Source organism: Anastrepha ludens, chromosome 4, assembly GCF_028408465.1.
Source record: "Anastrepha ludens isolate Willacy chromosome 4, idAnaLude1.1, whole genome shotgun sequence".
NCBI classification, from domain to species: domain Eukaryota; kingdom Metazoa; phylum Arthropoda; class Insecta; order Diptera; family Tephritidae; genus Anastrepha; species Anastrepha ludens.
The window spans coordinates 17,838,982-17,983,160 of record NC_071500.1 but is presented as its reverse complement, the minus strand read 5'-3'; the positions used below and the strand labels follow the sequence as shown (position 1 = coordinate 17,983,160).

Below are 144,179 nucleotides of genomic sequence, written 5' to 3'. Positions count from 1 at the left end.
TCCTTTTTAAATCTACCTGATCTCCGAAGAAATCTGAGTAGATCTTGTGGTGCTAAGGAGCCAAGGTGGGCGCTTCTTAACACATCAGTGCCAAAGACCTCAAACCTGATTCGAGCGAAGGCGGGGCAGACGCACAGGAAGTGGTCCGCCGTCTCATCCTCCGCTTCACAAGCTGGGCAGAGTACACTGTCTGAGATGCCGACCCTTCCCATATGCTTCGCCCACAGAAAGTGGCCCATCATCAAACCAATCAGCTCCCTACAGTCGCTTTTGCTTAATAACAGGGGGATCTGCGACAGTAGGTCGGACATGACAGGTAACATCAGTTTAGTCCATCTGCAGCCTCTCTCAGGCTGCCAAGCTCGCTTGTGGGTTGTAGTAACCCATTCGCTAACCGTGGCTTTGATGGCCGCAGAAGGGCGTGACAAAACGAGCTCTGGGCCAAAAGAGTTGGCCTCGTCTTAGCTAAGGAGTTAGAGGTCTCGTTACTCACCAACCTTAAGCACCTTTCAATCGGAGATTCGATGTAATAGTGAGGATGAGGCTAGCGTGAGGTGAAGTACCTCTTCCTTGGCGGCGGTCATGAAAGTGGGAGCCGTTGTTGTATATGCATTTAAATGTTGTTTTAATTGAAACCAAAAAGTGACTCAATGCATGTGTTAATATGCAAACTTCTACAGGAGATGTGTTTGAAATTTCCGTCGTTACCTAAGAAAATACCGGTTTTGCGGCGTCTCGCTTCAGCCAGCGCTTTATCGCATCATTGTGCAGCATATGACCGACATCAAACATAGCCCTTCGGCGAAGCCTTCCTGTCTCACAGTTACAAACTTTTCAGTGCTGGAATTAGCCATTTAAGATAAGTTCCGTCCTGATGAGTGTGCAGGATCTTAGTTTAGCTGCCTCGCTGTGCACCATCAGTTTATGGATTTTCATGCCGAGCGCAGAAATATCGTTACTGCCGAGCCACGGCTCCTGGACTAGTATCTTATCAGCTCCACCTTGCTCTCTGAGGAGTAGTAAGTTGACGGACCCCGCTTTGGAGTGCTGTGCACTACGAGTTCTTCGCTCTTCGAGGTCAAAAGCCCCTCTTGTTTTGAGTTAAGTTAGATTAACTCTAACAAAACTTTCGGTTAATTTTAACTCCAAGTGCTTCTGTTCTAATACTAGAAATATTAGTAAAGGGTGGTTAAATTTCAAAGGCCGATATTGAATGTAAACCACACCTAAACGTCAAGCTTTTTTCTGCATTTCATTTGACATTTTCCAATTTCAGACTAATCGAATTTGAACCATGGAAAGATACACAATCGACCAAAGCGTTAAAGTTATTCAGGCTTATTATGAAAACGGGCGTTCAAATCAAAATGCATATCGCGCACTTCCTGATTTTTTGGTTCAATTTAATCGTCCAAATGTGCGTAGAATCGGAAAAATTGTTCAAAAGTTTGATCAAACCGGGTCTGTAGGAGATGTGAAAACACCAGTGCATGCTCGTACAGCTCATACTGCAGAAAATATTGCTGCTGTTCGCGATAGTGTGGTTGAAGAGCCGTCCACCTCAACTCGTCGCCGTGCTTGACCATTTCAAGCATCGTCAATGGTCAGAATGGTGGCACGAAATGGCAACAGTGAATGACCAATTTTCGAAGAAAATCATCTTCAGTGATGAGGAACATTTTCACCTCAGTGGATTCGTCAATAAGCAGAATTGCCGCATTTGGGGCGATTGATAATCCAAAAGATATTGCCGAAAAACCAATGCACCCACAAAGAGTGACTGTTTGGTGCGGTTTATGGGCCGGCGGCATCATTGGGCCGAATGTTTTCCAAAATGAGGCCGGTCAGGCAGTTCCTGTGAATAGTGTTCGCTATCGTGAGATGATAACGAACTTTTTATGGCCCGAATTAGAAGATATGGATGTGGACGATATGTGGTTTCAACAAGACGGTGCGACTTGTCACACAGCTAACGAAACAATGGGTCTTTTGCGCGAAAAATTTTATGGCCGAATAATCTCACGTCGCGGCGATGTCAATTGCCCGCCAAGATCATGTGATTTGACACCGTTGGACTTCTTTCTTTGGGGTTATTTTAAAGAAAAGGTGTATATCGATAAGCCAGTAACAGTTGAAGAGCTAAAGGAGAGATTATTCGGCACATTAACGGCATAGAACCTCAATTATGCCTCAGCATCATCGAAAATGTGGATCATCGGATGGAGGTGTACCGCCGAGGCTGCGGCGGCCATTTGGCCAATATTTTATTCTATACGTAATTGAACTATACCAATATTATCATAATAATAAAAAATGACAATAATTTCCTAAAAAAATTGTATTTTATTCAAAATCAACACCGGCCTTTGAAACTTAACCACCCTTTATATTAAAAATAGTAATTACTCTCATATTTTCTTACTCTCATAACATAAAGATACTCCAACAGATCATCATTTCATTTTCTCCACAAATCTATTAAATTTTTGTTCACTTTGCGTCTCCTTCTGAAGCGTGCCATTCCGCGAAGTTGCAAATTTGTTACCAAACTTGCGAAAAAAGTTGTACGCGCACACACATTCAGATGTGCGAGTTTATCTAGAATGCAAATATATTTGTACGTGCAGCAATTTAATGCCACAGTTGCACTTGCATTTGCAAAAACTCGCAAATTGAATTGCCAAGGCGAAGAAAAGTGCCACAAAAGTGGCGATGGCGCCACTGGTGACGCTGAACAGAGAAGCATAGCGCACAGTGCGCAGCTATATTGAGGCACCAAGAAATTACTCGGAGATGAACTGTTAAAAGTGTACAGATTTGCCGCCTTTTTAATTTGAAAAGTTTCACATTCGGCAACGATGAAAGGAATACGCGCAAAACGCAAATGTGAGCGCACAAGAAGTGCAAAAATAATTTTTGAATGCTCGCAGAAGAAATGTGAATAAAGTGTTTTCGATTACGGAGCAAAAAAAAAAAAAAATACAAAAAAAAAAAGAAAATCACAAAAAAAACGAGCAAACTATTCAAACTAGAATTGAATGAATCGTGTAAAAATGGCCTCGAGAATAGCAAGTACAGATGTGGAGTGAAACGTGACAAGCACAACAATACAAAGTGTTAACGTGCGACGTTGCAAATGGAAACGGAAAAATGTGCATATGAATGCTAAAAATATAAGAATTTTCTGCACAAAGCAAAAAAAAAGAAGCTTTATGCTGGCATTGCGAGTTCCGAAATTGAATTTTGGTAACTTTGGCCTCTTAATGCACATAAGAATGCTGCAAGCGGTATGCATTTAGACGGCAGCTTTTCAGCAAATGAATAGGTATAACAAGTAAGGAAGTCTAAATTCGAACCGAATTTTATATAATCGCGCTCATTTTATTATTTTCATTATTTGTTGCTGATTCGAGGCGCATAGTGCCAAAAGAAAAGATTGCCAATGCTATCGATTGTTCTGATTTGCCTTGATCTGGGGCCACGTTAGGTCTTCGTTGACTTCTGAAAAATCATGAATAAGACTATGCCGCCTATGAGCCTTTAGGACGTTCTCTGCGGCGATGTACTTGAGTGTTCCAGTCTAACGCCGTTCTGCTTATTTCGTTAGCTGGTTTGTGGATGGTGTGCCCAATCCATCGGCATTTATGTTGCTGTACCTCAATAGCAATGGCTTTTTGTCCGCTTCTTGCGAGGAGTTGTGCATTCGAAATCCAGTTGACAGGTCACCATATGCGCAGGATTGTCCTGACACAACGGCTAACCAATGATTGTAAGCTTTATGTGGTAGGTGCTGATGCAAGCCAAGTTTCACAATCGTTAAACAGTGATTTTCTATACGAAAAAGTTCCTTACTTTTGTGCGTTTTATAAATTGCTTTGAGTAGCATATCTTTTTAAGGCTCGCGAAAGCCGATTTGTAATTTTTAATTCTTGCACTAGCGGCAGTCAGCGTTTCGCCATCTGGTGTAGTCTGATTTCCTACGTAGGTAAATGTGTACGCATTCGAAAGAGCTGAAATTATCTTACGCTGGGGCTGCAAAAGTGATTAAAAAATCAAAAAAGTTTGTTGTGATGTGGAATCAGCGGTATAAGGTGTACAAAAATGTTGACGACTTTTCCGAGCGCGGCTTGAAGCGAGTGACGACAAAAAAGCAGGATAAAGTGACCGTCCAACTTTTTAAGCGGGATCCTTCTTTGTGACTACGTCAATCACGATCAGTTCTTGCTAAAAAGGGAATAGATGTGAGTATCAACACCATCGAACGTCGACTGAAGGAGCTGAACATATCCTATCGTCCCACATCATCAAAACCACTGCTCTCAGAAAAACACTTTGAGAAAAGACAAAACAAGAAAATGGTGGCACAGTATTGGACTGTCCTTTCCAGTCCCCAGACGCTAACCCCATTGAAAATGTGTGGGGAACTATGAAAACGCATCTTGCCGGAAGGCCAGTCCATGATTTAAAGCAACTCGTGCGTCAAGTTCGCAAAATCTTGTCCTGTTTGTCGACGAGCTACGCAGAAAAGCTGGTTCAAGGCATGAACAAGATGCTAGGCTATACCCGACAACGATGAAGCCTACACGGCTTATTGAGTAATTGCGGCTCGTAGTTTTGTACATATTTTCATGCAAAACAATTTTAAATATATATCTTTTATACTACATGAATAATCGCGGTTCCTTTTTTCTGACACAGAATGTACTTACTTACTTATGTGGCGCTAGAACTTTGTGTCGGTTTTGGTCGAATCCAAAATGCCTCGCCAGCTGTTTCTGTCCTGTGCTCGTTGGTGCCAGTTGGAAATTTCGAGCGAAGACAGATCCTGCAGCACTTGATCCTTCCAATGGTCTTCCTCTTCCACGCCTTCCTTTTTGGGGCACTGTGTCGTAAATTCGAATTACTGGAGCGTCTTCTCTCATACGGGCGACATGGCCAAGCCAGCGCAGCCGCTGTACTTTTACACGCTTAACTATGTCCATGTCCCTCTAAAACTCAAACAGCTCGCTCTTCCACCGCACGCTGTACTCCTCACTAACGCGGAACGGGTCAAAGATCTTACGTATAATTAATCTCTCAAGGCTTCCAACACTTTTTCATCTGCTGTTAATATCGTCCATGCTTCTGCGCCATATATTAGGGTGGGAATGGTAAACGTTTTGATGACGTCCTTGATTACGTCATGAGTCAACTGACCCTCCACAAAAAAGGCAACGTATGGAGTTTCACCAGACATCTTAAGGACCTGGACATCTGCCTCCTCTGTCACAAACTCTCTGACATGCAAGCGAAGGCGGACAAACTAGTCGCGCTGGCACGAACTGTCGGACTGGAGGTCAACATCGCCAAGACCAAGGCCATGAGAGTTAACCACAATAACGCAAGGCAGTTATTGGTTGACGGATGCCCGGAGCAATTCGTTGAAAGCTTCTGCTACCTCGGCACGATATGGCACGGCAGATGGTGGAGCAGATGAAGATGTCAACTCCAGGCTAAACAAAGCTAGGGCGGCATTCGGACGAATGCATACAGTATCGGGGAGCTAGCAAATCTCCAGGCGCACTAAACTACGAATATTCGGCTCATGCGTGAAGTCCGTATTGTTGTACGGACGCGAAACATGTCTGGTCTATAACACCATCACAGTGAGGCTACAATCCTTTATCAACAAATGCCTCCGCATCATTTGCAGAATTTTCTGGCTAAACACCATCAGTAACGACGCACTGTGGAGATTAACGAACGAGGAACCCATACTTAGGCAAACCAAATGCAGAAAGTGGCGATGGATGGATCACACGTTGAGAAAACCACCAGATGGCACTGGATTAGAACCAGCAAGGGAGCAGAGGTCGCGGTCGACCAAAAAACACTTGAAGAAGGTCGATGCTGCGCGCATTAGAAAAGGTCGACATCTCATGAGACGGTGCAAAAACAACAGCACAGAACCGTGTACGATGGAGGAGGCTTGTCGAGACCCTATGCACCCGAGAGCAGTGGACGAGGTAAAAAAAAAAACAAAAAAGTTTGGTCCTTCGAGAGAGAGCTCTACATCTCAATTGCCTACTGAGCCCAAAGTAACACCTGTTGTTGGCAATAGTTATCTCCGTTTGACCTCCAGACTGACGTCATTACTGTACCGACTTAATTTTTACTTTATCTCGAACACTTCTGCAGAAATCATCAGTGTCAAGTGCTGTGATCTATTACTATAACAACCGGTGAGGACGGTGGCAGTTGATCTGTTGAATCCAAGTAGACATTTTGTCTTTTTAAGATTAAGTTGTGGCCCGAGCGCTTTGGAGTCCCTGCAGTTAGTAATCACAGACCAATTGGCTGACCTAGACCCATTGGCTGCTGTGATTATACTCAAGTCAACCGCAGAGTACAGTTCGTTTAGAGGAATGCTAATGTGCCCTACCACTCGCTGAAGGCCCAGTTCAGAGCCTTTCCCTGCACGCTCATCCGTTCTTTCCTTTCCCTCCAGTCCAGAACAGCCGGGGACCTAACAACCTTTATGCGAACAAAATTGTAATACCCTTGGCCACAAGTACGTGGGCATAAAATATTTTACGAGCATACGTTGGCATAGCAGCATGCACATGTATTCACATATGTATATACAGCTTCAGGTTCGATATTTAGTTACAGTTGATCAGTATGGCCTCAATAAAGTCTACCAAGCCTTAAAAGTGCTTCAAAGATTATTTAGACGTATGATTTTGGAGTATAAAATGTGTAAAGTGTGAACTTTTGAGTGTGTGTATGTGTGCTTTATTTTCTTTGACACATATCAACTGGCACATTTGATGGCCGTTGCATTTCGGTTGCATTTTTTTTTTGCCCATTCATGACTTTTCAATGCTCGTCAACTACTTTACAGCCAAAAGTTGGAAGCAATTTGTGTAGCATTCCATGCAGATTATGTTATGGGAAAAGTTTTTCTGATTTTAAAATTTAATTTGGCACTGCTAATACAGTCGAAAGTTTCTCTGTGGAAGGGTATTAAAGTGAAAATATCTGCAACTTAAAAATATTCAGACTTAACTGAAAAAGTTGACAAGTTACGTAAAAAAGTAAGACAGCAAAGTTTAGTAAAATTTAATTTGGACTCAATAGGACTTTATAGATTCAAAATAAACTTATAGACAATAAGAGCTATAGCTTGTAACATGAGATGGATGGTCGGAAATTTATTCGTGAAATAAGAAATTTGGGCCTGATTTTCATATGATCTCACTGATATTTTTGTGGGATTTAAATGAGCGAGCCTTGCGTGTACGGAGTTGGCCTGAGTTTTATATATAATATTAAGCGGTTATCGGAATATTAAGGGTAGTTAAGATTCAAGGGCCGGTGTTGATCTTGAATAAAATACAATTTTTTTAGGAAATCATTTCTCTTTTTTATGATAATAGTGGCTTGGCTCAATTACGTATGGAACAGAATATCGGCCAAATGGCCTCTGCGGCCTGGGCGGCCCACCTCCATTCGATGGTTCAAATTTTCGATGACGCTGAGGCATAATTGAGGTTCTATGCCGTTAATGTGCCGAATTATCCCATCCTTTAGCTCTTGAATTGTTGCTGGCTTATCGATGTACATCTTTTCTTTCAAATAACTCCAAAGAAAGAAGTCCAATGATGTCAAATCACATGATCTTGGCGGCCAATTGACATCGCCGTGACGTGAGATTATTCGGCCATCAAATTTTTCGCGCAAAAGAGCCATTGTTTCGTTAGCTGTGTGACAAGTGGCACCGTTCTGTTGAAACCACATATCGTCCACATCCATATCCTCCAATTCGGCCCTAAAAAGTTCGTTATCATCTCACGATAGCGAACACTATTCACAGTAACTGCCTGACCGGCCTCATTTTGGAAAAAATACGGCCCAATGATGCCGCACCAAACAGTCACTCATTTGCCCAAATGCGGCAATTCTGCTTATTGACGAATCCACTGAGGTGAAAATGTGCCTCATCACTGAAGATTATTTTCTTCGAAATTCGAACGCCCGTTTTCATAATAAGCCTGAATAACTTTAACGCGGTGCTCGATTAAGTATCTTTCAATGGTTCAAATTGAGTTAGCCTGCAATTGAAAAATGTTAAATCAAATGCAGAAAAAAAACTTGAAATTTAGGTGTGGTTCATATTCAACATCGGCCTTTGAAATTTAACCACCCTTTATAACGAAAATCGACGCTCCGTGAAAAGTGTTCATCGCGCGCTCAGGCCCATTTATGGTGTTCAGCGACGAGGCCCATTATATTTGATTACAACGAGATGGCGCTACTTGCCATAGAGCCCGTCAAACAATGGATTTACTGCGTCGTCATTTCGGTGAGCAATTTATCTCTTGCCCCGGGCCAGTGGATTGGCCACCAAGTTCGTGTGAAATCACAACTTTTTACTTTTATTTGTGGGCGTATGTAAAGTCTAAATACTTTGTGGGTAAACTAGCTTCGATTTAGGCATTGAAAGCCAACATTACTACAGTTATTCACGAGACACCGACCGAAGTCCTCGAGTCGCGTGTCACTAAAAAATTGGTGCTTACGGATGGCCAAATTATGGCGCAATTGCGGCCAATTTTTGAAAGGGATTATCTTTTGAAAGTAAATTACGTGAATGGTTCCATACAAAAATAATAAAGATTGCCCAGTCAATTCGAATTATTGTTGCTTTATTTCAATTTAAAATCCGATATCTCCAATATAATTGATCACCTTATACCCTATGATCAGAAAGTACCGGGTATGTTTAAGGGGAGGGTAGGGTTTTTAGGGTAAAAAAAAAATCGATTTTGGTTTATTTGAGAAAATGAATGTACATAATCTCAAGAATGTTGTGTCCAAATTTTAAGTCAATCGGTGCAAAACTCACAAAGTTAGAGTATTATAACCGTAGGCCGCTCCGACTCGGCTACCTGCTATGGTCGAACTTTAAATTGATTTTCTGGAAAACGACGTTTTTCAAGTCGGTGCACACTTTTTCTCTGAATCTACTCGACCGATCTTCCTGAAATTTTGTACACACTTTCTCTACATAATTACCGAGGTAACCCTGGGAGGCTTTTTTTTTAATTTTTATTTATTTTACAATAAACAATATTATGCGATTTATCGTCTAAAAATCGCACTTCTACTTCAAATGTTAAAAAAAATTGAAAAAATTTTTTTTTTTTAATAAAAACTCGACAGGGTTACCTCGGACAATTGATTACCTAATGAAAACTCTTTGATTTTTTGATTTCAGATGATCCAATACTGAGAAAAACTGTCCACGGCAAATTGCCTTTTTTTCGAGACGTCGGCGTAGATCTGCTGTCAACGGCTCAATTTTGTATATTTTCTTGTGAAATTTTTTTAAAATATTTTTGAAATATGAGTTTACAGTATACTAATTGGATAAATAAATTTACATGAATCATCTTTCCAAAAAAAAATTCATAAATAAGTGCATATTTTTAGTGGCGACAGAGTATAGCCGAAATCTCAGCCATGACTGAGAGGAACGGTCCCGATACCATTAGAACCAAGTAAAATACAATAGAACAAAATATTTTGCTTTAACTAAACAAGTCTGTAGCATTTTGTCCCACTCAAATGCAGAGCTGCTTACTTAAGTTAACAAAAATCAACCGGTTATGGCGAAGTTTAAATTTTAAACTAGCAAAATTCACTTTGGAATACTTTGCGCGCCAGCAGGCGAAAACTAACACTTCTGTCAAAGTATTCCAACACTTTCAGCCTAAAAGTGGATTCGGCTAACCTAAAGATGTGGCATTTTCACACGACGCCGCTGGCGTCTCAGCATTATTTTATTTTCGTTACCTTTGATATCTTTTGCACTGGTTGCCGCCTAGCGGCAAAGAATGTCAACAGTTGTGCTAAGTGGAAACACCTGAGTGAAATTTTCACCCAATTCTTTAAGTGATGAGCGCGCCTTGCTTTTCGTAATTGTTTTTATTGTTGTTTTCTAGTACTGGTGTCAAAGATTATAACTATGTTCGAGTGTGTGTGTGTGTGTGTATGTGTGCTGATGTGGGTGAATGCCTGTAGGCGCTTTGCTTAAGGCGCTTTTTTCTGCTCGTTTTCACCTTTTCAATAATTCCAACTGGCGTGGCGCTCAAGTGTCGACCCATGCCACCTTTACTTCGTTTGCTCTCCACGGCTAACACTTGCTTCATACCCCACATGATTGCTTTTTGTGCGGAGCCTTTTTGCGGCTTAAATTACGTTAGACAAGAACGACATAACGTTGCGATGCTGACGTTGCCATTTAAGCGGTGGATTAAGGCAGTGAATTCTGTAGAAGTATGTTTGTGTGTATGTGCGTTTGTGTGCTTGTGAGTTTGTGTGCCGCGTTGAGCGCTCGAAAGTGTTCATTGCAACTCAAAAAGCCCACAAAAGTGAATGCTTGCGGGCTTACATAGCTGGAAACAGTGAAGTAGCACTTCACTAGTAAGCTCAAGTGAGGTGAAGAGATGCGAATGATGGTGAACGTTTTGGCTAGATGCCACGACAACTTTGCTGGTTAGCTGAATATCAGCCAGGTAACGTTTTGTGGCACTCAAAGGTTACAAAGGAAAATACTTACATCAGTTATGTATGCATTTAGTGTATGTGTGTATGTAGGCAGATATATGGATATGCATGTAAATATCCCAGCTGGAAATTGTAGATAATCTTTCGCTTACGAGTATATTAACTCACTCATAATATTTCCCTGTAGTGTCCATTTTTTTGCACAAGTGCTGAACCTGCAAACTGAGTAATTATTGATTGGAATGTTTGTAGTACGTAGTTAACATACACTGAATTAAGTAACTATGAAACGAAATGAAAAATATACTTCATTCTCCCACAAAAATCATATAAATGACAGTTTCAAACCTTGCGTAAATTAAAAAAAAAAAATTCATATCAAAATTTCACTCTTTTGAACGATTTTTATAATTATAAGGAGATTTTAAAAGATCTATTGTGCCTCCTTCATGGAGCAGAGTATTTTTTTTTAAAGCCTGTTTGATTATAGCGCACTCTATTATAAACTGGTCAATCCAAACGGCTAATTTCGTATTTTTCGTAAATTTTTCAAATTTTGTTTTGCGTGTTTGGTGTTTTATTCCACATAAAAAAAAAACTGCGCCGCATTCGGTACTACTATCGCTGTTAAACGTAATATTCAGATAAAATCAACGCATTAGGTTGGGGAATAAGTTCGTAGCGTTTTTACCGAGGACTTTTTTAAGCAAAAAGCAATAATTATATCAATAAGTTAATCAATTATAAAGGGTGGTTAAATTTCAAAGGCCGATGTTGAATGTAAACCACACCTAAACGTCAAGCTTTTTTCTACATTTGATTTGACATTTTTCAATTTCAGATTAACTCAATTTCAACCATGTAAAGCTGTACAATCGAGCAATGCGTTAAAGTTATTCAGACGTATTATGAAAACGGGCGTTCAAATCAAAATGCATATCGCGCACTTCGTGATTTCAGTGATGAGGCACATTTTCACCTCAGTGGATTCGTCAATAAGCAGAATTGCCGCATTTGGGCGAATGATAATCCAAGAGTGATTGCCGAAAAACCAATGCACCAACAAAGAATGACTGTTTGGTGCGGTTTATGGGCCGGCGACATCATTGTGCCGAATTTTTTCCAAAATGAGGCCAGTCAGGCAGTTACTGTGAATAGTGTTCGCTATCGTGAGATGATAACGAACTTTTTATGGCCCGAATTGGAAGATATAGATGTGGACGATATGTGGTTTCAACAAGACGGTGCCACTTGTCACGCAGCTAACGAAACAATGGCTCATTTGCGCGAAAAGTTTGATGGCCGAATAATCTCACGTCGCGGCGATGTCAATTGGCCGCCAAGATCATGTGAATTGACACCGTTGAACTTCTTTCTTTGGGGTTATTTGAAAGAAAAGGTGTACGTCGATAAGCCAGTAACAGTTCAAGAGCTAAAGGATGAGATAATTCGGTACATTAACGGAATAGAACCTCAACTATGCCTCAGCGTCATCGATAATTTGGATCATCGGATGGAGGTGCGCCGCCGAGGCCGTGGCGGCCATTTGGCCTATATTTGGTTCCATACGTAGTTCAGCCATAAAATCGTCTGGTGTGGTTCAAAGAGTCAAAGTTGTTGAGCCAGTTTTTAAGGACCTCTTTGTTATCAAAATAACGCCCTACATGTGGTTTTACAGGCAGCGGAAAAGATGGCAATCGGTCGGTGCAAGGTCTGGAGAATACGGTGGAATTTGAAATACCTCCTATTCGAGCTCTTGCAGTGCTGCTTTGACAACTTGTGTAACCTGGGGCTTGACGTTGTCGTGAAGGAGTAGGTTTTGACCATGTCGATCAGGTCTTCTCAGTCGAATAGCCTCAATCACGCGATGTGGCTGGGAAATGTAGAGCTCCTTGTTGAGCGTGGCATTCTTGTCGAGCATTTCCCAGTGCACTATGTCCTCCCAGTCCCACCAAACACATATTATGGTCTTCTTTGGATGAAGATCCGGCTTGACTCTCGGCTTTGGCATATATCCACTCCTGTCTTTGCTTCATATTGATGCATGGTGCCTCCATTTTTCATCTCCCGTAACGATTCGGTACAAAAAGCGCTGTGTATTACCGCGTGTTGCTCGATAGTGGGAGAGATATTGGGAAGCAATTTGAAAGCGACTTTCTTTGTTTTTTACGTTCAGTTCGTGAGGGACCCAGGCGCCCAATTTTTGGGTGAATCTCACTGAATTACGAATCGTTTCATGACCACAGTTAATTTTTCCGCCAACCCACGACTGCTTTGGCGACCGTTCTCCTTCAAAAGTGATTTGAGACGTTCTTCATCGAATTCAGAATGCCTTCCGCTGATCCGCTGCGGGACGTGCCATCGACGTCAAAGTCGCCATTTTTGAACTTGGCAAACCATTTCCGTGCTGTAGATTCGCCTATGACATATTCTCCATACACGTCGCAAACGACCCAGGCTGCTTTGGCAGCTTTTTGAACTCGATGAAAAGCATCGAAGAAGCAACAGAAGTTCAGTAAATTGCTTTAAAATATGTACGATCCCCAAATCTCATGTCTATGGAGATTACTTGCATGTATTGACTAAACTTCCAACTGGGATATTTGTCTACACGTCTTTACCTCCATATTTCCATACATATGCAGGCATGCCTGTTGTGTATGAGTGTCATTCAAACATATTTTGTCACTACACAAAACTAAAAGGGGTTTTCAGTACCGGCGTTTGAACGTCAATTTCAAAACAAGCAAGGGCTACTTGAAATATCTTTTAGTTTTGTTTTTCAATTGCACATTCTAAGCACTGGCTTGTCATATCGCAAATCAAATGCCTGAGATTTATTTGTTTATATACAATATTCTTGGAAAAGGAGTCGCCGGTGAGGTAACCAGAATAAGTTAGAAAATTCTCAAGAGGGAATTGGGATTCTTTTCTATTAGTGTTGATAAACAGGGTAACTATATCAACTTTTTGTAGCACTTATATGTATGTATGTCATAGGTTGCGTACTTCATCTGGGTGCGGTTCCCCTAGAGAGTCTCTCTTAGTTATGTTGGTATTTCCCTCATTAGATTTGATGATTCTGGTGTTTAGCACAGAGATGACTCAATTACTATACGCCCTCTATATCCAAGAATGCTGCGATGATGTACTGTTTTATTTAGAGAGTTCTCTATTGTGCGAATAACTTCGTGAAGCGTTGTCTCGCAGATTTGCCTTTAAGGTATCCATGGTGTATATTAGGTGTATGCCTAAAAGTCTTTAAAACGTTTTGAAAAATAGTGACGAAAGACTGATTGGTCTAAAATCGTTCGAAGATTCATGTCGCCTCCTACTTTTGGTATGCCAACGTCCTTAATTAGCCTCCAACTATCAGGAGTATGGCCTAAGTTTAAATAAGCTTTGACAATTTTCACCAGCCATGGAAAGATAGAGCACAGTGTTTCCTGTAATATCTTTGGAATAATTGTACCAAGACCCGGAGATTGAAAGGGTTGTGTAAAAGATTTGATTGCCCATGCAGTTTTCTCCTTTGTCATTATTGCATTTACGAGATGCTGAGGATCGTAATGGCTCCGCCTCATACTTCCATTCCCACTTTTATGAGCGCTGCATCGCGCAATATGGGTATGTAAAAGAAGTTCTAAAGACTCTTCTGACATAGCAGTCTAAGTACCATCTGGTTTCTCGACCCAAGATGCCATTGAATGATCTTTGGAAGGTGTACCGCTAAGCGTAGCAGAATTCGTGGTAGATACTATGACAAGCAATACTCTCTCAAGCTCTCTTTCTTGGCGGCCCTAAAAGGAGTATTTGAGGTTTCTTGACACAAGATGCCATTGAATGATCTTTGGAAAGTCTACCGCTAAGCGTAACAGAATGCGTGGTAGATACTATAGACGAGCAATACTCTCTCCACCTCTCTTTCTTGGCGCCCCTAAAGTGAGTATTTCAGCACAATTTTTTGCAGGAATTGCCAACTGCCTTGGCTCGTTGTCATCAGAAGATTATGACGTTGAGTCTCTTCGCCGACAGTTTAATCTAACCCAACCTTACATACCAATGTTTTCACGCATCACTGCAACCCTTACAGGTCATTGGAAAGTAGGGGAGCATGCAGCTAGACTCAATCTACCCTTGAATCCTATCTGCAGAAGCTGTCAAGCGGAAGGGGCGAAGGAAAGTCGTTTCCACTATTTATGTGAATGTCCGGGACTAGCAAGGGCACGACTCCGATCCTTCGATAAGCCTTTCCTGCAACAAATTAATTAAACCTCAGGCATCGAGATAAAGGATTTGCTGTTATACTTGGACCTCGCTAAATGGATCTGACTTGGAAACAAAAAATGTTGCTAATTTTATCAATGAATTTCAATTTATTTCATCAACATCAACTCATAGCGCGAAATGTAAGCGCACCTTTTGGAACACCCTGTATTTACAGCTATTCGTAGCTGTTGAATTTGCAGTTATTAAGGGTCATCGAGGGGTCATTGTGTGTGTTTTATTAGCAGAAAAGTGTGCATGGATACATGCACGTGTAGGTATGCATTTCTTTTACCAGATAGCACCGTAACCCGGCGACTGCGGAATTATTTAATTAACGATGGATTACTCAACACTTATGAAATTAAAAGCAAGTATGTATGAGTGGAAATAGCACTCGAACATTTTAATATTTTATTAAGTTGCAACTCCCTACCGACTACTAAAGCTGATGGTTGAGTGAGAATTATTTTCTCGGGAAATAAGATACATTACATATTTCCTCTGCAGCCCCCTCAATGTGACATAATCGGCGTAAACTCTTTGTAATGTACAGTTATCTTGTTGAAATAAACGGAGAATGTTAAATAGTTTCTCCAAACTACTTTCCTATGCTCAATAAGCAAAGAGTTAATTTTTTTATAAATTAATGTTTAGACCCAGAAAGCAAGGTCAGATGGTCACTTCGAAATATTATAGTGAAATTATCACTAATAATTGTCCTCTTTACCAGACGGAGGAAGCTTGATAGACTCGTTCTGCTTAAGCTAAAAAGAGTCACAATCCAGCTATCTTGGAGTAATCATCGATAGTAAAGTCCTTTGGAAGTGACTCGTTGAAACAAAGACATCCAAAGCACTTGCAACCTTCTGGCAATGCACGGTTGTCTTTGTGAAAATGTGGGGTCATTCTCCTAGCAAGGTCCTATCGATCTACACCTCTGAATGAGTAGAGACTCTATCGTTAGAGTCACGAAGACCTTATCGAGACTAAAACGCACTGTGGCTATCTGTTGCACCGGAAGTTTTTGACTACTTCAGATCTGGCATTAGATGCTCTGGTTAGTCTACCACCACTCGATGGTTTCATCCAAGATTAAAGTCCTTAAAGACCATCTGCCGGCTTAAACACAATGGGAATAGGCACGGCCACTGTTCAGGATTGTACAGCAGAGTAGGCATGGACTTCGATCCAATGATTCTCTCCCTGCCCCTTGACTCTATGCTACCAAGAGTCGTACTTGAAAAGAGATACAAACTTTGAAAGTGAGGCCAGCAAACACTGTTCCGCATATTCGCGGATGGACCGAGCATCGCTTCGGCTCTGGTGTCAATGTGGAGACCAGCGGGACAAAATTACACCTTGCACTTGGAATGAACGCGTCGATGTTTCAGGCGGAGGTGTATGCTACTTAAGTGGTGAACTTTGTGCGACAACAAAGCTACGTACAGCCCTCCAACCACTTCAAGGGTAATTGAGTCCTATAAATTCATGCTAATTATGTCGGTAGACATAATATCCTGATGCTTACATGGGTCCTGGGGCTCGTGGGTATCGCGGGTAACGAGATCTCTGACTCTTTAGCTAAGATGGGCTCTGAGGCCGACTTCCTTGGCCCGGAGCCCGTTATGCCACTCCTTTCTGAAGCCATCAATGTCACGGTTAGCAAACGGGTTACTTTAACCCACAAGCGAGCCTGGTAGGCTGATAGAGGCTGCAGATGAACAAAACTGATGTTACCTGTCATGTCCGATCGACTGTCGCAAACCCTTCTGTCATTAGGCAGAGGGGAGTGTAGACGGCTGGTAGGACTGATGACGGGCCGTTTTCTGTGGGCAAAGCACATGGAAAGGTTGGGCATCTCAGACAATGCACTCTGCCCAGCTTGTGTAGAGGAGGATGAGACGGCGGACCACTTCAGGTTTGAGACTTTGGCTCCTTGGCACCACAAGATCTAAAGATCTACTCAGATTTCTTCGGAGATCGGGTAGATTTAAAGAAAAGTAAAAGGGAATCCAAGTGTAGTACAATGGACTTCATTCATGTCTGAGTGCTGCAGTTGCTAGTTGTCCCGACACAAAAAAAAAAAAAAAACAAATCTACATTATTGCATGAAGACGGCACTTTAGTGCTACTTGTAGTGTACCTGTGGTACTCTTGTCATGTAATCTATGTACCTTCCTACCTACTTTATGTTGTATCATACAAGACTTAAGAAAGCTTTTATGAATGTCATACGAAATTTTTTGGAGATTTGGCATAGCTGGCGATCATAGTAGGGCATTCTTTCTGATAAAGCGAATACTAGCACAGCATCTCACTATTTAAACCACAGATGAGGGGGTGGTTGAGTACTCGTATTGCATATTGCTCGAGTGGCAACCATTTCAGTTAACATTTTTCTCGCACATATTTTCCTGTATAAAGGCGCTTAAGTGGCACAACGTAATTAACTTAGTCGAGATAAGAATCTATGGACCGCCCTTCAACTACACAAGAATCTATTCGACTTCTCGATTTTACAGTAACAGTTAGGCTTTCTCATTGGTACTCTTGCACTAGACACCGAAACTGTGTATTAAATTATTTCGAGCTTCGGTGATGTAGGCAACTCAGTCTAATATCCGGCAAAAGCAGGAAAAAATTTACAATAACAGCCAAACTCAAAATTTATATTTTACTTGGATAATTGCTTTACTAAATCTACTGATAGAGAAAATATAGAAAAACGATTGTGGATATGAAATGTGTAATTTCGTAACAACACTGCGCTTGTATGCCTTTTATTAAAAATTTAACTCAAAACCTTTTATTTTCCATGACAACCATGAAAATTCAATTTCCTTAAGTAAATAAACTGAACTGATTTAATTTATTTCAACAGTTATTTCCATCAGCTTCAAGCAAACAGACAAAACTCAAATTATGTGAGAGCAAATAAGAGGATGCCGCACTGATATATGTACATACATGTACACATGCACACCTGTACATATGTAACTACACATGTGTGAAAGTAGGCAGGACACATACATACGAGTTTTTATGACATTAAACATGCAGACGCATTCGTACGCGTGAATAACCGTGATAAAAATATGTGTAATTTATCATTTATATATACACATACATATACATGCATCAAATTTATATATATATGTATATGTATGTTGGGTGTTCGGCCTAGCTCCTCCTTCAAACTGTGGTGTGTGTCTTGATGTTGTTCTATAAATGGAGGACCCACAATTTTACGCCGACGCCAGACGGCAACTGGTCTTCATGAGAAGACTTTAGTGGGTGCAACGAAGGTTGCTGGAAAATTGTTAGTCATTTTTTATGTAATCTAATGAAAGCATTTATGAGATGGGAAACAACTAAAACAGCATACCCATTTAAAAAATTACTGCATGGGATTACGATATAATTTTTGTATATAGGGTTTTTCAATAATAGGTGTTACTGGTGAATGGATTGCGCTATCGAGAGATGATTCAAATTTTTTTTATTCATTTTAGTAAGTCAAGAAATACAAAGTTTCTTACAGACTACATAGAACTAAGAGTATGTATATAGAAGTAATTAACAAAATTAAAGCTTAGGAAACTAAATTAACAAATATATACTAGGTAATTATTTAGATTTCTTACAAAGGAAGCATTTTTTTAATTGGGTATTAAATACATGTTTCGCCCTGGAAAAGTCTAGATCCAAAAGGGAGGCGAGATAGTTAATGTCAGACAGCGTTCTAACAAGAGGCGCATTGGCACTATATAATGCCCTCCTAAAGCCAATATGAAAAATTTTGAAACGGCGAAAATTCCTGCGAGGAACATTAAAATGTATTCTTTCTAGAAGAAACGGGCAGTTAATTAGTCCATTAACGAGATCGAAAATAAAAGAAACTGCCTGAAACGTACCTCTGTCACCTAATGGACAGATACTAATCAAACGACAGCGTGAGTCGTATGATGGTTTGGGGTCTGAAAAATTGAGTGAATGTAGCGCGAAACGCACACACATTTTTTGAACCCTCTCCACTCGATTTATATGGGCTGCATGATAAGGTATCCAAATAAAAGAGGCATAATCTAATTTGGACCGCACAAACGCAGAGTATAAAATCTTAAGAGTATATGGATCAGTGAAGTGCGATGAGTGACGTCTAACAAAAGCGAGCATAGCAAGTGAATTGGAAATGGCATAATTTAGGTGCGCGATAAAATTAAGTTTAGAATCAAAGAAGACCCTTAAATCTTTTATCACTTCAGGCGAAGCAAGATATGTATAATTGATATGATAAGAGGTATAGAGGGGGTTTTGAAGCTTAGAAAATGAGATTTTATGACATTTTTCAATATTAAGAAATAGACGATTCATAAGGCACCAGGAAAATAAATTATTCAACTGACGGACTGTAGCGCGGCTGAATCACTAGAATTTATTATTTCAGCTACACTTTTAGGTCATTAGCATAGAGAAGAAAATTAGCGAAGGAAAAGCACGAACAAATTTCATTAATAAACAAAACAAATAACAAAGGTCCTAAAATACTACCCTGAGATACACCACAGGTGGCAGTGTACTGTTTCGAAGAAACTCCATCGATACCTACAGTACAGCATCTCTTTATTAAATAGGATCGAATCCAATCAAGGAACGAAGAATGAAAACCGAGACAAGCCAATTTAGGTACTAAAATCGTATGGGAGATTTTTTCAAAGGCCTTAGAGAAATCCATGTAAATCGCGTCAGTTTGGAAACCATTCCGGAAGCCTGTGTGGCAATCATTAGTAAAAACGGATAAGTTAGATAACGTAGATCTTGCAGCAACAAAATCATGTTGTCGAGGACTAATTAGATGTTTAACGCTAAAATATAACTTGTCTTTAACAATGCATTCAAAAAGTTTAGATACAGCAGATAATTTGGAAATTGGTCAATAATTTGCAATATAGCTTTTATTACCGCTTTTGAAAATAGGAGTGACTGAAGTCAGCTTCCAATCATCAATAAATATTCCTTCGGCCAAAGTTTTGTTACAAATTAGCTTAAGAGGTTGTACCAAAGAGTGACAATTTTTAAGCAAAGTTACCGAAAGCCCATCTACAGCGGAATGAGCAGAGTTTTTAATCTTTAACAATCCCTCAATGACATCATCATCTGATACAACAAGTGTACCGAAGTCTGAAGACGACACTTTCCCCAAGAAATCATGGCGAATGGCTGCCAAATGTACTTCCTGAATATCTTCATCAGACACAAAGATTGATGAAAAGAAATCGGAAAATAAATTCGCTTCCTCACTGACAGAGCCGGCAGTAACGTCCCTATAAAAAACTATTTTTAATCGATTTAATATATCGCCAAAAATTCTTCGGATTACTTTTTATATTAAGCTCAAATTTGTGAATGTATTCCTTATACAAAGACTTTTTTAAAGTACGAAATTTATTCCTGTGGAGGATAAAAGACTCATAATAGCGGGTTTCGTTAGTTAACTTCAACTTTTTAAAAAACTTATTTCTCAAATTTTTATGATGATTAAGTTCTTTCGTACACCACGGAAACTTATAATTTACACTCTTAAAAATTGGAACATGTTGAGAACATATATCTAGGACTAAAGTTTTAAATATCTTAAAGCATTCAGCAACTTCAATATTGCCTAGAGATACTTCCCAATCAATTTCTCGTAAGGCATTATCAAGAGTTTGGAAATCACACCCAGCAAAATTAAAGGAAGGATGAGCACTATCAAGACTGAGTTCAAAAAGTTCTAAAAATTTCAAGTCTATCTTTAAAGGAATATGGTGAACGTTGATCGGCGATATAGAAGAAAAAGGCTGCGATACGACAGAATTAATGTTGTCGCTTACAAAAATCAAATCTAGTAAACGACACATACTATTAGTTAACCCATTGAACTGAGTTAGACACATGCTTCTGTAGGACTATTGACGTTTGAGGGCGTTAGATGTACGTTATTATCTAAATATGACTAATTTATATTGCTTAAGTTAAAATCCCCTAAGACACATAATTGATTATTCCCAATAACTTCCTGAAGGGCTAACACGAACTTAACGATTTTGTATGGCCGGAATTTGATGGTATTGATCTGGACAACGTTTGTTTTCATTGAACTTTTACGGGAAAAGTTTCCGAACCGTGATATCTCGCGAAGAGGTGATCACAATTGGCCACTTGTGACTTTTTTCTTTGAGGCCACGTGAAAGATGGAATTTGTGAGGCTATCGAGGACATAGGGCAGCTACTTTGTAATTCGGTTATGGAAAATTTCATGAAAAGTGTGGTCGTGGTGGTAATTTGCCTGGTGTTATTTTCTACTATTAAGGGCATACCTTCCTCTTTATAATGAAATAAATAACCTTTGGACTGAAAGGAACAGTATCTTAAACGAGTTTCAAGCCGGCTTCAGAAAGAATTACTTCACAGTCGACAATATATTCAATTTAGCCGTTATTGTCCATTTAAAATTCGAAGAAAAGAAGAAAGTTTACGCGTATTTTGTCGATTTTATAGCGGCATTTGATAGAGTATCAAGAAATGCCTTGATATATTACCTGAAGAGGATCGAAGTATGAAGTTTAGAAAATGTTTAACAGTCTCTTTCTCTTCAAGATACTCACAACTCCTGCAATGGGAATTGTATGAGAGTGCAAGCTTCTCTACATGAGTTTCGACCACCCAATGACCGGTGAACACCGCTATGAGTTCGGAGATTGAGTGGCGGCTGATCACCAGCACTTTAAGTGTCCTGCTTCTGTTGTACTGAGGCCAAAGTATTCTGGAGATAGCACACGGTAAGATAGAGCTTCGTTTGTCGTGCGATTTTTTTAAGAAAAAAATTGTGCAGTTTCCCTTTAACAACGGTCAAGGGGATACCGTTGTCTCAGATGGAGACAATTGAAACCGGTACTGCGATCCCTTCTTGGCAAGATCATTGGTAATTTCATGTCCCTCTATGTTCCTATGCCCCGGAACCCTGATAACAGAAATGTTTCCTGTACGTTCGAGATGTTTGATATCCTCCTTACCGGAATTGACCAGCAGAGAGCTGTGGCATGACAACGACAGGGTCGACAATATTTATTTACCGTTAAACATCGGAAGTGACATACAGAAGAAGAAGTGGTCGTCTTCGCATGTTTCGAACCAGCCCAGTCATAAAAGTCATTCGTGGAAGAATTCGCAGTAATCCCCTTAGAGAGCAGAAAATCAAGTCCAGGGAAATAAATGTATAGACCAGATCCATGTCAAAACTAAGTTGAGATGATCTCCACATGAAACCCTTCCATCGCTCAACTGGTCATCTTTGGACAACGCGCTTGAAGAAAATTAGACTCGACAGATAAAAGCAGCTTCTACGGTCGCACGCGGTGAACGGCCATGAAAATGTTCTTCTCACAGATGACAAAATTTTCACTTGTTGAAGAAGTTTCTAATAAGAAAAACGACAAAATCTATGCTAAAACTTCTAAAGACGCAAAAAATGTTGTTCCAAGGGTTCAGTGTGCCCACCATCCAGTCTCGGTGATGGTTTGGTGGGAAGTGTCTTATAAAGGCGTTACATCTCTTCATTTTTGCAAAAACAGGTTAAGACCGGGGCAAAAGTGTAACAGGAGGATGTCATAGAAGGCGTGGCGAAACAGTTGTTCAGTACTCTCTTTAATGGAGAGCATTGGATCTAACAGCAAGATTCCGCTCCAGTCCATACGGCCAAAACTACACAACTGTGGCTAAAAACAATATCCATGTGTTCATAGCAGCAGAAGATTGGTCGCCTGGAAATCCAGAGCTGAATCCATTGGACTACAGTTTGTTTTAAGAATTGGAGAAGATGGTCTGTCGAAGACTTCCTAGAAATAAGGAGAGTCTCAAATAATCTTTGGTACGAGCAGCGACATCAATATCTGTAAAAACTGTGAGTGCTGCCTGATCGTTTGAAAGCTTCGAATGAAAATTAAATTTTTGTTTAATATTTGCATGATTAAATAAAACTAACTTTAGTAAAAAAAGTATTTTAATTTGATATCTATAAGGGACTTAACTAGTAACAGAAGTTATGGCAGTATTAAGTGCATACCATCGCCTGGGTACAGCAGGCCACGTAGCATGAAAAAAATGTAAAAGTGTAATAAATGAAAGTTAAACGAATGAAATTGTAAAATTTTTGCTTCTTCGGAGTACTTTTTGCTTTGGACACACGAGTTGTTGACAGGGAATATGGATGAGAGTAGGGTTTGAATGAAAAAAAGAACTGTGTCGTGCATCAAGTGGCACCGTTGATGATGGTTTTTCTTTTAGCTTTTCACAGTTAAGTAAATAAAACAATTAAAAATCATTTCGCAATATATTCACTTTGAAGCTCCGGGTGCAAACGTTTACCCGTGAAAATGCGTTCGTTATTCTCAGTTGCAAGTATGCAAAAGTATATGTGTGTGAACATACATTTGTTGATATTGAATGTCCGAGCAAAGTGCCAGTATGCGCACACATACATATGCTTGTTGCACATATTTATGCTACTTTTTTGTAAGTCATCAACGAACCACTTGTCTATATCAAATGAATATTCATTAGCTTCCATTCATTTTGTAGAATTTTTTCACCGCCCACAGTAGCACTACGACCAACACAGTGTGGAGTGTCGCGCCCTATTGCGTTAGCGGCACATCAATCCGACTGAGTGGCAGTGACACATAAAAGGTTTAAAGGTAACATGGCGGCAGTAAAAATAATACTAACAACAACAATAATGTGCAAAATAGTATTTTTTGCTACATGCATATTTTTCACATTAAACATTTTCATCTCTTAGTTAGCCTTAACACGCACAAACGCGTATATGCTTGTATGTATGTATGTATGTATGTATGTGTGCTGTAGTTATCATTCTTCTGTGACTGCAACGCTTGCTGCTGGCTCTAACATCTCTTGCATGTGTTTATCTATGTACCTATGTATGTCTGTTTCTTCTGCTGATCGAAAACCAAATGCCAAGTGCAAGTGCATGTATGTGTACATATGTATGTATGCAGGTGTCGCTTTGTGTTGGAAGCAATCATCCTAATAGACTTGTTGAGTGCTCGCATGAGTTTCGATTTTCGACTTTCTACTTTCATATATGCCCATAGGTGTGTGTGTGAATGTGAAGTTTTGTTTTGTGTTTTGTTTTTTTTTTTGGTGTTTTACGAAACTATAGGTAAGCAATTTTTCTGGTGACTTTGCTGAAAGTTGACGGAAATTGCTTAAATTGAAAATTGCCGCCTTCAACAGCGCCCTAATAGCGTAAGCTAACATTATTTGCAAACAACTCACTTGCACTCTTTTTTGAACATTTCCCCGTATACATATGTATGTATGTATGTGTTTGTATTGTATGTCCATATGCATGTACATACATGCATGTTTGTGCTGTCATTCCACTCGTGCGCAAATTGTTTTGTAGTTTCGTGTTTCACACTTCTCAATATTGCTTGACACGTCATTGTTGGTAATGCTTTTGGCGTTGTTGCTTCGGCAGCTGTTGGGGTTTCTCCTGCAAAACGGGTTTCTTACAAATCGAAAGTGTTACATCGTTCCTGATGCTTATAGTATGTACTTACATTCGTGTGTGTAAATGTTCGTTTATGGCGTTGCTGTAATTTAAAAATTTACACATGGAAATGGCAATTTACTTAATTGAAACGATTGTTTGGAGAAATGGATTTTGCGCATCCACAAACAATTTGTTCGAACATGCCTTATTTTTATATACTCGTACATACTGCATATGCGTGTTGTTGTATGTGCGAGTAGTAATTGGAAATAGCACTAAAACGGTAATTCTCATTTGAGAAGCGAAATGGGTACATAACAGAAAACGCTTTAAGAATTTTTAGAAAATACAGAAGTGCACATTGGTTGGTTTCTTGTTGAAAATGTCTGTAAATAAACATCGCTCAATAAATCTCAATTAGATTTGCTCTGATATATTAGAAAGGGGAAATATTCAAATAAAATGTCGAATATAATTTAATTTTTTTAAGTAATTGGAAAGAGCACTAAAACGGGTACGTAACAAAAAACGGTCAAAACTGTCGAATTTAATTTTATTTTGCTAAGTGGATGCGAAAGCTCTTCTCAAACCAATTGCGATTTTTGTCCTTATTTTTAGTAAGTAGTAGTATTTTCTAGTGTCTGCAGTATTTGCACTAAAGTTTTGCTTTTAACTATCTTATTTTTATTTATATATATATATATATTATATTTATCTTAACCTTTAGGGTAACTGCGGGTATTGTGGTATAGGCGGGTAATGTGGTATAGCAGCTTTATTCGAAAACTAAAGTCGTGGAAATAACGGGACCAAGTTAGATATTTCGGCATTCTCAGAATCTTAAGAACGCGTGATTTGATTTGTGTTTTGCAAGGCATACAGTGAGTCAGTTGTAAAAAAATCGAGTGGTCGTGTGGTTGGCATTTTTTTGTGCTCAGTGGAAAATTTCTGGCAAATTAAAATCTTGTGCTTTAAACTGCATTTATTCATCGGGAAGTAATTAGTGCGTTTAATACTAGTGAAGTGTATAAGCAATATTTTTGTATATTTGATCGTTATTTAATTATTCAAAATTAATTTGTTCAAACTCTAATGCGGCTATTGTGGGATAGGTAAAGGCGGCTAAAGTGGTATAGTGTACCATATTACCCTCTCGATCAAAAAAATGCCGAAGAAAGGTGAAATACGAAAATGGAAAGCAGAGGATATGAAAAAAGCTATCCAAGCGGTTTGAAAAGGTGAAATGGGTATTCTCTTGGCTTCCAAGACATTTAGTGTCCCCCATACCACTCTGCAGCGCATGGCAAGAAGCGAGAAATCCATCGAGGAGCTGTTGACAACTAAACTTGGCCGTTCTCCGATTTTAACAGCGGAAATTGAAAATGACTTAGTTAAATATTTACTAGAAATGGGGTCAAGGTACTGGGGACTAACACGCGCAGACGTGCGGTCATTGTGTTATCAAATTGCCACAAAAAACAACATTCCCAATAAGTTCTCCGTTATTAAAGAGTGTGCTGGCAAGGATTGGCTAAAAGGCTTCTGTATCCGACACCGAAATGTTCTGAGTTTTCGAAAGCCAACTGGAACAAGTGTCGACCGTGCACGTGGTTTTTCTCGAGAAAATGTTGATATATTTTTCAAATTGCTGGAAGAAGAAAACGCAAAACATAATTTTCCGCCTACTCGTATCTGGAACGTTGACGAAACCGGAATATCAGTAGTTCCTTCGCCACGAAATGGTTCAGGCATTTTTTAAGCGTAACGAAACCATCTCCGTCTGAACCTCTGCTTCTTATATTAGATGGGCATTATAGCCACACACGCAATATAGAAGTTATTGATCTAGCTCGCGAACACAATGTGACTATACTTTCTTTGCCACCCCATTCAACACACAAACTTCAACCGTTGGATAAGGCTTTTATGGGACCTTTTAAGAAGTACTATAATGACGAAATAAGACGATTTATGCGTGAACAGGGCAGAAAAGTTACACATTTTGATATCGCAGGACTATTTACTAAGGCTTATTTGCGGGTTCAAACTGGACAAATTGCAATAAATGGTTTTAAAGCCACGGGGATTTATCCGTTTGACAAACATATTTTCACAGATGCAGATTTTATAGCTGGGAACTCATCATCATCAGGTACAATTCAGTTTTAAATATAAAAAATCTTGCTAGATATATTGTCTTCTCAGAGGATCCAGTTGAAACTATAAATTCAACAACAGAAGAAACCCCAAGCGCATCAGCCATGGAAATTGACCCTGAAATTCGTAAGTTTCGCAATAAAATCTATGGAAATTTTAGGAACGCTATTTAATTTTTTTATAGAAGCAAGCACAAGCCGAGGACTCGTTACTCCCTGGGAAATATCTCCACCACCAAAGCTACGAGATCCTCCACCTAATCGGAAAGGCCGGAAAACAAAGACAACTGTTTTAACAACTTCGCCTTATAAGTGTAATTTGTTACAGAGCATTGAAAGTATTAACAGAAAACGCAATGCTCCGGTTAATCCTTCCCCAAAACCCTCTACTAAAAAAAATATTTCTACCAAATCGTTTGCTGACTCGCATTCAAGTGACAGTGAAGAGGAGTTTCCAGATGTTCCACCAACAAAAGAATCCTCTTGCAACTACTGCGGCAAAATTTATGGGGAGGATATAATAATGAAGCCTTGTACCTCTTGTCTGCAATGCGAACAAATTTGGGCCCGCGAAAAGTGTATTCCCAACCGAAGTGCTATTTTTCTTTGCGATTCTCGTAAGTAATACTCTTACAAGTGTTATGAATTTTAATTGAAGTTTAAAATATATTTTTTCAATATGTTTTAATTCAGTTCATAATCCTTTTTTAAATGGTTCGCAATAAAGTTTTAGTTATCAATTAAAAGTAACTGACTTATTATTAAAAGCATCATATGTGGTATACTATACCACATTACCAGAATAAGGTATACCACATTACCCGCCAATTTCTTCAAGGGCTTGTTTCCGTCTTTTGCAGTACTTTCTTAAATATTTCTGAAACTCGCGGCTCTAAGGCTTTTGAAGCTAGGTTTACTTGAACTTAATAACGGTAGCATATTATTGATAAATTTTCATTCAAATCAAATAAAATTTAACGATTTTATAGACGAAAATAAAATGGGTATACCACAATACCCGCAGTTACTCTAACTAATGACGTGGTAGTAAATTTTAAATTCACTTCTTTTTCTTCACATGCATTTTGGCTGTTGAAAAGGCTATTGGAATAAACTAGCATTTTTTCAGAGAAAATAAAAAGGTTGTATATCTCTCTTTCCGTACACTGTAATTGGAATTAATTTTGACTCGTTTATTTAAATATCGAACCATTTTTTTATATTTTTTTGTTGGTGGCTGAGGTAGGGTTCAAAATGCCCTCGGACTTACAGCGACCGTCGTTTGCTGCGTCGTGTGATGCAGCCACTAAAACAATCCGTCCTCCTCTTCTGGGTAACGTCTTCCCGGGACTAATTTCTGCATTACTTTGGGAGCGCCTAGAACGACGTCCACCAAAGGGACTAGTTCTAATCACCCACGTATGGGTCCAACATACTTGTAGTCACCTTCATGCTATAGGCTCGTGTTCTTATGTCTCTGTCTATGAGTTGTACTGCGTCGAGGGCTATCTTTTCTCTCCGTATCTAAGTATCTTTTAACCGCATTCCAGTTATCCTCGCACTCAAGCATCTTGCCGATCACATTGGTCGGCGCGGTGTCACCAATCTGCTTCCTCAGAGAATCTTTTTCCACGAGCCATCTGTCGCATTTAAATATCGTGTGTTCAGCATCATCGCTCGGTTCTTCGCACAATATGCACCTGGGGTTACTTACCTTACCCATGCGGTATAGATATTTCCGGAAGTGTTCAATACCCTTGAGCGACTGAGTCGTGAAATAGCCAACTTCCCCGAAGTTCCTTTGGACCCATTTATCTATTGTAAGAATGAGCTCCACCATTCATCCGCCACTCGATTCCGTGACATGGTTTGGCATCTCCGTTTCGCGGCATTAGTGGTGGCGTGGTTTTTTTTAGAATCCCACGCATCCACTCGTTCTTCGGCCAAGAAGTCGATAGGTATCTCTTCACTGATCATAAAAACTGTGGCGCCTGAGACAGTGCAGTAGACTGAGGCAACTCTTAGTGCCGCTGTTCATTATACAGCCTCCAGTGATTTGCGCTTGCTTTTGGAACTTAGCGCATCTCCCCATATTTTGCTGCCGTTCAGGAGTATTGCGTTTGTGGTGGCCGTGATCAACCTTCCTTTACACTGGGTAGGTCCACCGATGCTCGCTATTGGTCTTATCAGCATTTCTGTAATCTTCGCTGCTTTAATAGCAACGTGCCGTATCTGGGCTTAGAACGCAAGCCTGCCTGAATGTCGAACGTAAGCCATACCTGGGATGTATTTCAGTCTTTTTTGAGTCACTAAGGATGTGTCGCCTAGTTGCATGGTTACCTCGAGTGGCATGTGGTCTCGTTCATTAGGATTACTTCGGTCTTATGTTTGGCGAGCCCCAAGCCATGCTCATCAAGCCAAAAATAGGGTCCTTAGCATCACTTGGTTCAGCTTCCTCCTGACATCCTCGGTATCTCGCGCTGATGTGATCGCCGCTATATCGTCCGCGTATCCCATGATATACATATATATCTTCTGACATTTCTATGCAGCGGATCTCGTCGTTGTTCAGAGATCGAAGCGAGAATAGATTCATGGGCTGCGCCAGATGGTCAAACCTAGCGCAAAACCTTCACGGTGCCATACACATTTATCAGCGCTTTTTATATCCTTTGTAGCATTTCTGTATAGGTTTTGCGCGATCACCATCAACCCTGCAAGCAATTTGGACTCCAATGAAGCTAAAAAAGAGCTACTGCGGAAAAATAATTTCTGTTTAGCGAAAGAAAGAAAGTCACATCTGCTCAAATCTTGTGACTACTTCAAAAATGCTAGCTAAAAATTACTTTTCGTAAGGTTCGTTTATTTTTACTAAATTAAGTTGAATGCTTCTTTTAGGCCTGCCATCAAGCAATTTCTGAAACCAAATCACGCAATAAATATCATCACGCTTTTTATTAATTTCCTATGGGCAGCCATTATCAAAAGTTTCTATGGCAAAAGTCGATAATTGCAGTCTACATTCGAGTGCAGTCAAGTGTTACTGTCAAAGTTGTCAAGGAAAATGTTTACAGTTTCGTCCAGCGTGAAATTAAATGTAGTCGAAGTGAATTTTGTGTAAAAGTTGCTGGTTTGGTAAAATGCTCCAATGTACAGGGTGCTTTAAATAAATTTGGTGGAGTTCAACGTTTTGATATATTACGAAGAAGTAGCTAATAGAATGAGAAAATATAATACGGCAAACACCTTCACAGATATGCAGATCGTTGTTTTGAAAATTTTATTTACAAATATTTCGGAGATTTGCATAACTAGCTGTGGTATAATAAGATAGCATTGGGGAAACACGAGAGCGGCCGTACCCTGCAATCTAGCACATCTTTTGTTTCCTTATTTCACGTCCCTAACTTCGCGTAACTAAGGCAACATCAGACTCTCTAATGACACTAAGTGGTTCTTGGTAGCTGCACTCCCAAGTCTCATAAGAACAGATCTGGTCAAGGTTGGTTATTCACATAAAATATGTAATCGTCTTAATGCCCTACAGCCATAGCCGACGTTTCGACTCAGCAGATATACCCAACCTGTACTGATGCGACGGTACTCAGTTGTGAACTACAAGTATGAGCTAATAAATGATCTCCCCCAACTGGTGTAAGTCATTACTAATGAAACAAACAAGTTTTGCGTACTTTACTCTTTTTGCTAGCTCTAGGCTTCCCAGTGCACGCCAGTGTTTAAACTGCTCTAATTATTCACAGTCACCAGCTAAGACAAACAGGTTTTATATTTTCTTATCAGCTCCTCGGCGACCTCGTTTCCTGTAATCCAGCTGTTGGGTGGCTCCCAACACCACACTCTTGCCTTTTTCTTTGCCAGAAGCTAAATGCTGTCATAACATCTCTTTTGCAGCTTGGTTAGAAAAATCTGATTAGATAAAGCTTCAATTGTCACTTGGCTATCTGAATAGAAGGCAGTAACAATATTTTCCAAACAATTGGCTGGTTTTTAATGGCGCAATTCTTTATTACTAGAACAAGAGCTTGAAACATGGCAGGCTATATATTCATTGAATTGTATTACCCTGGCTGGGTCTTGGCTTGCTGCAGCATATGCCTCCAATTATCTCAGTTTCGTACCTACCTCCTCTATGGCTAAAATCCCAAAAAACCTGCGAGTATTACTAGGGGTGGGTAATCGGTATTCTTTTTCTTAATTGGCGCGATAACCACTTACGCGATTTTGGCCGAGGTTAAAAAAGTGCGTCAGTCGTTTCTTTCTCATGGTAATCGGCGCCAGTTGGAAATACTAAGTGAAGCCAAGTCCTTCTCCAACTGATCTTTCCAACGCAGAGGAAGCCTTCCTCTTCCTCTGCTACCACCAACTGGTACCGCATCGTATACTTTGAGAGCCGGAGCGTTTGTATCCATTCGAACGACATGATCCAGCCAACGTAGCCGCTGGATCTTTTCGCTGCGCTATGTCTAAGCCATCGTAAAGCTCATAGAGCACATCATTGCATCGCCTACGATATTCGAGGTCTCCAACGTAAAAAGTCCAAAAATCTTCCACAGAATCTTTCTCTCAAACACTCCAAGCACGCTTCATCGGATGTTGTCATCGTCCGGCCATGATGAGAGCCCTGCAAAGTGTTGGTTTTGTTCGTCGAGAGAGAACTTTACCACCCAATTGCCTACTCATTCCCATGAAGCACTTTTTGGTCAGAGAGACTCTCCGTTAGATTTCCAGACGGACATTGTTATCAGTGTTAATGTTGGATCCTAAATATATAAAGTCGGTTACAACCTGCAACATGCGCGATTGCGCCGACTGTGTGTTTGATGACAGGAGGTACTTAGTTTTGTCCTCTTTCACCATCAGGCCCATTCACTTTACTTCTTTATCCAGTTCGGAAAAGGCAGAACTAGCAGCGTGGTTGTTAAGGCCCGTGATGTCAAAACCATCGGCATACGCCAACAATTGCACGCTCTTATAAATATTGTGCCTGAACGATAAAGTTCAGCGGCTCTTGCGATCCTTTCCAACATCGGGTTAAAGAAGTCGTAGGACTGCGAGTCCTCCTGTCTGAAACCTTGTTTAGTATCAAACGGCTGGGAGAGTCCCGTTTTCCATTCTGACGGCGCTGCTGGAACTGAGCAACACCATTTTGCATTGCCGTATTAGTTATGCGGGGATACCAAATTCAGACATCGCGGCATACTGGTACTGTCGATCGCAGCTTTAAAATGAACATAAGGAGGATGTGTGTCGATTCTCCTTTATGGGTATTTTCCAAAACTTGGCGTATTCTAAATATCTGGTCGATGGTGGACTTTACGGGTCTAAAGTTATACTGAGAAGATCCAATCAATTGGTTGATGATGGTCTACAGGCTTTCACAATACGCTCGCTGGAACCTTATATGCAAATATACAGGGTCCGATTCCCGAAGTGTAGGTAACTTCAGACCGCTCGCGCAACTGATGCGTGGGCATCAGCTGTTAGTTATTTGACTACATGACAATTCAGAGCATTGTTTACAAACGCGCGGAAGCATTTTGCCGAGAGTAAACGCGAAAAAAGAAAATCAGTAATGTATTTCAAACGTGATAGAGTCATTTCATTATATTTGGCTGGGAAATCACAACCAGCGATTGTTTGTGAGCTCGAGCACCTTCAAGTAAATAAAGTTTTTGTTTATCTCTTCCTTACACGTTACAATGATACTGGTAGCATCGCGAAACGTCATGGAGGTGGTCATCAAAAGACTGCAACATCACGTGAAATGGTTCAAAAAGTGAAGAAGCGACTTGAGCGAAATCCCCGTCCAAGTGCCAATCAAATGGCGAAAGAACTGGAAATATCTGATCGTAGCACTCACCGCCTACTGCAAAATGATCTCAAAGTCAAGCCTTGCAAGATCCAAATGGCGCATGATCTCACTCCAAAGCAGCAACAAGTCAAACTTGAAAGAGCGAAGGAGTTGCTTTGCTTGGTCGAAAGCGGCCAATTTCCGAACAGTGTGCTTTCTGATGAGACAATTTTTCAAATTGAGCAATTCGTAAACTCCCAAGCCGACCGTTCGATCATACGAGAATTTGAGTCATCGATTGGCCACCAGGAGGCAGCACCCGCCACAGGTAATGGTTTGGGCCGCTGTAACCGCAGATGGGCGCTCTTCAATCGTTTTTATCGAGCCTGGTATCAAAGTGAATGCGACGTAATGCGGAAAATGTTTTAGAAGTTGCTTTGGAGCCGTGGACACGCAAACATTTCGGTGACAGATAATGGACGTTCCAACAGTACTCGGCACCGTCTCATAAAGCTCGTGTGAACCCAGAATGGTTAAAAAATCGTGTTCCACACTTCATTTCGTCCACGCAATGGCTTTCGAATTCGCCAGACGCAAGTTCGATGGACTATTCCATCTGGCCCATTTTGGAGAGCAAAGTGAGGACTAAAAAATATGCCAGGACTATGGATGCGCTGAAAAAAGCGATTATACGAGAATGGGCCAAACTACCTCAAGGACACATTCGTGCAGCATGCAACTCATGTTTTGACCGTTTGAAGGCTATAGTCAAGGCAAAATGTGGTCATATCGAGCTAAAGTGAATATATGTTAAAATTGTAATCATTTTTGAACAAATTTGTCTTTGAAATCAATAAAAACTAATTTCACACAAAAAAGTTATGGTGTTTTGAATAGGTAACACTTCATATCGTTTACACTGTATTCTGGAGGTTGCTCTAAAGTCGTGGGAAGCCAAACATTTCGGTCACAGACCATGGACGTTTCAACAGGACTCGGCACCGTCTCACAAAGCTCGAATGAACCAAGAATGGCTAAAAAACAACTTTCCGCCCTTCATAACGGGCACACAATGACGCTCAAATTCACCAGCCGGGACTCCGATGGATTATTCCCTTTGGGTCATTCTGGAGTGCAAGTTCCGAACTAAAATATTCACCAGTCTCGAGGCGTCATATTCGGACAACTTCCTATTCGTTTCAGGACCGTCTCAAGGCCATAGTCAAGGCAAAAAGGGGTCATATCGAGCGAAAGTAAATTTATTCTTAATTTTGTATTATTTCACATATCTTTCACTGTGAATTGAATAATTTTCCAGTTCATGTCTTCATCTAAGTCACCCTGTATGTGCTAAAAAAAATGTATTCAAGCAACTAGATAAAGTTATTAAATGCTATTTTGCTCAGATCATTTGCTTAGTACAGATTTTGTAATTACGTTTGTGTGTGTGTGTATGTGTGCTATTAATTGAAGCGTAGAACACAATTTCATCTTGTTGATCAAAAGTAAAAGCTTATTCGTAAATGAAAAATCAGATTTGAAAGAAACCAACTAAATAAATAATTGGCGAAACGACACACACTTGCAGCTATTCATGAAAATAGATTAGAATTACATCTCCACCCACATTTACCCACTTTTCCCCCCGCGCATGCTTTGCCATTTCGCATAAGTGATACTCAATTATAGTTACCGCAATTTGCATTACCACCAAATTTTTCCATTTGGCTCATCGTGCACATTTTTTCGATATTTTCTAACCCCCGGATTCCTGTGGATTGAATCGTTGTAATGCAATTAAAAATCAATATTCGCTTCGTTAAATCATTACGTGCTTGATTGCATAAAAATTTCAACGCCCGGGGGGGGGCGCCCCCCGCAAGAATTTACTCACTTTACACGATTTTATTTTTTAGTATTTGCTTTTTCCGTTGAGCGCCTTTGTTGGAATAATTAAATTGCAAAGCGAAAATAAAGAGACAATCACCTTTGGGTTCGTTTGTTAAGTTGATAGCTGGCGATGCTGGTTCGTCCGCTGGCTTGATGGTACGTAACAAATTTAATCAAATCGAATTTAGTATACTCGTACACGTAGTTGGTGTGAGCATGGCGAAAAATCACTGCCAAAAAATGCAATGGAAAATTCTGACACGTAACGGGATGTATGTATGTATGTTTGTATGTATATGCAGGTACATAGGTAGTGATTTAAGCTTCAAAGTATTCATCGCAAGCACTTCACTGGCACAGCTTCATTCGCTGCCTCATTTTTCCTCTTTGTCTCTTTATTTTCGCTTTATGGACTTGTCGGGTAGTAGTCAGGCAAAGTAGACCTCCTGTAATAGTGGCGATCCTTTGCGTCGTTGATTTGGTGTTAAGCCACAACGGCATGCCGAAGCGTCAATGGGGTATTTTAAACGCGACTATGCTTTTGCCGCATATTTGCACGTTGCCTCTTAATTAACTTTGTGTATACGAGGAGTTGAGAGTCTGTGCGGGAGTGCGGGTGTACGGGTATGAAGTATATTATCTACTTTGTTTGAATTTGATTCAATCAGCCGGAAACATGTCGATATAACAAACAATGCCGCGCCGGTATACTCGCGCCTATATGTATGTGTATATCTAAGTATAGGGCCCTTCCAACGCGACGCCTTTTTTATGTTGGATAGATAGATAGACAGAAAATGGTCGATCCTTAGGAAGCGCATATCGCAAAATTCTCGATTTTTTTGGTGCAAATAATCGGCCAAATGAAACGACAATTCAAAGGTGGATGAAAAAACTAGTTCTGGTTGGTAAAGAAACTGGACTGACAGACCAGACTGGGGTGTTTTGAAAAGTAAATTCTATGCGAATAAGCTAACAATGATTCCAAAGCAGGAACACATCATTCGGCTCTAGATTGTTGAACGCAATGCGATAATGCGTGAGCGAGTCCGCGAAAATTTTAATTCGCGTCTCGCAGCCTGGAGACCTGGTCATGGTGAACATTCAAAAGAAGTCATGTTACCGTGAGGTATATTTTGAAAACCAAAAAATAGACTGTCGTGAGACTGAAAGAATCTAAATTTTTATATTCTTTATTTTAAAACAATTATCTAGGCGCGCCTTTTGAAGGACCCTTTATATATAAGTGCGCCGTTTTTATGCATACTCAATCAAATATGTATACATAAGCTTTTATTGTGTCGCTAGGTAAAAATAAATTTATACAGTTCGTGGGAAATGCCTAGTAGATCTAATTATTTGTTCCAACTTCAGCTTTCAAAACTATTTAAGTTGTGAGGCGTAATACAAATTTGTAAAAAAACATGTAAAATTTTGCTTTATATGGCATTTGCTGTAGAGTAAACTATACGAGGGGTGTTCAATAAACACCTGTGACACCATTTTTAAAATTTTTTTTCAGATACACTTCTCTCAACACTCTCCAAAAAATAGAATTTGTCGAACTCTTTAAAATACCAAAATATGTCTCTGTCTCGGCGATGACTTCCTCGTTTGAACCAAATTTTATCCCGCGATCCATTTCTTTATGTTAGAGAACAAGAAAAAGTGGCAGGGAGCCAGATCGAACGAATAAGGGGAGTGCGGCAGCAACGCATAACCCTATTAATGCAGTTTGGCGGCGACAACTCTAGACGGCTGTGCTAATGCATTATCGTGCTGAAACAGCGCCTGCTTTTTCACCAAATGCGGCCGTGAAAGCAGTCTAATGACTCACCGTAGTATTGTCCAGCGATCGCTCTTTCTTTTTCTAAAAAATTCATTCCAAAAAATCGTCGTCATGACTTTTCCGGCCGATGGGACTGTCTTCACCTTCTTTGAAGCCGATTCACCGGGAGAGATCCATTGTTTTGATTGTTGCTTAGTTTCTGGTGTGTAATGATGAATCCAAGTTTCTTCAACAGTGACAACTCGATGCAAAAATTCTTTCGGATCTCCTGTAAATTGCTCCAAACACTGCTTCGAAGTTAGCATCCGCATTCGCATCCGCTTGTTGTCCATCGCGAGCAATCGCGACACCCATCGGGCCGACAATTTTTTCATCACCAACTTATCACGTAAAATATTAAGTGTCATTCGGGTCGACACCTCTATGGCCTCAGTTACTTTGCGCACTATCGTTCGTCGATCAGCGAGAATCATGCGGTGGACTTTTTTAAAGATTTCATTGGTCACCACGTATGCCGGGCGTCCTGGTCGCTGCTCATCACAAAAATTTAAATTCGTTGAACCAATATCTAACTGTGGTCATGGATGGCAAATCGTCTTCATAGACAGTACTCAACTTTGCTTTTATCTCCTCGCATTTTTTCCGATTCAAAAACAAAAAGCGAGTTACCGAGCGATGTGGCTCTTTTTCCATCTTCGCAAAAATCACGAAACACGTCTTACTCGAATAGCTCAAATCAAAACTAGCTTATCAATCAGTCTAAAATTTGTTTTACTTTCGTTTGGTAGATGGTAGTACACGATTCTAATACCAACTTCCCTCAGGGACGCCTTCTGTCATTAAACATGGGTACTTGTTTAACCGCCCTCGTATATGACATTTGCTGTAGAGTAAACTATGTGTATTAAAAAAAAAACAAAAAAAAAAAAAAAAAATTAAAGCCACCAAAAAAGAAAAGAGAGAAAATATAAATAATAAAGCAGCTTATTTAATTTGTGATTTGCCTCCTGAATTCATTGTACAGATGGAAAACTCTACAATTTTATGCTACGTCCGAACAGCTCAAGGTTTTTAAGAGAAGATTTTTCATGGCTTATTTCAGAAATATTTTCAGATGTTCGCCATTGCCTGCAGAGGGGCGACCCTTATTAGAAGAAACCTTTCCTGTCATTTTATTATTCATGCCCGCATTGGGTTTCGAACTCTGTCGCTACTGAATGATTGTCTCGCCCACGTCCATTCGATTATGACGGCCGCCATTTATATCCCATTAATATGTCCCTAAATCTGGTTGGCTAAGATTCTTTCAGGCATCTTCTTTGGTAGATGATCACGCAATCGTAATCATTAAGCACCCTAATATCAGCCATATTAAATGATGTAATGGCCCTTTTACTGCATGGATAACCAAGCAGCTGCAGCTGCCGGAGATCTTTTGTATATCTCTAGTACATTTTCACGTCTGAGCTTAGCTTTAAATTACATAATTGTAGAACTGGAAGTTGATGAGCTGAGGACACATATTTTTGCTAGCTCGTCGGTGACGTAGTTGACTTCAATAGCACAGAGGTCAGCTGTTGAGTGTAAAGTAACTATGTTTCTTGCCGTCTGAAGCAGCAGGATGTCAATAGCTGCTGGATTGGAGAGGGGTTTGATAGCCGTTTGGCTATTTATCGATATTTCTCCTATCGCAGGCTAAAATAGTGGGTTTTTAGTCCATTGCAGTGGAGAGTATGGTATCGGATTCATACTTGTCTATAACTGATCATGTTCTCCCAACCACCACTACTTTTGACTCATCTATGGAGGACTGCATAAGGAGGATGGAGGATGTATAAGGAATCAAGATGTGGTAACCTGTTTCATTAAAAAATGTCTAGTATATATTCAGAAAATTCAAAATAAAAATGCCTTGGCACCATGTAGTAATCGTCGCTACCACGTGTGTGGTGATTCCACTAAAAATATCCCTCCTCTTCTCTTGGATTTTTCCCTCTACCCCGGGACTGCTTCCGCATTGCTTCGAGGTAGAGGTCCAAGACGGCGTCCTAAGAAGGACACTTACTTACTCACCCTGCGTCCAGAGTCGCCTGTTTTGAGAAATCTATGCCCAATGCTCTTCGACATTAGTTTCCATTTCACGCTTCTTTTTTCGGATAATATCCTCCACAAAATTTGCAACGGGTTTCCAGTTTTCTTCGCTTATCATCATTTTCTCGATCACTTCTTCAGGTGTAAATACACCAATAGCTCGTTGCAGACCTGTTCTCTCTACGTTCCACCTCTCGCATTTAAAGAAGGTGTGCTCCGCATCATCATACTCAGTCGCTCCATAAATGCAGTTTCGTTGGCTCACTTTTCCCATTCGCCACAGATACTTCCGAAAGGACTCATGTCCGGACAAAAACTGTGTGAGGTAATACTTAACCTCACCGTGCTTTCTTTCTACCCACTTTTTTAGATCGGGTATTAGTCTCGCTGTCCATCTACCGTACCGTTCAGAATTCCATCTTGCCTGCCAAAGTGTGAGCGTTTGGATTCTTATATCGGAGAAGTGAGGTACTGGGATTGCTGTGTTTTTCGCCTACTAACTAGGTTGGTTAGGTTAGGTTGAAGCGGTTGTCCTGTGGGACACACTCAGGCTCATAGCCCAGTGTGATGCCGCGTGGGGAGCTTGTCCCTATCTCTCCTAAAACCAGTGTGTGTTTTTCAAAAATTTTAAAATATCTTTGATTTCTATAGTACTGAGGTCTTCTAGCTCATTAAAAAATTGTCTACCCAGAATAGTAAACCTCCGCCTGGATAGAGCAGGGCAGTGGCATAGTAGGTGCGAGATTGTCTCTTCCTCGTCCTCATCTTGACAACTTCTACAGAAGTCATGTGTTTGCACACCCATCCTTTGGGCGTGTCTGCCTATTAGGCAGTGCCCCGTTATGACTGAGATCAATGTGCTAAGACTGTGTTTATTTTGGCTTAGCAGAGATTCTGTGCGTTTAGCATTTAGAGTTGGCCAAAGTTGACGGGCGATTTTGCAGGTTGCTTCATTTCGCCATCTTTCGTTTGCTTTCTTTACAATTTCTTCAAGGATGTGTAGCTTACATGTTTGTAAGGGTATCCCTATGTCATTATCTATGTGCTCGTCAGACAGTTTAGTGCCGAGTCTTGCTAGTTCATCGGCTCTACAGTTACCCTCAATGTCGCGACGGCCAGGAACCGATGTTACCTTTAAGTGAAATGACTCAGCCTTCTCGTTAAGAGATGTGCGGCATTTCATGGCTACCTTGGAGGTTGTCGACTGTTTTGTGAGGGATTTTATCGCCGCTTGGCTATCAGTGAAAATGTAGATATCATTTCCGGATATCGCATCACACTGTATCAGTGTCGCGGCTTTTATTATTGCCATCAGTTCAGCCTGAAAGACACTACAGTAGTCGGGGAGCCGAAAACTGAAGGAGATCCCCAGATGTTCAGAATATACACCTCCGCCTACCCTGCCCTCGAGCTTTGAGCCATCTGTGTAAACATGGATGGACTCGCCCTGTCTCACGTCGTCCCGTTCCCACTCTTCCCTTGAGGGTAGGTGGGTCGTAAACGATGTAATGTCATGTATAGGCGGGAGTGCATAGTCCACCAGTTCGGGAAGCCCCAGAGTGCCAGTCAGGATTTTACCGTGGCCATAATCCGTGTTTGACCATTTGTTTAGAGTGTTCAGCTTTATTGCCGCACTGCGTGCGTTATATATTGCCTGCAGATTTACCGGAAGGAGGTTTAGTGTCGCATATAATGCTTTCGATGGTGTGGTTGACATGGCACCGGTTATCAAAATAGATGCTAGTCTTTGCACCTTGTCAAGTTTCTTGATGTTCACACCCTTCTGAAGGGCATCCCACCATATTACTATACCGTAGTAGAGAATTGGCCTAACCACTGCTGTGTAGAGCCAATGTATCATTCTGGGTTCCAATCCCTATTTCTTCCCAATGAGCCTTCCGCAGGAGTACATTGCGGTCATAGCTTTTCGTGCTCTGTTTGCGACTGTGAGCCCCCAATTTAGCTTCCTATCTAGTATAAGTCCTAGATACTTTGCCCTTTCTATTACTCTAAGTGGTTTCCCTCCTAGGAATATTTGTTGAAGAGTAGGTGTTTTGTGTTTCCTACTAAAAAGTATCAGATCCGTTTTTTCCGGATTTACCTCTAGTCCTCGACTTTTACACCAAAATGATAGTCTGTTGAGAGATCTTTGTTGGAGGTCACATAATGTTGGAAGGTGTTTCCCCGAGATTGCTATTACAATATCATCGGCATATGATATTATTTTACCTCCAATTTTTTCCAGTTTTTGTAGAAGGTTGTTGACAGTTAGGTTCCACAGAAGTGGAGAAATTACCCCACCTTGAGGTGTACCCCTTATCGGAAATTTTTTAACAGATGTGTCACCCAAATTTGCGTTTATCGTTCGCCCAGTTAGCATTCGTTCTATAAACGAGACTATTGCATTGCTTACTCCCATTTCCGTTAGCGAAGTGGTAATTGCTTCCGGATATATGTTATTGAAGGCACCCTCGATGTCTAGAAAGGCAGCGAGGGTAAATTCTTTGTAGTGAAGTGATTTCTCGACTGTGTGAACTAGCTCATGGAGTGCTGTTTCCACTGATTTGCCTTTGCTGTATGCATGCTGGGAAGGTGATAGTTTGTCGCTAATCCTTCCTTTGATATGCACATCTAGCAACCGCTCTAAAGATTTTAACAAAAAGGATGATAGGCTGATTGGCCTGAAGTCCTTCGGTTTCGTATCTGTGGTTTTCCCTCCTTTGGGAATGAATACCACTTTTACTTCTGCCCATTTCTTGGGGATATAGTTAAGACGTATCGCTGCCTCAAAAATTAAGGCGAGTGTAGGTGCAATCATATCTTTTGTGTGTTGCAAGTCAGCGGGAATGATTCCATCAGGTCCCGGTGATTTGTAAGGTTTGAAGCTGCCAATGGCAAGTTTTATGTTGTCCTCCGTTATGAAATCTGTTGGGGGGTTCTCGTAGTGAACTATAGGGTGGGTTCTACTGTCTTCGTTGCAAAGACAACCTGGAAAGTGGGTCTGCATTAGTAATTCTAGTGTTTCTTCACTGCTGGTTGTCCAGTTGCCATTCTCTCTTATGAGGTAGCTAGGGTTACTGGGACTTGTTGATACTACTTTCCGGAGTCTACTGGTCTCCGAAACGCTTTCTATCTTTTGACAGAAGTCTCTCCAAGACGCCGTTTTTGCTGCCCTTATGGCATACTTAAATCTACGCTGGCATTCTTTGTATCTGCCCCACGAGTTGGTTCTCCACGCTTCGTTATACATAGTTCTGCATTCCCTTCTGAGGTTTGCTATATCAGTGGACCACCATGGAGGTTTCGGTTTTCCTCTTCTTGTTCTCTGAGGACATGCTGCTTTCGCAGCTTGCTGAAATGCTGAAGTCAGCCCATCAACCACTGAGTCGAGCTGTGGCTCGGAGTTAATTGTGTATGTCGCTGCTGGGAGATTGCTGGATAACGTGGATTCAAACATCCCCCAGTTTGTGCGTCTGCGGTTTATAACCGGCTTGAACTGCTTAGTTGGCAATGAAATGGTGTACGTTAAGTACCTATGATCTGAGAAGGAGTTGTCTGTAGACACTCTCCAATCCTTTAAAATTTGGGACCCTCGTTCATTGACACACGTGATGTCTAGAACTTCACTTCTCGTAGTTGTTACAAAAGTAGGGGTATCCGCTATATTACTAATATAAAGATTGTTACACATAATGAATTCAAAGATGTACTCACCACGTGCGTTTGTGTCTGAACTGCCTCAGACATGATGATGTGCATTAGCATCTGCTCCCAGTATGAATGGGGTGCCACATCTCGATGCTTCATGAACTGCGTCTCTTATGAGTTGTGATGGAGGTGGTTGCTCCGCGTCGTGTGCCATATAAGATGAGGCAAGCCATATCGTCCTTCCGCAGGACTCCACTGCCGCGATTACGTTATCCGCATCGCTAAATTGTATTAGTAAATATACATTAATACATTTCTTTGCTAGTATGCACGACCTGGGTTTACCTTTGTCAGTGACATAGACCAATTTGTACTCTCTGCTGCTCAAACCGCAAACCCGATCTTTTACGACCCATGGTTCTTGGATGAGCACGATGTCCTCTTCTCTTTCTGCGAGACGGAGGATGAGTGCGGTTGAGGCCGCCTTACTGTGGTGAAGATTGATTTGTACAATCTTCACCATCGCTATTATAGGTTATTGAAGGGCAACCAACCACGGTTTGGTCTGCGTTCTCTTCATCGGATATAGGGGGGAGAGACTCCTCATCCTCCATAGCAGAGAGATCGGAGTATTCCCCCTCCATGCCCTCTAAGGTAACCCTTTCGAAGAGTTCGCCTACCATGCCGGAGTTGGAAGCCACCTCATCGTTGTCTGTGACAACCTCGTTTGCTTCCGCAGATGAAGTTATATTTTCTGCGGAGGTGCTCTTGCTAGCTACATCCTGTCTGTAGACATGGAGAGTCAGCGTTTGGAAGCCTAATTGATCTTCCATTTCCTGTTGGCAAGTGGGTCCAAAGATTCCTCATTGAGGATTATCACGGCCAGTCTCCTCTTGCCGTCCACTTCGCCAATCTTTGCTACCTTCCAGTCGCTGGTAGGTAGTTCGGGGTTGCCTAGCTTTATTAGATCCAGGACTTCCTCTGGATCAGAATGGAAGTCTGGTATCCAGGCTCTAGATCTTGGCCGGTTGGGAATGTCTTCTCGGCGGACAACATCGAGGCGGGCCCCCGGCCAAGGTTCCCCTATGCGATTAATCGCTAGGGTGTATAGGTCCACGGAACGTTGTTCAGCGCACCTTATTAATTTGACGCGGGATTGAAACCATCCCGCATCCGAGCAGCTGGGTGGAGGTCCTGGATTTTCTTTCAGGATGTCCCTATACACCTTCCAGAGGCTCCTATTGATTAAGTCCCAGTTTGCTTGACAGATCGCACCATCATGGGAACTGCGATCAATCACTGCCCGTACATGGCTTCCTTTCGCTACTTCCGCGAAAGACCTCTTCGGTGTGACTTTGGTCATTTGAGTGGCGGACACCTTGGTTCGTTTGGCTTCAGCCGATGTCCCTTCACTCGATCTCTTCCGCTTGCCTTGTGCGGAGTCCATTTTGGCCTTCTCCCGGTGTTCGGTAATGAAGGCTTCAGCCCACGCCTTGGAGTCTGACTGTTCCTCCGTCAGATCCTCTTCTCTAGTGTCCTTCAGTCTCTCCAGGATTCTGAAGGCCGATCGCCTGGCACAATAGTACCTTTCCGACGCACTTACTTGCTTCCGGGGGTGGGTACTACCCGGGGCAGTGATAGTGCCAGAAGGGCAGACATCGGAAGCCATTGGCTTAGCCATGTGGTCCGATGTTGCCGACGTTGATGGGGTGTTTCTCCTTTCGGAGTTCCCGTGTCACCTGGAGTGACAGGGACAGCAAGGTCTGCTTGTCTTTTGACAGGGCAGCTCTTGCTTCCCAACGATTTTGTTGCGAGGGGGGGTCTATTGCTGGCACCAGACGTTGATGGAGTGTCATCCTCAACTTGTCTTAGGACAGGGTTGGGATTGTTGCCAGTGAAAGGTTTCGCTGCCGTAGAGGCAGTCCCTGAAGGGACGGAGCGGGAGTTAGGCCCTGGCTTGGCCACAGGCTTCATTCCGCTTACATTAGTGGTCTTCCTTATTGAAAGACCTGACCTTCCGCCTGATAACTAACACCGCTGCTTCAGATACTGTTCTGTATAAAGAAGCCAGGTGCGTGTATGAGAGCACGATCATCACCTGATTTACCTTCCTTTTTTCTTCGTCAGTGTATCGAGCGATTATTACAGCTGCGATGTCGTCTGCGTATCCCACTAAATGCACATCCTCCGACATCTCAATTCGAAAGATTTCATCGTAGCTTATATTCCAGAGTTCAGGTCTGAGTATTGATCATTTTGGGCGTGCTGTGTTCTCAAATCTCAAATAGATAAATCAGATAATTATTGTATGAATTACCCCAAAGCACTTTGAAATGGTGAGCACTTCCCTAAGCCAGTTACATGGATTAGAAGGTAATACATAAGTACACAATATTTTATTTTCTCAAAGTTAGTATAATATTGTCGGGTATATATTTACACAAATCTCAGTTTAATTTCTCTTTAATAATACAACACCACCTATTCCTTTACTTACAAAACTGCATAGCCTTGAGTCGAAATTTTGTTAACAAGAAACTGCCAAATGTCTTAGATTTTGATGAAGGACTGCAATAAAAATATTGCAAGGGTCTGGGAAGCTTTCATTCTGCTGCCTTCTTGCAATGCAACAAAGTGACAGCCATAAATTATTTTGTGAAAATATTTAATGTTTCTATTCACTTTTGAATGAGCTTTTCAATAAAAGGCATGTACATATATACACACGCAAACATATAAATCTCAACTGAAATGGATGATTAAGGATAATTGAATAATTTTGTCATATTGAACAATGAAAATGAAATTCCAACAAAAAATTCACCATCAAATCAGTAAAGTAATGTGAACCTTTAAGAATTCGAATGACTGAAGTGACATGTGAATAAAGAAGGTTTTATTTGCATTTGACAGCATAATTGAAATATTAGTTTCATTGAAATTTTGTCATACTATGGAATGATTGGGAGCACAGTGACAAAAATTTACTTGAGTGCGATTATAGGAGCTACTCCAATAACAAAAATGCATGCCATGAATTATTTGAGATTGAGTGAATGACGCTTTATAGCTCTTTGTTCCATTGTCGAATTTTCTTTTGCCAAAACTTGGAGGTTTGTAAAGACTCGGTGGGGCTATCATGTTACAGGGGCCGGCACTCGAAGTGTAACCAATTTAAAAGGCCATAAATTTAGTTTGGAAAATTACTTTTATTCAGTTCAGAGTAAAAAATGTGTGAAAATAGTACAAAACTAAGAATTAATTTACTTTTGCGCGATATGACCACCTTTTGCCTTGACTATGGCCTTGAGACGGTACAGAAACGGACCGGGAGACATCCGAATGTGACTTGCAATGGCTTTTTTCAGCGCCTCGAGACTGGACCTTGCTCTCCAAAATGACCTAAAGAGAAGTATCCATCGGATCCCTTCTGGTGAATTTGACAGCCATTGTGTGGACGTTATGAAGTTCGGAATATTGTTTTTTAGCCATTCTTGATTCACTCGAGCCTTGTGAGACGGTTGAAACGCCTATGCCCTGGAATGGTTGTCTGCCCACGGCTTTAAAGCAACCTCCAGAATATGAACTTCCTCGATAACATTTCGCATTTACCTTGTCGCTAATTAGAAATATATAACTAAGTAGTTAGAACCTGACTAAAATGCTTAGGAGCTCTACAATATGAGAAGTTAAAATGTCTCTTGGGGTTAGAGCTTCAGAACTTACTTAGATTCGCAAAAGATGCAGACGTCTTACAAGATGTCTACTACAAAGTAACGCAAAGGTCTAGCAACACTAAGACTAAGCAACACCATCTGGCAACACTAAGGACCACTAGGTCTCTATGATGGCTTTCAGCCAGCCCGATTAACCTAATCTAATCTGACCTAACTAAGGAGTTGGCCGTAGTTTTCGCGATATGATTTGTGTGAGGAAAGTTTGGTGTGACAATTTTTGTTCGTTTCATTTTGGATGCCTTTTATTTTGGTTTTCGCAAGTTCTGCTTGAATTTATTTTACTTATTTCCGCTACATCCTCTACGCTTTCACCGCCTACGCAAGACGTTTCGTGGGTGTGCGTTTCGTTTTATAAATAGGTATAATATTATCACATTTTTAATAGCTAACACGCGATGTGAGCTGCTGCCATTTGTTATGGACTTCCAGCCAAATCTTCAGTAGCAAACATCTCAGTATCAACTAAAATGGATCAGAAATAGGATATGGGAAAATGTTGAATAGCCCGCTATTTCGGTAGATGTCACTTTTGAAGCTGTCATTTTTTGATATTTGACAAGTAGAAACTACGCCATTAATAAAAATGGAACGACACACGCTTAAACAAGGCATTGAAATGATTAAAATTCACTATAAAAATGGTGAATATTTGGCAGAGACGGTTCGTACATTATTGAGTCATCGTGAAGCACCTTGTCGTACCGCAATACAGAAATTGGTGAACAAATTCGAGCTGTTGGGACAAGTCAGTGATGTGAAGAATAAAACCCGTGCACGTCGCTCAAGAACAGCCGAAAATGAAAAATATTGCTGTTGTAGCCGAAGTGTTGAAGAAAACCCAGGTTTGTCCATTCCTCGTCGTTCTTTGGAATTAGGCATTCCACAAACGTCATTACACCGCATTTTGCATAAAGATTGGGGTCTTAAGGCTTATAAAGTCCAGTTAACACAAGAACTCTAACCGACCGATCAGCAACAACGTCGTGTCTTTGCTGATTGGGTCATGGAAATGTATGAAAATGATCCGGAATTCCATCGAAACATCATCTTGAGTGATAAGACTCATTTCCACTTCGGTGGCTTCGTCAACAAGCAAAATTGTCGGATCTGGGGCACAGAAAATCCAAGAGTTATTGTTGAAAATCTTCTCTATCCTGAACGTGTAACTGTTTGGTGCGGTTTATGGTCCGGCAGAGTCATTGGACCTTACTTCTTCGAAAATGAAGCTGGAGCAACAGTTACGGTGAATGGATTGCGCTATCGAGAGATGATTAACGATTTTTTATGGCCGGAGTTGGATGGTATTGATCAGGACAACGATTATTTTCAACAATATGGCGCTACGTGCCACACAAGCAACGAAACCATTGATCTTTTACGGGAATAACACCTCTTATTGGAAAACTCTTTATTTCGATGCCTGAGCCACCTGGAGAACAATTCGTTCAGGATGAAAACTTGCTTATTGGCTGCCAAGCAGAATCTTACCATTTCTTATTTCTATGAAATTTTATTAAAAAAACCGGCAATGCACTGCCAAGCGAAAAATATATCTGCGTATAAATGGATTATGAATATTTTAGTTTATCATTAGAGGTTAAGAGCCTGAATTTCTGAGTTAAGGCAAACTTTATTTTACAAGATTTTTTTTACTTATTGCAGATCCATCAACATTTTAAGGAGAAATGATGCAGACCGTGGAGCAACTTTTTTTCATTGTACTTTGAGTCACGTGATTTTTTTTATACTAATTTTTGAAAAGAAAAATTAATATAATTTAATTTAATTTATAATATAATTTAGTATAATTTTTTATAAAGTTTAAATACTAATAAACATTGTATAAAAATTTTTATATTTATTTCTATTGTTAACTCTTCTGAAAACAGTTTTTCTTTTAGCGCATGTTTGGCGCTACTGGACGTATGTAATCCCTTAAGGGCGGAGCCTGCTTTAGAGGCTTCAAAAAATCGATTTTTTTTTTTGCATATATGTCTGCCCAAACTATCCAAAAATGTGCCCTCAAAATTTCAGAAGCAAATTCAAAATATTTTCGGAGTTATAGAAGAAATTGTGAGCAAGCGTCGAGCAGGTATACGAGCGGTCGGTATATATACAAAAACATTGACGCGCGATTCCTCGGTTTTTAATTTTTACGATTTTTCCTACTTGGCGGGAAAGATAGTGAAAAAGTTAAACGTCCTATCGAAACGGGATAACATTGATTGTATTTGGAATTAAATTCTCTTCTTGTTGAACCTAAAAAACCTTAAGAAAGTTATGATTAACCCACTTTTTAAACAAACTAAAGTGAATTTGTTTCTCCAAAAAAATAATTTTTTTTTTAATTAGCGAAAAATTGTTAAATTTCTCACTTTTTGTTTTCTTGGTTTAACTAGAAGCTATACTATACTAAAATAAAAATGTTTTTTGGTTTGAAATGAAAATTGCGACCTGCAGCTTTCCCGCCGCACGACACATGCACACTCGAGGCGCCTTGGCAAAATGCTTGCACCAGGCATAATATGACATAATATTTGAATAAAAAAATTTGAGAAGACTGTTGAAATATATAACAATAAAACCAGAAAGTTTCGTTCCAATCGAATATTTCTTTACTTCCCAAAAAAATCCACGAAAAAATCGATTTTGTGAACCCTCTAAAGCAGGCTCCCCCCTTAATCTGGTCTCGTTGTCCGTCGTCAAGTTTCACTCTCTCATCTAATCTTATGCTGTGCCATTAGAGCGAATGGGTGCCCTTATCCTGTATTTTTTTTCAAGCGGCCGTTGTAGTTGAATGGTTTGATGCTTGACTACCATTTGGAAGTGCGTAGATTTGAGGCTCCGTGCATGAAACACCAAAATGGTAGAAAATATTTTTCCTAATAGCAGAGGGAGCTCCTCGGCAGTCAATGGCATCCCTCCGCGTGTATTTCTGTAATGAAAAAGGTCTTTATAAGCTTCAAAAGCTATTGTTCAGTAGTGGCTTAAAACTGTAGTTCCCCCCATTTGTGCAACAACATTAAACCGCATGCCACAGATAGCAGGAGCAGCTCGGCCAAACATACAAAAACTGTGCAAGCGCCATTATTATAAACAAAATGTTTGCTGCTCATAACTTAACACCGGTCATCATGAAAATATTGAACTTTCCTTTACAAAAGTGCCACAAAAATATTGCATTTCAGTCTTTCGGAATATCTGCTGAACGCAAATGTGCTTGATGTACAACTCGTTAATATTCGCCTTTGTAGATTTTTAATAACAATTCGATGCGGTAATTTATGTAGTCGTGGAAGGACGACAGGTAAAGTATTCGTTTAATCTTTAGTGCCGGTAAGTAGATTATGAAGCAGTTTTCTTTTACGGTGTACCTTTTTTTGCAATAAATAAATATGAATAAAGCCCGAATTCATGCAGCTTTTACATTTTTGGATATGGAAAGCAAGCTTACAGCAAGTAATATGACGGACAGAAAATCAATTGCGTTATTAAGTAGTACTGACGTGGACGTAAAATAGCGATTAACATAAAAATGGTTGCAAGTCGAAGCGATTTTAATAATGCAAGACAGTTAAAAGCGAAAATAAGGCAAAGTAAAACCACTGGTACTGCATTTACCTGCTTGCATGCATCCCATGCACGGTGTGCCCCGTTCGTTATGGCAACGTTTCGTTCGAAATTTTCTCAAATGTATTAATTGCTTTTATAAAGCTGCTTAAAAAACATTAAATGATCACTTTTGATGGGCAAGCAACAGCGGGGCTGCTTTGGGCAGATGATGAGCCACTTATGGCTACTACAAAAATTCCGCTATAAAAGCGCACATAACGCAGAGCGAATGACGGATAATCGAAATAAGTGCTGAACGACGAGTGAATACGCACTTTCAAGTGGTGCATACGATAAAGACTCAAAGGAAAAATTCTCGTCAAAAAACAAAAAAAAAACTATCATAAAGCTTGACGGGTTTTCGAATTCATTTTGGCGACTCCGTTGCATGAAATATTTTAAATAGCAAAAGCGACGAAAATAAACATAATGAAAATGTGGACACCAGGTATGCAAAGCATATTAAGAATTTCTAGGGTACCACGGCGGTCGACTGTGATGACATGGACTGCGGAATGTTTTAATAATGGAATAAAAAAGGCGTTGTTAATTTTATTATTATGGACCTTAATATGCCGACCTGGTGAGTGTTTGGATGGCAGCGCACACAAAACCAATCAACTTGAGCATGACAACAACAGCAGTAATGCCAGTAATTTGTATGAACAGCCGAGGATCAACGACGTAGGCGACAATTTGGCCATTACACCAACCCACCAGTCACCAGTAGGCAGTGAACTGCTGACTGCGGCAGAGTGGCACGATTCGGATGACGAGCAGCGTCTGATGGAAGATGATCAATTCAGTAAAATTAATAAAACTTTAAATAGTTTGATAACAACCAATGAGGGACCCTGGAGTAGGGTTGAAGAGCAGGAAACGCGCAAATTATTTAAACGTGACTTAGCGAAAGCGGGAAAGCGGAAAGCAGCAGAGCAAAAATCAATAGGAAAACGCACCACAATGGACTCTTGGGATGAAGCGCAAAAGGATGGCTCAAATTATGCTGTGCCAGAGCAAATAACTGGAATGCAGGCAACAAAAATGTTGGAAGCATCCATTAATGGCGACGGTAAAATAAATGAGCACCAAAATGCGAGAAATAATGGAAATTGCAATACCAAGCGGCCAGAGGTTGTTGACACCATATGTGCCACGACGAAGGTAGCAGCAACAACACAACTACCAATAGCAACAGCAACAAATGAATTTACGGAAACACCTGCATTGGCGGATTTACCACTACCCGAAGAGCAGCAGCAAAACGTGGATGGAAAAATGGCACAAAATAGCGCAGCGCGAGCAGATGATGATGAAGCACACGGCGATGCGCTGGTGGCGTCGCACGAGCCACGACCAGTGGATGTGACAGCCGTGCTGCAGCAGCAGTTAATTTATGAATTTGCAATTAAATACAAGCATATACCGCGTGTCACGTTCTTCACATGTCGCTGGCTAAGTGGCGGACGGGTGCAGGGCGCACCAATGACATACTTAAATATGCAGACTGTGGAAATATTGCAGCGCATGTATGGCAATAGGGGAGCGGGCGGATTCAGGTCAAATACCGATGCAACAATGGCAAAATCAGCCGCCGACAAGGCACCAACAAAAGCAAATGCAACGAAAACACCATCATCAGTTGCGCCAAAAATGACAAGCGTTGCCGACATAAGTGTGGGGCAAGCGAGAGGTAATAGTAGAACTAATAGTCAATGTACTACCACTACAGCTACGCTAACGAACGCAACCAAAATGGCGACCGGAAATATATTGAAGCGCGGAAAAGGAAATATCAGACGTGACGCAGGTGCTGCTGCTGCTGCCGGTGATGTCGCTTCGCAGGGGGACATTTTAATTAAAGTTGTGCATATCGATCAATTAATCAATAAACGCCCAGCTACCGCCAATAATAAAAATACCAACAACAACTACAATTGGTATCGATCGGCGGGTGTGGGCGATGCTGGATTTGGTCGCACACGCAATGCGTACAGGAATGCAAATTGGCTGGCGCAGGCATTGGGCGGTGATGGCAGCCGACAGATTGTTGTGTTGAATTTGGCATGCGGCGCAGCTAGTCGGCGGCTGCTCGAAATGGTAAGTACTTAAAGGACACGAAATGAAAAGGGGAGCGGGATATTTTCGTAAAGATGTATATGTGTGTGTGAGTGTTTCCTTATATATTGGGGGCGGCCGCCGTAACCGAATGGGTTGGTGAGTGATTACCTTTCGGAGTTTACAGAGAGAACGTAGGTTCGAATCTCGGTGAAACACCAAAGTTAAGAATAACATTTTTCTAATAGCGGTCGCCCCTTGGCAGGCAATGGCAAACCTCCGAGTGTATTTCTGCCATGAGAAAGCTCCTAATAAAAATATCTGCCATTCGGAGTCGGCTTGAAACTTTAGCTCCCTCCATTTGTGGAACAACATCAAGACGCACACCGCAAATAGGAGGAGGAGCTCGGCCAAACACCCAAAAAGGGTGTACGCGCCAATTATATACAGGGATTGATTGAAAAGTAATGAGCCTTATTTTTTTTAAGCAGTTTTATTAAACTTTTTGGCTTATACAACTCATATTCTTCAAAATAGGACCCTTGAGCGTCAATACACCGCTGGTAGCGGTCCTTATACTGCAGGAAATATTTTTTAAACTCATCCGCCCGAATCGCGTTCAATTCGGCTGTCACAGTTTTTTGGATCGCCTCGATGGAGTCGTAACGCCTCCCTTTCAGCTTTCTTTTCAGGCGTGGGAACAAAAAGAAGGGAGGGAAAGCACCGGAACCCCCATCTTGGCCAATGCAGAGGTGCAGAGGACGGCGGTATGCGCCGGCGCATTGCCGTGATGAAGGGTTCAACTGTTGACGAGGTCGGACCGAACCCGGGCGACGCGGTTTTTCAGCCGAAGGAGCATTTCATTGTAAAATGCCGCGTTTACAATGCTTCCTGGAGGCACAAACTCCTTATGGACGATGCCTCGAGAGCCGAGAAAGATGTTCAACTGCATTTTCCCCACTGCAAAATCCTAACACACTTTTAAAACAGCTTTCACGCGCGGAGCGATGTTGTCCTTCTTGGAGCATAAGGATTCAACCACTCCCCTTCACTATCGAACACTGTTTTCCAGAAGTGCACTAAGTTTTTTCCATGTCTTGTTCAAAGACCTCATTTCCGCCGCCGTTGCCAGATGGTTTGAGGTGTATCTACATTTCGTCCTGTCTGTTGAAAAGATTTCCATCGCAGCGCCTGTTTGGCGATGTTGTCCTCACACTTTCTCAGGGTGTGGTCGATCCATTGATATTTCCCTCTGCGGATTTCAGTCGTCACATCAAATTGATTAGTTTGCCTCTCTAATTTGGTGTTCCATATAGTTGGGGGCCAGAAAATTCGCATTATGTGGCGCAAGCAGCAGATTTAAGGCATCCGTCAAAATTTTTCGAAAAATATTAAGACTTACGTAAGATGGACCAATTTGAAAGTGTCGTATTGAAAGTAAAACCGGTCGTATTGAAACTAAAACTTCACCTGTGGAAGAAATGACTCATGGAACCATTGCTTGAAAATAGCCGACGTCATCCAGGCAGATTTCGATTTTTACTCCGGGGCTCTCTTCTCCCAACTTTACGCCTACGTTTTCTCTGGCAAAAGTCTCCAGAATAACTCCGACTCATCAGCATTATTTAACTGATTGTTGCACAACTCCAATTCGGCCATTTTAGTTTTAAGTTTTTCTTTCAACGGATCCACTAGCTGAGGTTGCGAAGACAGTTTTTCGCCTGATATTTTAAGAAGACGAATACCTTACTTCTTCTTGAATCCTTGGAGCCATCCATCACTAGCGAAGAAGTTTGCTTCATTTTCTTTAAATTTTGCATGCAGTGAAATATTTTACTCTGTACATGCAATTACGAATAAAATTCCTCTTTTATTATTAGGGGATTCCTCAATTTCAGAATTATTTGAGATCAATGAAAACTACATTCAAATAATTGTAACGTTTATTGTTCATGTTATAGAGCTTATTGGATTTGTTCACGTTTTAGAGTAGTCAATGCACAAAAAGGTCTGTTCACGTTTTTGGGGTGTTAACCCTTTAGAGCGTTCACGTTATCGAGCGTGCGATGTAATATAATATATTATCGTCATTATCATCATCAAGTAGCTATGACTGAGCTTTAGCTTTCTTCACAATCCTCTTTCATCCTGCAGGATTCACAGCAATAAATCTCTAGCTCCTAACGCGTCGATTGGTCAAGCCATTTTAACTTAGGGAATTTGTTGTTTCAAATCTAAAACTTAGAAGGAAAAATTACCTGAACTGTCTGCATTTATGTATTGGGTACAAAAATATATATATTGGGTAGTCGAAAAAGTGTTTTCGTGTTTCTAATCAAACTTCAACTAATTTTTTTATATTTATAATGAACTTTATTAAACCAAATATGTACCATTTTGGTCGACCACCTTTTGCCATTATTCTTCTAGAGACATTATTCCATCAGTGTAAAACTTTTGTGGTTTCTCGGCGAAAAACTGCGACAAGTAATTTTCACAGGCTTCTCTGCAAGCCAACTTTACTCCATTAAGGGAGTTTTGCATTGACCGAAACAAATGGTAGTCCGATGGTGCAAGGTCAGGGCTATATGGTGGATGCATCAAAACTTCCCAGCCAAACTCTCCCAGTTTTTGCCGAGTCGTCAAAGATGTGTGTGGCCTAGCGTTGTCCTGATAGAAGACGACGCCCTTTCTGCTGATCAGTTCTGGCTGTTTTTTCGACTGCTTGCTTCAATCTCATCAGTTGTTGACAGTAAAGTGTAGAATCAATCGTTCGAGCAGGCTGGAGCAGCTCATAGTGGATGATTCCTTTCCAATCCCACCAAACACACAGCATAACCTTTTGAGGCGTCAATCCTGGCTTTGCGACCATTTGTTGAGCTTCACCACCCTTGCACCATAGTCTTTTTCGCACATTTTTGTCGTATTTGATCCACTTTTCGTCTCCTGCTACCATTCGCTTCAGAAATGGTTCGATTTCCTTTCGTTTCAGCAAAGAATCGCAGATGTTAATTCGGTCCATTAAATTTTTCACAGACAATTCATGTGGTACCCAAACATCGAGCTTCTTTTTGTAACCAGCCTTTTGTAAATGGTTCAAAACCGTTTGATGATGAATGCTTAGTGCCTTGGCGATGTCACGGCAGCTTATGTGACGGTCCTGGTCAATCTTTTCCATAATTTCATCGACTTTTTCAACGATAGGTCGACCGGAGCGAGGTGCATCTTTCACATCGAAATTTCCAGAACGGAAGCAAGCGAACCATTCTTGTGCTACACGAACTGATACAGCATCGTCTCCGTAAACTTCACAAATTTCATTGGTGGCTTGCGTGGCATTCTTCCCTTTTTTATACAAAAATTTCAAAATATAGCGAATTTCTTCCTTATTTTCACTCATTTTTGAACAGCTATAACTTTTTTTCAACTTTTCCGAATTTAATTTTTTTTTGGTTAAATGAAGCTTAAAATGTCACCTTTCTAACACTATATGATATGACACAATGTGATTGCTAGCACTGGAGATAGATGACTCCAACCACATCTATTGACAAAATACGAAAAGACTTTTTCGACTACCCAATATCGTATTACCCGGTAGTTAACCCCTAAAGTGATAAAAGCTATACAGTTTCTCATTCAGTTAAATTTTTGGAGCCATTTAAATATTTAAAGCTATTCTCAATTAAATAATTTTCACGCACAATCGTATATATATGGATTGCCATGCCATGAGTGCCAACCAGGATTTTCACAACCAGTATTGCCTGCCTACGTATTTACGCATGCCCGAATGTGTGAAGTTAGACTAATTTGCATATTGGGTGATCTAAAAAATCGGTAGCGAAGCAAAGCTAAACTATATATATTTTATTGTTTTTGTTTTTTTTTTGTATTGAGCTTGGAATATATTTATATGTTAATATAATTGACGCTTACTCCCTGCATTGGGTGTTTAGTCGAGCTCCTCCTTCAGTAAACACAACTGCGAGTTCGAAAATTGAATGGCGTGGAGTCTCCAAGACTTTAAGAGTCCTTCGTCCATTGTACTTGGGTCGAAAGATTTTTAAAACAGCACACGAAGAAATGGAACTCCATCTCGTATGCGTTTTTCTGAAAAATAAGTTGTGGGAAATTCCCTTTAACAACAGACAGGAGGAGGCCGTTGACCGGGTAGGAGGCCTCTGAGACTAACTTAGTCGACCCATTCCTGGCAAGTTCCTCAGCAAATTTCATTGTCCTTTATGTTCCTATGTCGAGGAACTCAGATTAGAGACATCATATTTGCACACCAAAGAGATTTGATATCCTACTTATAAGAGTTGTCCAGTTTATGTCAGCAGCATGGCATCGTCAGAGCCCAAACCAGCGTGAATTGCAGTAACAGTGACTATTAGATCACGAGCTGGTAAGAATTCCAACTTTTACTTCATTGAAATCTTCTCTTTCTAAAACGTAGTACTAAGTACGCGTTTCACGTGAAAATACAATCGAAATCCATACAAACTGCTTTGCCGTGAAATGTGCGTGAAATTTCACATGTATTTCACGGCAAAGTAGTACTCAGTGCATGCCATGGAGGAGCTTTTAACCTTATTGAGATGAGGTTTTAGCCTTCCAAACTACCTGGATTTATAAAATTTATGGCAAAGTTCGTAAGTGTGATGCAAAACTCAACGTCGTGGAAACACTTACAGTAGGTTGCGATGCAGGCGTTTTTATCGATAAAGATGAAATCGAAATGTGAATAAGCAATTGGAAGTTACCTAAAATCTCATAAAATTTCTGTAGATCCCGGCATTAAGCGGTCTCAGGCATAACTTGGAGTATCGAGTTTAAGCAAGAAAGTATTGAGTTTTTAATTTGAATTCGTGAATATCCTTTTTTTATTATAGGCGCCATAGATCGGCAATGTGTTATCGAACATTTTAGATTACCCAATATATGCCGCGTGCGTGCATTAAAGTGTTTTGTTGAAATTCGCTTGCGGTTAGAAATCGAAAGCCAACTGCAGAAATGTCGAATGAATGGAAACAAATCTGTTTTGGCTCGACATTTTGCCTTCGATTTGTTACCTATTTGTTGTTATGCTTGTAGCTACTAATGGTTATTATTCTGCACATTTGCAATTTTGCCTCTGCCATTCATCGCTCCATTGAATGTTGCTTAGTTTGTTACGGTTTTGGTTTTGCTTTTCGTTCTTTTGTTAGCTGAAACTTTACCATTTGAATTTTTAGTTAAAATTGAATTTGAGCAGCTCGCATTACGTATTCAATTAGGTTTTAAAGTTGGACAATATTAAAGTTATTGCTAATGAATGTAATATGGATATGGGACTGCAGACACACACACCCACATTTGCATTCAATATTTAATTGAGGTTGGAAATTACAATGTCCGAGTAGGCGAAGTGAAATGTGTTTAAGGCGATGCATGCGAAAAACTCATTAGTTAATCAAAGTATATAAGCACATATTTCCATTGTTCACATATAGTATGCCATTCTTTGGGCGGCACATACACAGCTTGGGGACAGCTGTGCTGCAAGCCCAATGTTTACACTGTTTCTATAAATTCTTATAAAGGGTGGTTAAGTTTTAAGGGCCGGTATTGATTTAAAAAAAAATAGAATTTTTTAAAGAAATTATTACTATTTCTCTTTAATATGATAATAACGGTACAGCTCAATTACGCATAGAAGAAAATAGTGACCAAATAGCCTCCGCGGCCTCGACGGCACACCTCCATCCGATGGTCCAAATTTTCGATGACGCTGAGGCATAATTGAGGTTCTATGCCGTTAATGTACCGAATTATCTCATCCTTTAGCTATTGAATTGTTGCTGGCTTATCGACGTACACCTTTTCTTTCAAATAACCCCAAAGAAAGAAGTCCAACGGTGTCAAATCACATGATCTTGGCGGCCAATTGACATCGCTGCGACGTGAGATTATTCGGCCATCAAATTTTTCATGCTAAAGGGCCATTTTTTCGTTAGCTTCGTGACAAGTGGCACCGTCTTGTTGAAACCACATATCGTCCACATCCATATCGTCCACATCGGGCCATATAAAGTTCGTCATCATCTCACGATAGCGAACACTATTCACAGTAACTGCCTGACCGACCTCATTTTGGAAAAAATACGGCCCAATGATGTCACGGGCCCATAAACCGCACCAAACAGTCACTCTTTGTGGGTGCATTGGTTTTTCGGCAATCACTCTTGGATTATCATTTGCCCAAATACGGCAATTCTGCTTATTGAAGAATCCACTGAGGTGAAAATGTGCCTCATCACTGAAGATGATTTTCTTCTAAAATTGAAAAATGTCAAAATGTAAAAGATAATCTTACGAACTGGATTTCTGTAATAACATTAGAAGAAAGAAATAAGATTTTGAAGATTGTTGAGCAACACACTGTCGGGTTACTGCTGATTCGCATTGGCAATTTCATTTCCTTGAACGCCGCGGTGTTCTGGATTCCATATAAGTACGAGCTTATTCCGTCTTGCAACAGAATTAAGCTCCTCCTTCATTCTTGAACAAACTTTGAAGTTTTCTTCGCACTCTTCGGAGCCTGCGCTGCAGTCTGACTGTCACTAAAGACACCAATCTGTTTCCCGCTCCATCTCATCTCAATTATTGTTTCTGCTACTTTCAGAATTACAAACATTTCCGTTCCGAAAACAGTGGCCTTTCGTAAGCTCATAACTTAATATACTTCTGTATTGCGGTCTGACAAGGTGCTTCACGATGACCCAAAAATGTTCGAGTTTTACGAACCGTCTCTGTCAAATTTTCATCATTTTTAACACACTTTTATTAGGTCGGGTTGTATGTATGTATGTATGTATGTATTTATGTATGTATGTATGTATGTAACGGAATCTTTGAGCTTAATTTTCACTGGCTTCTAAACATCTGATCGACTTGAAATTTTGCACACCTATCAAGGACCGATGACAATGCAATAATTTGATAAAAGTTTTCCATTATCCTTATTGGGATTGCCAGGATTAATATTTTCTGTTTTTACCTGTGGGCAAAAAGTAAGGTGAATTTGAATCTTTGAATCTTTTTAACACACTTTTATTAGGTCGGGTTGTATGTATGTATGTATGTATGTATGTATGCATGTATGTACGTATGTATGCATGTATGTATGTATGTATGCATGTAACGGAATCTTTGAGCTTAATTTTCACTGGCTTCTAAAAATCTGATCGACTTGAAATTTTGCACACCTATCAAGGACCGATGACAATGCAATAATTTGATAAAAGTTTTCCATTATCCTTATTAGGATTGCCAGGATTAATATTTTCTTTTTTTACCTGTGGGCAAAAAGTAAAGTGAATTTGGTTGTAAAATGAAAAAATCTTTTTTTATTCTTGTAAATCAGTTTCTCAGGCTCCCTCCACGAAATAAGTTCTTCATCCCGATTACTTCTTTATCACGGCCGATAACTGCATAGCTTTAGACTCACAGTCGATAAGAAAGGAATTAAATCTAACACGAATATATCGAATCATTTATTCACTGACTGCAATGATAACAATAATTTCCATTCATAATAAACAAAAAATAGTTTAAAGAAACTAAAAAACACGCTTTTATTGCTAATCGAACTAAAAAGTAGAAAATAAATTTTAATGACAAAGAGACCTATAATGAAGTAATAGCAAATCGAACGATCAGTCATAGTCAACTACCTCAGAACAGAATTATAACAAAAATTAAGATACAAATAGAGTAATTCAAATTAGAGTTAAAAGCGTGGGATGCATTTTGCTTCATAACCTTCTGTACATAGGTAGTTGCCAATAGAATGATTGTAAAATTTACTATATCAAGCATCCCACGCTTTTAACTCTAATTTGAATTACTCTATTTGTATCTTAATTTTTGTTATAATTCTGTTCTGAGGTAGTTGACTATGACTGATCGTTCGATTTGCTATTACTTCATTATAGGTCTCTTTGTCATTAAAATTTATTTTCTACTTTTTAGTTCCATTAGCAATAAAAGAACTAAAACTCCGAGAATAAATAACAGAAAAAAAATGCTGAATCAAGTTACGAAATTGATAATCTGGCCATACTGGTGCTAATACGACGTCACTATTTATCAAATACGAAGAGAGCAAAGAAACGTTACCACGATAGTCGCCATCTCATTATTCTTTCCATCATGGGTGCTATCGGTAAATCAGCTGGTTTGTTTTTGTTTCTTTCGCCGTGTCCATGTGGCTGTCAGCACAGAATGAAACAAGGCGAATTCATTTTTGGTTTTCTACTTTGACAATACTCTTCGTTGACAATCAAAAAATATTCTTGTTGGTCTAGTGCCTTTGATGAATGCGCATTGATTCATAGTTTAGTTTCCTCCTACTGCTCTCGAAAGTGTTTTTGTGTAAAGTTTTGAAAATATTAATAAAATACAAATTTTAGTAGAAAATGTAATTTAATAGAAACTGCTCACTTTATTCAACATAAAAGCATCGCGCGCTTTTTTGCTTCGTTTTCAAGGCATTGCCTTTTTCATTCTGCAAAATTTGTCGAAAATTGGTATTCTGGGATCATGTACTTCAAACCCTCTCGTGCCAGCCATGTGCCCATCATAATTCTCCATTACTTATATGAATTTATTCTCTTATTAAGAAAATAAACTGTTTATTGCTCTTCCATTAGTGTTTGTATTTCCTTTAGTGGTTCTAGGCATATGAAATAGCCGTCCATTTACCTGAACGCTTTTGTTTTAAATCTGTAGGCCTTCCTCAAATGGTGGACAGGTAAATTCAGGCAAGTTTAATTTCGATTTGAAAGAAGTGCTTTTAGACAACTTTAATACAAAATTATTTTAAATGCTAATAGCTTCCGTAATAAAACTAAACAACTGAAATAATTCAAATTACAGTATAAGTCCTTCATTGTGCTGAGCAGCCCTGCTCTCCAATTGCAGCCATATTTGTTTGGTAAACTAGTCAAGGATAAATGTAAATACGATTGCAATTGAATTGAAAGAAGTAAATAAAGTCAAAACGCAATAAAAATAGAAAAATCTCAAAAAAAAAAAAAAAAACGCAACACTCTACTGTTAGCTTCTGTGCAACAATCGGTCGCCGAAGGCATTTTGGCTTATGAGGAGCCGGAGCAGTCGATGTGCTGACAAGAGCGATAGCAAATCTGCGCTTACAAGTAAATCTATCTACTTAAGTATTTGTGCGAAACTAAAGCGAAAAAATAAGCGGAAAGTGGTGGATAGGTATAAACTTAGGGAATCTGCAGCTCGTGGCTGTAATTTAACTCTCTTACATTTTTTTTCTGTTTTTCAAAAATATAAAAAATGCGGAAATGTCATGGACTTTTACTTTTCTGGTTCATTTTTATAAACTGTTTACAGGTATTTCCTATGAAGTCATTAACTAGGCTTTGTAACTTTCTCATGCGTATGTTTGTGTACTTTTTGATGTCCCATTGATGCCTTATTTAAATGACAGTATCGAAAGAAAGAAAAAAAAAAAAGAAATAGAATAACATAACAGTGGAAAATCTTCTTTGTAGCACTCACAATGTATTTTTTTCGCTTTTGCTGCTTTACATGGATATTACTCTACTACTGCCGAATGGCAAGGCATCGAATAAAGCTTTGTTCAACTCAACCTATCATTGGCTGCTGATTGAGGATTATACATTTAATCGGCAAACTGGCTACGATGGCAACGACAAGAGCGAACATCAGAATAATGAGCAAGTCAAGAACAGCAACAACAACAAAAACACTAACGACTACAGTGATAACGACGACAGCGACAGGCTTGCTGGCAAGTATTTTCAACAAAAGCAATCGCAGCAGCTGCAACAGAGCAAAATATCAGCAACATCTACAGTTGCTATCGGCGCTGCCGGCTATGCTACCACTTTTGCCACCACTACCAATAACGAGCATGACATGGAAATTATTGAGAAGTACCTCGAAAAAATCAACATCAATATAAATACTGAGTTAATATTGGCAAAACGGCACACACGGCGTATACGTGACGACGACGCTATGAGAGGAACTGCTTGTAGGCTGCGTGCGGGCAGGCACTGCACGTTTGACAATGAAAGCGCTACTATTAATACACTTCAAACGAAGGATTACTACCAGCTTTATGATATTTGGTAAGTTTCATTGCTTATTTTTTCAGTTTTTTCTTTTTTCTGTTTGTTCCTGCGTAAACCTGAAAGTGGCCATGACAACATGGTATGTTTTTAAGCTGTAGCAGTTTGTTTGCGTGAGTGTCTCACATGCCGTATAAGTCCACGTATACTCTCGCATTTTCAATTCTTTTTCGATGACAATAATCTTTTGTAAACTTTTGCAGGAAATGTGAAACGTGTATGAGTTGTTAAGCGAAAGTTTTTCAATTTGCTGATTGAAAAATTTTCCGCGTTTCCAAAGTTTGGTTTGCGACAATAAGAGAAGAATGAACGGAGAATGTGTTAAATTTAAAGTGACACAGGAGAATATTAAAATGATTTGTATGTATTGATGAACGTAAAATCACGCAAGCATTGGAGAAGACAGGCTTTTTCACAAAAGTGAAAGGTAGAAATGCTTCATACTTATTTGGGTAAGACTTTTAATTTGTTTTAATTTCAAATTAGGGGCAAACGCAAAAGCGAGACGAAATAGCAGCAAAAGTGTTGCATATTCTTGCATACAAGTTGAAGTTTATGGTTCAAACTTTTAAGTTTTCTTCGGCGTTCTATTGAGTGCAAGCATTCGCTAAGAACTTAAATCATAGGCTTAAAAATTGAAGTTTAATTCTATCAGGTGTGCAACTACGTTCTCTAAGTTTGATGAAAATACAACTTTATTCTGAGAAAATGGTTACAAGTCAATCATTGAAAGTATTGTACATCGCTGGCTACTACATTTTTCCCATCTTTCTGGTACATCTCTTATACCGTCGCGGTAAAACCGTTCATCTTTTGAGCCAATCCACGGAACAAGCTATTTTTTGACGTCTTCATATGAGTGGAACTGCTGGTCAGCTAGACCATGTGCTATCGGTCGGAGCAGGTGATAATCGAACGGCGCATTATCTGGAGAGTATGGCGAGTAGGGTAGGATTTCCAATTTCAGTGTCTCCAGGTAGGTTTTAACGGGTTCGGCAACGTGAGGCCGAGCGTGGTCATGCTGTAGAATCACTTTTTCATGCCTCTCCGCGTATTGCGGCCGCTTCTCGCGCAGTGCTCGGCTCAATCGCATCAATTGAAATCAATACCGATCCCCAGTGTTTCCCCCGGTTTCGCTTGGTTTTAACGTTTGATAATAAATAACACCAACTTGGTCCCACCAAATACATAGCATAACCTTCGCAGCGTGAATATTCGGCCGAGGCGACGACGTAGACCGTAGACATGAGCGGGCAGTCCCCACGGTTATCTTTTCTTTAGATTGCTGTAATGAATCTATTTTGCATCATCCGCCACGATGCGATGAAGAAAACCCTTCCTTTTTTGTCTTTTTTGTCGCTGGAGCAGTTGTTCACAGGCGAAGAAACGACGTTCAACAACCCTTGGTTTTAACTCATAAGGAACCCAAGTTCCCTGTTTCTGAATCATTCCCAAACCATGCAATCGCTTGCAGATGGATTGGCTTACTTCTAATACTGAAGCAAGCTCTTCTCCAACTCAGCGTCTTCGACGGTTTTTGGCCTTCCTTCACGCGGACGGTCGTCAACATTAATGTCACCGTCTTTGAAGCGACGGAACCCATCTCGGCACGTTGTTTCACTTAAAGCAGCATCTCTATAAACTTTTTGTAGCTCTCGATGCGCTTCAGCCGCTGTTTTTTGGTTTTTTTCGAGTGAAAGAGGAAAATCAACACTTCCCGCAAATGACGATTATTCGCCACAAAATCAGACATTTTCACAAAACCAAAAGTATCTGATACCCAAACAAAATCACTAATGTGTGGCAGCAGTTTGTTTACCAAATGTCTAGGCTTGATTTATGACGTTTAGATTATGCTTGAATCGACTAGCACACACTGCTGGCGGCATCTATTGACAAGCAGCGGGAACTTAGTTGCGCACCCAATATTAGAGTAAAATACTGCGCTAGCGAGCGCTTGCATGTGAACTCGTATGCGTTTACGTCCGTTGAAAAATCGAAGCGCATGACTATTTTTCACGTATTTGAATATTATTATTTAATTTATAAAAATTTTGGTTAACAACTGATCTAATTCAAACATTAATTCATTTAATATGTTAAAGTAAATAAAGAAATAAATAAAAATGGAATACTTCTATGAAACTTTTAAGGGGACAGATACCTGTAAACGGCCATATTTTCTCTGATTTTCATTAAAATGATTTAAAATGAAGAAGTCAATATAATTTTTTCAAAATTGGCATACATTTTATTTATACATTAAAATAATATACACAATTTTTTAATTATTTAAAATGGCGGATGTGCATTCAATTCTTCCAGGAAGGTCACAGCGCGGCTTCTGTATCGGCGGGCATTGTAGCATCGGCGTGAGTGACCAGAATACAAAAAACTAAAAATTTTTTTGTTCATTAATGTCATAATTTTTATATGAATTAAAAAAAAAAAAATTGGCGGAAATGCTCCAAAAAAAAAAAATGAATTTTGGGGCGAATTTTTTTTTTTGCTTTGAAAAAATTATTTTTTCGAAAAATTTTCGAAAACTTGTAAATTCACATGAATATATTTCAAGGTTAATAAAATTTTTGTTTTTAATTTTTAAAATTTACATATGCTAAAATAGTTATCAGGTAGTATTATTTTCTTTGTGTCACAAAACGTGGGCCAAAAGTGCGTTTTTTCATGCCCCAAAAGAAATTTTTTTTTTGAAACACGACTTCTTCTTCCCCTTGATTGGCGCGATAACCGCTTAAGCGATTTTGGCCGAGTTTAACACATCGCGTCAGTCCTTTATTTTTCGTGCTAACTGCCACCAGTTGAAAACACCAGGTGAGGCCAAGTCCTTCTGCACCTGATCTTTCCAACGAAGAGGAGGCCTTCCTCTTCCTCTGCTACCACCAGCTGGTACCACATCGAATACTTTCGTAGCCGGAACATTTGTATCCATTCGGACGTCATAACCCGGCAAACGTAGCCGCTGGATATTTATTCTCTGCGCTATGTCAATGTCATAGCAACGCCTCTACAGCACATTGCTCCATCGCCTGCGATATTCGTTCCGTAGCCAACGTACAAAGGTCCAAAAATCTTGCGCAGAATCTTTCTCTAAAACACTCCAATCGTCGCTTCATTGAGAGAGGAATTTACTATTCAGTTTTGGCATATTGTGAATGTCTGGTCGATGGTAGACTTTCTAGGTCTAAAGCCACACTGATAAGGTCCAATCAGTTGGTTGACGGTGGGCTTCAGCGTTTCACGCAATACGCTGGCTAGAACCTTATAGGCGATATTTAAGGGACTAATCCCGCGATACTTGGCAAAGATAGCAGAATCACCCTCCTTATGGATTGGGCAGAGCACACTTAAATTCCAATTGGCGGGCATGCTCTCCTCCGACCATATTGCATAGAAGCAGATGTATGCACCTTACCAACTCCTCGCCCTCTTGTATGAATTGTTCAGCCGGCAGTTCGTCCGCTACTGCAGCTTTGTTAATTTTTAGCCGTGTTATCGTTATTCTCAGCCGCCTTAGTCGAATGGGTTGGTGCATAACTACCATTCGGAATTCACAGAGAGAACGTAGGTTTGAAACTCGGTGAAACACCAAAATTAAGAAAAACATTTTTCTAATAGTGGTTGCCCCTCGGCAGGTAATGGCAAACCTCCGAGTGTATTTCTGCCATGAAAAAGCTCCTCATAAAAAATATCTGCCGTTCGGAATCAGTTTAAAACTGTAGGTCCCTCCATTTGTGGAACAACATCAAGACGCACATCTTAAATAGGAGGAGGAGCTTGGCCAAACACCCAAAAAGGGTGTACCCGGCAATTATATATACATAATAGGACTATGAATAAGTTCGTGCGGTTTTTTTTCGAAATTTGAAACTTTATTGACGTAAAATGGATACAAATTTAATATTCAAAATATTGTCCATCGCTTACTACTACTTTTTCCCATCTTTCTGGCAATTCACGGATTCCCTTTGTGAAAAATTCGGTCGGTTTTGCCGCAATCCACGAATCGATCCATTTTTTGACTTCATCGTAATTACGGAAGTGCTGGTCAGCCAGGCCATGTTGCATCGATCGGAAGAGATAGTAATCGGATGGCGCAAGGTCTGGACTATACGGCGGGTGGGGTAGGACATCCCATTTGAGCGTTTCTAAGTATGTTTTGACCACTTGTGCAACATGTGGCCGAGCATTGTCATGTTGCAAAATAACTTTGTCGTGTCTATCGGCGTATTGCGGCCGTTTTTCTCGCAGTGCTCGGCTCAAACGCATCAATTGTCGTCGGTAGACATCCCCCGTAATCGTTTCATTCGGTTTCAGTAGCTCATAATACACAACACCCAGCTGGTCCCACCAGATACACAGCATAACCTTCAGGCCATGAATATTCTGCGCCGACGTCGATGTTGAAGCATGGCCAGGGTATCCATACGTTGCCCGACGTTTTGGATTGTCGTAATGGACCCACTTTTCATCGCCAGTCACAATTCGATGCAAAAAACCCTTTCTTTTGTGCCGTTGAAGCAGTTGTTCGCATGCCATAAAACGGCGTTCAACGTCTCTTGGCTTCAATTCATACGGCACCCAATGGCCTACCTTTCGGATCATTCCCATGGCTTTTAAACGTTTGGAAATGGTTGATTGATCAACTTCCAAAGTTTTTGCAACCTCTTCTTGCGTTTGAGCCGGATCTTGATCGAGCAATTCCTCCAATTCGGTATCCATGAACTTTGGCGGCGCACCCTCGCGTTCTTCGTCTTCCAAGCCAAAATCACCACTTTTAAAGCGTGCAAACCACTTCTGGCACGTTTGCTCAGATAGAGCATGCTCACCATAAACTTCCACCAAGATACGATGACTTTCGGCTGCTTTTTTCTTCATATTAAAATAATGAAGAAGAATTCCCCGCAAAAACACATTATTTGGCACGAAATTCGACATTTTCAAGTGTGGTAAAAATATTGTTGTTTACGCTTCAAATAAAAAACTTATACTGACGTTTGTGCCTTACGACAGTAGCTCTCCAATGAATGTTTGGAAATGTGGATCGATGGAATAATAATCAAGTTACGCCATCTGTTGTAAAACCGCACGAACTTATAAATAGACCTATTATATATATATATATATATATATTATATATCGTTATTCTCACCTCGTCATAGCCGGGTAGCGAAACGATAGTCCCGCCGTCAGCGATTGGGGTATCGGGATCTTCACATTCTCTGTGACATGCGCAGTTGTCACTATTTAACAAGTTCAAGAAGTACCGCGCCGCTAATTTAAGCCCGAACTGGATGTTAGTCACGAGATCGACGTCTTTGTTTTTACAGGAAAGCGCAACGGTCTTGAAACTTTCAGTAAGCCGCTGAACTTTCTGGTAGCATTTGTTGGGCGTTTTCCCTTTTGCCTGGCATCTCAAGCCCCTCGGAGTGACGTATTTCGGCCTCTCGTTACTTCCTACTGATAATTTGTTTATCTTCCTTTTTGAGTTAACAGTAGCGATCTCAAATGGCTCGTGTAGCGTCCGATCGCAGTGTGGTTCTATAGGCGGCATCTGTTCTTTGCGCGGCAACATGACACTCCTCATCGTACCAACTGTTTTTTCGGGCACGCCGAAAACCGATTTGTTCTTCGCCGCCGGTATGTAGGGAACGAGAAATGTTGCTCCAATCCTCGTGCATGGCAGATTGTTGGGCAGTGCTCTCTGAGAGAGCAAGTATGAGAGTAGAATGGTGATTCCTGTGGCTGTCTGTTGCGATTGCAGCTTTCCGATGTGGAATCAGTTGAATCAGTTGATTGGTGTTTGGAAAGTTTTTTATTTACATTCTAAAAAACAGTATACAAAATAAGAAGCTTGAGATGGAAATAAAGATAGGAGGGAATAAGAGGTAAGAGCCATCCCAATCAGACTTTCAGGATAGGTACTGATGGTTGCCCAGAAAGTGGGCCCACTTGGATGAAAGAAGTTTGGTGCGTCCTTTGGATCAGACTCTTAAAATCGAATCAAATTCTTTTCGTGTCAAGCGAAAAGCTAACTTGCGGGTAAAATTTCCAAAGCAGGCAGCTTTGGCTTTTCGACGAAAGGTAGTATTTTACACAGAAGCAGGTTTAAAGCTACTTGGACGCCTTTAAATTCATGCGATGGCTTTGTTTGGCTTACATCAAAGTGCCTAAATTCCAGAAACGCTTTCGCAAACATATTAAATAAAATCTTCTCTCAAAACGTGATTTTCCAACCCCTCTATGCGGCCATTGTGTCGGTTAGCGCTAATATGAAAATAAAATGAACTTTCTAAGCAAACCAAATTGTTTGGCAAAAAGAAAGTTCGATAAAAAAGGTCTATCTATTTGTTCACAAAATAAAGGAAACAATAATACGGAAATCTAGCAGAGACCTGCTGCTACACAAAGCAAGCATAAAATGGACTGAAAATCGAATGTTTGTTTGCCCATTTCTATAGTTGTGTGCTCGTTTACAAATATATAAATAAACTCCTATGTGAACGTGTGTGTGTATGTATATGTGACCAAACTTATACATATACGACTAGTATTTGTTGCTTCTTTGTTGACCACAATAGGAGTCCAGGACTACAATATGGCGGCCAATTGAACATTTCGGAAATTGGATATTTCGCACTTGATGATGGTCTACAAATTGCCCTTTGGTATCGAAGATCGACCACAATTACAAGACGAATGGACATGAAGATGGCACGCATCCGTTGCTTGATTGTGGTAAGTAGTATACTCAATGTTAGCACACATACAAAATACCATACACGCACGTGCATATTTACACTTCTACACTACATATAAACAAAGAGGGCCGCAGGGCAAAATTTATTGGAGATGAGTTGCTTAATGGGGATAAAGAGCGGAAACAGTTTGGAAGCAAAGTACAAGTAGTTTGGCAGCGCCGGGTGAAGGAAGAGTAGTGAGCAGCGTAAGGAGGCAAACTGTTGGACAATGGCAAATGAGTAAACAAATAAAAATTGAGGAGCGAATATTTGAAAATGCTTAGTTGATTGCGTGGGAGCGTGCGTGCGCCTATGTGATTACGATGGGAATGTACGAAAAAGAGCAGAATTGTGTCAACTCACATATTTACTTATATCGTAAGTTTACCTTAGGTATATGTTGTGTATCCGAGTGTGTACACCTGTGCTTGCAATAATAGCAGCGCGACATATTATAAAGTTTTCACTACTTGTTTAATTTTTATATTTTTTTTTAGAAAAATTAATTTGTATTACAATAAAAGCCTAGAAATTTAAAGTTTAAAGTTTAAGACTTTTGTATAAAGTTTAGAAAAATTAACCAAATTTTCATCAAAATTTCAAACTCTTACGCAAATTTTTAGGAACATTTCGTGTATGCAGTTATCTACTGTGGGCAAAAAGTAAGGTGAATTTGGTTGTAAAATGAAAAATCCTTATTTATTCTTGTAAATAAATTTCATCTCCTTCAAAATAGTCCCCTCTCGATGAAATACACTTATGCCAACGATTTTTCCAATCCCGCTCCAAGTCATCAACACGTTCTCGACCCTCTTTGAAGTCTTTGTACCACTTATAAGAATTTTTCTTTGACATGGTCGAATCACCAAATGCATTCTGCAACATGCTAAACGTTTCCGCAGCCGAAATTTCATTCCGCAAACAAAATTTGATGGCACTTCTCTGCTCAATCAAATCAGACATTGTAAAAATAGAAAAATGCACTCTTGGTCGTTTGGTAAACACAAGCGTAAATATATTACTGATAATGACATTGAACATGACATGACATGGACATGAAAGTTGGCCCAGATGTTACTAACAGTGCTGCCAACTCATGGAAAAAATAACTAGAGCGAAATTTTAATCCCGCGAAGTTTGGCAAATAAGTAGTACAGCCCTCACCCCTTAGTCAATGAGGATACGATTTTTTTGTTAAGTTAGTTATAACCGGGAAATTGTCTAGTCTTTCCCTAAACCGACCTTCGACAGGCTACACAAGACTAGCATCCCGTCAGGAAGAGATTGGAAAACTGAAAGACAGTGTAGAAGAGGTAAAATTAATTGCTACACGGATGGATCCAAGCTGGAAAATAATGGAGCTTTTTCAAAAGAATTTGGATTATAATTATCTGCCGATTTCCGGACTACTGTTGCGTCTACCAGGTAGAAGTCTAAGCTATAAAGGAGGTAACTGTGCACCTTTACACACACGCCGTAACAAAAACTACGATAAATATCTTTTCGGACATCAAATCAATGGAGTCAGTTATACGAAGAACAAAGGTTGCTCAGGAATGTCTGGCAGCTCTAAATGGTATTAGCACCGTCTGCAAAATCAGCCTTATATGGGTTCCGGGACTTAGATATATTGAAAGAAATTGCAAGGCCGATGAACTAGCAAAAAAGTGTACTTCTATTGCTTGAAAACAGAGGCAGAATTGGAATCCCTATGGCAGCTTTCATATTAAGGATAAAAAAAAGCATTCTCCGGCAGGCAAATAGGTCAGGGAGAGAAGAAAATATTTGTGTTACAATTAGGCTAATTTGGCCGAAAATATATAATATGTAGATGGCGGCCGCCATAGCCGAATGGGCTGTTGCGTGAGTACTGTTCGGAATACAGAGAAAACGTAGCTTCGAATATTGGTGAAAGATTAAAATGAAGAAAAAGTTTTTTCTAAAAGCGGTTGACCCTCGGCAGGCAATGGCAAACCTCCGAGTGTATTTCTACCATCAAAAAGCTCCTCATAAAAAATATTTGCCGTTCGGTTTCGGACTGAAACTGTAGATTATAGAGGTGGTGGTCAAAGTGACGTGAAATGGTTCGAAAAGTGAAGAAGCGACTTGAGCGAAATCCCCGACGAAGTGCCAAGCAAATGGCGAAAGAACTGAAAGTATCTGTCCGTAGCATCCGCCTTATACTGAAGAATGATCTCAAAGTCAAGCCTCACAAAATCCAAAAGGTGCATGATCTCACACCAAAGCAGCAACAAGTCAGACTTGAGAGAGCGAAAGAGTTGCTTAGTTGATTGAAAGCAGTCAATTTCCGAACAATGTTTTTTCTGACGAGAAAATTTTTCAAATTGAGCAATTCGTTAGCTCCCAAAACGATAGGATTTATTTGACCGACCGTTCATATGAGAATTTGAGTCATCAATTGGCCATCGGGAAGGCAGCACCCACCACAGGTAATGGTGTGGGCCGCTGTAACCACAGATGGGCGCTCTCCAATCGGTCTCATCGAGTCTGGCGTCAAGGTAAATGCGAAATATTGTCGGGAAAGTATTCTGGACGTTGCTTTGAAGCCGTGGACAGACAAACATTTCGCTGGCAGATCATGGACGTTTCAACAGGACTCGACACCATCTCACAAAGCTCGTGTGAGCCAAGGCCGGTTAGAAAAAGCAAGTTTCGAGCTTCATGACGTCAAATTCCCCAGATGCGAATCCGATCCATTATTCTCTTTGTGCCATTTTGGAGAGCAGGTTCCGAACTAAACGATTTTCCAGTCTCGAGGCTCTGAAAAAACCATTGTCCGGGAGTGGGCCAAGATACTTGTAAGACACATTCGGGCAGCATACGATTCGTTTCAGGGCCGTCTCAAAGCCATAATCAAGGCAAAAGGTGGACATTCCAGTAAACGTAAATTGATTTTTAATTTTGTATTAGTTTCACACATTTTTTACTTTGAATTGAATAAAAGTAGTTTTCCCTGCTAAATTTATGGCCTTTTTAATTGGTCACACTTCGAGTACCGGACCCTGTATGTATAGATAAGAAAAAATGAAGAGTATTGATCAACCTCTTAAAAGACAACATGTCGAAGGTCATGGCTTGTTAAGTAGGTCAGTGGTTGTTAAGTAGGCACTGTTCTATCAAGTTGACCAGATCCTATGGGTCATCACCAAATCTGTTCCTCTAGATAGCTTCGGCTATAGGGGTGGACGAAAGCAGAAAAGCCGTAGCTTCAGTTTGAGTCAGTTGGCATTGCTTTGCTTGCCGTAGCCCTAGCCCTCCCTTCTAGCGCCCTCTTCGCGTTCTTCTTCTTTGCCTTTTAGACAGATTTACTCTTGTATCTCAGTGCCCTTTGGAGCACTAGTACTTTCTGAGCTTGAATTCGGATTAATCATAGTCCTAAGAGCCCCCGAACCTAGTGGTCCCAGAATTTGCTTTTCTCGGATGCGGTGACATGACTGGTAGGGGCTACCAGTGTCATAACCCCATCTGATTCCACCAAATTGCCTCTTTATAGTCGTTAGAGCAATGATGCCTTTCAGATTTGCATCCGAATTAACCATATTACCTCCGTCCGTAGAAAAAAGCGTCAGAGCGTTGAGACGTAAATGAGTTATTCCAGTCTTCTTAGGATCAGCTACAGGATTGGTAGGGGTTACCTGCACTTCCATAGCTTTCTTTGGTTTCACTGAGTCAAGCTCATTTTCACCCATTAACAGGCTCCTGATAGAGCATCTTATAGAGTCTAGCGAGGATGCACCGTCTGATATGTGTCCATCCTCAACCAGCTTGCTTACTCCAGGACCATGATTTCCAACTCAGGTCGTCTTAGTAGCAAATGAGGCTCTGATAGAGCATCTTATAGAGTCTAGCGCGGATGCACCGTCTAATAGGTGCCCATCTTCAACCAGCTTGCTTACTCCAGAGCCCTTAATTCCCAACTCAGGTGGTCTTAGTAGCAAATGAGTTTTGGCCTACACTTCCGATACCCAAGCAGGGTGGATTACCAAAAGTGCGGGTACCCCGTGCAGAAAAGTCATGGTTTGTACTCATTCCGTACCTGAATGACCCTATTTATACTCTTCAAGGGAGCCACTGTTGAAGAGAAAACTGTTTATCGAAATTTCACGTCTAGATCCGTAGTGTTCTGTTTTACCTCAATAATCTCTTTCTTTGTCGTTTGTCAGCGAGGGATATTACTAAGTTTATTAACAGGGTCACCACGCGCAGAATGTGCGTCATCTGTAATTGTCGAGCCTTAGCTTGGAGTCGAGCAAAGTTGTTAGGAAAGTGCCATCTTGCTTTTTCACGGAACTATCCGATGTTGGAAACAAACCTATCCTACGTTTCATAAGAGAGTCTAACTGGTTCCATGAAAAATGAAGAGTAAGGTTCCCTTGTTACACATTGGTACCAGAACTGACCTACAGGGTCTAAGTGAGTTGGCTGTTTTTAAAACCGACGGCTAAAAATCTTACATAACTAACTAACTAATTTTCACTAAAAAGTTTGAAATTTATTGAATTTTTCTAAATCATATGAAAGTTTTGAAATTTTCAGTTACCTGGGTTTTGCTGTAGTATTAATTATAACTTTATAAAGAGTAGAAAAAGGGTTTAACAAAAAGAAAAATTCATAACAGGTCAAAACTTTGCAATATGCGGCGCTACTATTGTTGTGAACAAAGGTGTACATACTTATTGACACTTCTGTCTTGTTGTTTGTTTGGTGTCACAAAGTCCTTTGATTTCCCAAGTGGAAGAACGTACATACATATGTATGCATGTGTGTACATCTCCTGTGAGTTGCATTGTCCTCCAGCAACGGCCTTTCAAATAGACATCTGCGCATGTATGTGAGTGAAGCGTGTGTTTGATTTTTACGCAACTCCGCAGCTTCATTTAGAGATGATAGTTGAAAAGAAATAATGGCACATATTGAGGCAAGCAGAATAGGACAATTGTGCTGAGAGAATTTTTCTTTTAAATTATGAAAAATTAAATTGCTTTGCTCTCAGCGAATTTTAAAATACCAGTTGATTCTCGTGACGTCACACTAGCACAATTCATCCCCTTAGTATTAAAATAGCCTATAAATTTTTTGATGTTTTGAGAAAATGAATTTCAAACTTTTTGTCGAAAGTAGCTCTCACTCAAATCTCGTTATGTCTGTAAATATTTATTATTTTTGACTGACGTTTTGACCCACTTTGTGGAACTAGAATTTGACCAAATTTTTACCACATATAAAATCGACGATGGAGATTCCAAAAATTCAATAAAAAAATAATAGCCTATGAGCACATAGGCTATTGTTATACTAAGGGGACGAATTGGTGATCAGTGCAACCGTATTACCATTTGCGTAACTTGACTTGGCATTTTTTTGTACTCCAGCCTCTCGGAGTTTTAGTTTTTTCTTCTTGACATTTTGCTAGCGGTGTCTCCTGCCGATTCTAAACCTCGCAGCGCCTGTCTGGTCGTATGTTTTTGCTAGGGCGCTACCGTAAACACCTGCTTGAATCAGAGTCACTTACCAGGCACGCGTCTTCAAATACTCGAAGGAGATCTAGGACAAAACAAATCTAAAAACTACTGGACTGGGTAGTGTTTACACAGACAATAAAGGACATTCATCGAGAGACCCTTGCCACTTTCTTAAGCTCCCGACCTCGAATGACGTACTCGGAGTCCAACCACCATCCAAAGCAGATGAAGAGCTCCAGCTACCCTTAGATACCCGTGTAGCTTAGGCACAATTACGTTCGGATTACTGTAGCAGGTTACATTCCTACCTATCCAGAATTGACCCTGACGTACTAAACATATATCCAGCATGTGAAGGCATCTCGCACAACACTAACCACCTTTTCACATGCCCCATAAACCGTCACACGTCTAACACTCCTCTCTCTCTCTCTGGATCCAACCTGTCGAAACAGCAAGTTTCGTAGGCCTAGACGAAGATGACCGATGATTTACATTACACTGAGAGGGTTAAGCAATGCTGATACAACAACAACAACAACAACATAGAACTCCATCTGTTCTGCGCTTTTTAAGAAAAAAATTGTGCAGCTTCCCTTTAATAACGGTCAAGAGGACGCCGATGTCTGAGTTGGAGACAATTGAAACCGGTTCTGTCGGTCTTTTCCTGGCGAGCTCATCGGCAATTTCGTTCCGCTCTATGCTCCTATGCCCCGGAACTCAGATAAGAGAAATATTTGCTGCACGTTCGAGACGTTTGATATTCTCCTTACAGACCAGAAGTGAGCTACAATATGGCGACGACAGGACGTTGATCGTAACTTGACTATTGGAAAAGATATCTTCCATATGAGCTCTAAGCTAGCGTTGATACATAGTCTTATTATTAAGGGGGTATTCTAGTCTAGAAATTTGAAAAAATCGAAATTTTTTTTTTCAAAATTCGATAGTTTAGGTATTCAAAAATATCTCCCTAAAAGGATTTTGCAAAATTCAAATTATTTTCGAAATTACAACTATTTTAGTGACGCGACAGCTAGACTGGTTTGAGCGGACGGCGAAATTCTCGAATTCTCGAAACTACTTCGTTCGATACGGTCGGCACGATATCTCAAGTTCTAATCAACCGATTTGCTTGAAATTTGTCATGAATATTCCTTAAATATATCTCTATCGTATGAAGCTCGAAAAACTGGAAATTTCAATTTTTTAATATGTGTAAACAATTCGAGAAAGCTTAAAAATAAGAGAAAAATCGACCTCAATTTTTTGAGTAGCCGCCATTTTATGGAAAAAAAATTTTTTCCCATTTTTCTGGTTCATACGATAATGACATTCATATTAATTAAGAATTTGTATTTTTTTTTTTTCAGATGACCACAAGGGTAGAAATCGTGACCACGGGGACACTGCCTTTTTTTCCCCCCTTCCATTTCAAGGACGCATAACTCCATGAAAATTCATTTTTTTTTTTTCAAATTTATTTTGTGTGCTCCTAATATATGAATAAATAAATGATAAAAAAATGTATCGTAAAAATATCAATAGCTTTTTTTTTATTCATCGTCAAAAAATGCTCGAAATTCGGGCCTCTAGACTAGAATACCCCCTTAAGTTGAAAAAATGTCGGTACTTTAAAATCGCCGACATCTTGACAGGCCTGGATTGATCTCAGAAATGTGTACATTATTGTGCTGCCAGGTAGGTAGGTAGGGTGGTTGTCATAAAGGCACACTTAGATCTTTCGCAGGCCCATTGTGATACCACTGCAGCTTATCCTTACTCTACGTGTTCCTTTTCAAACCATCCGGTAGCTTTAATAAACGAGCAGAACTTCGTTAGTTTTAGATGGGCTATGCCCGCTACATCGGTTAAAAATGCTGTATCAAGAGTGCGCAGCCTTCTCATAGCTAAGGTTTCACGTCACATAAAAGGTGTCTGACTGTTTTCTCTTCTTCTTTATTAAGACAGCTTCTACAGAAATCGAAGTACGGGAGTCCTAACCTTCTAGCGTGGCTGCCTATTAAACAACGACCAGTTAATACATCAATCATTTTTCTTATAGCTTCTCTGTTAAATCTTAGCAAGATCTTCGAACGACCGCTGTTCCAGTTCGGCCATGTCTGTCTGCTTAGTTCGCATGTTGTGAGGTTTTGCCAGCTTGCATTTACCTTTTTGATGGTTTCCCTGTCTATAAGTAATTTACAAGTGGCTATAGGCATGGGTATCAGCGCCTTATTCGGTTCGAGATCGAGCGTGCAAGTTTATCCGCCTTACAGTTTCCTGCAATATTCCTGTGGCCTGGCACCCAGATAAGGTGCACCTTATAGCACTTAGATACGTCATTTAGTAGTTTAAAACATTCTAGAACTGTGTTTGATTCAAGCGCTTTTAGTGCCGCTTGACTGTCCAAGTAAAAAAAGACTGCATTTGTGCATAATACTCTCGTTTTTATTACCGTAAGTCCCTATTTTCTGGCAGTGACTTCCGCCTGAAATACACTGTAATGATTAGGTAGGCGAAATGATTGGCATATTCCGAGTTTATCGGAGTAGACCCCTCCACCTACTTTGTCGTCCAGTTTTGTGCCATCTGTGTAGATGTTTATATCATTTGTCTTAACAATAAGCCCGTTATCCCATTCCTCTTTGGAAGGAAATACTGTGACAAAGAAATTATTTAAATTGATGTCCTTGGCCTTACAGAAATCTGTTGTGCTGGGAATGCAAGGGAATTGTTCTAAAATTGAAGAGTGCCCTCTTTGGTTCGTTCTGAGTAGGCCGATTTCTCTTAGCCTGAGAGCTGCTTTGGCAGCTGTTTGCTTACCGAATTGCACTATTGGTAAAATATTAAGCATAATATTTAGTGCATCTGTGGGTGTGGTCCTAAGGGCCCCGCAGATGCAAAGGCTGGCCATTCTTTGTACATGTACCATGGTTCTTTTAATGTATAATTTATCTAAAGCCGGCCACCATACTAATACGAGTATGCCGTATGTTAGAATTGATCTGACAATTGCTGTGTAAAGCCAATATACGATAGATGGGGAGGGACCCCAACTTAGTCCTATCAGCTGTTTACAAGAGTAGAGTGCTATTGTCGCTCTTTTTACTATATCTTCGACATTTGCCTTCCAACTTAGTTTTCTGACTAGTATTAGGCCTAAGTACCTAGAGTCGGGAGAGCTATATTTGGAATTTTGTGTTTCCTGGTAAATAGGATGAGTTCAGTTTTATTGGGGTTGACGCTTAGCTTATTTGCTTTTGACCAGTTTTCAACCTGCCAGGTGCAATTGAAAAAAAAAATTATCTTAGAATAACTTTAAAAACTTCAAATTAGCCACGTATCTGGTAGACACACATTTATTGTACATACTGTAATGGCTGAATTAAGTGTTTTAAGACTCAACTTTAACACCCAAGTCTCTGATATCTTACATTTTTTTCTGCTATCCTCTTCATATGGCTGTGGGTGCATTCTTAATGTGGTGTGGAGAAAGATAACTAAGAATATATATAAGTACACACATACATATGTATATACATAAATACACACACATACATACATATGACACAACTATTTTATTTTCCAAATACCCTTTCACAAACCTTACATTTTCAGAATTTTGCCAGTTACTCCCTAGGTGTAGCTCACTTGTCGCCGCTATTTTTCAAACTTTAAATACACACACACACACATATACATACGCGAGTAAGGGGACTTACTCGTAATAGTGCTGGTAGTGCGCATATCTGTTCTTTTCATTTGTTTCTTCTCTTTGCTTTTCTTTTCAGGTAACAAATAGAAATCACACCGATTCTCTGGAGCATTACATAACCACACCCTATGACGCGCATCTGGATTCTATGAATCGCTTCAATTTTGCTTTGCTTTCGAACGTAAGGGATTTGTTCAATTTCAGGTTCGTTAGAAAATGTTTCTTCATAATAGTTTTCTAAATATTGTGTTCTTTAGTTAGTTCTTTAGTAGTAATAAAAAAAAGTAGCAGAATAAAAAAAAATATCACATACGCTTGCGCACAGTATTTAAAAATTAAGAATAGCAGATTAAAATATAAACATTTTAAATTTGCAAATCTACTAATACCAGTTTTAATTTTAATGATTTTAGTTTTTCAGTTTCGAATTTGAATATGCATGTACCATATTTTTACCTTTACTCCTTACCAAAACCAGTGAAAATGTTGAGCATCCAGATTAGATTGGACTATATTTGTGGGGGGGTTGGACAAGACCAAGAACGCAGTCTGGACGAACATTGTACTACACCCGTATAGACTACAGTGGAAGGAGAGAGAGACAGGCTAGAAATTATATGGATCAGACGGGCACATTGGTTGGAGGTCACTCATCCGCGAATCTTTTGGATTCGTTGATGAATCCTAAGAGATCCGGAAGAATAAGTGTTTGAACTTTATACAGGCTCAGAATATCGCACCCCATTAACCTAAGCCTTCCTTTTACCAACCGGTGCGCCCGCCGTAGCGTTAAAGACTACGCTCACGGCAGCGCTGAATGTCGCGCTGTATCTATTACCGATTGAGGCCTACAGCAAACAGCTGGCGACGAAATCGGCACTTAGGTTAAGAGAATCTTCCAACTTAGCCACTAACAGAAAAGGTCACGCAAGAACACTAGACGAATACCCCTTCCTACATCAAACGACAGACTTTTGTAGCTCAGTGGAGTTACATTTAAACACACCCCTTATCACAACTTTTCCAACGAAAGAAGAATGGGACAATGGTGAAACAATGGGACAACAAAAGCGGAATCAGCATCTATACTGATGGTTCCAAGCTAAATGATCAAGTAGGCGGAGGCCTTCATTCTGAAGAATTCTGAAGGAATGAATGCCAACATCTCATTCCGGTTACCGGATCACTGCAGCGTATTTCAAGCTGAAATATTGGCTATCAGAGAAGGCCTGCTAGCCCTAAATAAAAGTGTCCTCACAACAAGAGACATAAACATATACTCAGATAGTCAATCGGCCCTGAAAGCTTTAAAAGCACCTAATATTAACTCGAAGACAGTAAAAGAATGTATCGACGTTTTGACAGAACTATCACAGTACTTTGTAATAATCCTGCTCTGGAAGCCGGGTCATAGAGACATAGAAGGCAACTGCAAAGCAGATGAACTAGCGAGATTGGGTATCACATTACTGATCCAACCAGACAAAGCAAACATACCTATACCTTTAGCAACTTGCAAAAAGCTTATAGAGAAACACACAATCAGTGCAGCCAACAGGCTATGGTCTCAATCCCTGACCTGTGCAACTAGTAGAATGGCGTGGCCGGAATGGACCAGGGGCCGCACAAACCGACTGTTGAAACTAAACAGGAAAAACATGAGAAATCTTCTCGGGGTGCTAACAGGGCATTGTCTGATTAGCAGGCATGCCAGCAGACTGGGAGCGCCCTATAATGACTATTGCAGAAGCTGTAATGACATTGAAGAAGAAGAGACTATAGAACACTTTCTATGTGGGTGCATAGCTCTGGATAGAAGGAGGATCAATATTCTAGGAAAAATCTCCCTGAATAACTTGGCAGAAGTAGCCAATATAAAAATATCAAGTCTTGTTAGATATATCAAAGCCACAGGTTGGTTCAATGAGGACGATGTAGAGTGAGGAGAAGGGATAGCCCCGGTTGTATCACAATGGGTCTACAGCAGGCCTAGGAGTGTCAAACGATAACCACTATACCTACCTACGTAACCTCCTCTTTCAAGTTGATCAGATTCGATGGGTCATCGCCTGATCTGTTCCTCTTGATAGCTTCGGCTATAGGGGTGGACGAAAGCAGAAAAGCCGTAGCTTCAGTTTGAGTCACAGTTGGCATTGCTTCATTTGCGGTAGCCGCAGCTCCCACTTCTCGCGCCATCTTCGCGTTCTTTTGCTTTTGTCGCTTTCTTTGCCTTTTGCACAGATTTACTCCTGTATATGGCAACTGTTCAGTGTCCTTTGGTGCGCTGGTACTTTCTGAGCGTGAACTCGTATTAACCATAGTCCCAAAATTCGAGGAAACTGGTGCCAGAACAGGAACCAATTAGGTTGTCTCGGCTGCTTTAACATGGCGGCCAGGGGATACCTGCGTCATAACCACATCTGATTCCACCAAATTGCCTCCCAGTATAGACGCTTACTATAGTCGTTAGAGCAACGATGCGTTTCAGATTTGCATCCGAATCAACCATACTTCCGTTCGTAGAAGAAAGCGTCAGAGCGCTGAGATGTAAATGAGCTATTCCAGCCTCCCCAAGATCAGCTACCGAATTGGCAGGGTTTACGGAGTCAAGCTCATTATCACTCAGCATCAGGTGCTCGATAGAGCTTCGTATAGAGTCTGCCGAGGATGCACCGTCTGATATGTGTCCATCCTCAACCAGCTTGCTTCCTCCAGGGCCCTAATTCCCAACTCAGGTCGTCTTAGTAGCAAATGAGTTTTGGCCTACGCATCCGATACCCAAGCAGGGAGGATTACCAAAGGTGCGGGTATCCCGTGCAGAAAAGTCCTGGTTTGCATTCATTCCGTATCTGAATGGCCTTATTTATACTCTTCAAGGGAGACACTGTTGAAGAGGAAACAGTTGATCGACATTTCTGGCCCAGATCCGTAGAGTTCTGTTTCACCTAAATAATCTCTCTTTTTCTCGTTTGACAGCGAGGGATATTACTATGATTATTAGCAGGGTCACCATGCGTAGGTTGTGAATCTTCATCACGCACTAACGGTCTTGGCTTAGTAGAGGCTATGGTTGAAGGGAGCTTATTGTAATGTCCTTATCTAAGCCCTGCATTTGATCTCACAATCAGTCATAGTCAATTCTAAGGACAAATAACTTAACCTCGACGCCATCTAAATCTCTGACATTAGATTTAGTTATGATAGCAGTGTAGTGAAATGGTCACTTTTAGGCCTCAGAAGTTCATTGTAGTGCATCACTGGGGAAACTGATTCATCAGAATATCAAAGTACATTCTCCTCCATTAATTTGTGCTTTAGAAATCTGAAATATTGAGATATTCTTAAATGAAATAAAGAACAACTGTAGCCTCTTTTTCGTGTATATACCGGGTGTTTTTTTAGTTATATAATTAAGTATCGACATCGATAACTATGGTTTGATAGCAGAGCGTGTTGACATATCTATTCAGTAAGGTTTGGTAAGTCATCATAAGTTGTTTAACACCAGAACAACACTTCCAAATTTTGGACATTTAACGTAGGTTGATCTGGCTAGCTAAAAGCCATCACATAGACGCGTTGGCCCTTAGTGGTACCAGATGGAGCTTGACCCTCACGTTTCCTTGTAGTAGGCGTCTTGTAATAAGCCGTAAGTCGTTTGCGAATCGAAGTAAGCTCTGAAGCTCTAACCCCGAGAGACATTCTAACCTGTCATATTGTAGAGCTCCTAAACATTTCATTCGGGTTCCAGCTAATGCAGGGCCAGAACATAGAAGAACATAGGTTTTTCTTATAGACGGTTCAGGGAAATACGCCCCGTTGCTAATGTTGATTTTCGACACGAAATCGTCCTCTTCATTGTTGAGATTGATAAAGGCTTGAGAGTAATTAACGCACGACGGATGGTCAAAAGGTATTAACTGATACATAGCCTGCATTTGGTATGGGAACATGTGCCAGTTTTTCATTAAAATTCGCTCTAAGGTCCTTATGGTGAGGCTCAATTGTGGGGTCCGTCATCTGGTTGATATTTCTACACTCTAAGCAATATTGGCTGCCACAGCCGCGATATTCTCGGTGGCACGATCAGTCTGGTGGCGGCCACGCCCTACAATGTTTCATGTGGCCACATTCTGTTGGAGTCAAGCAGCTAAGCGCCGCAATGTTTGCTCAGTTGGCGCATTACGATAAGGACATCGTTGTCGGTGTTCACGACCGATTAATGTTCACAGACTGATTATAATAATTATTGATAAAAAAACCATTGTCATAATTATTGCACTCTTTTGCGAGGTATAGCACTCCTTTGTTTGTTTGTTGGTATACTGCAGCTGTCTAATTCACAAGTGTAAAATATGTATGACGTACGGCGCCATTTGAAAAAACTAAATATAATATCTTTATAGTTCCAGGGCCGGTGTTGATTTTGAATAAAATATAATTTTTTTATGAAATTATTATCATTTCTCTTTATTAAAATAATACTGGTATGGCTCAATTACATATAGAACAAAACATCGGCCAAATTGCCGCTGCGAATTCGGCGGCACACCTCCATCCGATGGTCCAAATTTTCGATGACGTTGAGGCATAATTGAGGTTCTATGCCGTTAATATGCCAAATTATCTCAGCCTTTAGCTCTTGAATTGTTTCTGGCTTATCAACGTACACCTTTTCTTTCAAATAACCTCAAAGAAATAAGTCCAACGGTGTCAAATCACATGATCTTGGCGGCCAATTGACATCGCCGTGACGTGAGATTATTCTGTCATCAAATTTTTTCGCGCAAAAGAGCCATTGTTTCGTTAGCTGTGTGACAAGTGGCACCATCCTGTTGAAACCACATATCGTCCACATCCATATCTTCCAATTCGGGCCATAAAAAGTTCGTTATCATCTCACGAACGATATTGAACACTATTCACAGTAACTGCCTGACCGACCTCATTTTGGAAAAAATACGGCCCAATGATGCCGCCGGCCCATAAACCGCACCAAACAGTCACTCTTTGTGGGTGCATTAGTTTTTCGGCAATCACTCTTGGATTATCAATCGCCCAATTGCAGCAATTCTGCTTATTAACGAATCCACTGAGGTGAAAATGTGCCTCATCACTGAAGATGATTTTCTTCGAAATTCGAACGCCCGTTTTCATAATAAGCTTGAATAACTTTAACGCGTTACTCGATTGTGTATCTTTCCATGATTCAAATTGAATTAGTCTGATATTGACAAATGTCAAATGAAATGCTGAAAAAAGCTTTACGTTTAGGTGTGGTTCTCATTCAACATCGGCCGTTGAAATTTAACCACCCTTTATAACATTTCCCTTACAGCTTACGAGTGGGTCTTCCTTCCAATCGGGTAGCAACAAGCTTAGTGCAGTTTCACATCAATGCATGGCTCCGAATCGTGACAGCTCTTTTATGTGCATTGAGTCGGGCTTAATATACTGTGCTAAGTGCTGTTTTATCTCGGTTAATAATTTTTTTTCATGAACTGGTTTTTCTTTTTTCAAACACTTTTCGAGCACTTTCCCTCTATGTGTGCCATGTTTTCTATGTAAATTTAATATCTCGCGCTTAATTTTGCTCCATGGTATTTCGACAAACTCTAAGCTGCGCTGATTAAAGGGGGTGGCAACACTTTGCAAATGGCAAAATAAGAATAAATCTAACACGCTTCGCCACTTTTCGAAGTGCTCGTAGTTTCCTTTCTCTATGCCATTCACCACTAAATGGCGAACTGTAATAAGAGTACAACTCTTTTTGCATGGGAATGTGGAAAATCCATCAGTGAGAGTTGGTTGATGGAATTGTAGTTGAAATTTGTAGGTAGTGGTTTTTTCGAAAATTAAGATTTCCCTGGTGTAATAAGTGGAATAAGAAGTGAAGTACTTTTAATTTATATTTGTGGTAAAGTTTCCACATTACAAAGTAAAAATTGACACATAAAGCACAAATTACATATGTGCACACACACGAAGTGTGTTCAAAAATAAGGTGAAGGTTTCAAATTTCGCGGGCTATGTACTTTCGACTTTCCATTATTATATTCTTCTACGTTGGTACACTCGTCTCGAAGATATATTCGCGGTTTTAGCAAAAAAGCAAGTTTAGTTTGTTTATGAGATGCGTAAATAAGACGTGTTCGGCGAAAAAAGAGGACCAAAGAAGTTGCAACAAATTTTGTGTAAAAAATGGGGATAAATGGAATTAAGTGCTCAAAACCACGTGAAATGTTGGCTTACGTCGAGAGTACTCTGAGTCAAAAAAATGTTTAAAATATAGAAAACTTTTCACAGAAGGTCGAGCAGATGTGAATGACGACGCTCGCTCGGGACGCTCCAGCACATCAACAACCGATGAAAATGTTGAGAAAGTGAAGAAAATTGTTATGGAGAATTGTCGAGTCACAATTTGAGAAGTTGCTGAAGATGTCGGCACAGTCGGCATATCGGTTGGCTCATACCACACAATCTTTTCGGAAATTTTGGGTATGGAACGTGTGGAAGCGAAGTTCCTTCCAAAATCGCTGAATTTTGACCAAAAGCAACGTCAACGATTATCCAGATTTGCTTAAAAGGGTCTTAACTGGTCACGGATCATGGGTATATGGTTATGATGGTGAAACCAATCGCCCCAATGGAAGAGTCCAAGAGAGCCAAGACCAAAAAAACACACGCCAAGTTCGAACAAAAATATCAAGGTTTTGCTCACTCTTTTCCTCGATTACCATGGCGTAGTGCATCAAGAGTTCTTACCACAATGTCGTACGGTAAATGCGCCGTTTGCGTGAAGCAATACGTAAAACTGCCCGGAGATGTGGAAAAAATCGGCGATTTTGGGACGTCCTTGGCGACGCCTTGGCCGGTTTTGATTTGGCCTCTTTGGATTAGAAAGAGCATCACCAGTCGAAAACCTTTCGCACAAATTTTAACAACTCGCGTGGCGTGTACTGTTCCATGGTAAAAATTTGCTTGGACTGATGCTTCCAACGCAGTATGTCATTAAACGATCTGACGTATCTGTCAAAAGATACAGAGCTGCTTGCAACCTCTTCCCACCTCTCAACCAATTTGTTGATTCCAATTTTTAAGGACCTCTTTGTTATCTAAGGCCTTCATATGGTTTGACAGGGAGCCTAAAAGATGGTAATCGGCCGGTGCAAGGAGTTCGGCTTTGACGAATTGTGCAAGATGGGGTCTGCTGTTGTCGTGAAGAAGTATGGTTTGGCCATGTCGATCAGGTCTTTTCACGCGGTTTAACTGAGCAATGTAGACCTTCTTGTTGATCGTGGCATTCTTTTCGAGCATTTTTCAGTGCACCACACCCCCTCAGCTTACCAAACACATATCATGATCTTCTTTGGATGAAGATCCGACTTAACTCTTGGCTTTGGCGCACCTCCTGGAGCCATCCACTCCTTTCTTTGCTTCATATTGATGCATAGGCACCATTTTGGTTCAAAAAGCACCATTTATGACCGCGCGTTGGTCGATGGCGGACGACCCAGGCTCCCAGGCTCCCAATTTTTCGGTAAATCTCATTGAATGAAGGTGATTGATAATTGTTCGAAGATCGCAGTTCATTTTTTCCGCCAATCCTTGACTGGTTTGGCGACCGTTCTCTTCAAAAGTGATTTGAGACGTTCTTAATCGAATTTAGAAGATCATCCGCTGCGGGACGCGTCATCGACGTCAAAGTCGCCATTATTGAACTTTGCAAACCATTTCCGTGCTGGAGATTCAGCTGTGAGGCCTTCACCATACACGCCGCAAATATCCAGTGCTGATTCGATAGCTCTTTCACCTCGATGAAAAGCAAAGAAAGCAGGTGTCGAAAATCTTGATTTTTGCCTTCTGGGTATTCCATTTCTAAGCTTCAAAAAATTAAATAACTCAAAAATATCTTCAACATAAATTTGTAGAGCAGCAATTTGTAATTCCGCCAACTCCAAAATCGCGTTAACTCCTAATATTTTGGTGGTCCCTTGGATTACGAGTAATCGCGATTCCATTTTGTGTGTGTCTATATGTAACATAAGTTCGTGAAGCAGCGTTTTGAGAGAAGCTTAGATAAAGGAATTTTTAATATTTCCCACGAATTATGCCCACTCATAATTTACTCGCAATTTTAAAAAGAGCTTTTAATTTTTTTAAAAACAAATTTCATTTCTCTGAAATCAATTACCCAAACGCGTGCACAAACATTCGTAAATATGTATCTTATTTTTTATTGTAGTTTTGTGCTGTCGAAGACCGCCTCCTGGGGCTACCTGAAGAATGGCAAATTCGATGGGATGATTGGAGCGCTGGTACGCAAACAAACGGATATTGGTGGTTCGCCGATTTTCTTTCGCATCGAACGTGCCAAAGTGATTGATTACACGACACGGACGTGGGTGGCCAGGTGAGTGAGAGGCGGGCAAAAAAAAAAACAAAACAAAAAAAAATAGAGTAAAATAAAAAAATAATCGCTAGCTGAGTGAAAATGATAAATGGTAAAATAAGAAGAATGCAGCAAAAGTTCAGTTAAAGCTAGAAAGGCATGTCGCCAGTTTTTTCTTGTTTTTTTGTTGTAGCCACAGAGCAAAGGAGTCATGGCCAGTGTACTTAGTTTGTGACAGGCATTTTATTTGCTTATTTAGACTATGCGGTTGTTGAGTGTGGCGGCTGGAAGTGTGGCATACCATAAATGTGCGACTGAATGGTCGACCGTGCGCGCTATCGGACGTGATTGGAGTGATTGCTGTCAGCGTTGTTGTAATTGTTGTGCAAAAGATTTTTTTTAATACGAATAGTTGTTTTTGTTGTTGTTATTATTGTTTTTGGGTTTTTAGAATATTTTGAAAAGCAATTTGTTGAAAGCTTTGCACTTGAAAGCATCAACTTAGTGCTGTCGGCGAGCGCTCAAGTGCACAGGTGAGGAGCACAAGTAAAGAGAACAGGTGAAGAGCATGTCACACCATTCGATGGCAGTGGATGTGACTGCGACTGTGGGTGTGGATGAGATGAGGAGGGCATTGCTTATTTTCCTAATGTCTTTATTGTTGGCCTACCTGTTACCTTTGTTGCTTTCGGTGCTTTTGTTGCTTTTATTGTTGTGGTTTATTTAATTTCCCATATTGTAAGCTGTCAATACCATGAAAAATGATATTAAAACGACCAACACGAGACCCGCCGTTTAACACCCAATTTTTTTTCGTATTACAATGCTTGTCAACATTTGTTGGTGTTGTTCGTATTCGTTCGTGTATTTGTTGTCAGTATTATTGGCGAGATAAATGTTTGTAAGTTTGCCCTTTTGCGGTTGACATGCATAAATCTTTCCGACAATAACGCTAGCAAAAAGTCAAATAGGGCAAAGAGAGAGAGGGCGAGAGAGCATAAGGGCATTTGTTTGTTTGATATAAACACAGGAATACTCATATATAAGCACATACATGCACACATACATACAACTATATTGATGTGTATTAGTTGATATTGATGACTGGCTATATATACATACATATGCGTGTATTTACAGCTGCACACACACCTACACACGCACATTTACTTATGCATGCAGAGCAAGCTATGCGGGCCTTTGCTGCTCCCCTCCGTAATGCACCGTTTAAATACTCATTTCTCTTCTTAAACGCACCAAATTTATGCGTCGCTCAATTTTTTCGCGACGCTCTGCTGCGTCTAACCTTATCAGCCTGTGTGGCTGTGTGCTGCACGTGTGCCTTGTTGTTGCACTTGTATTTATTGCATTTGAGTTCATTTGTTTCTTCTTTTTGTTGGTGATTGCTTGTGATTCTTTTTTTGCTCTGCCTCCTGCTGTATTAACGACAATTTAATGCTAGCGTTGTCGCTGCCACGGACACCATCGCTTAGAGTTACTCCGGTTGCTTCCCGCTGTGTGTCGAAAGGTCGTACAAACGTTGACTTGATGGCAACTTAAGTGGCAATGAGACGCTGACATAGTGCGGGCGTTTGGCGGCAGTTGGCTTAGAGACATGGCGTCGGACAAGCAATTTGTTCTGTCCATAATACCTACCCACCACATACACACACATACTTACAATGCTGCACGTACTCCCATAAGATTGACACATTAATTGAAACTAGATCCTGCTGGGGACATGTTTGTTGATTTAATTTCTTGGTGTAAAATAAGATTTATGTTTGTGGCTTTTCACCTGCTACGCGTACGCCTTAGTGAATCGGCTGCTAGTTCGTTTGTGTGTGGTGTGATGGCTAACTGTGGGCTCCCTTTATGAGTGCCATGTAATGTGGAATAAAATTTAAATATCATTTAAATTTACAGGCCCTGCTTCATATTTCGACATCCGCCAAGTACGACAAAGGATCGCATTGTGTTTTTGCAACCCTTCTCAAATACCGTTTGGATTTTATTGGGACTTTGTGGCATCTTTACCATATGCTTACTGTGGCTATTGTCCAGGGTAGAGAGACGTTTGGACGCTTTTGGTGTAGTAAAACGATTGGGTAAGTAAAAAATACGAGGGTAAATAAACAACAGAATAGCTTTCTTTTTTTTATGTGTGTTATGTATTTGAACATCTAGGGTGGGCCATATAGCGTTTGCTTTTTGAACCACCTACTTTTTTGACATGCCAAATGTGTTCATAATTTACTTAAAGGCTTGACATTTACGAAATGGGACGCTATACGCTTGAACAAAATTGGGAAATATTGAAAACCTGTTTCCAAAATGGTTCTTTTCTGATGAAGCTCATTTTCACATCGGTGGCTACGTCAATAAGCAAAATTGTCGGATTTGGGGCTCAGAAAATCCACACGTTACTGTAGAGAAGCAAATGCATCCACAACGAGTCACTGTTTGGTGCGGTTTTTGGTCTGGCGGCATCATCGGGCCATTTTTTTTTCGAAAATGAGCGAGGAGCCGCGGTTACAGTAAATGGCGAGCGTTACCGTGACATGCTCAACGAGTTTTTGTTTCCAAAAATTGAACAGGATGACATGGACGACATTTGGTTTCAACAGGTCGGTGCAACTTGTCACACTGCCAAAGTTACACTCGAACTTTTGGCTACCGTTTTTGAAAACCGCATAATCAGCCGAAATTTCGATATCAATTGGCCGTCTCGGAGCTGTGATTTAAGCCAGTTGGACTATTTTTTGTTGGGAGCCATTAAGGACAAATGCTATGCGAACCATCCAGAGACGATTGATGCTTTAAAACACGAAATCAAAGTTGCCATTCATGAAATTAGAGCCCAAACAATCGAAAATGTGCTTAAAAATTGGGTTGATCGAATTGCCTACTGTAAAGCCAGACTGGCAGTCATTTGCACGATACTATTTCTCATTCATAAATGACAATGTTCAATCTTCAAAATAAAAAACAAAGTTTGAAAAAATATTGATAAGTTTTTTTTTTATAGCCGATTCAAAAAGCAAATTTTACATGACCCACCCTATATAAGAAGTATTGGTTGATTTAGCAAATTTTACGTGGAGACATCGGCTTATGTTTAGCTGCAAACGATTTAAATAGCACCAATTCTGGACATTGTGTAGGTCCGATTGTAGCTTTTCAGAGTCACGAGTACTGTTAATGACAGCATACAAGAAATGTTCGGGAAATAAAAGTCATGACCCAATATCATTAATAAAGAGAATAAAAAGGAGGGGTTCTAGAATACTTCCCTGCGGTACACCAGAGGACGCAATAAGTGCACGGCATGTCGCATTATCAACGGCTACAACGCAGTGCCTATAGGACATTTATGACTTGAGCCACGACAAAAAAGGTGAAGTGTATACCCATTGAGGCAAATTTGGACGAGAGTATTCGGTGAGATATTTTGTCAAACGCTTTAGAGAAGTACGTGTTACCGTATGTCTTTGCTTAAAAAATGTCGACGAACTTAGAGTTGCTCGGGTGGTTAAAATAAATTTACGAAAATATTGTCAAATATAAGAAAAGTGAGGGTGGTAAAGCTAACTGGAGTGATAGGTAAATGCTTACGTTCGGCCAAGTTGTTAGTGTCGGGCAATAAAAACATGGCATTTACTATTTTTTAAACATTTTTGTATCTCCCTCAAAAAAATACTTTTATTTCAATAAATAATCCAATTAACAAAATATTTGTCAACCAAATTTTCTGGAGTTAACTTAAGTTCTCTTTTACGTCTTCTATCGGTCGTATGAGGTCGCAATTTTAGTTTCAGTAAGAGGAGAAAAGTCCGCCCGTGCCATATTAAGTGAATACGGGAGCTGGTTCAATACTACAGGGTTGCCAATATTCGACGGACCCATCTGGCAACCTTGTATCTTTTGACAGAGACGTCAGATCGCTTAATGGCATACCGCGTTGGAAGCGTCAGTGCAAGCAAATTATTACCATCAAACAGTACACGCCACGCGAGTGCTCCCAAATTGTTGAAATTTACATTCAACAAAAGAAGTCAATTATGAAAACTCAACGTGCGTATAAAAAATTAAATAATGTGAAAAGTGCGCCTTCTGAGAACACCATTAAACGTTTGTACGAAAGGTTTTCCACTGGTGATGCTCTTTCTAATCCAAAGAGGCCAAATCAAAACTGTCCAAGGCGTCGCCAAGGACATCCCAAAATCGCCGTTCTCAGCAGTTGGGCATTGCTCGGACCACTTTACAACGAATTATCCGCATTGATTTGCATTTATTCCCGTATAAGATTCAATTGACGCAAAAATTGTTGCCTGCGGACAAGCCTCGTCGATTGGAATGGGCCCAAAGAGTCATCGAAATCCATCGGGTCCGTCAAATATGGGCAACCCTGTATTTGTTGAGTTTTTGGCTGGAAGTTTGCTTCCAATCACAGCCTTCAGCAATGTTGCGCTATCGCGGTCCAAAACACAGGAAGTTTATTTACAAATCTGGTATTTGTAGACGAATTTGCTTCACGAAAGGCCACATAACTCCCCTTACCCGATTTGATCCTTTTTTTTGAGCTTGGACAGTTCATCGAGTCGGGCTTCTTTTTAATCCTTTCGGCTATGATTGTGCAACGTGTACCAAATATGCAAATAAACAAACTCTTCGAGGCATTGCCCAACATAAATGAAGCACTCAATGAATTTCTTCCTCATCCTTCAATTCTCTCTGCTATATAATTTTAGGTTCCTCTCATTATTATCTGTTTCCAGATGCAGAAAAGAGAATGCCAAATAGGAAACGGAGACATATTTTCAAGGCGCATTCATTTAAGGTGGGGACACTAGACCAACAACAATGATTTGTAAGTTTGTTTGTCACGGCAAAGTATTGGAAAAGTAGAAAACAAAAAATAAATTCGCCTTGTTTAATTCTGTGCTGACAGCCTTATGGACACGGCGAAAGAAAAAAAAATCAGCTGATTTGCCGATATCACCTTTAATAGATTCGCCTTGGATAATTTGAAAAGTTCAAGAGAGGCATATAAAAGTGGAAACAGTTGGTGTATCGCGGTGAAAAGAAGAGAACATTTTCACAAAAACAAATTCTTTCTTTGTTAGTTTGGCCTCTTGCAACTTTGCCTAGTACAGACAGAATATTTTTGTATTCGTGCATTTCTCTAGGCCATTAAAGCTTAGGCCACATAACAAGCGCCAGCAGTGACCTAGCGAAGTCACACTAAAATGCTAAGAATGATGTTTACTTACCTTACTAATTCCAAGGTCAACCTCAGGCAGCGAAAATGTATTTTTTTGACTTGTGACACGGTGCGACACGCAATCTAGACATCAGGCGAGTTAGTGGAGAGCTCCGAATGAATTAAGGCCAAAAAACCTAGTCGTTTTCAGTCAAAAAAGAAAGCAATGCTTATGGCTTCTACGGACTACAATGGTATTATACACCGTCAGAGGGTCAGACAGTTAAGAGCGATTATTATTTGGGCGTTAGGAGACGTTTATGTGAAGCAATTTGCTAAAAAATAAAGGGTTTGTTGGAAAACAACTCGTGGATTTTCCACTGTTATAATGCACCATCGCACAGTGTCATCGACATCCGTGAATTTTTGACCAAGAATGAAACGAAGACCATTCAATAGCCATCGAATTCTCCTGATATGGCTCCCTATAATTTTTTTCTGTTTGATAGAGCCAAAGAACCACTACAGGAAAGGCGTTTTAACAGTCGAAAGGAGGCAATGAAAAAATCGAAGACGGCTCTGTTGGCTATTCCGGAGAGCTGGAGGAAATGTGCGTTGCAGTTGATGCGTAGTACTTTGAAGGCGAAAATATCACTTTAGGGCAATAAAATTTAGTTTTGAATTTTCTGAATATATTCCAGGAACTTTTTGGTGGTATACTTATAATACCCTCATATAAAATTTATCAATTTTCAAGGAAAATGTCGCACATTAAATCTCATTAAATAAGTTATTGCAAATTCCGATAATACAATTTTCCTCTCCTTTTTTTCGTCTGCGGCAATGTTTGATTTTTCTTTTCACTTTAGTAATTTTTATAACCTTTGACGTCGACAGTTTTATGAAATACCGACCGAAGCGTAGACGAAGAGATGGCGGAAGAGAAGGGATATCCATAGACAATGCAAACTTTCTGACAATATAAATCAAAACTTTCAATTTTCAAGCAATGGTGAGCGCCAAAATTGCAGCTCAACGCCAGCAGGATGCATTGCAAGCTTCAGAGGACGAACGCATACCAGTGCCATGCATTGGTACAGTTAAACTTATTCATCGATTGGTGCTACCGGCAAGCCACGACTGACAAACGCGTTAGTTATTAGGTGCAATGGCAGCGGCAGGACATGCTGGGGCACTGATCAAATATCGCTTGTAAAAAGTTTGCGGCACGAACATGGCTTTGAAAAATGCGGGATCGTAGCCATTAATTTCTAGGCTACATTCCGCTCATTGCACGTTTAGTGCTTGGGGAATTTTGCGTTATTTCTTACAACGAACTGATACAAATTTTTGTCTCTCTCTCTCCCTCTCTCTCTCTGTTTTTCATGCACGCTATTTTCATTGGTATTGCAAACAATTGACTTCTTTGTGAATGCTGTGACACAAAAGGACAAGAGGTAGAGCGCGGCAATAGCATCGACACCGTCAAACAACAGAACACAATCGGCGGTAATGATGAACTACCAGGACGTTGCAATTCCACACGGACGGCGATAAGAGGCAGCACAATGCATTACTGCAGCTCCTGCATTGCCTTGGTTAGTCTAACAAAAGAGCAACGGAAACAAAAGCTGGGAAAGTTGGTCCAACAGCGAAAAGCAGACGGGCGGAAGGACGTGAAGCGTATTAGCTGCAGGCATTGCATGCTCTGGTGCGGCAATGCGTGCTGCGGCCAGACAGGCTCCGATGTGGCACAACAAGGTTTCGGCTTGCTTTTCGAGTCAGTGCTCTTCTACGTTGGCTCCATTTGCCAGCAAGGTAAGACCGAGTGGGAAGGGAGTGGGATTAAACAAATATACGCAAGAAATTTGGTAAAACGTGGAAAGCTGTCGAAATATTTGGGATGAATGTATGTGTGTGGGTCTCCTTGTGGCACGCAACGCAATTCATGCGCTCACAAGTTTACTTTTCAGCTTTGCTTTCATAACAAGTATACGAACATAAATACACACGTATATATATGTTTATATATATGTATAATCGGCGCGTATATGCTTTGTTGGGTGTTTGGCAGAGCTCCTCCTCTACCTAATTTATGACGTGCGTCTTGAAGTTGTTTCACAAATGAAGGGACCTGCAGTCACCTTCGCAGAGAGCTGCTTTTAGGGGAGTGGCAGTCCCTGCCGAGGAGCGTTTGCTATTAGGAAAAAATTTTCTACCATTTGGTGTTTCTCGCTCACGGTGTGCTTCGAACTCGGGCCCTATCGAATAGTAGTCGGGGATAAATCCTGTCGTAATTGTAGCAGCGGCTGTAATTCAGAATGCCTTTACTTTTCTGCGGTCTTTCTTAGTTCGGTTTAAGGTTGATGGGTTCAGCTGCATTTGTTTTGCTTTGTTGCGAGACTTTCATTTTGTAAACAAAGCTGAAGTACAAGTGCTTTTTCTTCAATTTGTACACGCAATGTACTCAAAATCATATTAGCAAATACATTTTCCAAGTGAAAGGAAAGCCAAATTTAGGAAAGGAAAAGCGCACGATTAAAGTCGAGTTGTTGTTGGGAAAATAAAATTTGTTTCATAATACACAGGTGTATTAAAATTGTAAATGTAAGAAGATGTGAAAAATACGAGGGCGATCTATTGAATAATCAGACTGACGCTGTAAAATATTGAATAGAAACTGCATTAGAGGTGTGGCACATACGAAGGGGTTTATTGAAAAACGGTACTGACGCTGTAAAATATTTTTTTGTAATCCTCTGCACATACGGGAATTGAAGATCATAAACTGTATTACAGGTGTGACAAATACGAGGGTGGTCTATTGAAAAACGGTACTGACGCTGTAACACATTTTTTTTAATTCCCTGTACATAAAAAGATTAACGCAGGAATAAAGAAGATAACCTACTTTACACGTATGACAAATACGAGGGTGGTCTATCGAAAAACAGTACTGACGCTGTAAAATAACTTTTTGTAATTTTCTGCACAGAAAAATACCAATACAGGAATAGAAGATTATAAACTGCATTACAGGTGTGATACAGACGAGGGGGGTCTATTGAAAAACGGTACTGACGCTGTAAATTATTTTTTTAATTCCCTGTACATAAAAATACTAATACAGGAATAGAAGATTATAAACTGCATTACAGGTGTGTCACAGTTTATAATCTTCTATTCCGAGGGGGGTCTATTGAAAAACGGTACTGATGCTGTATAACATTTTTTTAATTCCCTGTACATAAAAAGATTAACGCAGGAATAGAAGAATATAACCTCCTTACACGTCTAACAAATACGAGGGCGGTATATCGGAAAACAGTACTGACGTTGTAAAACATTTTTTTTAATTTCCTGCATATAAATTTACTAATGCAGGAGTAGAACATACGAGATGTGACAAATACGAGGTGGGCCTATTGAATAATGAGGCTGAGACTTCAAACAGTTTTATTCAAATTCCCTTCACATAAAACTATAAAAGCAAGAATAGAAATCGTTTTAGAGCTATGACCAATACGAGGTGGGTCTATTGAATAACGATGCTAATGGTGTTAAATATTTTGTTTTAATTTCGTGCAACAAAAAATACAAATGCTAGAATATAAATTGCTGGGTCTACAAAATAACCATACTAACGCAGTAAAATATATATTTTTTTTAATTACTTGCACTCAGAAATACTAATGCAATAATATAAATTACGAGGTGGGTCTATTGAATAATGAGGCTGACGCTGTGAAACATTTTTTTTAAATATCACTCACATAAAAGCGCAAATGTGAGAATAGAAATTGCAATACTGCAATACAGGTATGACAAATACGAGGTAGGTCTAGTAAATAACAGCACTGATGCTGTGAAACATTTTGTTTTAAATTTCCTACACACAAAAATACTAATGCAATGATAGAATAATAGAAACTACGTTGCACGTATGACAAATACGAGGGGGGTCTATTGAAAAAAGGTAGTGATGATCGAGAAACTGTTTTTCTTGAGCGTACATTTTTCCATTTATAATAATAATTTATTTTTTAGTTGAAATTTGCTGCAGATTGGAAATCTCAAACGGTCACATCTTTTCTGAATATTATTTTTTGGCATCGAAAAAGTGATAATTTTTATAGGGTGTTTTTTAATAAAAAAAATGGTTCTTGAGGGTAATTTTTTCGCTTTGTAATAAAAATTTATTTTTTAGCTGAATACTTTTTGAAGATTCAATAGCTAAAAAGGGCACATCTTTTGCGAGGGTTACTTTTCCCGCCGAAGTATTTTAGTTTTTGGGGGTATTTTTTAATCAAACAACATTTTTTCGCTGTGTAATATAATACAATATAAAAATATTTTTTAGTTGAGATTTGCTTGCCGATTGGAAATCTCGAAGGACCACATCTTTTCCGAATATTATTTTTTTGCATCGAAAAAATTATAGTTTTCTGTAGGGTAAGTTTGATTGAAAAAATTGTTCTTTTTGAGCATAATTTTTGCGCTCTATAATAAAAATGTATTTCTCAGTTGAATATTTTTGGCAGATTGAAAATCTTACTTACGTTAACTTATCCCATGAGACTTATACCTTCGTTCAATAATGTGTGTGACTAATTAATTAAAACACATTTTTTTGCCAAAATTCGTTTTTATTCATCAACATAGTCCCCTTTTAGGGAGATACAATCATTCCAACGCTTTTCCAATCTCTCGATATCGCCTTTGTAAAACGATTTTTCTTTGCCTTTAAAATAGGCCTCAGTTTCGAAGAGCCAGTAGTCGCTGGGGGCCAAATCTGGAGAATACGGTGGATGGGGAAGCAATTCGAAGCCCAGTTCGTTCAATTTTGCCATCGTTTTCATTGATTTGTGACACGGTGCATTGTCTTGGTGGAACAACACTTTTTTCTTCGCCATATGAGGCCGTTTCTTTGCGATTTCGTCTTTCAAAGGCTCCAATAACGCTATATAATAGTCGCTGTTGATGGTCTGCCCCTTTTGGAGATAGTCGATGAATATTATTCCATGCGCATCCCAAAATACAGACGCCATAATCTTGGCAGCCGACTGTTGCGTCTTTGGTCGCTTTGGGCGGCTTTCACCGGCTGCATGCCACTCTGCAGACTGCCGATTTGACTTTGGAGTGAAATGGTGGATCCGTGTTTCATCCATTGTGATGTACCGATGGAAAAACTCCGACTTCTGTCCAAACAGCTCTTTGAATCATCGATTCCTTGTTGTTTTTGCTCCGGTGTGAGCAAACGCGGCACCCATTTGGAAAACACCTTTTCCATACCCAAATGTTCGTGTATTATGGTGTGAACACTGCCTGCTGATATCTTTAGAATGTCAGCAATCTCCCTCACTTTCACTTTACGGTCGGACATAATGATTTTCAGTGTTTTTTCAACGTTTTCCGGAATAACAGCGTCATTTGGCCTTCCAGTAGATGGAATGTCATCGGTGTCTGTACGACCACGTTTGAATTCGGCATACCAATAACAAATGCTTCTTTTTGATGGAGCAGAGTTCGAATAATGTTTTTTAAGCCATTCCTGGCATTGAACAGTATTTTTTTTCATTAAAAAACAATAATAAATCAGCACACGGAATTGCTTTGAATTCATTTTTTTTTTTAACTCAAAAGTAGCGTCGCTTAAAGCACTGTAACTTGTAAACAAATGGTCGGATTAACATATGATTTTGACAGTAAGCCTAAAAAGGTTGCCAACTTTCGAAAAAAATATTGATTTAGTACTAGTGCCGCCATCTATGTATCAGTCACACACATTATTGAACGCTCTGGCATAAGCCGGTTTCACGTAACCTACGTCCATGAATATTTTGACGAAACTCGAAAAATTAGTTTGATGATTAAAAAGATAAATATCGAAATATGAATAATATAATAAAATTAATAAAAATTTTTAATTGAAAAATAATAATTAAACATAATTCTTTCGATTGAACTGATACTGATTACTACAGAGAGAAATATTATAGAAAGATTTTTTTTGGCGACTTCAATCTGTTTTTTTTTCGTAAACTCAATGTGATGCAAGGTGTTTTTTGATCCCAGACACATTTTCCGCATGTAAGCAATATAAAATAGTTAATCGCAAATATCTTCATAAGAAACTTTACAAGCTGAGAGATGTGACGTATTCTTTTGGTTAACTCTGTAGTGCGCCTGATTGCACTTATCCACACTTTTTTGGACAACACTGAGCAACGGAAAGGCTGCAGTCATACGAATATACTTATGCGTGATGACAATGATGTAGGGCCCGCGTTCGAGACCAACTGCGAGCATGAAAGTCGAAATGAAAGAAAAAGTTTTTTTCTGATAGCGGACAATAGAAATCTGCCATGCCATGTAAGATTTTCGTTAAAGTCTTTATCCCGTTCGAAGTCGATTTAAAATTGTACGTCGTTCTTATGAAGACAACAGCTAAACGCCTGCCGCGAATTGGAGGAGGAACTCGTTCAAACACGCCAATTATTTGGTATTCTTGCATTTTATGAATTTCTCTTTATCGTTTAAATGAAACTTTGCTCATCGAATGGCTCTTGTCGTCCCGGCATTAGGACTGACATTTTCGACAAGTTTCTTTTCGGGTCGCTGCGTTGTTCTGACTAGTCTATTGTTCGCCTTTGCTATCTATCAATTCTATTCGGCCAGCATTGTGGGCACTTTGCTAATGGAAAAACCAAAAACGATACGAACACTGCGTGATCTGATACACAGTTCACTGGAGGTCGGTGTGGAAGACATTGCCTACAATCGTGATTTCTTTTTGGTGAGTAAAAACTGCGAAATAAAAAAAAAATTATTAGAATACAGCTGCATGATTGAATAATTTCCGGTACAAATTTGCTTCTTAATTTTTTCGCTTTGTTTCTCTAGCGCACCAATGACCCTGTGGCTATTGAATTGTACGCCAAGAAGGTGAACAGTATACCACTGAGTGGTGAAACGCTTGCTGAGACAGCAGGTAGAAATGCAACAGTGCCACAAATGTCTGGGGTACCCGGCTCCCAACCAAACGTAGTACTTACCGAGGCGCAAAAGGCCAAAGCTTACAGGGACATATTGCATAGTCATGTGACGGGTGCGCACGCCAAGACGAATGATGCATCCAATTGGTATGATCCGGATTATGGTGTGAATAAGATACGTAAAGGAAGTGAGTATGTGCAGATTAAGTGTTGCTTGCCACAAATCTAAGTTGACACCTAAACACTTTAAGTTGTTATTTGAATATTTATTTAATGGTTTTACTTACAATTTTCATCAATTAAAAGCACATTTCTTCTCAATAAAACGTTTTTCCATTTTTCTACACACTTGAATAGCAAGGCAACCACATAGAATGTACATACAAATACCTTAAAAATATATTTAAATACATATTTGGTTTTGTTTTTTTGTTTTTGTATTTATTGCAGAGTGTAAAAATGATATCTATTTACCCATCAGAATTTAACTGCAGGGCTTTTAAACTACAATTACGTAAGCAAAACCAAAAAACTGGCAACAAAGGAAGTGAAATGTTGTCATGAACATCATGCTTTTTGCTGCTGTTGTTGCCGTTACTGTTGAATGCCTGTTGTAACCGAAACGGGAAACCGGGCACCACAAACCGAAGAAATGCAAGAATAATTCCCAACGCTCTAGCGTTTTTGCTATGCGTTCTGCTTTCCTATCTATGGCTCTTGTTGTTGGTTTTTGAACGCTTACTGCACTTGGCGTTGGATATGGAAATTACTTGTGCATTTGTGCTTTCAACGCACACAACCGCACTGAGCTCGTTTAACATATGAGTACTTCTTCTGCATGTGCGAATAGCAAGCACGAGTGTGTGTTGGTACGAACATGAATATGCGCATGCAGACTCGTACATGTGTGTGTGTGCTCGCTTCGGGTAGTGCCCATAGAAGGCCATAAGTTTGCGGTTTTGTATTTCATTTCGTTACAGTTATACTTTAGATACTAGGATAGCTAATTTTCTCGTTGGTTGGTAGGGCGCCTTAAAGTGCGAATCGGCATTTGTTATAGCATTTTTTTTCTGCTCTACACAGAAATAATTTCACTAGAATATGAAATATTGGAGTACAATTAAATTGATAAATCATAACCAGGATAATGGAAGAGACAATCTTACACCTTCTGTGCCATTGTCCTGCTCTATCCAGAGAGAGATTTGCTATTTTAGGCAGACAATTTTTTAACGAATTGGAAGATTTCAAATCCGCAGAAATAGGAGGTATTCTAAAATTTTTGAGAAGCACACACTGGTTTTAGGAGAAATAGGGAAAGCTCCCCACGCGGCATTACAATGGGCTATGAGCCTGAGTGTGTGCCACAGGACAACCGCTTCAACCTAACCTAACCTAACCAGGATGATGTGGTTGAAATTAGAAGAATATTAAATTGTACAATTCAAGTAAGTTTATCATATTTTAAGTAGGTAACAGACCTCCATTTGGCCGGTACAGTGTACAGCAGAAGATTTGACACCCTACCAATTCGAAGATGTTTTTTAAGAACATATCACGGAAGGTTTTGATTATTTTAATATTTTATTAAACATTACAACATCAATTCGTACATACGTTCTCGCGACAGGGCTGCAGAACTATCATAGGTATGCTAACATGTCACAATCTATTGGCTGCACATACCTACAAGATAGGGATTGCTAACACGGACAAATACAGGAAATGCAGAGAGGATGTTGAGGAAACTTTAGAACACCTTCTGTGTGTTTGTCCGGCATTATTAAAAACGCGTTTAAAATGCATGGGAGCCCCATTGTTTGAGGATTTGGAGGACGTCTCAAAAGCGGATCTCCCAGTGCTGCTTAGATTCGCTAAAAGCGCTGACATCCTACATGATGTCTACTTTAGGTATTCATAGAGGTCGGTCTCCATCTGGTATCGCTAAGGACCAAAAGGTGTAGCGTGGCTTGTCGCCAACCAGACTAAACTAACCTAACCTAAACATTACAGGGTGCGGCACTCGAAGTGTAACTGACTAAAAAGGCCATAAATTAAGTTTGGAAAATTACTTTTACTCTAAGTTAAAAAATGTGTGAAAATAACACAAAATTAAGAATCAATTTACTTTTGCTCGATATGACCTCCTTTTGCCTTGAATCGCAAGCTTCCCGAATGGGACTTCCAGGTATTTTGGCCCACTCGTGGACAATAACTTATTTCAGCGCCTCGAGTCTGGTGAATCTTTTAGTCCGGACTTGCTCTCCAAAACGACCCAAAGATAATAATACACCGGATTCGCGTTTGGTGAATTTGAGAGCCATTGTGTGCACCTTATGAAGTTCGGAAAGTTATTTTTTAGTTTTTCTTGGTTCACGCGAGACGATGCCGAGTCCTGTTGAAACGTCCATGGCCTGCCACTGAAATGTTTTGTCTGTCCACGGTTTCAAAGCAATCTTCAGTATACTTTTCCGATAATATTTCGCAATTACCTTGACGCCAGGCACGATGGAAACGATGGATGGAGAGCGCCCATCTGCGGTTACAGCGGCCCAAACCATTACCGGTGCTGCCTTCTGTTGGCCAACTGATGACTCAAATAAATGTTATCGTTTTGGGAGTTTATAAGCCCAGACTGTTATGACAGAGTTGCGACGAAAATTTCCCAATAAACTGATTTCAAGAAACTCCGAATTTCGTTGGCCCCCCAGGTCGCCTGACCTTACTGCACCTGACTTTTTCTTGTGGGGTTTATGTAAACAAGAAGTTTATAAAACAAAGCCAACAAATTTGGATGAACTAAAACAATCCATTCGGTCAACAATTGCGGCTATTCCTGTCGCAACTCTCAAAGCAGCAATGAACAACTTTTTACTAAGATGCCGCACTTGTGTCAACGAGCATGGGGGGCATTTAAATTCAATTATTTTTAAAACTACAATAGTTAAGCTACATTTAATAAAATTTAATGACCTTCAACTTGAAAAAAAAATAAATGAATTCCATACACAAAATTCATCAGCCACCCTGTACTTCATCTATTAGCCGTATCTTCACTACGTGCGCGATGTGTTTGCGATCGTTGTCCTGCAGGAAACAAAATCTACTAGACCATCCCATTTTTTCAGCTCTTCATAACAAGTTTTCTTGAAGGATTTTTAAATACACTTTTTTTGCCACTATTTAATCAATAAAAACAAGATTGTCAACACCTGATGTGGACATGCAGCCCCAAACCATTGCACCTCCACCTCCATGCTTGGTCGTTTCAATTGAATTTTCTGGATTTAATTATTCATTTCGCTTCTTCCGCACTTTAAGTCGCCCATCATATCCGAAAAGGTAATATTTCGATTAGTCGGAGAAAACTACTTTGTCCCAGAAGTCACATTCTTTGAGTTGATAAGTTCTGGCAAAATCGACCTTTTATTTCTGTTAATATGACTGTCTGAAAGGGTGTTCTTCTAGAAATACCTGCCTCCTAACCACTTCGCGTGATTGACCTTCGCTCTATATCCGATCAAGCAATGGTGTTTAGAGATGCTCGCAATAGAGTAGCTATATTCAAAGTACTTTCGAAGGATTTTTTTCTACCTTCATCTCTCTCAATTAACTTTCTAGTGCGGCCTAATCTCTGCTTATTTTCGATCCTTTTCCCTTGTTGAATCTTTGGATTACCTTCTGCACTGTTGTTTTACTCCCGCTCATGGTTTTCCCGATTTCTGAGTATGATTTTCCATCTTTATGGAGATTTTTGATATGCACTGTTTATATGGGTGCCATAAAATACATCAGGTTTGAATTCAGAGTATGTATGCACCTAGTGTTGCGGGATCCATCAAATGGCGGACTACGTAGGTTAGACGGCAAGAGTACCACATGCACACTTCAAGTAGCACTAGAGTGCGATGTTGATACCATAATGTGGACCACTTCTTCTTCTTCTTGATTGGCACGGTAACCGTTTACGCGATTTTGCCGAGTTTAACAAAGCGCGTCAGTCGTTTCTTTCTCGTGCTAACCGGTGCCAGTTGGACACACCAAGTGAAGCCAAGTCTTTCTTCCCCTCATCTCTCCAACCCAGAGGAGGCCTTTCTCTTTCTGTGCTACCACCAGCTGGTACAACATCGAATAGTTTCAGAGGCAGAGCGTTTGTATCCAAGCGGACGACATGATCCAGCTACCGAACCCACTGTATCTTTATTCGCTGCGCTATGTCTTTGTCGTCCTAAAGCTCATATTCATATGAGAACTAATGTAGACCACTACTTGCGAAAAATTACACAACTTAAAGAAAAACCATCCACAGCTATTCAGTGCAGTTGATGTAGTGGAGGAGAGAAAAGGGATCTAGGCTGAAGAACTGTTTTAGTCTAGAGCTGGACATTTGCAAAGAAAGTGTTCAACAGTTTCTTTCCCGTATAATCCAGTATAATCTCTACAGCATCTACAATGGGAGTTGTATAGAAGTGCAGGCTTCTCCACATAAGTTACGCTCACGCAGTGACCGGTGAATACCGCTATGAGTCTGAAAACTGAATGACGTGGGATTGCCAACACTAAGCCCCGCTTCTGTCGTACTGAGACCAAAGTGTTTATCAGATAGCGCACGATAAGATAGAACTACGTCTGTCTTGCGCCTTGCGGCTACCTTACGGGTTCTCATCAATCGCATTGTGGCTGATGTCGTTTGGATCTCTTCTTAAAATGTGCCCAAGTCACTCCCACTTTTCTGTTTGAGTATTTCCTTTCGCATTGTAATTTGGTTTGTTATAGCTCATAAGTTTTGGTTGGATATATTGTTGGGCCAGAAGATGCGAAGTACTGTACGGAGGCAACGGTTCGCAAATACTTGTAAGCGCTGCAAGTCGGATTCGCAGCCGTACAATAGGGAGAACTTGACATTAGAGTTCAATATTTTAATTTTCGTGTTACGAGTGAGAGGATTTCCAGCCATCATTAAGAGACCCAAAAATCTGTTTCGCTTTACTTATGCGATTGGTAATATCTTCTTTTGACGCTCTGCTGGAAGATATAATGCTACCCAAGTGGCAAAGAAGCTAACTCCTTCAAGCTCAGTACAGTCGATTTTAAATTGATCGAGTTTAAACGCATTACCTTGGTTTTATCGATATTTATCTCGAGGTCCACTTGCGCTGCGGTTTCTTTTACTAGTGTTCGTTTTTTCGACATATCTGTGAAGGTGTTGTTTGTTTTTGTTCCGGGATGACGCCCATGAAGAGGAAACTCTCATGAGTACTGCTATACCGGCATAGCAGCATGCAAGACTTGTAACCTAACAGCTACACCTACTTACTAGACACCTCTCCATTATCTACTACTCTCCCCGCGGAACAGTTGAAGAAAAGAACTTCTTCATTGGGCTGGTTATTTCGACTACGAACATGGGATATGTTTCAGATGCGTGGAGATTCGCTTCCATTTCCGCTTTCAGCATATAATCTATAATATTTTATCCGCTTAATATACTACAGGTTTCGGGAGCATAGCGTGGGCATTGAAACAAGACGTGATCAGCGTCTTCTTCCCTCTCCCTGCAGATTGGGCAGTTTGGTGAACTATCATGGTCGAATATATGGAGGTATTTTCGAAGTACCCCGTGCCCTGAAAGGAATTGGGTTAGATGGAAGTTTGTTTTCCCATGGTTCCTTTCTAACCACATCGTAAGACGCTCATGCGTACATCTACCTTTAGGTGATCTCTTCCACCGGTCTTGCCAGTGGGCGATCGAACGACGCCTTTTTTCCCCTTAAATACACTGGGGGCTATCCCGGCTATAACGAAGGAAGCATCGTTCCGAAATTGTACGGAAGCTGCAGATAGTCCGCAAAGTGCCTAGCCCATATATGACTATCAGCTTTTTTGTGTAGCTATTTATGCTCAGGGCGGCATATAAAATAACCGAGCCGACTATCCTGCTATATAGAATTCTTTTGCTGTGGCTAGTTCCGCCGTTGTTTGACATTATTCGCGACAGACAGGACTTCACACTCGATGCCTTCTTCACAGCGTATTCCAGGTGCGTTTTGAAGTTTAAAGGCTGTCAATCGTCAATCCTAGGTATTTAATAACTGGTTTTGAACTAATAGTTACAGTCCCAACATTTACAATTACAGTTTCTACTATCTTTCTGCTGCTTATTAGGACTTCATCGGTCTTATGTTCAGCTATTTCAACTTCATAGATCTTAGCCAAGCCTTGAACCTGCTTACTGATTCGCAGGCGATCCTCTCAATTTCGTGGATTTGCTTTGCTACCATTTCCACCGCGATGTCATCCGCGAATCCAATGACGTTAGTTCTAGGGGGCCCCCTGTAAAGGTGTGTGTCATAAGGCATATGTCGTCGGCATAATTGAGATCTTCAAGATGACCATTCAGTGCCCATGTTATGCCATTTGTTTCGTTCGTTGGTTTGCTTCTAACACACTCCAGCACAATGCTAAAAGGGAGTGGTGACTACACAAAACCCTGTTGGCCCTCTATTCGTATACTCGGACCAAAATTCTTTCTTAACATTTTTTAATTCGTTCATACTCGTACACCTGCCATAAGCAATAAGACGTAACTTTTATTCACTTTCCTTTTGCCGTTGTGTTTGTCGGAAGCTTCATTCCGAACTCATTCCTTTCCGATGATATTGAAACAGGTTAGTTCATTTCTGTAACAATAAAGTATTGAAGAGTGCTTCAAGTTGATGATGTTTTTGTTTTTAAGCCTCTCCGCACTCTGCAAATTAGCTGTAACAGAATAACAGTCATAGACGAGAGGTTTGTACTCGCTGAGTTGTTTCGTTGAAGGGGAATTTACTACTCAATTACTCACTTATGTATGTAGTACTTGAAAAAAAGCAAAGAAAAAAAAAGTTTTTGCAGTGTAAATTTAACACTTAAGTTACACCGAATCTTTGTCCCAGTTGAATGGTTTTCATTCTTTGTTCTCTTCTAACAATTGAATTGGGTATATGTGCGCACAACTCACCTATACATATGCATATGTCACATGTATATATTTACGATGTACGTATGTATGATTATTCATATTTGTATTTACTGCAGTTAGCTACTCATTGGTTTTGTGCAGCAGAGGTGTAAGCAGCTGCTAATTCGCCCTCAGCATAGTGGTTTAAATTTTCTGTTTCCTCAAAGCTCTCAGAATGCCATAAGGGAATTCTGCATATGCAAAGTTTTTTGCTTAATTTTTCCTTGTACTAATTTATTTTCCTCTAATATGCCAACTCATGGCTATCACATATATAGGGTATAAAACCTATAAAAATAGTACTGCCATGAGCTGAATACATACATATATACATACGAAAACATATAACACAGTATATACCAAAACTACTGCAGACAACTGGAAATTTGTAAAATACTAAAATTTTGTTCAAAGAAATAATGATTTGTATTTGACATTCGCGTTGACGAGTCGTGTTGAAAGAGGTGTCCTCGTGTCAATAGACATAAACACGGCTCCACCTTGACGAAATGTTACCACGGTCCCAGGGTGGAACTCAGGCGATAAGGAGGGTTGGTATAGTGTCAGTGGGAGCATGCCCCACATACCACTGGTGAGACGGCACCTTTGATGATGTTTCTGACAGTTTGATTTAAACCTGCCTAAAAAAAAACAAAAAAAAACATACTATAACATAACATAACATAACATAACATAACATAACATAACATAACATAACATAACATAACATAACATAACATAACATAACATAACATAACATAACATAACATAACATAACATAACATAACATAACATAACATAACATAACATAACATAACATAACATAACATAACATAACATAACATAACATAACATAACATAACATAACATAACATAACATAACATAACATAACATAACATAACATAACATAACATAATATAACATAACCTAACATAACATAACATAATATAACATAACATAACATAACATAAAAGAACATAACATAAAAGAAAAATTATTTTTGCGTAAAATTTGAGCTAATGAAACTATTGAAAACTATTTTATGGTCGGTCTTTAGCACCGGGGCGATGCCACGAATACCAACATGTATGTAGGTCAACTTCGCGCATTTCTGTGATTTTCGACATTTTCAATGACAGGTCTACCTGTGTGAGGTGCATCTTTAACAGGAAAAATTTCTGAACGGAATCTGCGAAACCCAACTTAATAAAGAGGAACTCTGAATCCTTAAGTTGGGATTCCACACGTAACAACCCGGGAAGTGCTTTACAAATCCTGTGTGTGGTCGCGAGTGTCGGCGTAGTGCTGTTGTGCATAGGCAGAGGATAAAATAATATAATATAAAAAAACTGCCAGTTGGCTTTCTCAAGTTTTCGCGAAATTAGCAATTTGTGTGAATTTAATTCCGTTTTGGGCAAAAGTGTTACTTACAGTTGCGTTCTTAAACCCAAAGTGTGAACAGAACAGCTGCTAGCGGATATCGAAACCACAAGTGAATGCCACCAATCTTCTTCCTCTTCTTCTTCTTCTTCATCTTCATTAGTGCGATAACTGCTTACGAGACTTTGGCCGAGTTTATCAAAGCGCGCCAGTCGCATCTTTTCCGTGCTAACCGACGCTATTTGGACACACAAACTAACGCCACGTCTTTCTCCACCTGATCTATCCAACGCAGAGGGAAGGTCTTCTCTTCCACTGCTACCAACAGCTGGTACCACATCGAATACTTTCAGAATCGGAGCGTTTGTATCCATTCGGACGATATGACCCAGTCAACGAAGCCACTGAATCTTTTTTCGCTGCGCTATGTTTATGTCGCCGTAAGGGTCACACAACTCATTGTTTCATCGCCTACGATACGTACCGTCACTAACGTGCAAAGGTGCTTCAGCTTATTGAATAATTCCCAGATAGTGCCTTTTTTATGGCACGTCATCTTTGACATTTGTCAAGTAGGCAGATATACAAAATGCGTGATTTTTTTTTGGATAGAAATGAGTCGACAATTTAAAGGTTGGTGGAAAATTTCGTTCTGAAGATAGAAATAATAACTAAGATTTAATATAAACATATGGTCGTATATGATACTTCAACCATTTCTGTGATTTTTTCATTTATTTTTATTTAAAAGCACATCACCTATAGCAAGTTTTTCGATACTTTCAATAAAGCCTTAGTCGATTACCCTGAGCGCTGATTAACTCTCTACTTTGATTGATTGCCTAGGTTTTGAAAGATTTAGTCATTGATTGAGGTATCTCTTAAGAGATATTGATTTTCTTGTGAAAGAGTTTCAGTTAGCAGATGAAATCTCTTATGAGGGGTGTTTCTTTAGCAGCCTATCAACGATCGATATCGATAACTACAGTTTGGCAGCTGAGAATGGCCAACTAAGTTGACATTTCCGCTCAGTAAGGTTTGCCAAGTCATCATTAATCATTTAATAGCAGAACAAAGTTTCAAAGTTATAGGAATTTAAATAATTTGAAAAAAAAAAATCTATTTGCGATGTTCACCATTACATCTATTGCAAAATGAATTCGGTGGCAACTTTCTTTCCAGAAGTGGTGTTGTTTACTGGCTTCCTCGTTGATTTATCGTTCTGGACTACTTATTATGAGGCTAAGTTAAGAGGCTAAGATTGATTTATGCCGACAAACAAGCAACTCGTCAAGCATTTGATGCCAATATTCGAGCCACCATTGACGCCAGATGGCTAGATTTAGCGACCACGCAGCGGCGGGCATATAAGAAGTATAAATAAAATAAAAAATAATTGGCGCGTACACTTCTGTTAGGTGTTTGGCCGAGCTACTCCTCCTATTTGTGGTGTGCGTCTTGATGTTCTTCCACAAATCTAGTTTTAAGCGGACTCCGAACGGCGAGTCTTTTGTTTAGGAGGAGCTTTTTCTTACATTCGGAAGCTTGCCATTGCCTGGCGACGGACGACAGCTAATTGAAATAAGTTGTTCTTCATTTTGGTGTTCCATGCACGGATATTCGAACCAGTGTATTTCTGAATAGTAGCCGCCACATATTATACCGGATATCATATTCAAAAAGTAAATACCATCAATTATCTCCCAGTTTATAATAAAAAAAAAACATTCCAACAATATTTCCGTTTTGTATTATCATTTTAAGTTCTCAAGTTCTTAAAAAATACTCTATACAATGAAGTAGTGTATTTTCTTCATTAGTTAAGAAGTTTTTAAGGAATTAGAAAAAATAATGCTAAGAATTAACACAGAGAAAACAAAGTTTATGGCCCGATCCTGCTCTGGTTTAAGGAGAGACCTGCTGATCGGAGTCTATGCATTCGAGACTGCACAAGAGCTTACCTAACTGGGTATCAAAATATCAGCCAATAAAGATATGCCATTGACAATAAATGATAGAGTTTTAGCAGCAAATAAGTCTTACTTATCTAATTTCAAGCTGCTTAAGTCTAAATTATTATCTCGCGCCCAAAAGTTAAGGATATACAAAAGCTTTATCCGCTCCGTGCTTACCTATGGTTGCGAACTATGGACGCTAAAAACTACTGACGTTGATGAGTTAGTGGTATTTGAAAGAAAAATAGTGCGAAAAATATATGGAGCAATAAGACTGCAAGACGTTACTTATCGAATTAGTTTTAAATGTGAGCTTGAACTGTTTCCAAAAAACGAAACAGTGAAAATATTTATAAAATCTCAGAGAATAAGATGGCTCGGACATGTGTTTAGAATGGCCAGTGAGAAAACAACTCGAAAGGCAGTTGAATTACGCCCTGTTGGAGGCCGAGGAAGAAGACGCCCGAGAAAGAGTCTCTAAGATGTAGAACTTGTCCTTAAAAAGCTAAACGTGCGAAGGTGGAAGGAGGTAGCCTTAAATAAAGATTGATGGCGCAATGTTGTAAATGAAGCAATGATTCATAAAGGACTCACACAGTCCTAAGAAGAAGAATAAGAAGTTAGGAACTTATTTGTCTACATAGATGAAGTTTTCGTCCCGATTAACCGGTGATATCTCAAAAATGACTCAACTTGTTTGACAGAAACTTAGTATTTATAGTTGAGATGTATTTGCTATAACAGCATAAAAGATTCCCCAAAAAATTATAAAGGCTTCCTCCCCTCTCTAAATCCTTAATTGGGCAGACTTGTTAACATCCCTCGTAATATTTATATTTTTACTTGCTGACAAAATTCAGACTCTATGGGGTTTTAAAATTTTGTATACTATTTTCTCAGCAAAAAATGTTTACAATCTAAAAAGTCATAGAAGAGTGCGCTTAATATTTTGGCATACAGTATATCTACGTATGAATTGTCCAGAAGCAACAGAAGCAGCAGCAGCAGTGGATAGCTGCGACAAACAAAGAGTCATATACCATATTTTACTTTTCTATTATCTTGTGGGAATATGAGCTTGTAAAATTTATAAGCGCATACATACAAACATATGTTCCTTTTCTATGAACAAATTTTCATGTGTATGGATGTTAGTTAGTTATATTATATTTGCTTTATTGAAACCGCATACTTGCACCACAATGCAAATGCATTTGAATTTGAATTAGGTTTTCCCTCGGTTCTAGCGCCTTATACAGGATGGTTCATACTATGTTTTTTATCTTCCGTTATTTTCAAAGGGAAAGCTATTTTCAGCTCGAAATTTTAACAGGAAGTCAGATTTGGCCGATTTATGAGTTCAGCAGTTTTTCGTGACACAGCCCATGCCACAATGGATCTTTTTTGGGTACTCCAGTATGGCAGTAGAGTTGTTTTCAGTTGCTTCGGCAATGTCAATTTGACGCCGTTAGTATTTTGTTTGTGGGATGCCGTGAAGAAACGATGTTACGTGAACAATTCATTAACAATTGAGGCCCTTGAACTTAATATCAAGCAAATCATTCGTGAGGTCAACAAAGTTTTGGAAAGTCACCGTTTGGTGTGGTATGCACACTACGAACATTATTGGGCTACTCTTTTTTTAGGATGACGACGAAGGCTATACCACAACTGTACTTGGTGATCAATGACAGTCCGTGATCAATGAACTTTCGTTTGATTTTTAGTTCCAGCAGGAAGGCGCAACGTCAGATGAATTTACTCCAGACAATGCTCCCTGAAGCAAAGCGAATGGATCTGGTGGTGAACGAGGACAATACGAAGTACCTTTTGTCATCAAAAAACTGTCGGCCCACTCGCATATCGGCACCCACGTCACTGTTGGCAGTTATGATTTCGAGGTTGTAAAAGACTTCGTTTATTTAGGAACCAGCATTAACACGAATAATAATGCCAGCCTTGAAACCCAACGGATACTATTTCTTGCCAATAATTGCTACTGTGGACTGAGTAGGCAATTGAGTAGTAAAGTTCTCTGCCGACGAACAAAATTCACACTCTACAAGGCTCTCATCATGTCCGTCCTATCGTATGACAAAGATACTTGGACCATGATAACATCCGATGAAGCGTCGCATGGAGTGTTTGAGAGAAAGATTCTGGGTAAGATTTTTAGACTTTTTACGTTGGCGACCTCGAATATCGTAGGCGATGCAATTATGAGCTCTATGAGCTTTACGACGGCATAGACATAGCGCAGCGAATAAAGATCCAGCGGCTATTTCGGCTTGGTCATGTCGTCCGAATGGATACAAACGCTTCGGTTCTGAAAGTATTCGGTGCGGTACCAGCTGGTGGTGGCATAGGAAGAGGGAGGCCTCCTTTCGTGGAGAAAGACATGGCTCCACTTTATACGTCTAACTGGCAACGGTTAGCACGAGAAAGAAACGGCTGGCTCGATTTATTAAACTGTTAAGTGAAATCGCGTAAGCGATTATCGCGCCAATCAAGAAGAAGATAATGTTCCCTGGGCTGCTCATCTTCAAAAACGGCGATTCCAACTCGCCACCTCGCCAATAAATCTGAAACTCGAGGCTAGCGCTGCAAAAACGCTCCAAAATTTAATGAAAAAGAGCAGAAAAAAGAATATAGATGCCATAAATTCTGTGACAAATTTGACAATGCATACAGCGAGAACAAAGTCGCAGAAAAAGGTTCGGTTATTTTTGCTTTGGTTCGTATGCTTTGGCTACTCATAAATTATAAAGAATTTGCAGAAATCCCATTAGAAAGCAGAAAATCAAGTCGAGGGAAATAAATGTATCGACCAGATCCATGTCAAAACTAAGGTGAGATGATCTCCACATGAAAACCTTCCGTCGCTCAACTGGTCATCTTTGGACAAGACGCTTGAAGAAAATTAGACAAGACAGATGCAAGCAAGCAGCTTCTTCGGTGGCACGCTGAGAGCAGCCATGAAAATATTATTTTCACAGAGGAAAAAATTTTCACTGCTGAAGAAGTTTTTAATAAGCAAAACGACAAAATCTATGCTAAAACTGCTAAAGACGCAAAACATGTTGTCCTAAGGGTTCAGCATAGCCATCATCCAGCCTCCGTAATGGCTCGGTGGGGAGTCTTCTGTAAAGGCGTTAAGTGTCTTCATTTCTGCGAAAAAGACGTTAAGACCCAAGCAAAAGTGTATCAGGAAGATGTCTTAGAAGGCATGGTGAAGCAGTTGAGCAGTTCTCTCTTCAAAGGGAAAGCATTGGACCTTCCAGCGAGATTCCGCTCCAGCACATAAAGCAAAAACCACACAGCAGTGGCTAAAAAACAATATTTCTTGGTTCATAGCTGCGGAAGATTGGGCGTCTGGAAGTCCGGATTTGAACCCATTGGACTACAGTTTGTGGTCAATATTAGAGAAGTTTGGCCTGACGAAGACCTCACGAAATTTGGATAGTTTCAAACAATGTTTGATTCGAGCAGTGACGTCAATATCAATGGAAACAATGCGTGCTGCAATAGCTGAGGGACTAATCGTTTGAAGGCATGTCTAAAAGCAAATGGTGACCATTTCGAGTGAAATTTTTTTTTTTTTTAATATTGATATGATGAAATAAATCTAGCTTTATTAGAAAAAGGGCTACAATTTCATATCTATAACGGACTTAGCTTGTATCCGAACTTATGGTAGGATTAAGTAGAGCTATGGGTCAACATGTGTCCACCATTGTAATCATTGAGTACCCGATTTGCTTGTCTTGCTTCGAGGAGGCGGCTAGCAGTGAGTATTTTCCTTGTGAGTGTCCCGCAATTGCTAATCTACGAGTTTTAGGTTCCGATGTCATGTGAATAAGTAAGAATCGTTTTTTTAAATTGGAGAATATTTATCAAGGATTTATCAAAGATTCTGGAAAATTTTCACAGATCGAACTACCTTTATTCCTCTTTTCAATTCTATCTTTCTCCATCTGTTACTTTTCTCCTTTCCTCCTTGACTATCAACCCTTTCACTTTTCAGAGCGTTAAATAGTATGGAATTTTGTAGCCCGAGTATTTTAGGAGTTAGCAAATCTCTCGATGCTTCTTGGCTCGACATTTCAATTTTCAAATTTCATTTGAAGCAGAGCCAGAAAGCGTCTGAGGGAAGTGTGTTATCAATGCGCTACAGCGAGGCTAGTCGAGGCAGCCGCGTGTATGGGATCATGCACCATAAAAGTAGGAATTTTGGTTTTTTGCTCTAAAGATAACACTTTTTGGACCACCCTTGACATACACTTTTTGGTATTTTGTTTTATTTCTCAGCTTATTTGTGAAAGTATAACTACAGCTTATGAAAACACTAATAAGAAATTAAATATAAAGCATGTGGGAGGGCAGCGTGCGAGTAAAAGAGAATGCATTCCTTTGTGATTATTGTAACTCATAGGCATTGTGTGGTTTCCCAGATAATTGCCAAAGTAAATATGCGCTGCATACGCATTTTATTTCATTGTAGTTGGTATGCTTTTATTGTGAATGATTTTATTTTAGACTCACTCTTACGTTACACTTCATGTTGAACAGTCCAAGCCCACCTCATGCCCACATCCGCTGGGAACAAATCTAATTTCCAAACCTCATATTAAAATTTGTAATTATTATTATTTAAATTAGCTAGAACTTTGCTTATGACCTCGCATTCATATCTATCATTTAGTAAGTTTTCCCTTTGATATGCCATAATTATTATGTTTTTGCCGTTTTTCATTGCATTTATGTGCGATATTTCACTTTCGCATGGAGTTCTTGTATTTCAATTCATTTATGCTTCATTTTTATTGCAGAATTTGCATTTCACGTGGATGTGGCGACTGCATATAAAATTATTGCCGACACATTCAACGAAAAAGAAATTTGCGAACTAACAGAGATTCAACTATTTCCGCCACAAAAAATGGTCAGCATCGTGCAAAAGGGTTCCCCATTACGTAAAATGATTACATACGGGTAAATATAAGCGCTGGTATTTTATTAGCTGCATATTCATGCATCTACATACAGATTTGGAAAAAATAACTAAATGTATGCGTGTGATTTTGGTTGTTTAGTTTTATTTACGTCCCAATTATGCTGCATAAATTAGAAATTATTCGAGTGTGTTATGCATTGCGGTCGGATTTTGTTTGCCATTTGTCTGTGAAAATCAACAGTTTTATCTGAATTTGTATTTACTTTAAAGTTTTTACCAAACATTTAATTTAGCGAGGTAATCAATTAACTGAATGAATGCAATACCAACCCAGAAGGGACGCGCAAAACTCGACCAGGGCTGTGCTTTACGGGTATACACACGCGTACATTTTTAGTAAAATTTAATTTGGGTTGACGGTGGTTTGAGGGCTGCAAGGATGAGACATTGAAAAATTGAAGTCTGAAAAGGTCGAGCCAAGGAGCACCAAGAGATTTGGTGGCTCCTAAAACACTAAGGTTAAGAAGCCCATTGTATTTAAAGCTATGGAAAGTGGGTAAATAACTCAAGGAGGGAAGAAGAAAAGTATCAGAGAAAGAGATAGGAAAGAATAGAAACAGAGATAGAGATAGTTAGTCCTGTGAGAATTCCAGATTCTTTGGCAAATCTGGAAATATCCTCCAGTTTTAGAGAACGAATATTAGTCATTCTCATGACATCGGAACCAAAAACTCGTAGCCGTGCTCTAGCAAAGGCAGGACACTCACAGAGAAAGTGCTCAGTGCTATCCGCCTCCTCCAAGCATGACAGGAGCACTGGGTCCTCAATAGTGGTCATATGCTGACCCCATGGGTTGTGTCCTGTAGTGATACCGACCAGCAACTGAACGTCTTTCCTTCTAAGTTTTAGTAGAAAGTTTGACAGTTTTCCGTTCGGACTTGTCAAAAAACACTTTGCAGTTCTGTAGGGTTCTAGACCGGACCATCATCGCTCTTTATGTAGATTGCTTACATAATCGCTGATCCAATTCATGATTCCTGCGGAACTGATTCCGAATATTGGCTTTGACCCTTGTGGGGGATCCACGGTTGGCCAATTCATCTGGAATTTCGTTTCCTTGAACACGGTAGTGTCCCGGTAGCCATATAAGTACAAGCCTGTTTTCTTGAACAATCTTTGAGGTTTGCTTCGCGTTCTCCAGGGCCTTCAGTGCAGCCTGACTGCCACTGCAAACTCCAATCTGTTGCCCGCTCCATCTCTTCTCGATTATCTATTCGGCTACTTTCAGGATGGCAAAAACTTCTGTTTGGATAACAGTTTCCATTTACCCCATAGCATAGTGATACTTATTATTATCGTTTAAGTACCATCCTGCTCCCGACCCTATTTCCCTCTTGGACTCATCGGTAAAGAAAATATCCGTCAAACCTCCCTGCACGCATTCTGGATTGCTCGAATGGAAATCTGACATCAAATTTCCTTCCAAATGAAACTGTGGGTATCAGGTCGCCTTTAGGTGCCAAAAACAGTGGATACTGCTCAGATAGCAACTTAAAGATTTCTCTGTGTCCCGAAGTTTCGTCTTCGTGCCAGAAACCATATTTATGGAGTCTACACATTGGCTTCCTGTTGTTTATTAAGATCCAGGGGGAGCAAATCAAACATAGCATTTAGGGCATCACCAGAGGTTGTACTCATGGCACCCGTGATGCATAAACACACACTTCTTTGCAACCTATATAGCTCCCGGATTGTGGACTTAACTATGCTCCGTCGCTACCAGATCACAGAGGCGTAAGTGATGATTGGTCTGATAAGTGCTGTGTATATCCATAGGACCACAGCAGGTTTCAGACCCCAGGTTTTACCAAAGGCTCTGTGACATTGCTGAAAAATCCTCAATGCCTCGGTTCACCCTCAGTGAAACGTGTGTCTCTCAAGTCAGCTTCTTATCCAAGATTAGTCCTAGATATTTAACTTCATCGGAAAGACCAAGCGACACACCTTTCAGTGCTGGAAGACTGAGTCCATCCAATTTCCGTTTTCTCGTAAACAGGACTGTGGTTGTTTTGTTCGGATTAACGGAAAGACCTTGTCTCTTGCACCAGTTATCGATTTTGTCAAGAAGCCTCTGCACTTTCGTGCAAAGCCTCCTTAAGGATTTATCCGATGTTAGCGCACAGACGTCGTCCGCATATGCTTGGACATGAAAATCGAGTTCCTGCTTCTCGGCTAGTAGAGAGTATACGACGAAGCACAAAAACAGCAGAGAAAGAACACCCCCTTGGGGACATCCTTGCTTGGCCCTGACTGTGATTAGTTCGTCACTGCATTCCCCAGCGGTTAACAGCCTCTCAGAAAGCGTGGAATATATCCATTTTACAATGGTTTGATTAACTCCGTGTCGTTCGGCAGAAGAACATATTCAGCCCAAAGTGGCATTATCAAAAGCCCCAGCTTAAATCTTTCTAACAAGGTCGTGTAAGGCTGATTCACATGATTTTCCACTCTGGTAAGCGTGTTGATTTCTACTAAGTGGACTTCTCGGCAATACCCCCACTCGAATATGTTTCTCCACCACTCGTTTCAGAATTTTCAACATGAACGATGTCAAACTGATCGGTCCAAAACTTTTTGCTAGGGAATAGTAGTCTTTTCTTGGTTTCGGAATAAATACTACTCTTACGCGTCGCCATTGGGATGGTAGATAACCAAATGCAAGACAGGCTGTGAAGATCCTTTTCAGGGCCTCAATCAGCCTGTCTCCTCCTTTTTTAAGCCTTGCTGGATGTATTCCGTCAGGTCCAGGGGACTTAAAGTTCTCAATGGGAGACAAGGAAAACCTTATCGTTTCTTTTGTCACTATCCGACTAGCAATACACCAGTTGTACCTAGAGGATACACCGTTGCTACCGTTATTGTTCATGCTACTCTCTAGTTCAGAGAGAGAGTTCTACTACCCGGAAAATGGGTTTCGAGTAGAGCATTAAACTTTTCCGATTTGGAAATTGTGTATGAACCATCGGGTTTCCGAATGGAATCCAGCCTTACTAAGCGGTCTAGATGAAGGACCTTACAAAGTTTCGCTGTTTCTCTCATTTCTTCGACGTTGCTGCAGAAATTTCTATAGGATTCCAGTTTGGCTCTCCGTACTTTTTTCTTATATTCTCTCTGTGTAAGTCGATGATTAGCCCAGTCCTCTTGTGTTTGGGTATTTACGGCGTTATTAAGAAGTTTTCTGGAACGTGCACGAAGCTTCGACAGTTCTGAGTTCCACCAAGGAAACGCTTTCCCCTGTCTACTTTGCCTGAGTGGGCACAGTTCCTCAAAGCAATTGACTAAAGTATCTTCTAATTCCTTAGTAGCATCTTCAATCATTTCTACTGATTTGAGTTTTTTCAAGTTTGGTAATCGCTCTGTTAAAAGCTCACCATACCTGTCCCAGTCCACATTTCGAGGATTCCTACCGGAATATATTGATATTGACGAGGGCCTTAATACTAGCTTTTACCGAAGTATTTCTGGCTTCTAAGTGCTTGCCGAATGCCATTTTGGGTGTGAGAATGACACCAAGATATTTATATTCTGCTTTCACTTTATTTTCTTCGCCATGGTACCACCATTTTGATGACTGGGAAAGCCGTCCACCTCTTCTAAATCACATCATTTCCGATTTATTTGGGCTTACTTCCACATTCCAATCAGTGCAGTATTTCTCTGTGGTATTATTCATAGAATTGGCATGACCTTATGGTTATCTGCTAGGAGAATTATGAGCGTATTATCGGCATAAAGAACAAGACGTATGTATATTCATGATCTCAACCACCCTCCAAATAGTCGTGCAACTCATGTAGGTATGAAGTGAAGAGTAATGGCGTCAACAGACTTCCTCATATCACGCCAGTGCAGGCTTCAAAAAAATCGGATTCTTCCTTTCCCGGCCAATACGCTGATCTAGTTTTGGCGTAGATATTTTCTATAAGGTTTGTTATATCTGTGGATATTTTCATCTGGCGAAGTTAATAAATCAATAGTCTCCTCGACACCCTGTGAAACGCCGCATTGAAATCAACAAAATATGCGTCGGCTTTTTTGATTTTCATTAGACTTTAAATGTGGAATAGACATTTTGGTATGCACTGATATATGTCTATGACTACCCCGATGCCTTTATGTTGTTACATGCAGCCGTTGTGTCAAGAAAATTTTAATACCCTTGTGCATAAGTACGCGAATGTAATAATGAAACTAAAGTTAGCTGTAAATATGTTGACTTGTTTTGGCACGACTATTATACATACAAAAGCCCTCAGCTAAAAGCGAATAAAATAAATAAAAGTACATATCAATAACGCATTGCTTAGAAATAGTGCGGTTAAAGTGAATATCATTCTCTGGACGATGATTTTTCTACTTAATATCTATGCTTGTATGTGTAACCAACCTTACATAGGCATCTCAATTTTCATGGAAGTTCACACACAAGCGCGCATGCCCTAATGCTCTAAGTATAGTGTTTCACTGCTGGCAGCTCCCTGAAGTATGCTACATACTTATTTGTTTCTTATCTTTCCTACACATTCACATTACAAAGTGCCAGTGGTTCCCTCTTTAACGTGTAACGCTCCTCTACTCCCTAAATTGCCATGCAGCTGCTGCAATTTTTATCAAGCAAGATAGCACATGGAAATATCGAAAGCAACAATAAAATTGAGTTAAAAGTTAAAAGTGCTGTGGTCATGTACATAATGTTCTTTCAAGGGAAGAGTTTCTATTTTTCAAAAGTACTGTTAGACTGCTGATAGCCATAAACAACGCACAGAAGGTTGCAAGCAATGCAAAATATGCAACTTGCTGTGGCACAGAAGCAAAGAAAAATAATTGAGAAAATTATGAGGAGACAATATTGTACGCTGGCAATACTCCAGAGCTTTGAAATATGCAAGTAAACGCAGAACTATGTGGGTGAGTAATAAATAGAAAAGATGCTGAAGTAAGTAAACACAAAATGAAGTACCTAAAAGAGTAGGAGGCATAAGACGGGCGAAAAGTGCCAGAGTGTGGATATACAGAGCATAAACGAATATGTATTTGGGAGGTTTGGTGCAGAAATGTTAAATATTTCATATGAGAAACGAGCAAGCAGTATAAAATATTTCCAAAAATTCTACGTTGAATTTAATAAAATTGAGTGATTAACTTCCATGTTTCGTCGAACTTGTGTAAACAGATAAATTCACCGATAAATCAGTTGGACAGCGCTCACAGTCGACCCATTTGGTATAGAGTAGAAAAGATTGCATTTTTTCCCGTTTGGAGTGCAACAGTTTGAGAATAAAAAATAGAACCCTATATAAACCCTATAAATGACAGTTAAATTTAGTAGTCAAGGAAGATACCACCGCATGCTACATCGATGGAACCAAAATGAATTGCGGCATCGGCGCGGAAACTTTAAAGCCCTTTTGCCTTGGGAATTGGTATAGTATCTTTCTAACAGAGGTTCTCGAGATAAGTGAACCTTGCAGGATAATCAGAAATCATTCACAACAACTATCAGAAATACGTACTTTTCAGATAGTCAAGCAGCCATCTGAGCTTAAAAGTCACCTATAACCAATTCAAAAATCATTACACAATGCACAGAAAGACTTCATGTTTTAGCGCGTATGACAGACGTACACTCATGTCTCATCTGGGTACTTGACCATTAGGAACATAGAAGGAAAACAAGAAGCTGATGAACTCGCAAGCCAAAGTGCATCCCATAACCGAAGTGATAGCAGTGGGCTGTCCCCAAAATGTCTGCATTCTCTTGCAATGCCAGAAGGAAGTTGTTAACAGTAAACAGTAGCTTGGTGACATTCGGTTCAGTGTCGGAATACCAAATTTTGTTTTAAAATCGGTCAATTGTTTACCGAGACATTTGAATTAATGCAAAAAGTTTATGACGATGATTCTCTACCTCTAGAGTTCATGAATGGTTTACACGTTTCAGAGATAGTTGTCAGGACGTAAATGACAATGAACATACCGTCCGCCCAAAATCAGTAATCACCGAAAAATCTATCGAAATTGTTCGAAAATTTATCAAAAATGAACCGAAATCATCGTTGAAACTCATCGAATGGGAGTTGAGTATATCCAAAACATCGTTTTTTTTTATTTTAACTCATCATTTGGGCTTACGAAAGGTCTGTGCACGTTTCATTCCCCACAACTTAACGGAGGACCAAAAATTGCTCAGAATTCGACATTTGAAAGACCTCATTAAAGAGGCGAGAAAGGACGAGAACATCCTTTACAACATTGTAACTGGTAATGAAACGTGGTTTTTCCTACATGAACCTGAAACTAAGCTTCAATGTGCCGAATGGAAGGTCCCAGACGAGCCACCACCCAAAAAAAGCGCGTTTGGAGAATTCGAAAATTAAGTTAATGCTCATTTGCTTTACCGATTCCAAAGGAATTGTTCACAAGGAGCTCGTACCAATGGGTAAACCGTCAATGCAATTTTCTAACTTAGCATTTTGAGGCGTTTGTTGTATCGCATTCGTCGAGTTTGCTCTGAATACCGAGAAGGAGGAAGCTGGTGCTTATTGATAATGCACCATCTCTTCGATCCATTCTTGTGACTGATTTTTTGACTAGAAATCGAATTTCAAGCATCAATCACTCCTTGTGACTTCTACCTATTCAGAAAATTGCATTTGGCCATGAAAAGAAAACGTTTTGCGCCCGTAGAGGCCAACCGAAAGGCTTGTACCGATCTTGCAAACTGTGTATCGAGGTCAGAGCGGACTATTGCATACATAAAGTTATCGGAACAAAGCTCCTGTCGTTTCTATTTTCGCTCAGTCTTGTTTAATTTGGACTTCTCCTTGTATACAGAGGCTTATTGTAATCGATTGCTTTTTCAATTAACTGTCTTATGATAAACACGTCATCAATTCTTAATCGGTTTCGACGCAATCCCTGTTGTTCGTCATTAAACCCTGTCTTATTTACCTCATTAGTGATAGTTTTCGTTAGGAGCTTAAGTGTCGCCTTTAAGAGTGTTATTCCTCTGTAGTTATTCAGGTCCTGTTTATCCCCTTTTTTATAAATAGGAATTGTCATGCTTTCACGCCATTCGTCAGGTATCATTTTAGTTTTCAATATTTTGTTGATAAGATGTGTAGGTAATTTCAACTGCCAAATTAGCTCCACCGTACTTACACATCTTATTATGTATGTTATCGGGTCCGGGAGATTTTGCATTCTTAATTTTTGTGATTGCCATTTCCACATCATGTCATCATCAACACCTTGGCATTACAGTCCAGGGTGGACCATTGCCTCCTCTACGCCTCCATTCTTCTCGACAGCCCGCTTTCGCTTCATATTGTGAGATTCTAATCTTTCGAATATCGTCTTCTACGTCTTGCAACCATCGTCTTCTTGGCCGGCTTCACCTTCTTGCTCCTTTAGAATTTACTTCAAACACTTTCTTGGTCGTTCTTACGCTGCTTCTTCTTAAAACGTGTCCATAACACCGTAGTTTTTGGGTCTTTATAAACCGTGTTACATTTCCTCCCGCGATTAAAACACTGAGCTCGTGGTTATACCGTATACGGTATATACCGTCTTTCATATCAGTAAATTCCCGTCATTAACTTTAAAAACCCATGTCTCACAACCGTAGGTGAAAACCCGTCTTATTATAGTTTTGTACATCTGTAGTTTTGGTTCCTTTGATATCAATGCACCCTACATAAGTTTGATATGACCAAAGTATGCTTTGTTAGCTCCCTGAATACGGTCTTGTATCGATAAAGACATGAACTCAAAAGCATAACTTCCGATTCTGATGTGACTATCATAAAAGGATCGTGTCATGTACTTTGTCTTTTCTTCATTTATATTGAGGCCCGCTGGTCTTGTAGCTTGCACTAAGTATGGAAACGTTCTGAAAAGCCTGCCTATTTCTCGTAAGAATCACAATGTCGTCAGTGTATGCGCATATTTCAGTCGGTTTATAAAATATTGTGCCTCCTTGAGCTATTTCGTTTATTGCTGAATGTAGTGTTAAATTAAGAAAAAGCGTTGATACTCGTAGTGAGTCACCTTGACTCATGCCGGATTTCATTTCGAGTTCGTTAGATATTTCGCCATTCATTATTACTTTAGCGTTTGAGTGTGTAAGAGTAATATTGATCAAATTTATGTATTTTTCGGGTACACTTTTTGCTGGTGTTCGATATATTGCTTAAAGCCTTTAAAGAGCCAGTGCAGATTAGTGTAGAATATCTGCGACATGATGAAGCATTGATATGTTGTCGAGCATCCGATTCTAAAACCGCAATTGATGTGGTGCTATACTATACTCGGTGCTGATTTCTGGTTCTGTACTTCTTTGTTGTTCTGTGTTGCTGTATAGGTGTTGAAACACTTAGATATAGGAGTTTCTGAGAAAGATAAATATTCATTTATTGGTTTGACATCCCCCAGACTTTTTCCGCGCTCTATAGAGGTCGCACTCCATATCAGCTGAGAACTGTTCCCAATGTGCTCTTTTTATTGCGTTTACTCCTTTATTTACTATATTACGAATGTTTTTGTATTCATCATGCGGCAAAGATTTTTGTCGAAGCCGTAAGTAAGCCTGTGTTTTCTTTGCGATAAGAGTTCTAACTTCTGATCACTGTGCACAATCACTAAGCTTTTCACATAAGAGCGAGTTAGCCAGAAAAAATAAATAATTACTTCGTCAGTTTATTGTGGAATGTAAAAACAAATGCGCTCTATAAAAGAAGAGTACAGTTATTTACACATATACACTGATGATATTCAGGATAAAGCAGAGTGAAAGAGTTGTCTTTCTATTTTGAAAAGACTGACTTTAAATTACGAGTAAATCAAACACTATAAATTTCAGTAAATGCATTGAAGCATATTTTGAAGTGCTTATATGTATTTAAGTCTGAATGGTTATGCAAAGTTGGAATGCAAAAGTGTTTGAAAATATTGTAAAATTTTCCTGCAAAATTTGTATTAAAATCAAAAATCAACATCAATGCAATTTTGAATAATCAACAAACTCCTATCACTTCCTAATACCACAAGCATGCATACATTTCTATATGGCCTTTGCGCTGCAGTCTTGTACAGCAACGCACATACATATGTACATAATTCGAACGGTCTGCTTGAGGCCTAAGAGTTGGGTGAAAAACATTTTAAGAAAATTTTTATCTCCGTTCTGCAAAAATTTATAAACTTTCTAAATACTTGTCAAAAGTATTAATTTTCGTAAGGTCGTACATGGGTGCGTGCGTGCATACGTTCATAGCAATTCAGTGATTTTCTCATTTCTGCAGTCCCTCGCATGTTAGTTCGTGACATACCCAAACATGCCATTTGCTGTTGCTTATGAGATAAGATTTATTACGCTCACTCATTGAACAACTGGACAATTGTTTTGCATGAGTTGGATGAATGTTGGAAGCTATCGTAGCATTTAGTGTGGACACACTTGCCGGGTGGTAAGGGTGATGGGGTGTTAAAGTTGTAGTTTGGAAGCCATGTCTTGCTCATGACAAGGGAACACAAGATGCCAAACAGGCCGCATTTGGGAAACATGAGCCCTATGTTCAATTCCATACACAAATTCAATTCAAACGGTCGTGTATGTGTATAAATACGAATATATGATATAAATACTGCAGATTCACGCAGTCCAAGGATTCACCTCGGTTGATAAGAGGTTTCTCAATTTGAATTACATTTTCGGGTTGAAGTTTGAATCTCAAATTGGCCAAGGCAATTTGGTATTGTAATAATTCCGAAAAGTCCGAACTGTTTAACAACTACGCAGATGAAACGAGAATAAGGGATTTTCAAGGTCTACTTGACTGTTTCAATTCATAAAAAGTGTTTGCTGAAAGTTATCGAATGTTGGCGGATGTTGTCGGATGTTTTTGTTGATCATACCACCCTGATGAAAAAGTTACCGAAACAAGCGCTAGGGGACGCTCTAAGTCAACTGACTTGAGTTGTTTTTTCCTTTTTTGTTAGGTTGCCTTATCTGTGATTAACTCCCTACCAAAATTTTATGGCCATCGCTTGAAATTTGTAAAAGTTAAGCCGTCTTGAGTAAATCTACCTCGTGTTTTCGATGTGTTACAATTTTAAAAATTGATTTGATTTGCAGACTACAAATTTGTCTTAAATTATGTGTTAAAAATTAGTTCAATAGAGCAAAAAACTTAGAAAAGTTGGGAAAGTTTCGGTAACGATAGCCATTTACAAGTGGCATAAGGGGGTATTCCCATGAGTGTTGGCGAAAAAAGGAAAAGTTCGGGGTTTTTTTTTATGGAAAAAAAACTTCAACTATTTTTTCTTTTTACATTAGATTGTCTGATATTTATTTTATAATGGTATAAAAAAACAAAATTAAAATTAAAATATTTAAAAATGGCTGAGATATGACTCCACAAAAAAAGGGTTGTCGCCGCGCCTCAGCCATGATAACGGCCGTTCTATTCATCTGAAACAAAAATATAAAAAAACATTTTATTCAGGAAGGTTGTCGTCATCATATGAACCAGAATCTTTGAAAAATAATTACATGCAATGAAATGGCAGCCTCTTAAACATGAAAATCACGATTTTACAATTTTTTTTTACTTTGGTGGGCCATAAAAAATCGAAAATATTATTCGATTGTAATAATTATAGTTCATATTATAGGGACATTAATTACGAACACAATGAGACCTTACACGCCCAAATCTGTAAATTATATTTTGATTTATCGTGGCAGAGATTTAAAAAAACGTAAGTTTGCAGGTTTAAGCTGCAACGTTAGGTCAATTGGCGCTCGGCTTTTATTCTCCGTAAATTATGGAGATTTCAAGATTTCTCGAAAATTCCTGTTGGAGATTATTCGGAAAGGATTACAGAACTAAATAATTAAAAAAACAATTTTTTGAACCCAAACATGGGGGTAAAACGCTTAAGAAGAGATCGTCAGTTTCTCAAGGATGACGAACATAGTGGCAGTACGTCGACATCAAAACCAGATGAAAACATCAATAAAGTGAGAGACAAGTTGATCACTAGCCGCAAATTAACCATCAAAGAGCTGGCAGAAGACTTAAACATTGCTTATGGATCCATTCAAGGCATTGCAGTTACTGATTTGTGTTGCTGCAAAGTGGGTCCCAAAGAACCTGATTTTATGCAAATGAGATGAGGGACCGCGTTGATATCGCTAAATACATGAATTTCAAGGCTCAGACCGACCAAACATTCATCAAACGCATTACTGAAGGTGAGAAGTGGGTTTATGAGTAAGTCAAGCATTCCAGACATCAGGCGAGATAGTTGAGGGCTCCAAATGAATCAAGACCAAAAACAAACCATGCCGTTTTCAGTGAAAAAAGAAAGCAATGCTTGCAATTTTTATGGATTACAATGGCATTATGCACCACCATTTTTTGCTGAATGTCAGATTGTTAATAAAAACTATTATTTGGGCGTTATTAGACGTTTATATAAAGCAATTTGCTTAAAAAGAAAAGATATGTGGCTAAGCATCGCGCGGATTTTGAACTATGATAACCCACCGTCGCACAGTGCCATCGACATCCGTGCATTTTCGACCAAGAAAAATAGAGATTGCTATCCAACAGCCATCGAATTGATCCTGCCATTTTTTTCTGTTTGATCGAGTCGGAAAACCATTATGGGGAACGGGGTTTTACAGCCAAAAGAAAGTAAGGGGAAAATCGAAGGCGGCGTGTTGTCTATACCGCAAATAAAGCTCCTGAAGTGTTTCGAGAATCGGATTTCATTTCATTTCATTTATTGCCCAAAATCATTTTAACATAGGAGTTTACAAAGTTATGATAAAATTAGATTATTTCGCATTATCCTAACATACATTTGTATTTATCTAGGAGTTTAAAACTTATTTTTCTTTTGATTATACAATAGGTTATCATTATTATTTGGAATGTCTTTGGCATAATTTTAAAACTTATTTATTTTCTCCCAAAAAGGGCTTAAAAAGGAAATAACGTATATTAAACTTCTATAATTTATTTGGCTATAAATTGATCAATGTTATAAACTAAATTTTCATCGTTGAAGTTGAAAGTATTGTATCGCCTATGATAATATATTGCTTTACTATTTTTATGTAACATATTATTATTTTTTAGTATTTTTAAATATATTGGTGATAAATATTTTTCTGTTAGAGGTAATGATATTTCCCTTGCCTTTGACAGATATTTGTTTATCAGTTCATTTTCTATGAATGTCAGTTTATCAACAAATCTTACTGACGATTTCATTAAGATATTTACATTTTTCATACAAACTTTTATTAGAAACTCTTTTCCGAAAAGTACCACTTCTGTAAGGTTGGCGATTAAGACCGCAACAAATTCTTAAAACATATCGTTCAAATCGTCTGAGTCTCTCCATTTGGCTCGAAGAAATGTTGAACCATATCGGATGAGCATAAGATATGATTGGTCTAATTATTTGTTTGTAAATATTTATTTTAATGCAGTCCGATAGTCCAGGTCTTCTTACTAAATTACAATAGCTAAAGAACATTTTTTTTGCTTTTGTCAAAATGAAATCTATATGTCTTACAAAGTTGAATTTGCCACCTCAAATTTTGCCCAAGTATTTGATTTGTTCTTTGTATTTTATGTTGAATCCATTTATTTTAATTTGAGGCTCATATTTACGAGCATTTGGATATAAGTTTTTACGTATTCCTTTAAGAGTAGTTGTTTCGCCTTTATTGAAGTTTAGTTTTAGCTTCCATTTGTGAAAGTATGTATTTAATTCATTTAGGTATGAGTTAACGGCTTCATTAGCTTTGGTTATGCGTTAATGAGGTCCCAATATAATTATATCATCTGCGTATATGAGCACTTTAATATCACAATTATTAATTTCGGAACTTAATAGTGGGTCAGGGAAATCAGCTAAAAAGATGTTATAGAGAATTGGCCCCAACAAAGAACCTTGTGGCACACCTGAGCTAACGTCTCTTGTCAAAGAATTAAATATACCTTCACTAACATAAAATGATCGCTCTTTTAAATAACTATACAACATTATGCAAAGAAATTTTTTGAAGTTGAACTTCCTGTACATTTTAAATAAGATTCCTTCCACCCAAGCAGTATCGAATGCTTTTTCCAAATCTAGACTGACTAATATCGTCGCCTGTCGTCGATTTAAATTACTACAAATAAAATCAAGAATCGGATCAAACGCATAAGTGTGTTGGAGTTGATGGGAAGTGCTCTGAAGGCGATAATATCACTTTTGAGGAATAAATCGTATTTTGGATTTTCTGAATATATTCCGGGAACAATTTGATCAAGGTGGAACAAGCGGATTTCAATTTCGATGCTATAAAAGTGTCAAATTTGGCATTCGACTAACCCGCCGTAATGGCTCTGAAGGCGAACACTCCCAGCCGAACTGTTGTTGGGATCAAAAGGGAGTCTTATGGTGCTCACACTCACCAACGTAAACGTACGCCTGTATCAGCTGATACGATGAAACTAATGAGAGCCTCATGCAAATGAATTCTCACCACCGTTCCGTTCCGTAGTATTGTAGATCGTTGTTTCATCGTGCCAGCTGATACGGGCGTACGTTTACGTTGGTGAGTGTGAGCACCAATAAACGTATTACGAACTGGCGAAGATCTATAAATCTGGTTTCGCTGTTTTGACTTGCTTCCAAGCTTATAATATTTGATTATAATGGAAGCATCGCTCTTTTTTTTCTGTTATACCGATTTTCGAATTCTAAATTTTAGTTTATCTGTTATAACAGTTGGCGAACGCAATAGCCGAATGGGTTGGCGCGCAACTACCAATCGAGACTGCGTAGGTTCGAATCTCCGTGAAACACCAAAATGAAGAAAACGTTTGCTCTAATAGACGCAGATAATGGCAAGGTTCCGAATGTATTTCTGCAATGAAAAAGCTGCTCATAAAAGGTATCTGCCGTTCGGAGTCGGCTTAAAACTGTAGGTTCCTCCACTGTTTGGAACAACATCAAGACGTTCACCAAAAGAAGAAGGAGAAGTAGCTCGGCCAAACACCTAACAGAAGTGTACGCGCCAATTATTTATTTATTTGTTTTTGAAATATTGTTGGCTCATAGTATTTAGCTTCACCTGAGTTGCTAGCCCAGCAGCCAATCTTTCCATTGAAAGAAAAGAACGGATGTACAAAGCGAAGTGGAAGGAAACCAAAGTTTAGCGTTAGATATGTTCGGGAAATAAAATTTTACTTATGAATAAATCAAATAGCCCTGCTGAAATGAAGAGTGTCATTTAGAAGTTAAAACCAGTCGGCCGCAACAAGTTTTGCAAGCGGATTCTAGTCTAGAATGTGTAAAATGAGTACCTAAACCTTAGTTAACCACACGACGTAAACAGGCCAGATTGACAATTGCAGAAAGGTACACATTTTGGGAAGATTAATGGGAAAGAGTAATTCTTGTCTCTTTCTTTCTTTTTTCGCTTTCGAATCAGATGGTTTCTGAATGTATTGACATGATAAACGGTAGAAAAAGGGGGAGAAAATGATTTGTAATTTCGGAGATGGTTCTGTCATGGTTTGAGCAGTTATTAGTGCCAAAAGCAACACACCTGCATGTTTCAGATCGCCAAAACTGAATAATGTCAAGTATATAGGTAGAACTGCTAGACGTAGTACTCATCACTTTTTTGATGATAGTTTCGATGAGAGGTGGATTTTCCAGCACGACAGCCGTTCATGTTTCCAAAGCAACGAAAGCGTTTTTGGCGGCGCACAAAATATCAATTTAAGAATCTGCTCCCTGACCTTAACCCAATTGAAAATGAATAGGCAATACTTTCTTAATAGGTTTTCGAGAATGTAAGACAGTTTGACAGCGGTAAATTTATCAAACTATTATACAAAAATTAATCAAGTCGATGCCGCTGACTTCAAAAAGTTATAGTCAAAGGAAGATCCAAAATTACTAAGCTCAGAATTACAAATAAATAGAATAAAATTTGTCTTACACTTTTTTCGTTACATAGATTTTACTTTTCTTAATAATTAACTTAAGTTTCTGGAAATATGTGCTCATTTCTTGATATTTTAAAACACTTATCATTAAAAATGTTTAAATAGCAAAAACCTACAATAAATTGTTAGTCCTAAAAAATTAATACAGTCCGTGTCAGAAAAAAAACCGCGATTATTCATGAAGTATAAAAGATATATATTTAAAAAATTTTGAAAGTATGTAAAAATAATCCTGGGGAGGCCTGAATGCTCTGACACACGTCAGATGAAGAAGATGGCAACAATGAGTGCATTTAGGTTAAATGAAGCGGTTCGCTGAAAGGGAAAAGCTCATGGCCATGCCAGTCTAATATTGCGACAAACCCAGTATACCTCGAAGAGAACTGACCACATCGTCAGGACGGTAACATTCAGTAGTAATTTTGTGACTCTCTTTCCATCTCAGAAAGAGTGGAATAAGGGATTCTCACTAAACAAGTTCGACACCATAGTCTATACAGATGGCAGTAAAATGGATTGTGGCTTTGGAGCTGGTATATATTCTGACAGACTTAAAATTGAAAGATCTGCGCGTCTCCCTAATGCTTGCAGTGTCTTTCAGGTGGCAATTGGGGAAGCTTGTAGGCTACTAATCGCAGATCCCGCTTTTAAGGGCAATATCGCTATTCTGTCGGATAGCCAAGCTGCAATCCAGGCGCTGGGCTCAGCTACAACAACCTCTAAAATGGTGTAACAAAGTAGGAATAGCCTCACCACCTTGAGTGTAAACCTTAAAGTTACCTTAATCTGGGTCTTGGGTCACAGGAGGCTCCTGCATAATCGGCATTCACACTACTAGGTGCAGTCAAGAGTGAAATTTCCCTAAAACACCTCCGAATCGCGGATTGTAGGTGTAAAGCCCAGACGAAATGCACAATTAGCAGAACGTTATGGCCCACCTACAACCTTAAGCCATCGTCAACATTGATAAACATGAAACGACGGGATGTCTGGAGACTAACGGCAGTCATAACTGGCTTTTGGTCTATGGGAGAACAAGCAGCCAAAATGAGCATCCCGCACAACAGGTACTGTCACAGTTGTAAACAACCAGAGGAAAAGGAAACAATCTTCCATTTCCTCTGCGAATGCCCTGCCTTATAGAAGGACAGAATGTTAACCCTGGGTAAACCGCTGTGCGAGAGTCTGGAACAGCTGTCTGGCTTAGTTGTCAATAACCTGATAAGGTTCCTGAGCCACACAGACTGGATATAGGATGTGGCGACAAAATGGTGCGGACGCGCTAGTTGGATTCTGGAAGAAACACTACTTAAACCAACCAACCAACCATGTACAAAACTACGAGTCGCAATTACTCAATAAGCTGTATAGTCTTATCGTTGTCGAGTATTGCCTGGCATCATCAAGCTTAGAACCAGCTTTTCGTCGACAAAGAGGACCAGATTTTGCGAACTTGATGTACGAGTTGCTTTAAATCGTCGACTGGCTTTCCGGCAAGGTGCGTTTTCATAGTTCCTCACACATTTTCAATGGGGTTGGCGTATGGGGACTGGGAAGGCCAGTCCAATACTGTGACACCATTTTCGTGTTCTGTTGTTTCTCAATGTGCTTTTTCTGAGAGTAGTGGTTTTGACGATGTGGGACGGTAGGATATGCTAGCCTGCTTCAGTCGACGTTCGACGGCGTGGATACTCACATCTATTCCCTTTTTCGGACGAAATGTGTGTGCTTGGCGTAGTCGCAAAGAAGGGCCCCGCTTAAAAAGTTGGACTCGTTTCAAGCCGCGCTTGGAAAAGTAATCAACATGTTTGTACACTTTATACCGCTGATTCCTCATCACACCAAACTTTTTAAGATAATTTCGGATAATAATGTGTTGCTCCAAAGGTTGAGTCGAGATACTACCGTACCACCAAGATGGTGAAGTCTGTGTCTGCCTGATGCAGGACATTCGCAAAGGGCATGTTCTGAGCTTTCTATGACCATTCGTCTGGGTAACTTCATGCATTTATATATTAGGTAGTACCTGGTTTATTTGTGAATGTAATCAAAAAAAGAAAAAAAAAAAAACAGAACCAAACAATCATTTGATAAACTTTTAAAATAAATGTACTTACTGATCACCCCTCGTACATTGCATCTCCTACTTAAGTGCACACATACGAGTATATTTATCTGTTAGTTCTTGCCGCTATTGAACAGCAGCGTTGGTGCCACATATGGCATGTGGCAGATATGAAATTAGCATGAGTTGGTAAGTAATAGCATACCTGCCTGTAAATTCCCCAATGAAATATGAATCTGAATGAGAATTAATTCAAGTTTGATTGTGGCACATGTGAACTCACACGCCCACCCCCAGTCCGAGAAGCATGTAGGCGTATGAGCAGATGTGCAACATGACGTTTGGAATTTAGTTGAGCGTATGTGGTTGAAATCGGCAGGATTTTATGGTATGTAATGGTGGTCTACGTGGAAAGCAATAAAAATTTTAAAAATAAAAAAATAAAAGACTTTTCGCACAAGTAACATCTGATTTTGTATTTCGTGTTTTTCTAACTCATTCTTTATAAGTTTATTTTTGCATAATACTCGTTCTATTATCCTTTGGTTTTCTACTAAAATTGAAAGGAAAATGTATTAGAATGTATTGTAATTTTGTTTTACGGTCCCTTTCAGTTTACGGCGTGTCACGGAAACCGGTCTAATGGATTATCAGCGAAAAGTGTGGCATTCTCCGAAACCGCGCTGTGTTAAACAAATACATACAGATGATTTGCGGGTGAGTGTGGGTTGGGCTGAAACAAATTAAAAGACGAATGAAAAATTCAAAAAGTTGAAGCTATTTTGATGATATTTTATATAAGACGGAGCTTAGTTAATATTAATCAATTTCTTTATACGAGGGTTGCCATTTATATTTCCAGCCTTGGGCACTTCTAGTGTTCTCAGACACCATTTAACGTTTCAATAGGAAAGTTTGATATATCAGGTCAGTCCATAAATTCGTGCGTATTTTACCCATAGTTTCACTTTTGTACGATTTTTGCATACAAAAAATTATTCGCGGAATATAACGGAACTATATTTTCTTTGCATATTGTGCATTCAACAAGTGATTTTAATCGCGGATAGAAGCACGCTAAAAAATAAAATGGAACCTTCGAACGCGTATAAGAGGCATATTTTGTATTTTTTTTTATAAAAGTGGGGAAAATGCAACAACTGCTGCTGCATAAATAAACACTGTTCACGGAGAGGATACCGTGAGTGTAAGGACTGCGCAAAAGTGGTTTTCAAAATTCCGAAGTGGTAACGGCGACGTGGAGGAAGCCCCGCGCGCTGGTCGTCCTGAAGTCTTTAACTCCGACGCCTTGCTCGAACTCGTGGAAGCTGAGCCAAATTCGACAGTCGATATGATAACTCAAAGGTTAAATCTACCGCATGGAAAAGTTCACAGGCACCAGGTTCAGTTGGGAAAGGTTTCAAAGCTGGGAAAGTGGGTTCCGCATAGACTTTCCGTCACCAACCTTCAGCAGAGAGTGAATGTGTGTTCTCAGCTGCGGCAACGGCTTGAAAATGAAAGTTTTTTGAACCGTATCGTTACAGGTGATGAAAAATTGGTAATCTACAATAATCCTGTTCGCAAACGCTAATGGCTAGATAAAGATGAAACACCAGAAGGGACCCCTAGATATGACCTTCCCCCCCCCCCAAGAAGATTCTCCTGTCTATTTGGTGGGATATGGCCGGTATTGTTTATTATGAACTTCTGGAACCAAACCAGACGATAACTGCTGATTGTTATTCCCATCAGCTATCAAATCTGAATGGGGCACATAACAAAAATCGGCCATCTTTAGTGAATAGACGCAAAGTTTTGTTTCACCACGACAACGCAAGACCTCATACCGCAAGGCAAACATTAGGCAAGCTGAACGAGGTGGGAAGGGAGCCAATGCCGCATCCACCATACCCTCCGGATATTGCATCTTGTGATTATCACCTTTTCCGTGGACTTCAATCCCATGTGAGTAACAAGAACTACTCCCCAAAAGAAGCTATAAAAAGGGATATCGAAGCGTATTTTGGCTCCAAGGACAAACAATTTTTTGAGCAGGGAATTAAAAATTTGCCCAAACGTTGGGAAGACATTGTAAATAATGAAGGAAAATATATTATTGATTAATAAAAACTTAAAGCATCTTTTTTATTAATTTTAAAACCACCTTTTAGGAGGGAGGGGGGCGGGGGGTGAGGTAGGGTAAGGGTTTGCCCTTTCAGAAAATCGATTGTTGTTTTGTCTTATTTTATTGCTTAACATTTCAAGAATATATTCCCAAAATTTTAAGCCGATCTGAGCAAAACTATTGAAGTTATTGTCCAAATAGTCTCGCGTCTTAGCTCTGACAGGTGCGAGCGTTCGAGAAGTCTCTCAAACTTTTAAACGCGTTTTTCTCAAAACTACTTTTTGAAAGTCGGTGATCACTGCCATTTAAAAGCTACTTGACCGATTCATTCCAAACTTGGCACACATTTTCTTCATATAAAATGCCTCCCCCAACGCTTAGTTTATATTTTTTTTTACATGAAGGGGGTTTCCAGCCCACAAAATGGCGGACATTTTTTGGAAATTGAAAATAGGAGTTTTCACTTTGGACCAAAAATTTTTAAACGAAGAAAAATATTTATAAGCCGACAACGTTTAGATTTAAGGGGGAAGATTTAATGATACTTTGACTAAATTTGAATTGGTTTTGGTTTCAGATAATTTCCCACCGAGATACAGTGATCACTGCAAAATGTTTGATTTTTCAAGACGTTCCCGGACATGGTCTGTCACCGGCTTATTTTTAGGTATTTCCGCATGAAAAAATTACAGAATATAATAATTATATATAGTTAGTTAAAAGTATGCTTAATAATGTACAAAAGGTTTTAATAAATGCTCAATCCATATTTAAGAAAAAACTTCCCAAAAATAGTGTTTTTTTCCGCTGAAACCCTTGAGGGGTGTTTATTTGAAGCCGGCACACAACTCGCCTTGACGATGCTTCTTCGCAAGATGGGCATTCGCTGCCAGTAACCTTCTACCCGTCCGGTAGCCTTCAGCTCACCATCATTGCAGCTCCCTTCTTGAGCTCTGCAGACTGGACCAGAAAAGGACACAGACGACCGAGTCGACCACGAAATACTTGGAGGCGTGAATTAGAAGCAGTTAACCAAACGTGGGATGTCGTAAAGAGAACAGCCGTTAAGAGAATAAGATTCAAATGTTTTGTTGGAGCCCAATGTTCCCAAGAGGAATAATAAAGGAATGAAAAAAATTAACCTCAAAATTGAAGTTTTAACACAAAAAATGCTGCAAAATCTTATGAAAAATGTAGAGAAAAAAGTCCAAATGTGCGTCACAGGAAATGTTGACCATCTTCTCATTATCATTTACGGTCTTTATTCCAATAAATTGGATTATATTAAATAAAATTTTAACCGGGAGGAGTCAAAATTGTTAAACAGGATGGGCCAAATAAGACCTACTAATGTTAGGTTAGGTTAGGTTAAATGGCTGCCCTAGCTACGGGCTCACTTGGACAAATATTAAAAATTCGTTGTGGTGCCATACATGGGAGAGGAGAAAGGAGAAGGGAAGGAAGAAGGAGCCTTGGGATTTGAGACGATGATGACCATACATTTTACGTCGACGCCGACGGTGGCTGATTTGCGTTCGTAGTTAGTCTCAACAAGCTACTGATGAACTTCACCAAATTTATGATATTATATTTACACCGGCTATATCCGCAGGCGTAGCGAAAAAGTGAGAACCCAGATGTCTAAGTATTTGCCAGACGGGAGCAGGGCAGCTGAGAAGACGGTGTTGAGATGATTCCACCTCGACCTCCAGACAGTTTCTGCAGAACGGACTTGAGGCAATCCCAAGTCTCACGGCATGAACACCTAACGGACATTGTCCGGTAAGGATGCCCACCAAATTCGAGAGCTGGGGCTTTCTTAGCCTTAGGAGTTCCCTTGAGCGTCCCCGATCTACCCGTGGCCAGAAGGACCTCGCGATCATGCACGTTTGCGCACTAGCCCAGCGCTCGTTGAGTTGAGTCGAGGCCCATCTTTCCTGGAGCAGGCCACAGGTTCTCAGGGGAACCCCAATTCTCTCATTTCGCGACGAAACCGTCCCCAAAGTTCCCTGTCTAGCCAGCTGAAAATCCAAGGCAACACACCAACATCAGTTGCACCCATCTAAATGTACTGTTTGGTACGGTGTTATGGCCACTAGAGTTATCGGTCCATATTTCTTCGAAAATGAGGATGAAACGCCAGAATCGATTTCAGGAGCTTCTTACAGAACATTGATTGAAAACTGTTTGCGGCCAATGGCGGAACAGTATCCTAATTTGTGGTTTCAACAAGATGGAGCAGCTGCGCATACTGTTAGGCAGTAGTCTTTAGTCATTAGTAGGTCTTATTTGGCCCACCCTGTACATTTCACTCAAATTTGCATAGTTCCCATGTACCAGATGGAAGACTCTTTATACAAGTTCTCTGGAGCGCAGTTTACTTGTGGCATATGTTAGGCGATTAGCTGAAATTTTAAATTGCAAGAAGGCGCACCCTTATTATAAGCATATTCAAATATACATAAAATCGTGCCTTTTCCGATTAAAATATTGCACTAGACTGGTATACTTGTATGCATGTATATGTAAAATTTTGTACTTTTTTCTCATGATAATCATACCTCGCTTTCTTTCACACACTCGCACAGGTCGACATACAAACCTTTGCATCAGCACTTTTGGTTCTTATCTTTGGCTGTGCAGTTAGTTTACTGGCACTCAGCATTGAGCTTATACAACATAAATTATGGCAACGCTACACCGAGCAGACAGAAGAAGAATAAGGTTGAGCAAATGCGCTTGTATGTGTGGTAGTGGCCACCGATAATGCCTGCCACAGCAGTGACAGCCCACAACTATGAGACGACCTACTATACCTGGGACAATGACACTTAAACAAGATACTAAACGCCAGCCCACGGCTGCAGCAACCACAGCCAACAATATTCACACGCGCAACATTTGCATAGTACTTACTAATGTACTACTACATACATACGAGCATCTGCGACAGCATGACCGCCCCGGCGTATACGAGCGCTCACAGAGTCTATTGTATATGCATCACTATTGGAGCTACAGTAGCAGTATTACAACTTGGCTATGATAGCTAGCACATACATACAAACTATGAGGCTACTCAGGTAGCCGGCACGCACATTTACATACAACTGCATTCACATTGGCACTAACTTATGCACTGGCTTTGGCAGCCGCACTGGCAGCGGTGCAGACACTGACTGAGTTACCGTCACGGGTAGTGACATTGACGTGTTAGACGCTGAGACAATATGGTTAATTGCATATTTTTAGCTGAAACACAGCAGGTGGTGATAATTTAACTTGGATGGCGTATTAAATATGGAAGCTGATAATACTGCAGCTTATGGCTTGGACCCTCTGTGAAGTTGAATGTACGGTGTGCAGAGAATTTGAGAGAAAATAATTAAATTGTGAGCACATATGAATTTAAAAGCACAAAATGCACCAAAAAAGAATTTTTTTGAAGTTTTCTTTCTGTTGGAATCAATCACGTAAGTGCAGGTCGCCGACTCGCGTCAAAGTATGGCACATCAACAATTTCTATTTTTCTTCCTTTTTAGAATATTTATTTATTCTGTATTGATTATTGACGAAGAAATCGTACAAATCCAGGTTTATAACTTTGTAAAAATATGGAAAAAAATCCACAAACTTTTCATTTCAATTTCACGGTTTCAATTAGAATTTCCAGAACGATTTTTGGTAAGTAGTTTTATAGCTCATTAAATTTTAGTATAATAAACTTTGAAGTTGCTAAAACCTCCACGGATTTTTTATAATCTTTTTTCCTTATAATTTTTTTTCTATTGTATAATTTTAGTAAATAATGCAGAAAGCCGCTCTCTCTTAACGAACAACATAACATCACATTTTGTTGGGTCCCGACCGCCACGGAGTGGCGCAAAATAATGGAACGGATGAGTGTGCAAGGAAAGGCTCTGAGCTTGATCTTCTGCGAGTGGTAGAGAACGTAAGCATTCCTCTAAACGAACTAAACACTGCGATTGACTTGAGCGCGGAGGCCAATGGGGGTCTTTGGTCTCTGACTACTAACTGCAAGGACTGCAAAGCGCTCAGGCCAAAACTGTTCAGGTACAACAGATTGCCACAGTGCCTGTACTTCGCGTGGAAGACACTCAAGGCATTAGGAAGACGTACATATTTTTGAACTCTAAGTCTATGAGAATATACTTATATACCTGCTCCTACATCACAATCAATTTTAGAGCCAGTATTTAGACACAGCCTTTAAAAATGGCTTGTTACTTTGTGTTGTAGTTTGTCCTCAAAGCATTAACAATCACGACAGTGCCATAGTCTTATCATAGTAGAAATATCATAAGATAAAGTCAAAGTATATTTGCTTTTTTTTGTGAAAATTTTATTATAAAAGTCATACCTAGTTCCCTAGGAAGGTCCCCTCCTTTTACATTTGAAATTCTTATCTTGCTAAAATTATTGTAGAAAAATGGTAAAGCCAATTTTTGCTGCCTTGAAAAAGAATTTATGCTTGCGAAATAAATGACTTTAACCTATAAATTCGCTAAAGCAATAATATTTCTTCAACGCCGTTCTAACTGACATCCTTGCGCAATATATTTTGCATTTTCTCCTTCGAATGGAAAATAAAATAAGCACCGATTAATAAGCTGGCATCTACCACATTTCCTGTGCCATGTTATGACATAAAATGCAACACATGTTTCGTGGAAATACTGCATGCAACAACAAGCAGAGAGGTTATTCGGTCGAGTCCAAGAGGAGTTGCGTATGATGTGTTGACAATTTTAAATGTGAATTAAATTTAAATATTTAAAAATGCAATTACCGCATACAAATTAACATGTCAGCACTTTTGCTTGCCACACGCAACAAATGAACAAAATAATGCAAAGACTTTGTATGCAGCCTGGGTACGGAAATGCCACTAAGTATGGATCTATGTAAATTTGTGCCAGAAAGGCAAGGAATATTGTCGAATGTACATACATACGTCCACAGCTAAAACTATGTATATATACAGGGTGATACATGCGTGATGTAGGTCTTAGAGAAAAATTATTTGTATATGTTAAATTAACGTTTGTCAACCGCTGCCTGTATCGTATTTTGCGCATTTTTTGGCCCCGTGCAATATCCAGCTTATATATATATATATATATATACTATATAATTGGCGCGTACACCCTTTTTGGGTGTTTGGCCGAGCTCCTCCTCCTATTTGTGGTGTGCGTGTTGATGTTGTTCCACAGTTTCAAGCCGACTCCGAACGGCAGAAACTTTTTCATGGCAGAAATACACTCGGAGGTTTGAAATTGCCTGCCGAGAGGCGACCGCTATTTATATTAGGAAAATGTTTTTCTTAATTTTGATGATTCTCTGAGATTCGAACCAACGTTCTCTCTGTGAATTCCGAATGGTAATCACGCACCAACCCCGGCTACGGCGGCCGCAATATCCAACTTGGACCTGCTAAAAAAAGGTAGCCAGCTTGACGCGTGGTGACTGAAATTCGAAAAAGGAAGTGACAGTGGTGGGGACATACGCTTAGAAAAAGTGATGACAAAGTTGCTAGGCAGGCCCTGCGTTGGAACGCTCAACAGAAGCTGAAATGAACTCTCTTGGTCTTACGTTCAACAACTGGGATATACGAGTATAGCTCAAAACCGTTTCCGCTGACGAAGCGTTCCAAGCGCTTTATGAGAAAGGTCGTTTTGCAAGAAAGGCACTCATCATGAGCGATGTGTCTCGGTTTCACCAAACAAATGCATTAGCAAGTAAGCAAAACTGCCATATATGAGGTACTGAATCTCTATATGATATACAAGAAAAAACTATGAACCCACTGTGAGTCACTGTTTGGTGTGGTTTTAGGGGCTGGCGGAGTAAGCGGGCCATACTTCTTCGAAAATGATGGCAGTAACGCTGTTATGGTGAACTGTGAATAGTGAACGCTGAACGTTTTCGTGACATGATAACAAATTTTGTGTAGCCCGAATTAGAAGACATCAGCTTTGGATTGTGCCTTCAACAGGACGGTGATACTTATCAGCCACACAGCGCACGACACAATGGCCCTGTTGCAAAGGTAAATCCCAGGACGCATTGTCCCACGAAACAGAGAGGTCAAAAGTCCACCGTGCGGATCTTGGGTTTTGACATCAGAGTGATTCCATGTCGAGTGATCCACGTATTTTGGACTATGCCGTAAATTTATTAAGAAATTAACTTAAAAATATTTCGAAGTAAATTTGATAATTTTCAGATTTATTCGATGCTGAAAATTTTGGTAAAGTTTTTTAAAGTGAAATATCTCTTTCCTTTAAATATTTTTTTACATTTTCGTTTTATGTTCAATTGTTTTGTAGGAACACATCTGGAGCTTCCCGAGACCTTTTTAAGTTTTCATGAGGGAGGGGGCAAAAAGTCTGAGTGGCGTGTTTTTCGAAATAAAAAAAATGCTTTTTTCCAAAAATTCAAAAAGGTTATTTTTACACAAGGCAAAACAGAAGCAGTTTTTTTTTCAAAAATTCAAAAAAAGGTTTTTTTCACACAAGGCAAGGAAAACATTGTTTTCCCTAAAATTAAAACACTGTTTCCTCCCAAAGAATACACATTTTTTTTTACAAACAAAAAAAAAATTGTGGAAAATTTTGGGAAAAAATGTTTTCTCAAAAATTTAGAAGTTAGAAGTTTTCTTTATTCTGTTTTTACAAGCTTTCTTTACAAAAAAATTAAAAAAAGAATTTTTTGAATTTTTGTGTAATTTTTTCCCAAATTTCCAAAATTTTACAAATTTTTTTTTTTAATTTTAGGGAAACAATTTTTTTGAATTTTTTGTCATTTTTTTCAGAAATTTCCCAAATTTTACACACTGTTTTTTTTTTAATTTTGGTGCAAAGAAGTTTTTTTCCCCAAAGTAAAAACAAAACAAAATTATGTATAATACAATTTTGGAAATTTGGAAAAAAAAAATTCTTCTCTAAAGTTTAAAAAAATTTTTCTCCTCAAAATTGAAAAAAAATAATTTTTCCCAAACATTACAAAAAAAATTGTGGAAAATTTTGGGAAAAATTGTTTGAGAAAAAAATTTAGAAGTTAGAAGTTTGCTTCTTCTTTTTTACATTTGGCCTTTTACTGGCCTTTGCCAGTTTTTCTTTACAAAAAAAAAAATAAAAAAGTAATTTTTTTGCTTTGCGTTTGCTTAAGTTTACTTATAATTTTATTATCATGTAAGCTTTAAAAATAAATAAATAAAAACAAGAATTCTTTGAATTTTTGTGCAATTTTTTCCCAAATTTCCAAAATTTTACACAATTTTTTTTTAATTTTTGGGACAAAATTTTTTTTGAATTTTTGGATTTTTGGGTTTTTAAGGATTTTTTCCGCCAAAAATTAAAAAAAAAATTGTGTAAAATTTTGGAAATTTGGGGGAAAAAAATGTTTTCTCTCAAGTTAAAAAAAGTATTCGCCTCAAAATTGAAAAAAAAAAAATGTTTCCCAAACATTGGAAAAAAAAATTGTGAAAAACTTTGGCAAACATTTTTTTGAGAAAAAAATTAGAAGTTAGAAGTTTCTTCTTTTTTTACATTTTATTATAGCCTTTGCAGTTTTTCTTTATAAAAAAATTAGAGAGAAAACAATTTTTTTAAGTTTTGTGTAATTTTTCTCAAATTTTCAAAATTTTACACAATGAAAACAAAATTATGAATAATACAATTTTGGAAATTTGCGAAAACATATTTTTCTCTAAAGTTTAAAAAAAAGTTTTCTCCTCGAATTTGGAAAAAAAAATTTCCCAAACATAAAAATTTCGAAAATTTTACGCAATTTTTTTTAATTTTTGGGAAAAAAAATTTGTTTGAGTTTTTGTGTTAGGAATTTTTTTCCCAAAAAATTGAGTACAATTTTTGAAGCTTGTTGAAAAAAAAAATTTTCTCTAAATTAAAATAGTTCTCTCCTCAAAATTACAAAAAATTTTTCTTCCCCAAAATTAAAAAAAAAAGTTCTTTCCAAAAATTCTTTCATACAATTTTCTTCTTCTTCCTTACCTTTTTATTATAGGTTTTGCCTGCTTTTCTTTACACGAAAATTAGAGACCATTGAAACATTTTAGAAAACTAAAAGCAACTGATATACTTTATTTGTAAAAAAAACTATATACTACAATAAAATTTTCAGCCTCGAATAAATCTCAAAATTAATATATTTTCTGAGTTTACTTCTTGTTATACTCAAGCCAACTAATAAATAAAATTTTAGAAACATTTACGACAAGTTCCAAAATATTTAAAGCACTTGAGATGGAATCGCACACCATTGGACTATGGCGACAAACCCGAGCTGTGCCAAAAAGCCCGGGGAGCCGGGGTGATACATAAATACCATAGACTAAGAAAAATTTTCACACAAAAAAAGCCTTCCTGCAAATTTTATTGTAGTTTACCTATAAAAGTAAATCTGCGTGCTTAATAAATCACCCTGTACATACGGATGTATGTAAAGGTTTGCGAATTTCATTGTTTAACAACACTCTTGGCCTCTCCTATTGCTTCGTGTGTTTTCATATTGTTTTTTGCTGCTGCTGATGCAGCAGATTGTCTGGTAAGCTATTTTAATTTTCATTGCATTCATTGCTGTCACAAAAGCAGCAGCAGGAATATGAGCTGCGATGAAACGAATGCAAAGAGAAGCAAAGCGACTTGGAAAAAAATTAAAATAGTAAATTAAATGTTATGTTCAGTGTGAGCTGGAAATTGTTTTTTGCATAACAAAAATGTGTACGCTCTGATGCCTTCATTCACATACATACATACAGTTCTACACTTACTAAGTACATACATAAATACATCCTGATAATACAATGAGAATCTTACGTCCTTGAGAGGTTTGGATAGAGCTTCTACTTCCAAGAAATGGAATTCACAACCAAAAACCCAACAGCAAATATTCATGAGGAACACAGAGTTAAGAAGGGCTTAACTTTAGGTGGGACCAAAATTAAGGAACTTATCTTCAATTTTTCAAAACTTCTTGAGATTTCACTTTATATTGTTTAGGTAAAAATGGTATTCATTTTGAATTAAGCGCATCAGCATTTTCGACACCTGACCTTCTTTGCTTGATCTTCTTCTGCATCGACGTCAAGAAGCTGCCGCAGCAGCCTGGGTTGTTTGCGACGTATATGAAGAAAGTGTCATAGGCGAGTCTACAGCACGTAAATGGTTTCAAAAGCTTAAAAATGGCGACTATGACGTCGATGACTCGTCCTGTGCCAGAAGGCCTTCTGAATTCGATGAGACGTTCCTCTCAAATCACTTTTGAAGAAGAATGGTCACCAAACCAGTCATGAATTGTCGGAGAAAATGAACTGCGATTATAAAACGACTCTCAATTCCATTCATTCAATGGGAGATACCGAAATATTGGGGGCCTATGTGCCTCACGAGCTCAACGAAAAAATTAAAAAGTCGCCTTCAAATTGCTTCTCAGTATCTCGCCCGCCATCGATCAACACGCGCTCATTATTAACGCCTTTTGTACCGAATGGTCACGGAAGATGAGAAATGGAAAAGAAAGGAGTGGGTGGCTTCAGGAGATACGCCAAAGCCGAGAGTCGAGACGGATCTTCATCCAGAGAAGATCAGGATATGTATTTGGGGTGAATGGGAGGGCATGGTGAACTGGGAAATGCTCGAAAAGAATGCTTCGGTCAACAAAGAGCTCTACATTGCCCAGCTACATCACTACACCGCGTGAATGAGGCCATTCGGCTGAAAATATCTCATCGACATGGCTCAGCCATACTCCTTCACGACAACGCCAGGTCCCATGTTGCACAAGTCGTCAAAATCGCACTCCAAGAGCTTGAATGGAAGGTTCTTTAGCATCCGACGTATTCTCCGGACCTTGCACCGATGTTTTTCTTTTCCGCTCCTTGTAAAACCATACGAACGGCGTGACCTTCGACAACAAAGAGGGACTTAAAAACTTCTGTGACACCAGACCAGGCGATTTTTGGCGTAATGGCATCAGAAAATTAGTGGAGAGGTGGGAAGAGGTTGTTGAGAGCAACTTATTGATATAATCGTTGCCTTTTGTTGTCTATGAACTTATTCCCCAATACAATATTTCCACCGTGAATCATTTTTTTTTTCAATGCAAGGTTGATATAAGGTAAAGCCGAATTGACAAAGTATGAAATCGTTCAATATTCAAACCATTAGCAGAAGTAGTTTCGTGTTCATTGACTATGAGTTTGCTTCCAAAAGTTAGCAGCCAGCCCAAATACAATTTTATTAAAATGTGTCGCGAACTTACCAGCTTTCGCGAAGTTGAAGCAGGCATGCCTCAAGGTGGTCATCTGGGACCGCTCCTATACACTTTGTTTACGATCTCCCATGACAAAAAGCACCCACACACACCTACACATGCGAACATTACAGTTGTAATGGCAAAAAATGATCTTTCCTTTATCTCTACTGTAGCACAACCTCGACAAAGTTAGTATCTGGTTAGTACCTAATTAATACCAAATCAGTACAGATCACCTTCACGCTGCGAAAAAACTCATGTCATCCAGTTACTTTAAATCATTGTTAAGTACTTTAAGCTATTCAGGATAACATGGCTTCTACATATATTCTGGAATATATTCTAAATATTCACATACTCGAGAAGTGCAAGCCACTGGGATTAAAATTTCGCTCATTTTACTGGCTACTCAATCAAAAATCTGCATTTTCACTGGATAAAAAAAAATCAGACTTCACAATCCCCGATCTCAACTTCGGGAAAGACTTTACGGTACGTTTTCTACCGAGAGCCGCATGGAGGAAAGGAAAAGTGATTGGTAGATTTGATGTCGAAATCTACACTGACGGTTCTAAGATGAACTGTGGTGCGGAAACTGGCGGCCTCTATTCGGAATCGCTCAACTTCTGCAAATTAATTCGACTTACTGATTATGCCAGTGTGTTCCAGGAAGAACCTTTAGCAAACAGGGAAGTTTGCGAATCACTGAAACACTACAAAGAAATTGATGCAAGAGTAGCTATCTTTTCCGACAGTCAAGCAGTTATCAAGGCCTTAGACTCTAACTCTATTTCACCCAAACTAGTTTCACAATGCAGAGAGGAACTACAACTGTTTGGACATTGGCTTCAAATTACTCTGATATGGGTTCGCGGACACAGGAATATAGAGGGTAATGAGAAAGCAGACGAGCTAGCAAGAAAAGGTTCGATACTAGGCATAACAGAGGCGGCTGCAGTCGCAACCTCATTCAGTACAATAAAAATATCCTTTGCCTCTACTATGCTGTAGCAGGAGGCTCGCTCAAACATTTCACGTATTACTTCAACCCTTACAGGCCACCAGAAGTTACAGGATCATGCAGCCGGGCTCAACCTTCCTTTCAACCTCATCTGCAGAAGTTGTTAAGCGGAGGGTGGCTTTTTTCCATTATTTATGCGAATTCAGCCAGAATAAGACTTTGCTCATTCGGTAAACCTTTCCTACAGCAAATTCATGAAATCGCAGACATAGATCTACAAAATTTGCTGTTATATCTGGATCTCACAAAATGGATCTGACTTAAAAGAACAAAAAAAAAACTCAAAAGGACTACACACGAGAACAGTAGTAATAAAACGGCGCTAGTCGCTAATTAAGACTATTTAGTACGAATAATCAACCACCTCAACAACAACAACACTTAAGCCAATGTGGACATAGGG

General features: G+C 39.6%; 1 protein-coding gene across 1 annotated transcript; it reads left to right on the top strand.

Annotated features, from left to right (window-relative positions):
* The first annotated feature begins 49,549 nt into the window (after positions 1-49,549).
* Positions 49,550-135,182, top strand: LOC128861075 (uncharacterized). Its single transcript, XM_054098962.1, has 13 exons — positions 49,550-51,214; positions 60,812-61,344; positions 67,944-68,100; positions 77,380-77,507; positions 85,549-85,716; positions 87,622-87,803; positions 90,900-90,920; positions 92,360-92,716; positions 97,483-97,694; positions 97,802-98,081; positions 113,059-113,221; positions 130,949-131,051; positions 135,048-135,182. Exons 1-13 carry the CDS (start codon positions 49,550-49,552, stop codon positions 135,180-135,182), a joined length of 4,104 nt encoding a protein of 1,367 aa, XP_053954937.1.
* The last annotated feature ends 8,997 nt before the right edge of the window (positions 135,183-144,179 follow it).

What these genes read in the sequence shown, in the direction of transcription:
- LOC128861075 (XM_054098962.1), top strand. Translation starts at nt 49,550, where the DNA reads ATGTGGACACCAGGTATGCAAAGCATATTAAGAATTTCTAGGGTACCA. An exon ending in AGGGATTTGTTCAATTTCAG is followed by an intron (nt 77,508 to 85,548) that starts GTTCGTTAGAAA and finishes TTTTTATTGTAG; the next exon opens with TTTTGTGCTGTCGAAGACCG. An exon ending in CCACATAACAAGCGCCAGCA is followed by an intron (nt 90,921 to 92,359) that starts GTGACCTAGCGA and finishes GACAAGAGGTAG; the next exon opens with AGCGCGGCAATAGCATCGAC.